The 144,179-nt window shown below is 41.0% G+C and overlaps 1 protein-coding gene across 1 annotated transcript; it reads left to right on the top strand.

Moving 5' to 3' along the window:
• Positions 1 to 25,836: 25,836 nt before the first annotated feature.
• ARNT2 (aryl hydrocarbon receptor nuclear translocator 2) lies at positions 25,837 to 128,606 on the top strand. The gene is made up of 19 exons (XM_068410184.1): positions 25,837 to 25,907; positions 51,737 to 51,848; positions 58,474 to 58,521; positions 64,243 to 64,456; positions 66,636 to 66,849; positions 86,254 to 86,356; positions 88,366 to 88,431; positions 88,889 to 88,974; positions 97,500 to 97,576; positions 99,705 to 99,839; positions 100,711 to 100,785; positions 105,708 to 105,859; positions 113,423 to 113,495; positions 113,653 to 113,776; positions 118,220 to 118,319; positions 120,956 to 121,094; positions 123,245 to 123,410; positions 126,012 to 126,148; positions 128,508 to 128,606. The coding sequence occupies exons 1-19, from the start codon at positions 25,877 to 25,879 to the stop codon at positions 128,604 to 128,606; spliced, it is 2,151 nt and encodes a 716-aa protein (XP_068266285.1). The 5' UTR covers positions 25,837 to 25,876.
• Positions 128,607 to 144,179: the final 15,573 nt, after the last annotated feature.

Raw genomic sequence — 144,179 nt, 5'->3', positions numbered from 1 at the left:
TGTCTGCACAAGATCACCTTGTTGCTCCTCTTTCAGGTGGGGAATAGAAAAATGGGGGGGAAGAGACTGAGCAAAGCCTGCTCACGTCACTTTGAGCCTTCAGAGAATTCAGAGAGCACAACTCCAGGTTACAAAAAGGCAATGAAGAAATTCTGTGCCTTCTTCCAAAGAGTGAGGCAAAAGATCGTCCTTTTTCCTTAGACATTTAAATAAATTATGTAATTCAGATTTTAAATATTCTCTTGCTTCATCATCTTTCAGCTGGCTTTGTGGTCAGCTGCTCACTGTGACCCATTGAAATCAAGCACTGGAATAAAAGACTTCCTTACTACACATCATCTTATGATAATAAATAGTGGAAACTCTGCCTGATGTTGTGTCCTAGAAGAAAAGTGATTATTAAAATTAGATATTTGCACATTAAGAGTTAGGACACTAATACTTTGTTTGATGTGTGAGATCAGATTTATGTACACACTGAATAAAACAGTTAAACTGTGTTTGATGTGTGGCATGGGCATCTATTCACAACTATAATGCTGATAATCCGGATGCTGTTATTCCAGAATAATTTAACCCGAGTTGAATGACAAACACCTTAATTTTCAACATAAGCATATATCTACAAACTAAACAGGAATGCAGCTTTTAGGAATCTGCTTTAAATACCCATCTTTACTTATTTCAGGTGAATTTTCCTGAATGTGCCTGCACAGGCAGACCCTGTAAAAGGGAATGCACAGGAGCCGTGCCAGTCCCCTCTAGGAAGACATTCCCAAGTCTCTTAAACTGATTTCATCCTATTCCATTTGAGATACTACAGCTTGTGGAGATGAGGAGCAAAAGGAACTGAGTATTTAGTCAGCAAAGCATCTCATTTGAATTAGACATACGCTTTCTAATTTCATGGGGCAATTAACTGTGGGGATCAATATCTTAATTAGCTTATATTTTTGTCTTCAGTTAGCAGATTGCATGCTCTTCTAGACTCTGCTTCAGCTTTTCTTCTTTTGTTACTCTCAGTGCTGTTACTCTTACTGACTTGCTAGAAATAAAACGTGTTATTTAATCCACAACTTTTCATCCATAATGTTTTCCATGCAAAGCCATGAATTCAACTTCAATTTTCTTACCCTTCCTATATGATTGTTCTCTCTCAGGTCAAGAATGAGGAGAAATGCTTCTGTCACATGGGAAAATCCAGGTATGTCCCCAGTAAAACTGAAAGTGCTATCATGGAACTTGAACTTGGTCTAACAGAATATTCAAGATAATTTTAAAAAAACTGTAGTCCCTGTGCCCAAAATGCATTCAGCCCTTCACAGGTGATGAAAAGGCAGGCTCAGCCCTAAAAATCCTTCAGTTTGGCAAAGATGTGTGATCTGAGAGGATGTACTATGGAGCCGTGGGGAGCTCCATATAAGTTTTATATTTCAGCATGAGGGAAAGAAGAGCAGAATGTCACTGAGGCAAGCAGATGATGTGAACTGAAAGGTATGCAAACAGCCCTGATTGTCCATGAGGCCACAGAATGTTTTTTCTCCAAACACATTTTGCATTTAGATCTTGCCGCCGGATTTTTGGGGGGAACTGATTGATATTAAAATCTGAAGGCTTATGTGTTCATTTCGGAGGTTTGTTTTACTCGACCAGAGATAATCATAGCCTGAAGGATAGTTTAAGTGGTGCAGTTTTGATTTTGCCAACATGGGGATTAGAACTTGAGGTGGTTGTGGCAAGAGCCAGGAGTTACTGAGAGCCCTGAACAGTGACTGAGGAGAGCGCTGTGACATTTCAGAAGAGAGTGTTTTAGCTGCCCCTTGGATATGCTGAAGAAAAAAGGAAAGTGAGGCCTGGAGGCTGTGAACCAACCACAGCCCCAGCTACCACAGATTGTGCCAGGACAGGGGCTGGACATTCACAGCTCTGATACAGGTCATGGGATGAAGCTAGGATAAGCGGCCAGTCTCTTACTGCTCTTCTGTGACAGTTATTTATTGCACAGCAGTGAGAGATAATGAAGTTCCTCTCCCATTTGAACAGAGTTAATTCTACCTATCAAACTTGCTTTGGTATTGAAAATTCAGAGGTATAAAACAAATTATTTTTACATAGTCAGTTCCCAAAAGCCTCCGAGAACAAAAATTGAATGAGCTCATCTGAGAAATATTTTCTCCTCTTTCTCCTGTGTCTTTGGGAAAAATGTATGATCTGATGATCTCCTTATCTGTGCATCTTTGTTCTTATTCTCTCCAGAGTGAAGTCAAACACTCAAAAGGCTGGGTCAAAGGAAGTACAATAGCAGAGATAACAATCCAGCTGCAAATTAAGGATTTAGTAACATGGGTCTTTTATACAGCCAGCTTCTACAAAGAGAAAGGCAAGTGCAGTGCCCATGCTGTTCCATTAATGTTCTCCTGACTTAATCTAGAGGAGCTGGGATGAGAGAGGAATTCGGGTCCGAGGGCCCATAACTCTCTCCGAGGCTGTCTCACATGGGTAATGGTGGCCTTGTGCAAGCAATGCTTTAAAGAATCTACTACCAAATGTTAAAAACTCTTGTGAGTTATCTTTGTAGCCCAGTGTTTCTCCAGGAGAGAACTGGGTTGCTCCCTGTCTTTACAGATTTTGTACAACAGGGCAGAGAGCTAATGAGCCCTCATGAAAGCAGATAGATCTTGTTGCTCTGTAGAAACCGATGTGCTCAGTCTCTTAGTGGAACTGAGTCAAAATGACTGGTTCCTACTCTGGGAGGTTGGTGACCAGGGACTTACTTGAATTAACAGTGATGGGAAAGACTCTTCTGCTCATTTCAGATGGCCTCTGAGGGCAGACCCAGACTATTAGAATTCATTTCAACACATGAATTTTAGCTTATTACCTAATGTCTGGATACATCAGATGGTTAATAGTTGGGTGTGAATCTGCTTTTAATGCTTTGTATTAAGCAACAACTGCAAACTTGTGAATTAAGATGTCTAGGAAACAAAACTAAATCAAGAAATAATTATCGTAAGTTAGACCTTCTTAAGAGATGGAAACAGTTTCAAACCAAAAATAGGTTATTACAGGATGGATCATAAGACCTGTGGGTAATAGAGTCATATGTTAACGACAGCCTCCCTTCAAATGTTTACCACTGTGCGTGGTGTGTATTCCTTGGAACAGTATGCAGGTAAAAAATGCATCATATGTGGAATGTGTAAGTCATAGATGAGGAATAACAGCTATGAACAATCTTATTAATCTGTGCATAATTTTCAGATTATGTTGTTGTTACTCAGTATCACAAGACATTTATGACTGTGAGAACCAAAATGAAAATATGGGCTTGGAACAAAAAGTGGTTCATCATGCCAAATGGAAGTTGTTTTTTTTTTTTTTCTAGAGAGCAGATCATGCCTTCCTGCCATGGATGCTTTGGGGCTTCTGTGCAAGAAGCAGGCATCTTGCTGTAGTTCAGAGAACTACAGGAAAAATATCTTACATGAACATAAACCTTCTAGTATGTCTCATTGCCAAAGGGAATATATATAGGCATGTTGGGTTGAAAAATGGTCTGAAGGTATTCCCAAAACAATCCTAAAAGTCAGACTGTTGTTCTCTTTAGCTTAGCACGAAGCAAGGAAGAAAAAATTATTTGCTAGGATGTGGGTTAAAAGGTTGGAAATGTCTGAGAGAAGTTATGATTCTCTTTTGTACAAAGACAACCTCATATTGCTTAAGCAATGGTGAAAATATGAAATTAGTCATATAAATTGATGTCTGCTGGAAAATGTTCTTTTTCTGTCTCCCCGCATACTTACCTTCAAAAAAGAATTGTGTTCGGTGGGAAAATGTCATGGCTTTTACACACCTGGTCTTTAGCACAAGGGAGAAGAAAGTCCCACCTGCACTCAGTTCCCTCCTGAGGTTTTGATTTGTGCTTAGCAGCAAACCGCTGTATAAATGATAACTAGCTCTCAAGTCCCCAGATTTCCTTTGATGATGTAAAAAGCACACCTAGGATTCAAACAGAGAAATCATAACCCCCAAACTCACTGGTTGTTTTGCAGTATGTTTCAGCGGAGCTGATGCTCTTCTGGAAGTGCAAGTAAGCTAGGACCTGGCCTTTAGTTAGTGAGCTGATAAGTGATGGATGGGCTTTGGGTGCGACATGTCTCCATTTTGCTGTCACAGTCCTTTTCTTACTGTAGAGCATTTTTTGGCCATAAGAAAGGTAGTATTTATATGCTCCAAATTTTTTTTCATTAGACAAAATAATTTTCCAGGCTTATCCTCTGTGATTTCCAAGGGGGGTTGTAAAACAGGATGCCAAGCCCAATTTAGAGAAGAACTATTATCTCTGAGGTTGTCTATCTGATGTGCTTGGTAAGACTGTATTTGAATTGCACCTGTGGGCTTATTATCTAGCCACACCACAAACCTCACTATGGTCCTGAGATATATATATTAGTCTCTTCTATAGGTCGGTGCTTGATTTGGCATGAATGATTAGCTCTGATCAGAGCTGCAGATGAAGAGAGAAGGGCAGAGATACTCCTATATTTTGATTTACCTACTACGTGTAGCTCCTTATAAAACACTATAGCCTTAAAAAATAAGAGGCAATGGAGGGAAAGCCTTCATTCAGATAATTAGGAGTTTTCTGAGAGACACAGCTGGTGCATTAGGATTTCATTCATTGCACTGTCATAGCAAAAGATGCAAGAAAAGTTTCAGTTACTAGTTCAAATAAAATCAGCTCAACTTAGTGACAAAATAAATCAATCTCAGGCATATGATGAACAACAATTCCAGTTGAGACCTCCATTTCTTTATGATGAAACTGTCAAGCATTATTAAAAAATCATGAACACAATTTTTTCTGTAAACAAAGAACACTTCATTATAATATTTGCCATCTGATCTTCTATGCCCAGTGTATATTACCAATGAAAACTAAATGCCTTTCCTTGAAAAAGAAAATATAAAAGTAACAGAATGTAATTTTTTTTACATACATAGAAGGACCTGTTTATACCACATGCACATTTATCCTGCTGCAAGCATGTTTTTTAATCAGAATAAATCTCAATTTCTCAGCTGTTTAAGAAAAAAACCTCTACTCCAGTAAAGTTGAGCTCAGTTATAATAGTTCATTACAGCAAACAAAAAGCTCAGTTCCCTAGAGAAGAATAACATTAAGAATGATGAGTTGTTTGTTGTTTTATGACCAAGTGTCTGTGAATGGTCAATTGCTGGACTCATTTCTTTTAATTTTTGCTCATATTAGGATTATCTGTCCTTTACTAAAATAGTTTTTAAATCTCTGCCACAAATTGAAAGACCAGGAAAAAAAATCCCTCTAGACCTCAGCCTTGTTATTGTAATAGAGTGGTTTTTAGGGTTTTGAGCATTTATTTTTTTAGTGACCTGCAACTTTTCACATTTGAAAAAATAAGCACAGTTTGCTACTTATTTAGTGCTGCTAGATACTTTAGTATAACGAAAATGTAGGAAAAAATCTGAGTCCTATCTCAGTTGAGTGTGAGCCTGCTTGCACCAGAGAAACCATCCCAGTGTGACTGATGGAAATCTTCATGGAAATCCCTTTGCAGACTTTCTCACTCACTATTCAGCTAAGAAGGGAATAAAAGCTTGTTCTGTCCTTGTCTGAGAAGCCTTACACATCAATAATAACAACTTTTACTTCTTTCTGTTACTCAGACCACACTGATGGATTTTTTTCATCATGTGCCAGGGAAAAGAGAGTGAATTCCTCTCAATGAGTGCCATTGTCTAGGAGAATCTGAAGACATAGGACAGAGTTTTCTTCTTCAAGGGCATCCCAAAATCTGTTTCAACATCCTACCCCAAAAGTGGCTCAATTGAAAGTTTTCACAGGCTGGAAAAGGACTTTCCTTGCCATAGCATCAGTGCACAAATATGGTCCTGAAGCTGTTCCTTATGTGCTACGGTTCTCATTTATCTATTTCGTATCAAGACAGTGCAGTTCATCAAACACCCAGGGCCCTCAACTGTACCAGTGCCAGGTGTTCGAGGATCCAGCTGCTGGACTTCCCAGGCGGCAGGAGGTGAGCAAGCCCTGGCAGCTGCCTGGCTGGAGAGCCATGCTTTGTTCCTTCCGCCGCAGCTCCTGCCAGCCACACCGCACCACTGCGCTCACACGTTCACACCGTCTCTTGCGCTCACCCACTCGCTCTTCAGTGGATTAACGTTGACATTCTTCTTGGAAAGAATGTGTTCTTCAGCAGCTCATGACTGCGATGTGTGGCTATTTATGAATACCAGCACGGTGAATAGTTTTCCTGCATTGCAAAGGATAATTTCCTAATTCTGCAATGAGATACTACATTTTATAGAACAGTTGGATGTTTTGTCTGAGTGGATTCTGCAGTGGCTCCAGCAGATTCTTACAAAGTACCACAAAACTCCTGCATTTGCAATTCCATCTCGATGCTGAATTAGGAGAAAACTGTTCAGCCTTGCACTAAATGTGAAGAGAGCATTCGGTTGTTGATATGAGAAGTTAACTCCAGATGGATCTAGGCTACTTTAGGAATTGCTTTCTCTCACTGCTTCTCTTGTAGCGTGTCATCTTGTTAGCAGTGACTGGGGACATAGGCATGTTCAAGGTATCAAAAGATACAAAAGATCATAATATAGTGTTATGTGGACCTGAACAGGATAGAGTTAGTGACAGCAGTTGTTGCAGCTCTGTCTCCTCTTTTGTTCCCACTGCACCTTTTTGTAGCACCATGTCAGAGGTGTCCACTGGAGGTGAACACCAGAGGTGTTGACTGGAGCATCTCTCCTATGAGGAGAGGCTGAGGGAGCTGGGTCTCTTTAGCCTGGAGAAGAGAAGACTGAGGGGGGGATCTTATCAATACTTACAAGTACCTTAGGGGCAGGTGTCAAGAGGATGGGGCCAGACTCTTCTCAGTGGTGCCCAGTGACAGGACAAGGGGCAACGGCACAAACTGAAACATGGGAAGTTCCATCTCAATGTGAGGAAAAACTACTTTACTTTGAGGGTGCCAGAGCACTGGAACAGGCTGCCCAGGGAGGTTGTGGAGTCTCCTTCTCTGGAGATATTCAAAACCCACCTGGACACAACCCTGTGCAACCTGCTCTAGGGGAACCTGCTTTGGCAGGGAGTTGGACTAGATGAGCTCCAGAGGTCCCTTCCAACCCCAACCATTCTGTGATTCACCATGTAACTTAGCTGTTCGTCCACGTCAGCTGCTAAATCTGACATACATGCTGATTTAAGCTACATTTTTCCAGAAAACTGGAAATGGATTTGTAATTTTTTTCCACTTCCAGGTATTTATGCTTGTCTCCTTAGGTTTTAAGTGTATCTCATTTTAATTGTAAGTAGCAGAAGCGGGGAATTAGGCAAAGAAGTAGGATGCAGTGTTTTCTGTTTTCAGTGCATTGCCCTTCCCACAAATAAGTGTCTTCTAAGAAGCCTTGAAAAATATTTTCCATTTTATGCTGGAAGTGTTCACTTCTCCCCACTTCTAAAAAGAAATCCAAAAAAGTAAGAAACCCCAGGCTATATTGGAAAAATATTCTTGGTATAAAATGGTTTATAAAAAGAAGTGGTATGAAAATATTACAAGTTTGAGGGGGGGGGGGTGGAGAAAAGAAAGGTAAGGAAACAGAAGTGCTGGAAAATAGAAAATGTTAAACAAAGGGAAAATTTTAGCAAGTGATTTTACAAAGTGTGAAAGCTCTGGTTGCTAGGACTTTTTTTGAAAGAAGATACCTACTTATACGATACCTCAGGTGATGACTCGCCTACCCACACACTCCTCTACTCATAGGAACAGCAGAGAGCTGAGAAGAACTACAAAGGAAAACAAATTCAAGAGTCAGAGACCCTGCGGCACAGAAGTCTTTTCCACCAATGATCTAACCTATAAATCTGGGTATTGTTAGTATAACGTTCCAGATAGCTGATCTTAACTACTGTGGTTTGGAGAACCAGGGGAATTAAGTATACTGCTTTCCTGAAGAGTTTATATGCTTCAGCCTGTGCATGTGAAGATTATTTATACAGTTAAGTCCAAGAAAGCTGTTTAGTCTAGGAGAAGATGGAAACCGATGGGCAACAAAACAGTGATTGAGACATGATACCTGGGGTAAACAACTTCAAGGGAGTTAAAATAACAATAACTCAATAATCAGCTGGGAAAATGCTATTTTCCAAGCCTTGGGCAGTTACCCAGCTGGCTTGCCAAGTCTTAGAGCCCAGAGATCAAAAAGAATATGACTCTTAAAAGGGCTTCGTTGGAACAAGAAAAGGAGTGGGTTGTGAGCAGCTGCCTGGGGATGAGAGGAAGAGTCTGAAAAAGGAAGGGAATGCTGACGAGCCCAAAGATGGAGATAACAGAACTGACTGAGAAAACGTGGGCTGAAACTCACTGCTGCACAGTGCCTGTTTCAGCAGCAGGTGGAAGTAAATCCTAGTGCACCTGGGCATACGGCAACTAGAAATATCTGATTACCATAAGGATTTCCACTGATCCCCAAGCTTTTGATGGGGTTTGATTTTCAGTGGACAAGTAAGAGGGCAAACTCTAAAACTGGATTTTTGGAGGTGAAATTCCCTCGTAGTTTGGAATTCAGCTTTTTTTTTTTTTTGTGCTAATATTTTGCAGAATTAGACAGACTACTCTTTCTATGCAGTGGAGAAATTTCTTGTAGCTTTATTTGTAAGGATCTGTAAAGTGCTAATACCTTTGTTCATCCAGTAATGTTCATCCAGCTACTGCATGTCAGCTGAGCCTGCAGTAATTACTGGTGTTTCTGTCCATTACTGGCTGGTGGAAAGTCTTCAAGGTTTGCTTAAACTCTAAGTAAAAGAATATACTGCATTGAAATTGTCTGGAAAGTAAGTGCCTATAGATTGAACTCCTTTGGAACACACATTGTGTTTGAACATGATTGTGACATATTTCCTTTTCCCTTCCCTTTTTCCCCTTTTCTTTCCTTTAATGCTGATCCTAAGCCATACAGGCTAAGACAAGCCATACTCAGCCCTTTGGTAAATTAATTGTGATCTTCCACGTGCAGCACTTCTCTGCAGTCGACATCACATCTGCTAACTCAACTCCCGGCAATCATATTCAAATGCAATAAGGTTTTCTACTGAAAACAAAAGCTCGCTGAGACAACAGCGTGTAAGTACAAGCATTGTCTGTGTGGGATGAGAGTTTATGTTTGGAATGACTCTTTTATCTTTGAAGCCTTGAAAACCTTAATAAATATTTTGGAAGCCGATTCCCTGACTGGGGTTTGTTTGGGATTTTTTGGAATCCCATCGTGCCTGCCTCCCACTTCATCCCACAGATTTGTCTTGTCTATCTGCTATGGCTCATCAGATGAGCTGCAGGCTCCATGGGGCCAGGATTGTCACTATCCTCGTGTCTCAATGAGTTGGCCACTACATGCTACACACATATTAGCTACAAAATAATAATAAGAGCCCATCCAAGTGGGATTCACTTAAGCATTGAATTATTGCTTTTGAATTTGGAATTTCTTGTTCAAATCTTCAGGAAAATACTAAATTTTCTGAGAGGAAATCCCTCTGCAGCATAAAAGCCATAGCCCACAGCAGAAAAGAAATGATTCAACACTGACTTCCATGTTGGAGTCTGTGCAGTTGGAACACAAAGCCCTAAATATGCTTCTAAGCTGTGGCAAATGATCACCATTTTGGATTGAAGCTTTGGCAATAAATATTGCATTTTTATGGGTGCTTAAAATTCTCCCAGTGGACCTTAACTATAATTTGGTTTGCTGAGCAGTTGCTAACAGACCCTTATGGTCTAGCCGAGTCTCTCCTCAATAAAGTAAACGTGTGCCAGTTGCGCAGGCACACGTCTGGCCCAGTTTGTGTCAACGTGGGCTCAGATGTCCAGGTCCACCCACAGATTAATGTTAGCACGGAGTATTGAGCAATGCAACAGCTCACTTTTTTCCATCTCTATAGAGAACTAGCTTAATGCTTCCACTGAAGATAAAGCTATGCTAGCTCATACAGCAGAGGATTAGAAAGTCTATCAGAAATACCTTGCCACAGAGTTTTCAGAGTGACGTATTATCCTTGTTCATCTGCCTCTTCAAAATGAACATCCATTTAAGCATCTCTCTGTATCTTGGCTGAGGGCCAACCACGTTCTCAGCCCAAGGCAGGGAAAAGGAAGGCTCATGACTGCTCCCAAGAAACTGCCATCACAAAGGCAGCATTGACAGCCTTGAGAAACCCATGGGAAGGCCAGGTCTTAAATTGTCACAGATTTACAGTTCCGATTCATTACTCAATGGCATCCTCACTGAAAGAAACGTGGACTGGGAAAAAGTGAGCCTTGAAGGGTGATTGAAAAAAAAGATGACATTTATGGTTCTGTCTCTGTGCAATACTCAGAGAGAGCCTACTCTGACACCCTGCCAGGTATGTTCGGTGAGTGGGTAGGACTGGAGAGTCAGTTGTGAGCATGGTATTTTAATACTCAAATGCCCTGAACCAGCCATAACCCTCAGCGACCTTTCCCCATGAAAACTTCTGGGCCTGGCAAGAAAAAAAAAATGTACTGCATTCAGAGATATTTGTGTAGGGGCTACAAACATGGGAACAATGTCTTCTGCAGCACCAGCGGAGTCAGTTCAGGGGTGTGAGAACTGGGAGCAGCACGTCTGGTTTCAGGGAAGTTCATTGTGTTGCATCAATAGTGATTTTCAGGATTTCTGATGCATTTTGCTTTGGCTCCATCTACAGATCTTGACCCTTTCCCATGAATTCTCTCGCTTTTTTCCTACTTTTATTCAGCGTAACAGGACCAAGCATTGCGTTTGGTTTTCAAACGTAATGAATTGTTTGAACTCACCACCAACAAAACCTTTTTCTTTGGGGAAAAAAAATATTACAAATAAATAATTAAACATTTTTAATGATCAAAAGCACTCAGCATCTCTGATGTCATTTGGAGTCTTCCCATTGACACTGATGTCATTTATAGATGGATAAAGGACAGAAGGATATGCCTAGGGGTTAAATATACATTTTGAAAAATCTGTGCCTTGTTGAAAAGTGACATAGAAAAAGGAAGACAGAAATAAGGGCTAAATAAGTATCTGAATAGATAAATTAATGGTGATATGCTTAAATAGGTAAAATGGGTTATCAAGAACTTTATAACAGCTTGCTGGAGGTATTGAAGACTCTTAATCCACTTATAAATTTCATTTTCTATTTGACAACAGGAACAATATATTATCTATTACCAGGAGACTATACGTGAGTAGGATGGGGAGGGTCTACTTTTATGTTTCTTTCACAGTAACTCACTGAACGTAGCACTTTGATATGTATGAAAAAAAATTCTTAATTTTGATCTATAATTTTTACTGCTAGATAGAGAGAAGGCTGTCCCAGTTCCAATAAAATAGCAAAATATCTTTTTATAAAGCTATCTAATACTACTAACACTCACTGAATATCAAGGTAAAAATGTATTTGCTCTGTCTTCTGACACCCATTCTCAAAAAAGGTACTCCACAGAAAGAAATTTCTTTCATCTGCTAACACATTTTGATAATCTGGCTCCCTGTTTTTTTCCCAAATTGTTCTAATGTGATCCATAGGATAGAAACGCAGTGTCTCTGTATCTGTCCGTGCCTTTTCTTCTTCCAGCATGTATTCCAACAGTAATCTTGTGTCATAAGTAAGTAAATAAAACCAACAACATATTATTACCTCTTGCTGTTCTGTGTTTGCTATCCAACATTACTTCATAACCTGCTGAGTTTATTAGGGGATTTTTAAAAGACGTTTCTGGAAATGCTGGTCAGACATAATTCCACTGGGCTGAATTAAATATTTTTTGACTTTGTGCTGTTCTGTGTCAAAGCCAAATTCATTTCTGGGTAGATATTATTTCTTATTTTTGCCAGATAAGACAGTAATGCAACAATACCACTGTCTCTGCATTCCTCATATTTAAGGATCATTGGTTTAGCAAGCTCTTACTAACAAGCTGTTATTTGTCTCTCAGAAGTATGCCAGAGATGACATAACCAATGCCAGAATTTAGTTTTGTGGATCCTAAGCTCTTTTTCATTACAAATATGAATTAGTGATTAGTTAGGAATCTTTGTACTGGGACTGTATTTACCTTTGCATCTCAGATTTTTTATTTACCTTGTATTCATCCTTTGCACCGTGGTTGTATTTGCCTCAACATCTCAGTTTTTTTATTTCCATCCAAATGATGGTTTCCCTTGTATGAATTGGTTTTGAGCTCTTCTGTAGATCCGAAGATAAACTTCTTATTTATCTAGATGGTAGTAAATAATGCCTTCTCAGGGAAACTGGATTCATTGACTGAATCTATTGAAAAATTATTATTGTTAATAAACTAATCTATGTCTTATTTCTGACCTTATATCAATCTTTTACTCATCAATGGAGCAGACTGAGGAAAAAAAAAATTAATTACATTGTCCTAAGCCCTGCACGTATGTTAACAGACATGCTATTCCTTCATTAACTTACAGGTAAGATGGGCAACTCACTCCATCCCTCTCTGCTCCTTCTGCCTCTGTGATCTGGACTCTTTGTGAAACTAAGGGTGACCGGTATGGGTCAGACTTTCAAGCCCAACTGTCTTCCTAGCTACAAGTAATGTCCTTGATGGAAATGAAGAATGCAAGATGTAAGTCTTGATAGCTAGAATACCTCAATGGTGCGCAGTCACCAGCCAAATATACTGTCTCTGTTAACGGTGTGGGAACAGCAAAGCAAATAAGCAAGAGATCTTAACAGTTAAGTAACATTATGCTTTTTTAAATGTTTTGTTCAGTTTTGGTGCTTTTTTCTGTGGCTCATACAGCACAAGTCTTGTACACTATTTAGATTTGCTCTCCTGGTGATTTAAATTATTTTCCGTACCTCAGTCTCATTTTACTGTTCATTAATACTCATTCCTTACTAGGAGAAGGTCTTGCATTTGCATACTTCTTTAAACCACTCATGCTAATGAGCCCTTGCTCATTAGGCAAGAACTGCAGAATTTCATTTAATTAAGAAGAGAAGATACTTTAAGAAATTAAATTCTCATCATTGTAAACCTATTTTTTTAATAAAAGCAAGCTTCAATGGCAGGGTTTTTTACAAGGTGTGTTGGTCCCATACCTTGCCTGTTCATTGCTTTCTCTTTTGATTTAAAGCTTTGCAAGTAATCGAGCACTGTGTTGAAAAGAAGAAAATGATGCCATATTATTTGTGGGACAATTTGATTTCCTCAGAACTCCTGGAGGTCCAAAGGAATGGATCCTGCAGACCTACTTGTTCATATGAGTGAGGGACCTGGAGTCTAGCACTTCTGGCTATTATCTCTGTTTCCATCCTGCTGCTGTCCATAGGTGAGTGTGAACTTTGAGAGAGACATACTCCAACCTGTAACACTACAACTTGGCATTTCATCCTTACATTTTATTTTTAATGAAAATGTTTCATGGCTTGTGATCCCACAAGCCCTTGTGTTAACCTGCCATAAAACTGCTCTATGAAACTCCTTAGTTAGCCCCTTAAAATGACAAACCCAAGAAATTTTCTAGGACCTGATTCTTCTACTTATGCAGTTAAACCTTGCGCTCAGAGTAACGTCCTTGATTCCAATGGCTCAGCTGACAGATTAATACACAGTCCAACCTGCGCAATGAAAGCAGAATCTGTATGATATTTGTATAATTTAAATAACCTCCCATGACCCCTGTGTGGATGTTATTGTTCATGTAATTACAGACAAAAATGATCTTGCCCATAAACCAGGTAAACTCTCTATAAATCCTTGATGTTAGGGAGTAGGATTTTGAAATGTAAGTTACATAGAGAAGGAACATAACATGCAGAAGAAATTACTCTTCCCAGAAAAAAAGTTGATTCATTGAGCTCTGTTTGGTTTTTAATTTATAACAAACTTGCCCTATCTCAGTTTCTGTAGCTTCTGTTAAAATATTAAATAACATTATATCAAATACATCCCCTGTGACATTAGAGGAAATAGGAAGCTTAGCTACACATTAACTGCATTCCAAAATGTGGCATATAGCTTAATAAACTTAATTTAAAGAATCTTAGAACAATGACATTTATTCTTTAATTAGAGTAAATGAAAGCTATGCTGCACACTTTTAGACAGTTTTCCTTGTGGGACTAGGCCTTTCTGGCAAGGTGAGTATTTCCCTCCAGTATGCCACGTGTCAGTCTTGTTACACGGGCAAAATTGGCTTCCTGGAGATGGACACCGGCAAAATAAAATACCAGAATAAAAAGCATTATGAAAACCAAGTAGACAGTATAGGCAGCTTTAAAGCAAGGCCAACAGATTGGACTTTCCCAGGAAAATGAAGTCATTTATTTCTCTTTAAGGAGAACACATTATAAGGACCAGACATGTTCCAAAACCAACAATAACAGTTTAAGATGATAAATGTTATTTTAACGATCCCTATCTACTTTGGTATTCTAATCACAGCACATATGTTTAAAACAGAAAACATAAAAATCTGCAAAGAAACAATTGACATGAGATAAAAACCCCATCCACAGTCAGAGATAGATTAATAGAGCTAATTTACTTTAAAGGTATTCACAAACTGTTATAAAAAACAGATTGGTCATAAGACTTAAAGTTGTTACCATATGCATCTCACAGATTCTGTGTTATGTTCCTTATGCTGGCAAACTGACTAACGATTTCAAGACTGTTCCCCAGACAAGAACATGACAATTTGTGTGTTGTGCATTAAAGCTCTTTGTGCTCTGGAGCAGAATGAAACATAAATTTTGCAGAAGAATTTAGATGTTCTTTCACAATCTGGTCTGGTAAAAAGGAAATCGTGTAGCAGCTTAATATATATTTAAAACTGAGACTCTTACTGAACGCAGGTGAATGACGTAGCATGTATACTGCACTTGCATTTACTTTAGTTTTGCTTTTTTTTTTTTAATGCTATAGCCAGAATCTCAGTATTTTTATTATCTTGCAGGTTTTTATATTGAGAACTTCTGCAGACCATTTGACTGCTGTCTTACGTATGCCTGTTTTTTTTTGTAATTAGAGTTTGGAGCCACTTGGGCCATAGGATAAGCAGAGCAGCCAGCAGACTTGTTGAAAATAACAGGAATTTAATTGTTTACTCTGAAACCTAATGGCACTAATTAAAAATGTCAGTATTGTCAACAATCCAATAACATTATCAGTGCTAAGCACAGGTATTTGGAAATATAGCCAAAAGATTTTTTTTAAAAAAGCTGATCATAAAATAAAATTGCAATTTTGTAGGGAATTCTAGCGTCTCAAGGGCTTTCTTCATATCAATTTTAAAAACCTAACTTTTAGCGGGTGCTGATGTGGCAAAAGTGCATTCAAATCCAGAAAGCTGTGACGATTTGCTTCATTTGATAGGACAGAAGTATTTCATGCTGACTTTTGCAATTTATCCTAATTTGACTTTTATACTAAAGTGTTATTAAAATATTTTATAAAAGTCTAAGCCAGACACATAAGGATGGTAGATAAAACTCAATGTTTTTCTCTGGTTTAACTTAATGATTTTGACATGACTGAATAAAATTAGTATGTAAATAATGCTTCCAGTTTTTTCCAAAATCTTTTTTGGCAAAAAAAAAAGCATGTTCCAAATGAACACTTTGATGAAATTACAGATTCTGGAAAAAACTGTTCCATTCAAGAAATGTCAGTGACCTCCATCTTGGGGCTCATTCAGGCAATTTAATGAATACAAAAGCCAACATTTCCCCCTCGCCCTCATAATCCAGAAGGACTAGAGATACATTTTTTTTAAAGGGAAATTAATTTTGGAAAACATTAGAACTGTAGAACTGTAGGATGTGTGTGGCATCAGGCCAAGTACTTGGTATTAGCTGTTAATTGGAACTCAAATTCTTACTCCCTTTTGCGGACATGTATGCCTGAAAAGTGATGAAACCAGGGCAGTTCTGCACAGGACTGTATGCTACAGAAGTCCCTTAAAAGCCTTCCTATAAATGGTCACACCTTGCTAGCAAGAGGTGCATGTCTAACTTCCAAATCCTGGTAGAATAGAAACCTAGAGTTCATTTATCTTAGACTGTAACAGCCCCAAGCTGGCTAGAGAACACGTTCCCATGCTCCTCTGCACATAATGAGGATGCTGATGAACTATGCAATGGATGTCAGACGATCTGGGAGTGAAGCTCCAACCCCATGTGATCCAGTGGTGAGGAAAAGCCACGAATTCACTGAATATGATTTCTTCTGCCTGGCAGTGAAGACAGGAATAAATGAGTAGTTACCGCTGAGTTCTTCTCTATTTTAATCCTGAGACATGTCCCACAGCATCACACTTAAGAATTTGAAAACATTGAATCACACCATTTAATTGTGGGTACTTAAACCTTCGTTTGACTGTGGCAGTTTCCAAAGACATATATGGAAAACCAGAAAATTTAGACTTAACCTGTACTTACAATTACAGGGTAAACATAGCGTGAACTCCAGAAAAGTCATTGGTATTTTAAGGAATTACTTTTCTTCCCCTTTACCACTATTCTGTTGTAACACAACCCAGTGGAGTGGGCTTTGCATGTGTGGCTGTGTGTTGCCAAGTGATGGTTAGATGATTGGTAATTCAACATGACCTGGAATTCTGTCACCCGCAAACTGGTAATCACAGGGCTTATGTCTATTTTGCTATTGCTTTGAGCAGGAGAAGATGGAAGGATTTACCATCTTCGTGAATATTTTAGCAGCAGGGCTAATCTGATTCCATATGGTATTAATAGAAGTTCACTTTTTTTTTTTAAAACAAGTCGAAGAATGTCTGAGAACAGCATTTGATATTAGTCATGACAGTATGAAAATATTGTGTCAATATTTTTTCCATGAAAAATATTGCAAGAAAAGATGATTTTTGCAGATGCTAGTCTTCAGGACACATTCCTATTTGGTCACCTGTGCTCCTGGGGTAAGGCAGTGAGAGGTACAAGAAATACCCCAAACACATAGAGAAGAATGTGTTCATTGGGAAAATGCAGGGTACGCAATCCTATTTTTAATGTCCACCTTTCATTTCAGGATGAGATTCCCAAAGGCCTGGTTTCCTCAGGCCTTTTGAAGATCCTAAATTCAGTGAGGTAGCTGAGGGTAAATAGGGGGATGCAAAATTTATCCAGTCCTCACTTTGGCATTGGACAACGTCACAACTGTGTACACATTTCTCATTACCAGGCCTTGACTGTTTAAGAGGTGAATCTACCTACGTGCCTCTGTAACATTCAGCAGCTTTCGGGCAGCCTGATCACGATTAGGAAGTCTTACTGTTCTCTACAGAAATCATCTGTTTAGGCAACAGGAGCAGCAGAGGAAACACTAGACTGATGCTGAGTATGATTAAAGGCAAATTTAGACAAGGATGTGCTGTGTCCAGCACCATTCCAGGAAGCGCTGGGGGCATTACTTCCCTGTGATCCCACACTATTGCGTAGGCTCTGGCTAACCACATTTCACACAGCTCACTCCTGCACTTGCTCAGTGCTCTGGTCTGTCTCAGTCGTGCACAGTCACTGCCGCAGATGCTGGCAATGTAATTGTAGCATGAAGGAAAACCTGTAGCCCTGTGCAGCCAGGTACAGCTGCATGGCCTTAATATCCTCCCTACTGGGGTTTGGAGATTAGCATAATCTTTGTGATCCTCTGTAGCTCCAATGCACCAAGGGCATTTCTCGAAGATCCTGTTCTCTGATTTTGCCTTCCACCACCGTTCAATACTCTAATTGATAGATCGTAACTTTGAGGTGAAGCACAATGTGCTTAGAGTGGGAAATCCCTGACAAAACCTGTAAACATCACATTGCAAACTGATAGCTCGGGCTCTAAAGAATCAGTCACCAATCCACCGTTCTTCTTCTGGTCTCTCTGTCTTTATTTGTCCTTCTGCCTCACACCAATGAACAGGCTAAAATACATCATGAAAGATGGAGTATAAAAAAACAGTGTCCTGCTTACATCCCACCGACAAAGCTGTAAAGGTATTTCCTTTCCCAGTTTGTTGTGAGTGTGCTGCCCTGGAGTGAATTTCATGCACACTCGGGGGAAAACTTTGTTCTGGAGTGGTAGTAAGTGGCTCTTCCAGTAGCATGAATTGGTCTGATTGCCAAGCAGTAAAAGCCCAAAGTATCACCCTAGCCCTCATCACATTGTGTTTTGCAATATAGCGATTGAATTGTGAAACAGCTAACTACTTTTTCTTCTTTTTTTCTTAAACAAAGATAAGTGGGGAAAGGAAGATGCTTATTTTCCTGCTTCCAAACACCCAAAATGCATTTGCCTAGTATTGTCCAGGAGCCTTACCTTCAGCAAAACTTTGTGGATGTGAAACACTCGGGCATAGTGAATACAGATGAGATGAACACAGTAAAATGCATTTCAGTCTCCGGATACCCAGGATATTGGATATTTTGTGATAGATTTCCCTACTGTTTTGTCCAGTTCAAAGCACACACCTTACACATTGCTATTCTAGAGTCTATTTCTTTTAAGCATTCATCCCACTGTGCCTTTCAGTGCTATTTGCACTGTATCGTTATCTCTTGCCCCAAAAGATGCAGCTACAAAACAGGAATCTGTGTGCCAACTCTATCACTCCACTGTTTAAAATCCTGACAATAAGCCTCCTATTTGAGGGGATCAATACATGATCCAGCCCAGCTGGATAGAAATTAATTGATGTGACATTTTACAAGTAATTCAGAACACTGGGCTAATGCTAAGAGGGGTTTCAATTATGCAGATGAAACCTCCTACTTCATGAATTCCCTTAGTCGCAGTTTGCTGGAAACTGCAAGAGTACAGCAGAGGGAAGTATAACTCAGTGTTTGCCTTGTCTTTACCCTCTTTTCTCAAGCATTGCAGAGTTAGTGGACATGGTCAGAAACAAAATGCTTGGCCAAGTGGATATCTTCTGATTAGTTCTTGTATATTGGCAACTCGTTTAACATAAGTATACTAATACACTTTTTTTTTTTATATGTTAGCAGATACGGTAAAAGAATCAGATTATATTTGAGGTGATCTGATAGGATGGATAAGAAAGAAAAACTATCTGTGGCTATATATCCAGCTATTAAAATATTCAAGATGGTTGTTCCTTCTTTGTAAATGCAAATGCAAGAACCATAAAGCATATGGTAAGGGATGCTCCGTCACTTTTAAAGCACACTTTTGCTAATGTAGAAATGAATTATGCTGCATTCATTCAGGGATTAGATTTTTGAACATAATTAAGGATGTACTGTCTGGTCTTTGAGACACAGGTACACATGTTCAGTTTGTCTATTTCAGAAATAAAATCAAGTGGGAAGCTACGAAAAACATTTCATGCAAGCTTTTAAATGAAAGGGTCTGCTGAAAATTTGCATAATATTTTACTTGCAAAATGTAAAACCTGTCATAAATCATAATTCAATTTATAAGACAATTAAATGCACGTGTTTCTGTTCTCTTTTATGGTTCTTGGAAATTGTTATCTTGCATAGCTGGAGGAAGAGGGGCTAAAGAAAGCAGAGAAGGAGCACATTAGCATAGAGGGCAAATATCAGACAGCCATTTCCTTCACATATTTGTTTTCTCCAGCTGTCCTGTACTCAGCTGAAATAGCACAGCATGCTTCAGATTCCTTGTAATTTCTTATTTTCCTTAGGATACAGATTGCCTGCTCAGTCTCATGGGACTCAGACATTTTGTTGCAATTAACTGTGAGAGATTTTCTACCATTTTAGTCTTTTTGCTGCTTATGATCCTTAGTAAATCTCTCTGATGAGATAAAGAAAATTCTGTAAAGAGAACAAAATGTTGTTCATAAAACTTACCAAAATGCTCCTCATAAATTCTCATTTCAAACAAGGCAAAGGCCTCCACCAAGTTGGCAGGAGTCTTTTTCTAATATACAATGTTCTTGAAGTATACTTTTCAAACTGCACTGCCATAAACGTAAATGTGCGCTAGGCCTACTGTTTATTGTATGTCAGAACATATCAATCTTTTGTGGATTACAGACAGATCAATTCTAGAAATATTGTTGTAAACCTAGAAATCATGAACCAAGAAATTAAATGCTTTTGTTCAAGATGTGCAGATGTTGCGTTACTTGAATCTTTAAATTTTATTGCATTCATAGACTTTGTAATAGAGCAGGTGGGACAGCGGGAATCTGGGATACTGGCAGTTTGGTCCCACCCTGAGCAGTGAGTGAAAAAAGGCCCTTTTTCCATGCAAAAGACCAGCTCTGGTTTTACTGTTCATTTTTATTAAACTGACTAATATTTACTCCAGCTAGATTTATAGGACTAGTGAGTTGGGGGAATGTCACACACTGGCAGAATTGTTAAAGAAAGCCTTCACCTTGCTGGAGCTAATAGTAATGTGCATGTTGGTTGCTGCAGAATTTAGCTCTGGCCCTTATTCCTGAAGGTGGAAAGGGATAAAGATGTTCAGGACTATTTAGTGACTTGGAACTCCATTTCTATGTCTCCAACTCAACAGGTCTCACTCACCTCATGACTCAAATTATGATATCCTGACTATAATATACGAGAAACACATCCCTTCAAATGAATAAGATTTTATTTTATTTCAAAGTGAGAAACATGGGACTTAGGGGGAAAAAAGCTTTACTCATGTAGTTCTGATCAACGTGTCGGTTTGCAGATTCAGGTCCCAGTGCTGTTTCTGAGATCTAACTTTTTGTTCATGCCTTGGGGTTTTGGTAAGTAGACCAGTATTGTTTATACCTTTTTGACTTTTACCCAGTTGCTTCACTTCCAGGGATACAGTTAGGTATGCACTGTGAAAACTATTTTCCCATATGCTATGTGGTCAGTTCTGCCTGAGGTAACCACCAACTGCCTCTATCAGCTTATGGAAGTCATTTGCTGGCACTGCCTCTTCCAGTGAGTGATGTTAATATCAGGAAATAAAATAAAATCTGCTTAGTAAACACCATAGAGAAAACAAGTTATTTGTTAATGTGTTTGCACCACCTATTACCTTCTTAGGCTTGATAATCGAGTTTAATTGTTTAAATTTCGGTTGTTACAATGTGGTTAAGTTTATACAAACTTAGAAGAAGATTGAAATGTTAAGAGCTGAAGTTAAGAGAAAAAAGATGGCAATGTGTTTGGTTCCTAGTCCATACTTCTACTAGCCTGGGAATATTTGTCTGATCTCAGTTATGTTTCTTAGTGAGAGGACTTCTGCTACAGACATTTCACCTTTAGGAGGGTTTCTCTAATACTCAATGTCATTTTCCCTGAAGGAGAAGCACTGAGGAATTTAAGAGCAATAACTGTAGAGAATATCATGGAAATTACATTTCTATACCTCCAGGACTGAATGGAGATTAGTATAACTTCCACATTCTTATCAAGATATTTTATTGCATTTTATTGGAAGAATACAATTTTCTCTTAAATTATATGGGACAGTTTAAAGAACAAGGTTGTAATTTTCTTAACAAATGATTTTAAGACCTTCCTGTGATAGTTCATGTTTTAAATTTCATCATTTTCTCTATAGCTTATTTAGGCAAGTGTGGTCACCCATACGTGACGAAACAAATTTAAAAAGAGCATGTAATGTTCCAGTGCCGAGTACTTGGGTGGATTGGGTTGCTTAATATACATATATCATACTCGTTCCAAACTATCCAAGACTTTTGGATGAATTGAGTGCAATACATTAACTCAGTTACAATGGAAACACAGATGAATGCAGCTGGGAGGTCTTATTAAAGTAGGAGACTTTATAAAATGTCCCTGGTTCTGATTATACTGGATTAAAATGTCTGAAACTTCACTTAGCTTCTTCATGTCCCCAAAAAATAAAATTCTACTGGGGAACTGCAGGTTCAAGGTTTCAGACCTTGATTTTCAATTCTGTTGAAGTGGAATTGTTATAAATTGGTAAGAAAAGCCAAAGACCTTTTTTATCCACTTTTGACACTGAACACATATTCTCATTCACTTCAATTTATTACCTTTTTCTTTTGTGATTTTTGTTTCTGGACTTCACTCATTCCCATGGAGTTAAACCATCTTGGAAAGCCTTCAGTTTTTCAAATGAAATAATAAAAAAAACCCCAACTTTTCCTCATTTAAAAGAAATAAAAATCTTTTTGAAATTATTAGTTCATGGCATGGGATGAAAACACACAGAAAGGTACACGTCCAGGTTTTCCAATTTACAGGCCAGTGCTGCATTTCCACAGGAAAGGCTTTAATGAAAAGAAGTTGCAGTACACTGGAGTGCTCAACTGATCTATTTCTACTTCTAGTGCCAAGATGCAGAACACACGTGTGTGCTGAGCACCGGTATCAGTGCTAATAGCCCTCTAAATTGGAAACAATCATTGTAAAGATGCATAACAGACATTCTCTGGTACATAATAACAAGACTGAGATAAAAATCACTTAATTTGTTTACTTTCCTGTTGCTACACATCATGTTAACACTTGTTTGTAATTATATTAATGTGGTAAGTGAAGCACCTCCTGTTGTGCCACATGAAGAGTAAAAATTTTGCATATTGCTATCTTGCATGCACATTATATTTTGCACTTGGTATTGATATAGAGCTGTTTAATGTCTCAGCAAGTGCGAGGGCAGAGTCCAGTGCTGTCCCTGCTTCTGTTGTGAGGAACCCCATTCCATAGGAATTACGCTTTCAAGGAACACAGCTTGGCAAGAACTTGGCTAAGCATTAATTCAGTGACTAGATTGATTTCATGCTTTACAGTATATGTGTTCTTTGTATTACAGCAAAAGTAAAACACAGAGTATGCATTTCCACCATTACTAGAACATAATTTTAAGAGCGGTGATGGTTTCCCTCTTCAGCTACCAGTGTTACAGATCTCACCACAGATATGGAAAGGCTCAGAATGAGTTAGCAAGAAATTAGTTTATTACAGATAAACAGAGAATAGTTCCATTCATTTATGGATTGTTTCAAGGATTCTTGAAGACCCTGCTATAATACTGCCTATGAAGATAGAGAAGATGGGGAGGAGAGAAAATCAATCTAATTTCTCAATCTATTTAAGTGAACAAAGAATTGCGTGTGGAACTGAACAGGGCGAGTCAACAAAGCTCACACCCAACAAAAAAGAAAAGCAGCTTTATTTGCATAATTATGTCTGAATCACAGCAGATTTGACAGAACATGTTCCATTCTAAGCCCTAAGGTCTTATTTAGGTGGAGCACAATGTCAAATATACTGGCTGTAATGTGCTCTTTCTGAGCTAATCGAATGTCTCATGGGATATTACGCAAGGGGACAGCACACACAGTTGAATGGTTTCACCGGTTTAATATATTCAGTTGTTGTTTGGCTTATTCCATACGTCTATCAACAGCTATGGCAGCGCGATGTCAGATCTCTCTGGGTTTGTTTCTTCTGGGGTGGCTTCCTTATCGCTAAAATAGCCATGAAATAAGAAATCTTAATGCTTTTCTGGTAAGAGAGAGATAAGGTTTAACCCATGAATACTTGTAAATGCCTTCAGAGGACACTTCAGAAGTGCCTAATGCTATACATCATGTTTTTATAAGGTATTTTACTAATAACATAGTATTAGGGAGTTGGCCCTTTAACCTTTATGCATGTATGTAATGACACAACGGAGGCTCATGGAAAAGCTTTCATGAGCAGTATCACCTGTGCAACTTGAACATGAGCCTTTATAGAACTTAAAGAAACTGAGCTAAGCCGTTTCCTGCAGCAGGGTAAGCTACTCTGAATGTTGCTTTCCTTATTAAAGGCAGGAATCTAGAAATACTGTGACCAAGGTTCTCTAAAATCACAACAACATTTTATCTGAATGGAAATAAGCTGTATTTACAAAATTGCTGACATTAACAGAGTCTTCTAGTATTAGCAGGGTAAATGCCTTAAGATAAGAATTAAAATTGCGTGCTGAGCATCCAAAACTCCACAGCATTGGGGAGCACTAAAGCAGTAAGATGCTTAGAAAAACAGCTCAACATCTGATAGGCAAAAGCACAACAAATCAAAGATAAAATAAACTTTCTAGATAAGCAGGAGCATTTTAAGGCTACTCAGATTAAACTCATCTACAGGAAACAAGTAAACATGGCCTCCACGCTTTTTTCCATCTTTCTGCCAATTTACATCTTAATGGCTAAACTGTTTCAGGTTACTTATTCAGCAATGCAAGGGACTGATTTGCAACTTTTGATTTTGAGTGCTTCCATTAACTTCTGCAGGGCAGTTCAGGGCAACTGAGCACAGCCATGGGGAGGTGTCTAAAGATTAACCGGCCTTCACAGCATTCCAGAGGTGTGAAAAAGCCACCAAAATATATATTTTTTTTTAGTATTACATACGTACAACACGTGACTGCTGCAGCTATTACCCTGGTGGCTTTTCACAAGTCTTGCAGTTTGTTAAGTCTGTAACACTGGGTTTTTTTCCCTTAAAGACCTGAGTGTTGAGATTATGAGAAAAATCTCAGATTTCATTAAAAGTCTATTTTTAGTCATTCTGCTTGTAATGGAAAGCCTTAAAATGTGAACTGAGCGAGTTACAAAGGATCAGTTGTTGAGTTCCACTACTTAGCTTGAAGGTGAGGTAAACTACTGTTTTTAGAGGGATATGATACAATTCTTATACTCCACCCAGAGGAGTGCAGAATGACCTATCTCTGAATTCTTGGATATTTTTTAAAAGAAATCCAAGAGGTTACTGCATTTTCCTTTGTAATTCCAGGAAATTAGTATTATTAACAAAGGACTAAGATGTTTCCGTATAGCACTATCCACCTGAAGCATCAAGTCCTCCATCTTACAGTCAGACATAAGCTTAGTGTATTTGTAACGTGAAGATGACACCATAGCTCCTCTTTGCTCCCCCAACAGCTCTAGGGCTCACTTCACGCTTGACCGAGCTGAATGCCAGCCCCACGTCAGCGTACGTGTTGATCCCTGGGACCCACGGAAATGGCACTCCAGAACCCTGAGCGGAGGAATCGTGGAGGTGTACGGACTCATGGGGCTCCATCCCACATCCACCTCCCAGAGGACATCCCCGCCTCAGGGGAGATGGGATGTCACCGCCTGAGGATGACAGGGATGGCAGTAACATTGTCTAATGGTTCCCCTCCTGCACCCTCTCAGTGGGGCCTTCAGTTTTGGGTGGCGGTAAGCAGCACCCCAACCTCCCCCTCTCAGTTTTGGGGGCAGTGGGCAGCACCCCAACCACCACCCCTCAGTGTTGGGGGCGGTGGGCAGCACCCCAATCGCCACTCTGCTCCCCTCTCGCCCGCACTCCGGCCTCCACCAGAGCTCTCTCCCTCTGGGGAGTTCGCGCCCTGTGAGGAGCCGCGCGCACTGGGGCCGCCGGTTCGAGCCCCGAGGGGGGGCGGATGGTTTGGGACCGGGGCGAAGGGCACGTTCACCCCCGCACTTGACGGGCGAGACGCGGGGGCTCCCGCCCGGGCGCCGGCGGACGCGGGCCCAGCGCACATGTGCGGCCGCCCGGCACATGCTCACTGCGCGCAGCGCATGAGCAGACGCGGCGCGGGGGCCATCGGACATCTTGGGCCGCCCCGCACAGAGCGGGGAGCGCCGCCGCCGGGCCTCGGGGCGGGAGCCGCCCGCCGCCCCCGCGCCTCCCGGCCCGCCCTGGCGCCGGCTGCCTTCCCCTCCCCCGCCTCCCCCGGGCTGCTCAGAGCATCCCTCCTCCCCTCTTGCATTTGTCTTAATTCTTCTCAGAGACAAGATGGCAACGCCGGCGGCGGTAAACCCTCCCGGTGAGTAGCTGCTGCTGCCGTCGCCCCCTGCGCTGCAGGGAGTCCGTCTCTCCCCATGTGGCCCCGCCGCACAACACGTGTCCCCCCCCCGCCATAGGCACACACCCGCCCCTGGGGACGGCGCGGTCTCCGCAACCATGAGGGCGGGCAGCCCCCGCCGCTCGCCCCCGCGCCCCCGGGCTCGTCCCGCGGGTCGGCGGGGGCCGCTGGCTGCGGGCCGGAGGGGGCGCAACGCCGGCGGCGGGGAGAGCCGGGCCGGCCCGGGCCAGGAGCCGCGCTGGGACCGCGTCGAGGCAGAGAACCGGGAGCCCTTGGCGGATTTCTCCGGCTGCAGGAGCCCGGCCGCCTCCCGCACTCCGGGCTGCTGCCGTTGGCTGTAGGCGCTGCAGAAATGAACAGTTTTGCATAAGCATACGCGGTCATACCGGGGAGAGGGGGGAGGACGTGTGCCCCGCCGGAGCCGGGCGGGAAGGGCGGCAGTGGGGCAGCGGGTTTCACCGCACCGTGCGGACCTGGGTCTGCCCTGGGAATTGGTAGCAATATTTGCTTTTCCTGGGTCTGCCCTGGGAATGGGTAGGAATATTTGCTTTTCCAGCCTGTAAATTGACCAGGTTTATTGTCGGGAAGCAAAACTGGCTTGCAAAGCGTTGCTTGGAACCAAAACAGGGTGTTGAAACTGACCGAGGGCACCTCAGTGCGTGCAGGGTCTTTGCCATGTGTTTGTTTTCTTGCCAAAAGATGCAATAAATATTTTCTGTTAATAATACATTTGTTAAGAGAAGAAACTTACTAAAATTTTCTGTTTGAATTTTTCACGAGGGAAGACGTTCCCTGATGTGTTGCGCGTCTGTGAGATGCGACATCTATTTTGTTGAGTGCGTGATGAAGTAAAATGGGTTTGGATGGAATGCCATAGTACGTATTTTGGAGATGTACTTGGATCAACTTCGTGTTGGATCAACAAGTATCTGACACTAAAGATAAATGGGACAATGGATCTTGCACTGGGCTCAATGCTAACAAAGAATATTTTTATCAAAGGTGAATTCCAGCCTTACTTGTTTTAATATGTGATCACATTTTGTCATTTTTCTGTAGAGTTCGGTTCAGTTCTGACTATTAAGGGCTTGCTTGAGTAAATGCCAGCTAATATTTAAAGATTGTTCTTTAGATTAAATCCTGCTGTAGTTGGTCATGTAGTTGTCATACTGAAAGTAAATATTATGATATAAACAATTAGTTTGGTTCAGTAAGTGTCAATAAAGTAAGCAGGAACAGATCGTTGCCAATCAGATTAAGTTTTAATATCAGATTTCTACACATTAAATGGAAATCAATGTTTAATGGAAGGTTATTAAATGAATATTATTTAGCTTCCAGGATACTGTGTTGTGCATGATAATGGAGAGTTTCGTTATGTGCACGCATGGCTGCAATCGGTGAGCTGTTTCATGGACAATGTAAGGTATAAACAGCCTGTTTTGACTTAGGTTTGATTTGCCGTTCTTCTGTCTGCTCCTCCAAGCTATGCACTGAAGGACCAGCCCTGACCACTGAGAAGTCTATGCTGAAACCGCTGAATTATAGTAGAACCTGGTGGCCCTTTTGTACCAACCATTTCCACTTTCTGTTTTCACCTGCCTGCAGCTGAAGCCACAAAAAGGTGTGGCCGCAGGAGGTATGGTATGTGCGCACCACAGAGCAGCCTCAGAGCAGGGCTACCCGTGATCCAGGGAATACTCACTTTGTGAATTTAGAGAGTGTTGTGGGATTATTAAAGAAAGATAAAAAAGTATGAGGGAAATGAGAGCCTAGTGTGTTGGCTGTATGCATATCTGTGCAGCGATCGGACACAGCTGAAGTTGACTTGCAGCGTGGTCCTCAAACTCTCTTAAGCACAGATTGCTGGTCTGCCGGGAGGATGAGGAAATGTGTTGGTTTCCTGAAGTGAACTGATACTTCTGCAAGGCTGAGGTTACAGAGCATCGTTTCAATCCTTGTCTAGGCAGTTGGAACAGATCTGAGCTGAAAGACAAATCCACTGACTGTTGATGATCCTCCCACGTTTTCTGTGCATGAGTGTTGCTGTCAGACAAATGTAGCTATGCGTGGACGAAGTCAAAATGAGGAGTTTTTGAGCTGTGAAGAGGTGAGGAGAGGAGACCTTCCATCTGTAGTGCAGTGCTCTGTTTGCTCTACCACGGACAGCAGAAGATAGAGCTGCATGAAATACCTTGATTTATGCTGTACTTTTTTAAAGTCATAATCTATTGCTTTTCTTATTTTTTTTTGGATTAACTGCAAAGCAGTGCAGAGAAACAATCGAAAGCTGTAGCGAGAGGATTTTAATACTGCTGTTTTCTCTTGGGGCCAGATCCTCAGCTGGAGTAACGTGAAAGTAGCCCTGTTAGTATTGGTGAAGCTGTGCCGCCTTACGCCGGTTGACTTTCTGACCCATGATGTTAGAGGAGCACAATAGAGAGATTAACTTGTTAAGCATCTTTGATGATGATTAGAAATTACAACATGATTAAATTTTTATTAAGCAATTGTCTGGGGTTCTAATAACAGTTGATAATTTAGGCAGGACATTAGCTTGTAGCTACCACAATACAAATACATGTGATCTTAGTCATATTCTAGATAGTGGAATGGGGATTAGTGGAGACAAAAGCTGGGTGTTCTGTAATTCTGGATGTGAAAGTCTTTCAGTGTGGGATCTCCTCGTACAGAACTATGCACTGCTCTGCAGTGTCATCTTCTCTCTCATGTTTTATGTGGATTTATCCATTTTCCCACTGGTCTTTTTTGAATGGAGAGTTTGCGTTATGAAAGTTCGTGGCAGTGGGAGCAGTTTGCAGCCTGTCCTGGCTAGGGCTCACGGGAATTGCAGTATCTGGGACCAGATCATGGTGGGGGTAGGCCACCTCTGTGGGATTCCTGGGCTATGTTAGATCTAAAACGATAGTTCTTTTTGGTGAAGGTGTTTGTCCATAGCTGCAACTAGACATCGCACTGACAAAACTGTGGGGCTCTGTGAGGTAGTCTTCTTTCTTTCTCTTCCCGCATGCTTAACCTTGGGAATGGAATCTGGTTAGAAGTACTTTGTTCATTTGTTGTACTCTGGATGACTAACCAAAGTGTGAAACACAATACAGGTGTGTGGGAAGCTCATCTGCATTGGCACAAAGCATCACAGTTAATTTATTTCCTCCTGAAATAAGATTGGCATATTAAATGGGATTTAAGAACAAAAAAACTGTGGAGGTGTAACAAGCATTTCATAAATTACTGCTTGCAGCAAATTAACTTAGTGCCATGTCTGTTTTAAATGTATATATTTTTGGAAGGCAAACTTGCCCATAACTGTTGCTACTTCAGGGTCAAATTTTGCTTAACTTGTGGTGCAGTACATGATGTGGTGATTCTTGTATTAGCCAAGTTGGGATGAAAACCCAACCCGAAAGGGTTGTCAAGCACTGGAACAGGCTGCCCAGGGAAGTGGTTGAGTCACCATCCCTGGAGGTGTTTATAAAACGTATATATGCGGTCCTTAGGGACATGGTTTAGTGGTGGACATGGGTTAACGGTTGGACTTGATGATCTTAAAGGTCTTTTCCAGCCAAACTGATCCTATGAAAACATAAAGTTTTAGTGAATTCAGCATTTTCTTTTCCTGAGACATTACTTGGTCTTGGGTGATGAGTTCCAATCTGGCTCGGTCTGATAGATGGTTCCAGAGTGGCAACTTTCTGCCGTGATGAGGTGATGTGAAGTGAGCTGGTTGTATCCTTTCAGTTCTTTCTCGTGAGGTATCCCTAGAGGGAAGAGCCACCCTGGGTAGTACCCATGGATGTATTGCCAAATGCCACAAACTCGTGAGTCAAGTCAGAAGAAATCATGAGATTTCAGAGTTTATCTAGAGTTACACTAGAGGGTGGATCCTTAGGAAGCATTTTTGGCTACTTTTTAGGAGTTTGTGAATCCTTAGGATTGTATTCTTATATTTAATTGAAAAAAAATAGTAACGGGGTTGTTCAAGTGATCACTAAAGCTCCTTTAATGATTTCTTTTTAAGCAGAGAGCACGAAGTCTAAGGTATGGAGAACAACATGTCCCCAGAAAGGCATCTACTAGAGATGTGTTGAGACAGAAGGAAGTGGTGGGCCATGAGAGGAAGGAGTTGCTGTGGCTTAAGACATTACTGTTACAACCAGAGTAGCTGACAGGGGGTCAGTGCATTGGATTCTGGGAGCTGGTTTTGTTTGTATGTGTTTGCTTGACTTGGGAGTTAAGTGGAGATAAATCATTCTCCCCTTTCAGCTGGATATTCTGAGAACTAAATCATCTGCTAGCCAGTCTTATGTTTGCACTCAAGTTAGTAAGATATTAAGTGCTGTGGACAAATTTTCTTGATGCTGCCTGTTCCATATTCCCCAAAGGAACTGGCTTTCTGAACTTGACAATCTGGCCATTCTTTTCTTTGGCTTTCATACGACTTTGAAATTTATGATTAAAAAAAAAAGTCTGCTTCAGTGTTTTAGATTTCAAAATTGTCTATTCAACTTGGAGCCCAAAAGTTGTGTTTTATTGCTACTGTAGTACCAGCTTTGCCCTTCATTACAATATAGGCTATCCAGTAAACTCCAAAATCAATTTAACAGCATCCGGGGGAGTAAATTGAGTGTTCTGGTGATGGAGGTTATGATGGGCTCTGATGTTTCTGGCATGCAAAAAAGTAGTTTTCTTTCTAAGATAATGTTAAAACAGAGGTCTCAAAAATGGAACACTCATTAGCTAATGGGAGGTTTAAATGACAGATCATTTTGTTATCATATTTTCATGTCTTTCATACTGCAGAATTGGTCCTTATTTCAGTCAGACTGTGGTATGGGATGGTAGTGCCTCTTGAGTTGTTCTCTGATAATATTTTGTCTTTCAGAACTGTGTACTGAACAGTAACTTGCGTTGAAGAAATGTCATTTTTTGATATTTCTAATATGTAGGGCACACAAAAGATTTCATTTCAGGATATCTCTTCTATCACAGAATATTTATTTAAAATTTGCATATGTAGCTTGTGGTTAGTTCCAAATATTTTTTCAAATAGAATAATGTTTCCCTGTGCCTCTTAATAAAAATGCAAAACAAAACAGATATTGCTGATTTCTGTAATACTAGATGGTATTGCTGATTTTTCTTTCCAGTAGGAAAAATTGCTATAGAGATTAGGTAGCAAAGGAAAAAAAAATAGCCTTTTCTAAACAGTCAAGGCAAAATAATGCTGTTGATGTAGTGATTATTGTTATTAAGAGGACAAAAATGACGCTGTCATTATGAAGATGTATTCAGAGATTATGCTTAAATGGCTTGTGAAGATCAGATGTGTGTCGTTTAGGATAATTTTGGGGGGCTTACTGCTTCATAACTGACAAGTAAGAATGGAAAATATCTTAATTTAGTGCTACCTGCGGAAGGTACGGTGTTATTAAAATTTGTGATAGAAAAGGGAAAGAGACATCTTGAGTTTAAGACATGGAATTTACATCTCAGGTCTCGTTGCAGATCTCTGGCAGATTTTCCAGTCTATCTATAGCAAAGTGTCTTTGGGTGGCCAGCAGGATTTAGAGGTAGATGATTCAGCTCAGGATGAGCTGTTCTGTCTAGCCAGCGCTGGGGAGTGCAGAGATGCTGCCTTGGGTGTAGGAGTGTGCGGACACACCAACCCAAGCTACGGTCTTTTCTTGGCCTTGCTCAATAAAGGTTATGCAGGAAAGAAATCTGCAAACATGGAGGTGCCCCTTCACCCACTCTGTAAGATAAGTTGTGGGCAAAAAATTACATCTGCTGGACGATACAGGCAAAAAATGTGACATTTTAGAAATGTTGAGTGGGCGCTTGCTGTATAAACAATTGGTACAGTTTACTTCTTGCTAACGGTGTTTCCTTTGTTTGGAGGTAAAGCGTTTCCTGTCCTCGCAGCTGTATCAATCATTCTGTCAAATGAGGAAAGGAAAAATTTTATAAGACTGCATTTGTACATTTTAGTTAGCTTCTGATTATAATCCAAACAAGATAGATGCGCATTGTTAGCAATGTTAGAAATGTTAGTTAGAAAAAACTTCCAAAAATTAATCATTCATCACCTTCCACTGTTTAAAATAAAAATCCAAATGAAAATTAATTAATTGAATAAACCCACATGGACCAAATACACGCTTTTTGGCTATTCCAGAAGGAACTACTTTGTCACAAAATGTTACAGGATTTCAGCAAAAACTGGCCTTTGAAGTGCATTACTTACGTGGTTTGAAACTTCAGTACCAAACATAGAATGCCAATTTTTTAACGAGAGCTGATTCAAACTTTGATTTGGATAGTCAAAATTTCAAATGGATCTTTGTTTTATTGTTTACATGGATTAATGGCCATAGTCATGCAATGAGTAATGAATTAGAAGCTGTTTTCAAGATAGACATAATTTCTTTTTTTGTACCCGAAGCACACTGGTGTTCCTTGGGCAAAACCGTCTGCACACAGAGAAGGAGGAATCCTTTGTTTTGGATACTCTACATTTTGACAAATGGTTCTAAACTTTCTGCTTCATGTCTTTTTTGTCAGCTTTTGTTTCCATTTTGCCTATCTTTAGCATTTCTGTCCTATGGTTTCAATCCTGCTTTCCCCTTACGTGTCTCTACCTTTCTTACAGCTCCTGTAACTACCCCATGTTACCCGTGGTGCCATGCTGAGCTGTGTACTGACTTCTCAGTTACTGTCGTTTAAATGTAAATGGAATCCTGGCATTGTACTGGTGCTACTCCCAAGTCTTTCAACAGCTTATAAATTCAGACTCCGTTCTATAGGTAGCATCTGAAGTCCTCCTTAAAGAAAAGTGGTACTTTTTCTGTTGTAAGTAGCAACTGTGCTGCACTCCATGTAACCCAGCGGGTACTGTAAGGTGTAATCAGTTGGCTCCAATTAGGAGCCTCTATTAGCTTACATCTGCCCTAGATGTATGCATGTTGCTGTTTTGTTCAAGGACAGCTCATAACATTCATTTCAAATGTTTAGATTTGGGCTGCTGCTGTTTTTCTCATCTAAATGTCAACTGCATGTGACAAATAGAATAATATAAAATAATTAGAATTTTTTCTCTAATCAAGCAAAAGGGGTATTGAATTGTTTAATTACTGGCTTTGCCCGTGTGCAGATAGGAAGGCTTTTCAGGTAAGTTGCTCATACAAAATGCCTGAAATGGATAGTAATTAACAACTCGCTCTTCATTGGTATGTTAATTACACTGCCATTTGTCCTGGTGCCTGTCCTTGTTCCAATGTTCAGTTACACTGAACTGAAGCATTCACTTCCTGGCAAACACAGAATGTATCAGAACAGTTTGACTCTCAGATATATGCAAATATTTTATGGGAAGAGGCATGCCAGTAAATCACTGAGCTGCAAAGAACAAAAACACTGCATATTTGTATTCCTCAGAGGTAAAAGCAAAACCTGTTTCTATGGAATATACAGGCCTGATTTTGAAAAATGGTCTCCAGTACTTTCCCAGTAATAATCACGAACACAGTTTCATGCAAGTAGATAATTTTAGGAATTCGTTACTGCTGACTCTTTCTGTTAGTAAAGGTGGGTGGACATCTGGGTGCTGTTAAATGCCCTGGCAATGCATGTATTTTTAAAACTGTATTGCCTGTAATATCTGGATGGAAAATCAAACTGAACTGGAAATGCTTTTACAACTCAGGATAAAACTAATTATTTTGAATGCAAGGAGAGTTAAAGTAACTTCTTATGAATAGGTCACGTTAGTAGTCTCAGATATTGTTTAACTTACAGTTTAATTCTTTTGAGAATGCAGATTGTGTTCTGTTATTTGGATGGTGCTTTGCAGAGTGCATCCCCAGTCTCCAGGTACTACTGCAGTAAATAAAAGCGGACTGCATCTGGCATGACTCTCTAAGTTATTCAGTAATGTCCTGAACGGGGGCAGGCTGGTAAAGTTATGTGGCTGACCAGCATGGCAGTATGAGGCTAGTATTTTAATTTGCTAAGCTTCTGTCACACAGAAAGCCATTAATCTGGCCAAGGCGCAGTGACCCTCAACACGTGACAGAAGCCAACCGCTGAAATGAGGTGCTCTTTGTAACAGTAGCTGTGGGAAGTGGTTTATAGTCATAAAATTAGCTGTAAAATAGCACTAGCCACTGTGTGTCACTGCCCTCTGAGTCATGTTTGATCTGTTTATTGATGAAAAATTTTATTGCTGTTGGTACCACAGAGCCAATACAGCCATGGACGAGCTGGATTTCCTGTTTCGTGTCTAACAGGCAAAGCTGCTAGCTCATTTTTGAGTCCAGCTTCAAAGACTTAAAGTACTGTTAGCTAGAAAAGCTTGGTTTTGAAATGCTAAATTCTTATGTTGCCAACCACTGAGAGGCACCTCATTTGACAGCGGCCCTGTGAGAAAGTTTGGGAGAAGAGAGGTCAGTCTGATGACTAGTCCTGTGAGTCATGTTCATGTCACAGTGTATGGGGACACCAATGGTTTCCTCAGACTTCATTTTTTTTTAAAGCGTCCTTAAGAGGTCACCTGGCCTTTTGTGTATAGCTCTGTTACCCTGAAAATGCTCTGCACTTTCTGTAATGAGTAGTGGTTTGACCAGTAGAAGACAAGGCTGTACAATGAAAACTTTTCTTTATTTTTATGACATTTTCAGCGGCCTTAGGAATACAATGGCAATTAATTGGAGCTATGTAAAGGTTTCATTGTTTCTGAGATAAATATTTCTCTGCTGATTTGTGGGGTTTTTTTTGTGTTTTCATGTAAAACATGAAATTTTTCTGGTTTATGTAAAAAAAAAAAAAGTTTAATTTGCTGTGGAGTCGGGTTTGTGGGAACAGCAATTGCATCTCAGCTGCGTTGTATTTTTGCTTACCAGCGAAGATTGAAGTATGCATTTTCATTGTTGAAATTAAAGTACATGAACCATCACTAAGAAAAACACAGGAACATTTTCAATCTCTCATATGAAGACTGGAAAATGAGAATACTTTCTGAATACGTGGACACGTTTAAAAGGTGGACTAAAGTCTTAATTACATCACCTCCTTTCATGTAGGCATCTTATCAGGCCAAAGTTTCTGTGAAAGTAACTTTGGGGATATTCGGACCTTCATTGACTATGAAACATAGACACCTCTCCCATCTCAACTATCTCCACTGCAGGAGGACCGATGCCTCCTGTGGTGGCCAGGTCCTCCTGCGGTGACAAGGACCTCCTGCCTGCCGGGTTCGGGAGGTTACCATCCATGGTGCTGAAAGGGCACCAGAGTCTGTGCTCCACCTCAGCTGCACCCCAGCTCTGGTGTAGATTAAAGGCTAATGGAGTGGGTTTGAGCTACATCTCTGAGTCGTGACCATTAGCAGTTGAGGTGTTTAGGACTTCTGTTCTCCTGGCTCTCTCATCATCTTGGTGATCTCCAGCAAAAAGGACAGTGGACTGCTGGAGCTAAGAATGTCTTAAATGAATATAACAGTCTTCCCCAAATGCCATGTGTTAAGGCCTGCAGAATCCAAATTTTGCAGTTCCTACACAAGTCCTTAAAAAATGTGTAATGTCTCTGTAGATTCTCTGCCAGAAGCTCTCTGCATCTATGAGTTAAGGTTGTTCCAAGTGAAACTGTTTCTCTTGCTAGGTAGGTGAGGCTGAACTGGATTCTCACTAAGAACAAAACATGCTAGATCATACTTGTGCTACATGGAACCCCTATCCAAAAATAGCCCGTCACAGACATTTTAGAGTAAAGTATAAAATTTCCATTATGGATACTTACACAATAAGACAGCAATAGAGAATTTTCTTCCTTCTTTGTTGTTTACAGGCATTGTGAAGTACTTATGTGTATACGAGTATTTGGGGCTTCTTGTAGTTTATTCAAGCTTGAGACGTGGTTCTTGAATGATCACAGCTATTGGTTTATTTCTTCTAAATTAAACCGAGTGTTCTGTACTTGCTGTACTCTGTGATGTCTTCCTGATACAACAAATGAACCTCTGTCTTTCTGAGATGTAGTAGTCTTCTGGTTAAATATATCTTGGTACTCTTTCACTCTTGAAACAAGCTAACATCATATGTTTCCAAACTGTTTCCTGACTCAAGACTTAATCTTTTTTTTTTTTTTTTAAAATGGTGTCCTCCTCCTGCTTCTTAAGCCCCTTGGTTCTGAACTGTAAATGGGACTGAGGCTTGTGATGGTTTTTAACATTTTAGTGAAAGACACCAGTCTGAATATCTTTTACTCTCCAAAGTTTTCCCTTTTGTTACTTGTGTTTCTCCCTCCAGGTGCCATGCATGCTTTAAAAAAGGAGGCTGTGTAAATATGTAAGTAATGTTTGAGGTTAGGCAGCTGTAGGATGGCACTGTAAAACAAAATCGTAATGCTGCGGTACAATAGCTGAATTAAAAGATGGGTAGTTTTACTTGTTGGCATTTTGGTTAAGTAGAATCAGTTGGAGATGTGTGAGTGGGTGGAAGGAACATTAACATGAAGTTCATACTGAATTATGTTTTGCTTGAGGAAAACTATTCATTAGTCTCATAGCTGGCACATGCCTTTTTATTCCTTCTCTAAAGTAGTATCTGACTACTTTGATGAAAAGGTTGATATGACATTAAGGAATTGCTTCTGCCTCATCTACTGATGATGTGCAAAAGCCTTTCTGCCCTTGGCAGAACTGAATAAGACATAGGCAGCATGCCAGTCCTCACTTTGCTCTAGGAAGGGCATACATGTGGTAAACGTTTCAGGGTACACAGGGTCATGGCTCCATCTCTTAGTGTGTTATGTGTGGAGGTTAATAATGTCGTCTCTGAGTTCAGCTCCAGAGCTCATTGTGTCTCCACCTAAATCCCTTTGTTGGTATTGGTTTTTCAAGATGATCTTAAGGACAAAATGTTCTTTCATCATTGCTAAATTTAAAATGACTGTGGTAATTATGAGTAAGAATTTCAGAGACCAATAAATTCTCACTGCGCAGGAAAATTCTTGGCTGTTACAAGCTGCCTGCATTTTTCACTTTTATTGCTGGCTGGCTACCTCATGTCTGAGAACTGACCAGGGAAAGAAGACAGTCTTGTGGTACAGGCACTGGACAGGGTTCAAATTTACTACAGACTTCCTACTTAAGCTCTGACAAGTAATATCCCCATGGCACAGTTAAGTCATCTGATTTTTGTTTCCATTTCTCTTGCCTCCAGTTTGCATGCCCTGTTTATAAGACTGTGTATTCTGGGATGCTTTTTTCATATGCGTTTGTGAAATTAGTTCAATTATAAGGGGGGTTATAAAATGACATATTTGTAGGAGGGTGTGGAGTGCCTGTCCTAGAGCAAGCAGAGAATATTTTTTTTTCATTGCGATGTACTAATTGATAATGTTTAAATAACAGACTTTTATTGCAACCACATTTATGTTGGATGAGCAAAGATTTTTTTCCTCGCTTTGGGAAGAAGGGGAGATAAAAAAAGCAGAATATGCAGCATCTTTCTCCTTGGAAACAGAAGATATTATTTATTCCAGGCACATGAATAACCATTAATTTGTATTTTCTTTACACAGTAGGTATGATGTGCTTTTTAAGTGTCTTGGGAAAATATACACATGAGCATAGATGAATAGCTATTTCAGTGCTGAACTACCAGTGATCCACCTAGCTTTAAAGTCTTAATATAGGCTTTACAACTTATTTCTTGCTATCTTGACTTATGGTTGCTTTTGTCACTTTATTTGCCTTTGAAAACACATTAGTTTGTTCTCAGCGAGTTACAGTTTGAATTAAGATTGAGAGCAAAGTATTCATTGCTTCATACACAAGAGAAATGATCAAACTATGTGAAAAATGCAGTTACACAGAGTGAAAATGATGAGATAGTTTTCAAGCGTTTGTTGTGCATTTGAGAGTTGAATTTAAAAAGTAGGAAAATGCATTATACAGGGATATTTGGTTAGTATGTTAACTCAAACTGCTCTTTAAATCAAGTCAATGAGCTGTCACTGGAAGTAAATACATTTTCAGAAATCAAATCATGATTCTTTCTAGTGTTGAAATGCAATGATAAAGTATGTGCAGTGATTTCTTGGTAAGTTCATTTGGCTGCCACCAGTTGTTTACTTTGTTGAGTAGAGTCCCGGTAGTAGCTGGAACCTGATCGGCAAGTTTGGCGTTCAGAGTAATTTCATACGTCCTTTGTACTTGTCTGTGCTGCTCTTCAGTCAGCAAATATGAAAGCAAAAAAACTTAGTTTGGTCAATATTTACTGATAAATACTTGGCTTGTTTTTTGACAAACATCCAGTTTGTTTATAGTGAGGTTTTTTTCAGTATTGTTCTTCACTTCTGTATTTGATGTATCCACAGAACTGTCTGTATACTTTTGGGAACAAGTGGCTTGTAATGGATGTCGAGTCATGTTTAATGTGAATATGGGGACATGGAAAAATAATGTTTTGTTGTTACATGTTTCCTTTGTTTGGTAGTTCACTAATAAAACATCCAGTGAATTCTTGTATTTTATAATTCTGAAGAAGCAGTAGGAGCATGGCCATGACAGGTGATCACTTCTTGAAAGGCTAGCAGAGCTTACCTGGAAACATCCGTTTCTCTCTTACTTTAAAATTGGTAATTTTAAAAAGCAAAGTATGAGATTCAGTATTATAAAAGCTGTTCAGGAAATAGCTCTGTGAAGAAGTTAAGCAGAAAAAAGTGTTCCAAAATTCATGACAAATTTTTGGGTGGGTAGTAAATCTAAAGTAACAGTAAGGAGTCTTCTGCAACAGAGCATAGCGGTATTTTGTATTTACTATACGCCTGTGAAGGTTTCCCTTATGCCATAATGTTGGGGTGTTCTATTTGGAGCATTTGTGGGAATGGAAAATTTTAGAAAGTAATGCAAAAAATGTAAATGCAGCTACCTTTGAACTTCCAAAAGCCTGTGGGCTTTTATTATTTTTTTTTTATTAGCAGACATGAAAGATATAATATGTGAAATTACCTAAAAGGCAGAATGTTCTAAACAGCTTAATTAATCATCCTGGGGCAGTAAAAGGTAGAAAAATCACTAAGACTTTTATTTATAACTTTCTTTTGCTTGCAGAAAAATTCAGGTTTTGGGAAACTCATCCTCAAAGATGAGGACAGCTGCTAATATGGGTTGGTATGTCAGAGCAGTTAAGACTTCAGAAGGTGTTCTGAAGGTTGTCCTCTGCCAGAGGTTAAACTGAACACATCCAGATCTCTGATAGGTGCCAGTTGAATGTTGTGGGAAGACTGGTGTACTCTTTGCAGGTGACTTTTCAAGGTCCAGTTTGATTTAAATCTGGAATTTTCTTACCCGCAACTCTTTTCCATGGTCTGAAGCCTGGACTGTAGTGCTTTATAAACTGGGTCTGGAGTTTGGAAACATAATGGTTTGGTGTAATAGGTTACACAAGCAGTCAATTCACTTGTACATCTCGTTTGAGTCACATGAAGTTTTTGGTCCTTGTCGCTGCTATGGGAAAATGAGGTTAGCTGTTTTCTGCCATCTCTAGAGAAAAAAAAAAAGAGAGGTGTTAATCAGAAAATCTCCTTTGACTTACTGGAAGTTCAGTAAGGGATAAAATGAACTGAATATTTAATATGCGAGACTCAGGCTGGGTTTTCAAAATGGAGTTAAATGTGGGTTTTTTCCCCCTCAATTCTTAGAGAACGTTGTATTAGAAATTGTGAGGAAAGGGAGAAGTACTGAACCACATCCTATTTTTAGAACATGTTTTATGATGCATAGTGATATTCTTTTTAGGGTGTTTCACATAAATATTCTTATTCTTGGTATAAATTGGGATGTGGAAACACCTGAAAGGCCAATTAATTATCGTAACATCAAATAAGCATCATTTGCTTGTTGATCAAGCAGAACTGAAGTCGTTAGTGCTATCAATAAAATACTGTTTAATGAAAACAATAGCATTCTGATTACTCAACAGTGCCCTAGGACACTGTAAATATACTGATAATTAAGTATTTGGTAATGCAAGTGGCTGTTCTGAATGAAATTTAGAATTAACATACCATTCTGAGGCATGCTTAAAAAAAGTCTTTGTAATTAATAATAAAGGCATTTGAAGGACATGAGGAAGTAATTTTCAATGAATAACTTAAATCAGAGTGGTCTAAATTTTACGTCTTTGCAGTTGGACTGTGTTGTTCCTGAGCTTTCCCTAGCTGGTGGGGAGTGGATGTCTCCATATGTGTGGGTGTGTGACAAAGGCCTCAGGTCTTTGACCCCAGCTTGGTCAGTGGCTTGCAGGGCAGCTTGTGGGCCACCACCACATCAGTAGTGGTTCATTTAGTCTGATGTAGTTTGACAGTCACCACTTCCTCAGAAATACTTTGTGCAGATCTTTCATGGTCTTCCTTATCCGCCCCTCAAGTTTGGCTTGGCTCAATAAGATGACTACCAGAGATGATTTCACCCAGTGATTGACCCATGCTCTGTTACAGTAGGCAGGTCACGTGCAAGATACCGCTTGTGTCTCAGTCTGGCTCCTTGGATTTTCAAATTTTTAAATTTAGGATCAATTCCATAAATACTTGCACCTGTGAACTTAGACAATGCTTACTGTGCTTGTCCACCTCAATGAAAATGGATTATAACGACACTTAATGTGAAACAATTATGAGAGGGGACCAGGGATGAATTCATTCACAAAAACATCTCTGCTCATTATTTAAGAAATATCTTGTCAAAATTCTTCCAACTTGAACCAAAAGTTATAGTCATAAATACTGCCTTGCACACTCATGAAATCTGATGGCTGACTTCTATTGTAGCTAACAGAAAATATGGACAAGAATCAAGAGATGTTGGCTCTCAAGTCACATAAAATGACTTTCATGTGAATTCTGTGCATTTCTGCGTAGAGAGGAAAAGTAAAATGGTCGTGAGAAGGCTTTGGATTCCTAGGAAAGCTAGGCTACCCCTGATCTGCATTTGGTTAATATAAATTTTGGTCAATGTTGTAGACAGATTTATTACCCATTACCTTTATTTCATTTCATATTTACAGCTACTCGGTGCGTTTTATGTAGTTGATAGGAGTTTAGAGCACTGTCATCTTTACGATATAAACAATAATATGGTATTGTAAGTATTTTAATAGGAGTTTCAAAACGATTTCTGCAAATTAACAGTTGAACTTGTAAATGAACAAATTAGATTTGCGATCAAGCGCTGATATTTGGTCGAAATCTAAACCAGTTTCTGTTGCTGGAAAAAAATTGCTAGATAGGTAGTAAAAAGCCAGACTCTTTGATAGAAGATAATATAAGTATTATTTTTAAAGAAATAATTTGAAGATGAGTGAATAAAAATGAAGTCTCAAATGATGACACAGTAACTGCTCAGTAGTTTATCTGCACTCGTTATTTATTTATCATAAAACAAGTGCATAGGAATTTATAAAAGGACATTAGCTTGTAGATGTATTTGGACAATTATCTTGTAGAACAGGGAAACAAGATGAGGAGTTTGGGGAAGGACAAATAGCAATGATGGTATAAAACTAGTAATAGGTGATCTAGAGGAAGGGCATGCTATGGAAGATGCTTGATTTGATAATGAAATAAATTAATAATTGTAGTTGGCTAATTTCTTACCTTTATATAAGAAGCACACTTGAGAAATGTTGTGTCCTCTATTCTTGATGTAAAAACTGGCTGGCTGTCCCAAAAGAAAGATCTTTCAAGCCCATCATGCCTTTTCCAGCACTGGCCAAAAGCAGGTGCTTGCAGGATTATAAAATCAGAGCAAGCATGTATGGTGTTTCCCCTGGGTACCTTCCCACCCTCCAGCCATGTGCGACTCAGAGGCTTCTTGAGCCAGGTATGACATTTTGTGTTTGTAGCACTCAGTGGATTTCTTTTCCACAATTTTGGACAGGCTCTACTAAAACCTGTATCAACTTTTAGCGTCCACAGCTTCCCATTGCAGGGAGTTTGGGGCATCCAGAGATAGTTGTGACTGGTCAGGAAGGCTTGGCAAAAGTAGTAAGGGTGCAAGAAGATAAAGAAGGTGAAAAGGGGCAAGTTGTGGGACAGCTTGATGGTAGCTGAAACAGTTTCACATTGCCTTTGAGGTGTCGACAGGCTTGGAGTGGCTCCCAAGAGAGGACAAGCAACCCAATGGGAGAAGGAATCTAGGTTTAGCTGTTCTGTTTTATACATGTAGTCATGAGGATGGCCAGCAAGGGACATGACGTTGAGCAAGGCAGGAAATGAGGGATGGTTAGATGAGAGGGTTTTTCTTTCTGTGTAGACAGAAGTCCAACCTCAGCAAGTCTTAGCAATGCGGAGGCAGATGCGACAGAACTTGGACATAACTGGAATCACAGTAAAGCTGATGGTGCGGTGTTGGGGGTTGTTTTTTTAACTTGCACTGAAACAAATCGAGAGTTACCCAGTTGGCTCTTTGCTTTCTATGGAGCAACAAATCTTACCAAGCCCTTTTGACAAACAATTAGTGATAATCTAGTGGGGCAGGGTCATGTGCAGGTGTTTTGCCTAATTCAGTATTATAGTGCAGGGCTTAAAGTTTTAGCTTGTCTTGCAGCTTCCACTTTACCTCCTGGTGTTTTACTGGATGAAATACAGCAAATGTTCTGTTTTTAAAAGGGGAAAAAATGTCCTGTACATGAATTTCTAACTGAATGCCAACCAAAACAAGCTAAATGAAACAAACTTGTTAAATGAAGAGTTAATGGACTGAGCGTGATCTGTCTCTGAGAAACTTGAAGGAAAGTCATTACACTTTATTATTTTTTCATCGTGTTTGTTTGCCCAGGCTGGGCGTGTGCTTCTTCAGTTTTTATGAGTTCATTAATGGGTTACCTTTGGCCATTTCTGCATAACAGAAGAGCCATATACGGTATTTGCTAGTTCTGACACTAAGTAAAAATTATGGAAAATAACTTTGAATGTTACCTTCTGTTTCTTGCGCACAACTTATAATTATGCAGTTATTTTTGGCAAATACAAAATGTCAGAGGAGGGAGGATCACCATTCATTTCAAATGGAAATGATGCATAGTTTGGGGAGCCTAATTTTTTTTGTAATTTATTTAGTACTTTTGCCACGTGTCAATAATATCAACCGAAATAATATCAATTAAACCAGGGCAAATTAAGGCAGAAAACAGTTAAGTGGAGAATTATGTTGTATCAGTGCATGGTCATGTATATAGTGGCCTAAGACCAGGTAGGGTCACATTCAGACAGCATAAATGATCCTGCTGCTGTTTACTGCAGTTTCACTGTGACCCTTCATGCAAGCTAAGGACTTGCTTCTCTTCTTTTAATAAAGGTTCCATCAATCTTGAAACAGCCTTTCAAAGCCAGATTTTCATACTCTCTGCAAACTGGCCTTTTACAGTGGCTGCCCTACTTCCTTGCCCGATTTGCATGTGCACTTTCCCACTTATGACTATTTATACCTGAAAGACTTGCCACGTGTTGGAGGCTCAGGTTGTGTTTTCAACACAAGGCTAGTCCAGGTCCTTGGATTTGCTTCTAGTCCACTTTTTGGTGCACTTCCAGACCTTGGATGGGAGAAGTGCTTTTCTTCTAACGCGTCTGTCCATTGTAATCGTGGTGGAGACTTAGGCGCTGTTCTGCATGAGTTAAAGCCCCCACTTCTGTAGTGAGAAAGATTTATCAAATTTTAGAGGCAGGCCAGATGCTTAGGTTCAGGTAACACTCTTCAAGTTCGTTCTGCAGTGCAGGTACAAGCCTGATTATAATTCTGAGGGGGTTTATTATTTTCCAAGACTAGAGACATGCTCAGAACAAGAGCCATTAAGGCCTCTTTTTTTAAATCTTTCCTCCTTGTTTTGAATTCCAGCAACTTCTTTTTCTTCAGGGTAATGGGCATGGTTTGGCAGGATTTGTGAGCAGTTGGATGTATTGGCTTACTAGAGGGAGTACAAGAAACAGTTCATCTAAGCCAGAGGCTGAATAGGTCATGAAGAGGTAACAGGAATTGTGAATGAGAAGTGGAAAAATAGCCAGGGAAAAATGCATGGGCATATGTGAGAAGGTGAATTGGTGCCATGCTGTTTGTCAGGATGATAGGAGGAATGACGAGGCAGCTACCCTTTCCCTTCTTCCCAACCTAACCTTAGGTAGTAATGTGCATCTTCCGTCTGTGCTTCAAGTTGAATTTTTAGTCTATAACAGTCTCTAAAGTAGGTGCAGAGGTGTGATTCCAGGTCTTCTTCTGGCTCATGCTAAAGGTCATTCTGAGTTTATTTAGTTGTGTATGGGTTGTTGGTCATTCAGGCAGAGAAGGCATAGGCAGTGAGCATAAATGCAGTCCGCATCCTTTTCTTATGCCCTGATGTCTGTCGAAGTTGTTGTGCCTTGACCATGGGGTAGATCTGGATAAATGAAATTACCAGACATGGTTCAAATGAACAAGGTGATTAGCATGAAAATTGGAATTAGAAATAAGAAGTATAGTCAAAGTAGCATTCAAAATCACTTAGGAGTTGTTATGAATGGTGTTACAAATAATAAGATTGATGTTTCCACAACAAGGTCTTTGGGTGCCATGCTCTCTGGATGCCTGGTTTTGGATGCTTCAGAGGATCCTGATTTTCAGTGTTGGCTGCTCGTCCTGCAGGGATCTGTCTCGCATTGTCCCTCAAGCAGAGCACTAAAAGCAAGAATTCCTCTAAAGTAGACCAAAACTCTTTGTCAAGATCTACTTCTAATTCTGTGTCTGCATCCCACCTTGTTCATCACATCCCCGTGGTGTTGTTGAACTACAAGGCACACAAAAAAGTATGGTTTGTACTGAGATTCCAGGACTTCACAAATGGGTTGTGTGGACACAACAGTGAAGTGTGGAGGCACCGTAAGAGGATTTCACCTCTTTGGCTTCAAACCTGGTCTACTGATGGGATATATGGTAGATATCTCTTAGATTTGTTGCATTGTACTAACTTTGATGTCTCCTCCAGAGTGACAGCAGAAAAGGCAGTGGGCAAGATAACTGGATTTGGCCTCTAGACCCACCAGTTAGGTGGCTCTCTTAAATGGTTTGTCACTGACTCTGCTGAACAGTCAGTCCCCCCGAAATGATCAGCTTAATCGCATCATCTCCCCCGCATTCATGTATACTTAACGTTCACCTGTGATGCAGATGGATGATAAAGATCTGATTTTAATTTTGAAAAGGGAGCGTTTCTCTGGTAACTAGTCACAGTATGTCCTAATTTTTCTTCAAGATTATGAGGGGACACCCCCCCACCCCAAAGTACAGGGCGTGGTGGTAGAGGGGGAATTTTCTAATTAGGTAGGATTTATATATTATTCATAAAAGCCTTCCCTATCTTAGTAGCTGTTTCCAGAACCTAAACGGTTAAAGTAGAGAATGTTAGTAATTTTGCTGCAAATAAATTGATCAGTATGCAAGACGGTTGTCACCGGCTGAATCATGGTCCACAGTTAAGGTAAACAGATCTGTGATGACATTTTCTGAGCAGAATACCAATGCTGCTACATTTCTTCCCAGAGGTTTCTGACACTTCTTACATGCGGATAAAATTTCTCTTCAAGAAGGTTTTGTTCACAGGAAAGAAACAGCATCTTTATAAGAGTCTTCCTTAAAGGTGGGATTTGTTATATTTCCTGATTTGTTATTGTAATTGTGTTAAGAGCACGGAAGGGAATGTTTTTGCTTTTCTGCATATCTTCTCTGTACAGTAGATCTTTCTGATGCGGAGTCTATTTAAAGTATATGGCAAAAGAATGTAAGTAAAACAGTATTAACAGTTATCAGGAACAATGCAAATGTTTTATTTTTGATATTCTCTGAGAGTGAGCTCTGTTTTATAATCTCTGTAGTTCACATGTAAAAGCAATGACTGAATATACAGCTAGGTTTTAGCATAGGTGTTTCTGTGAAATATTTTTGGCTACATGATGGCTTCATATTTTCACTGACGTATTCTAAAGAGATACAATTTAGTTTATTCTTAAATGTCTCTGTGCTAGGCAGAAAATCCCTGCTGCAACTGACTGCAATCAAAACCTTTTTGCTGAGATACATCTAACTCCTGTATGACATCAGGGTATGGAAAAATACAGTTTCCAAAGAAGTTTTTGAAATCTGCTTTCTTAGAACATTTAAAATCTCTGTGTACAATGCTGTTCACAGGAGAGGGACACATTTGTAATTCTCTATTTAGCCTTAGATCCACATTTAGTTGGAGGTGATTGATGTCTCAGTCGTTCCATGGATTAGCGGCTGGAAATCTGTCACGTTTGTATTGATAAAAGTAGAATCTTGTTTGTTTAATCAGATGCTGGTATCTGACTTTAATCCTGTTTATTACAGTAGATACTGAAGGATAAAAGAGCCCTGTGTAGAGCGTGCTTGGTGGTACCTGACATGTAATAGCAAACCTGGAACTGGTCATTAAAGTTAATGTTGGGGATTCAAAGTGCATTGAAGTCGGTGAAAGCATTTCTCTAGTAGGCTTTAGGTTTAAACCTGGCCCCGTCCGTGTCTGGCATGTGTGGGTGAGAGAAGCATAGCCTGGGATGCCCGAGTCGCTGGAAGTAATGTGGTTAATAAGACCTTTTGTAAGATGGACTTAAAAAGTCTTGTCATGCACAGTGTCTGGTTGTATTTCAAAGCTTCACAGCAAGATGCACAGCTGTGGTTTCTGGAGAGGAGCGGAGCAGGAAGCACTGTCTCCGGCGCTGTGTGATGCAGGCTGTGAAGATACCTGGCCAAAGAGCTGCGCTTCTCTGGGGGTGGCTCAGCAAGTCACAAATCCGTGTCAGAGATGAGTTAGAGCTGCATTTCAGGCAGTGGATCCGAGGTGGGGCTCAGGATTTGAAAGTTTGGGCTTAAGAGCCGTGGTTTAATAATTCTCTGACTAAAAAGAGAAGTCCAGGTTCATCCTGGCGTCTTGCACCGTCCAGTAATTCTTACTGCAATTATGGTTCATGTGCACTTTCAAGGTATCCTCGTGCAGCGTGTAGCGTGCTTTTTGTGATTTGCTTTGTGAAGTGCTCAGTAGCTGGTTTTTGTACAAATCTCTGTAACAAAGTTTGAGATGGACATGGAATTTATTGGGAATAAATCCCTGTATTTTATCCCTATATTTTTAATGTACATTTGCAGATTGTCTTTTATTTCAAAAAGATCCCTCAGTATTTTGGGGATGACCCACATGCGGTGCTGGAGGAAAGTGTAATATCCAAGCTTGGAGTGTTCAGCAGTGAAATTAATTCTGGACAGAAATGGAGGGACTAATTCTGCCTCTTTTACATCGAGCACTGACATTGTCCCTGGATTAGTGTGGCTCCTCGGGGATCCCCAAGATGAACATGAGTATTAGTGGCAGGGCCAGGCCTGCGCCCAGGCATGACAGCGATAAGGCAAGAGCTGTTAGGTGTGACCTAACTGGAAGAATATCCTCTAAACGCTGTGAGTGTTGTGCTGGGTTTTATTTTATTTTAACAGGATTTCTGTGTTCTTTGGCAGATCTCTAGGTAACTTTCTAACTGGAAGTAAATACTGTGTGTATTTTGCAGCAGACAAGTGATTTCTATTTGACACTAAGAAACTTCTTTTAAATAATATTTTTTCGGAACACTGCCTCGATGGTTATAGATGATTTCCATGAACATTCAGCCTGACCTTGTTTTACTTTCTGAACATTATACCCTTATGCTCATGTTTTAATTTCAGGTAAAGTAAGCAACACTTGTTTTATTTCTGTTGGCAGAAGGAAAGTCCACTCTCAGAAGGTCCAATCTTAGAACAGCTTGTTTCCTAACGTTCATTGCTGCTGAAACACTTCTGTGAACATCGGTATTAACATCTGTCTGGATGTGGGTGTAGACGAGCCTGGAAACGTGATCTTTATGATTGTTGACCCAGCATGTCTTGTCTTTTTTTTTATTTTATTTTTTTTTAAATACTTATAACCAGCTTGACACCTGCTTCTGCAGTGCTGAGCTGTCATACTAGTTTATGCTACAACAGAATAGCTTCATTTACTTTCAAGGGGCTGCCCTAAATTTATATTGATGTAGCTTCACACAATTGCAGATTACCCTTTGGATTTTTTATATTTTTTTTTCTTTCTGTCTGTGTCCAATACACACTTTTTCTTTTTTTTTTTTAATGGTAATAGACTCCCTGGAGTACCTCTTTACCACAATATTTCTATCTGAGATTCCAGTCTATGGGTATCTTTTTTCCTCTGTCTCTCGTTTTCTTCCCGGAGCATGCACAGACAGGTAACTTCCCAGGTGCTTAGTCAGAGAAGCAGCTGACTGTTCCATCCGATTTTTCTTCTGGCTCTGCCTTCCCAGATTGACCCTCATTTTTTGAGATAACGTTTACTCTTCTGACCAGTCCTTTTTTATAAATGTAACAATATCATCAAAGATCTGGTCCTTGTAGGTGCTTGCAGATGAGTAGAGGTGGAAGTAATTTGGGAAGCAGCTCAGGTCCATTCCGTCATCCCCCCAGAAGTTCTTGCAGCCTGCAGCAGGGAGCTGCTCCGTTTGTGAGTAGAGTTTGTACAGCCACAATCTAGTGCTTATATTTCTGTGTGACCATCCAACTTTGTTACGGCTTCCAACACCTAGCTGGTTGCAGCTGAGCAATGGGGTCACTTTGTCAGCTCTGTCCTCACAGTCCTCCTGTAGTGCTCTGGTGTCACTGTTTGTACACCGAGAATGTGTGAGGTGCTTCACTGCTTCTCTGGCTGCTCTTGCTGAGGCAGGTTGGGTTCTGGGTGCTCCATGCTCCATGGTGTTGTTGCCCTTGGAGTTGCTTGCTTTGCTGTATTTGCTATGTGGCTTGAAAGAGACCCAACCCTCTTGGTTTCTCCATCTATAGAACTCTAATTCTGTTGTGTCAGGAAAGAAATCTTGGAAAGCTGACTGCTGTTGTTAGCAGTGTGTGTCCACCCTCGAGGGTCTTACAAAAGCTGCAATAGGTCACACGATGGCTGGTGTCTCTCTGACGTGGGGAACTCTGAACTGGAAAGGTAAATAGGGTGTCTTACACACTGGTGTATGTGCAGGTCTGTCACAACTTTGAACGGCTGCATAATGAAAGTCTTCTGATTTGAAGGACCTGAAGCTTTCCTCCCTCTTAGCTGAGCTGTCATGTGAATTAATGTGTGTGGATCCCCTGATTTTTTTTTCTTCTTGTGCTTATATCTTGGAAACGGAAATTTTTGAAGACATCCTTTTAGAGTGGTCAGCTCAATGAGCCTGATTTCGTTCTCCCAGGACTGTGAAGACATATTTGAGGCTATTTTGTGTAAGAAGTTACTTTCTTCATTGCTGGTTTTGATGTGCCATTCTAGAGATTCAAGATACCTACACAGAACAGCTTAGAACCTGATAGGCAGATGATCTCTTTGTTGCAGAATGTTTTCTTTCAGGTGTTTTTGGACACTGATATAACTGAGCCTGTGGTTTGGCCATTCCTCTAGCCTTTGTTTTTTTTTGTTTTTTTTCTTGCAAAAAATACACAGTTTCTGTTTTTCCTTACTACTTTAAACTCACTAACTACCCTTGCCTCTCATGTCTTCGTACATTAAAGACTGAACATAAGAGCAAAAAAACAAATCATTCTGCCTAGCCACAACTGCCTAAATTGGATGTCTGATCAAAACTATCTGTCTAGGTCTCCCTGAATTGTCAGTGTCACGAGCGAGGGACCTATAGAAAGAGATTTAGTCAACCTATTTTGGATGCATCTCTAAGCATGGGATGCATAGTAGTGCAAGGATGGTGCTTTGTTTCCCTTTTAATGATCTATAAAGTTACCTTAAATAATTAGCTTTGGCTTTTAGGCTTTTGAGAATAGGTGAATCTAACCCTTGGCCTGTCTTTTCATCATCTTTGTTTTAGATAGAGGAAAATGAGGTTAAAAGAATTTCTCATCACACTTGCAAATACAGTATTGTTTCTACTCTCTTAACATGCTGCTCAGAGTTGATCTGAAATTGTTTTACAATTGCTACTTTAAAAAAAATCTGATCTCCTTGATGATCTATACTGAAATGTGTTTCTGAGTTACAGGGACACTTTGCAGGTAGGTTTATTATGGTTTTTACCATCTGCTTTAATAAATGAACGAGCAGAGCATTTCGAAATGACCTTCGGTTGTATCCATGAAATGTGAGTTTGAATATTCCAAGTGAATTATTGGCATTAGACTGCTAAGGGTACTTAATCTGGAAATAGTGATTTACCAGTTGTTTGGATGCCTATGCTTTTATTTGTGTGGAAATATGCTAACATACATTAACGTGGTGTTTCCACATAGCAGCAGCTTTAGACACAGCAGGACTTTCCGTGGTATGGTTTTGTAGGTAGAGGTCTCATTGTTTGTCCTTGTATACTTTGTTGAAAAATATTGGATGGGTGTTTTGCTCTGTTGCTTTTTAGTTGAAAAGGAGTTAGTAAAAGTAAATGCAGTAGAAGAAATTCATGAAATCAGTGAACAGATAAGATGTTATTATTTGGAATGCATAATGTTGCATAATGGATTTATATAAAATGTGGCAGAGATTAAGTGCTCTCCAGACATAATGAAAGAACATGGATTTCTGTTTCCATAATTGAAGTTCTTTTGTACTTATCTGTTGGGAAAAAAATAGCAGGATTTTTTAACAGATTTGCTTTTCATGAGTAAATGTATTTATCTGTAGCTCCAGATACTCCTCCAAGTTTTTAAAAAAAAAAGAAAAATTGGAAGGAGGATGCATTTCTCTTTCAAGATAATTAAATGGTGTTATTGTAGATTTTACCTCTACAGTGATTAAAGTATATCTGCATTAAATAAGTTTTAATTGCTTACATAATTTACAAGAGTTGCACAGAGGCAAAACATGCTTAATCCATGGGATAGGAGGAAAGAGTATAAATATATTGCACTTTTCTTTTTTGAAGTGTAATGAACCGTTATTAATAGGTTGTAAAAGTACGTGCCATTAGTGGTCTGAAAAGTGTTGTGTAAGATGTGCTCTTGCTGTTCCTCAGATCAAAGTTTTGAAGTTTGAAGATCTCATTAACCTGTGGCTGTACCCAGAGCACTGGCAGAGGGATGAGTATCAGCCTGGATTTTGGGCTTGGTTCTGCTCTGCAAGGCACCACACAGAAATACAGGAAGCCTTGGAGCTCTGCTAAGTTCAGTCTGGTCCTCTGAATGCCACCAGAATATAAATAATAAAAAATATTTTCACCTGATAATTCATTCCTGTTCTAAACTCTTGACCTCACTGGCAAACTGAGAAGTTTTTGAAGTTTTATTTTTCTTCGTATCCAGGTGCCGTGATCCACAGCTTCATTTGTCTTGGGAATTCAGCTCTGCATTTCTCTACAGGGCAGTTTAACTATTGTAAAAGGTTGTTGGCCTTCATCTGACAGCCCCTCTGAGAAGTAAAATTAGAACCAATAGGTAAATTGAAATACAGAGGTACCTACCTGCGATTCTCTGTCTCCTGAGGCACTCGTAATGGCTATTGACAGAACTGGGCTTCTTTTGAGGGAGCTGTGAATCTGCTGGTCTTTGATAGGAGAGCTTTACTTTTCCTTAGAAGTAAAAAGGAAAGCTTTCGCTGCTTATTTTTGAAAGGGCCTTTCTCTAATGTTGTCATCACAGGTTTCTCCTTGAAGATAATGGATTAAAGGAATTTTTTTTCTCCTCCTCTTTCCCTACCTCTGTATTACAGAAATGGCATCAGATATCCCTGGCTCGGTGGCCTTGCCAGTGGCACCGATGGCAAGTGGACAAGTGAGAATGGCAGGATCCATGCCTTCCAGAGGAGGAAAGCGCCGCTCTGGGTAAGCCATTTCTGGTTTTGAAAACTGAAAATGTACCTATATGTGTATGTTTATTATGTAATGTTTATGTATGTAAGCTACATTATGGCATTAGTCACTGATGTTTTGTTTTTCTCTTCAATGTATCTGCTCTTCCTGCAAGATCAAACTTGCTGATAAGTGTATTGTTTATTTTGCATGCTTCAAAAGACTTTCAGGTTTGGCAAAGCATCCAGAAACAAGAGTTTGGATCCCATGGCTGTTGCACGTATAATGAATGCGTGTTGCCTATATCTGTTTAATCTCAAAAGAATTTATCATGTGAATAAAGGTAGCAAGATTTGTTTTTACTTGCACAAGCAGTCTTATCCAACTTCATCTGACGTTTGGACTTGGAATCTCTCAAATAGAGGCCTTCTGTTAAAGATGTTTTCTTTATAGTCCCAGGTACAGAAATAGCACAAGCAGTCACTCTTCAGAGATTGTGGTCTACAATATTCTAGGTCTTGCTGTAAATGCAGCGTAGTTTCTCTGATTCTGGGAGAAAAGGCCTGAATCAAGTTCAGCCCTTGCACGAGCTGAGGTCTCTGCTAAAGAAGAAAATTTGTTTTATCCAATTGTAGATGTTGGTGTAGTGTAGGAATAGTTTCTCCACATCGGATTATTCTGTGCAACTCATAATAATCCTCTGTGTTAGTTAGAAAAGTGTAGCAAGAGCTGCAGAAAGGCAGAAAGCTGCTCTCTAGTATTAACAAGAAGTACCTGTTTTTGTCAAAGGTTGATCACAAACAATGGTCTTTAGATGATCCTTTCTCAGAGATATCTCTGATCTGAGAGTGCCTGCAGAAGAGTTTGATTAGTCTTATATTTAGCCCTAGATGTGAGAGCAGTAGGGCCTAACAGGAGCTATAGTGTGAGTAAAATCTTTACTGATGGACACCTAAGGAGAAGACATTCTTGTGAGAGCTACTCTAGGGACTGTTCGCCAAGGTATGTTGCCCCTTTTGGGTGTCTGTTCAAGTAACAGTGCTGGAGTCTCAATCCTTGAAGGAATTAAGAAGGGAGAAGGTGGATCTTGCCTTGGACATGGAGTTAAGTTGGTGTGATGTGAACACTCAGACTGGTTGTTCTGAGGGGGTTCCTTCAGACAGGACAATTTGGAGATTTCTCCTCATTGGGTGTGCTTCCATATGCTGAGCTAAGAGTATAAAACTGGTCTGAGGACCAGCCTTTCAAACTTGCCCTCAAAAGAGAAAACAAAGCATTAACATCTTTTCATTGTTACATAACGTACATAACCTTTTGTACTTTTGAGTTGCGGGATAATGGATCTTAAACCACATCAACAGTGAATACCAGTTTGCAAATGACTGTTACCAAGGCTTGATGCTGCTGACTGTGAAATCTTTTGATTATATTAAATACTGACTTGATATTAATTGAAAGCTATGCTTTGACCATTGCATCATCATCTATTTGCAAGAAAGTGGAGTGGGGAGAGGGTGGGAGGAACATAAATTAGAATTATTTGAAATGTATTTAGTATGCAGATTCAGCGAGTAAGATAGTATAGATTTGCTGTTATACCCAGATGGTGGTATTATATCTGTGCACCGTAGCTCTAAACTAGTAGCCCTTCTCCAAGCCTGAGCTGAGGGTGCTTTTGTTGTTGTTGTTGTTCAGTGTGTATGTATTCAGACCCTGAGGGAAAGAATGCCTGCTGTGTCTAATTCCTCCTAGCTTCTCTTTGAACAAAGTTGCAACTAACACTTGGTCCTTTCATTACTGTCCTGGTCATGCATCTTTGTACACCTAAATCCTTGGGCATTTTAGAAATGACTGCTTTGTGTCAAACATAAAGGAATGTAGCTAGTGAACACAGTCATCTTTTCCAGCTTTGGTTATCTCTGAAAATTGTTTCTTTTCTCATAATTGCTGAGGCAAGCTGGCAGAATAATTGCTGTATGGACTTGAATGTAGATCAGTTTAAACTCATTGGGTATCCAGAAGGCGTTTCTGCAGTGTAGGCATTCAGCTTCATTGACAGCTCAGAAAAATATTTTTCCTTTCTGTAAATTATACCAAGTACTTCATAGAAAAAAGTGACAGCCTAGTAATGCATAAGAGAACACACCGCAGTGGTCAGTGACCGCCTCAGATTAATGTAATGTCAATTCTTTATTTAATGTGTGTTTTCTTTAGGCTTTGCTGTATTAGAGGATATGGGGCTCTTTCACCTTCCTAGGTTATCTGTACTTGGGGAGGGAGGGTTGTGGGATTTTTTTAGTTTGTTGGTTTACAGTTGCATTGGTTTTGTTTCAGTTCAGCATATAGTGTTGTCTTTTCTCTGACCCAGAACTGTAAGATATGGGGAGGAAGAGACCTCAGCCCCCCAGCCTCCCTCCCTGGGTGTACCCCCATATATTGTACTGAACAAAAGGCTGTGGTACAGATCCCCATTGGCCTCTCAGCTGCATTTGCTCCTGATCATTCCTGCCTGCCGCCTTCCTACGCTGTATATTCATGGCAAGCCATCTTTTGACATTTGTTGTGAATTTAACATAATGATTTTGTTGCAGTGTTCAAATCCTCTCCCATCTCAATTTTTTATCCTGTGCAGGACCACCTTGTTGGAGGGTTTTTTTGGTATGAAAATGTTTCTAATTAAAAATAAAGAATTTTAAAAAAATATTTTTGTCGTGGTATTTATGGTACCCACGCTTTTGAGGAAAATATATTTTAATAAGCACCTCATACATCAGGCCTTTTCATGATTGACATGAACAGTATGAAAGAGGACAACAACATTTATGCTGTTTCTTCAAAACAAAAGGGCATAGTGCAGCTCTTTTTCAAAGTCTCTTTTTAATGGGAATTTTAAATGAAGATAAAAGATACTCTTTCAAAACTTCTGAAGTGATGTCATTTGTCTTCGTGGAGGCTGCTTCTACTGTTTTGCTAATGTGCAATGTATTCTATCTGAACAGGTCTTACCTGTCAGGGTATGAGGAGTTTGTCTGAATAATATTTTTATCTGTTCTGCTGTGTTCTGCTAAAGGTTACAACTGATTCCCTATCTTTCACTCTGCCTTGCTGTAAAGCAGACGCGGTGGTTCAGGCAGGAAATTGGAATCAATGACTTTATACCTGAGATTTTTTTTCAGGTTTTGAAAGGGCTTTTTCATTTTGCACAGTGAAATGTGAAATTAGGAAACGTGTTCATTGACAAAGATGGGACAGAGATACATTTGCTGTTGCATTTTTACAAATATTGACATTTTTAATGAACTTTATGTTCAATTTCTTTTTTTTTAACAATCTTGCATTTGGAATAAAGTCAAACTACCTAAAAATCTTAACAAAGGAAAGGCGTTATTTAAAGATTTAGTCTGCTACAGGCTGGTACTGCACCCTAGGCACTCAGATTCTGCCGTGATGAGCCCACTATGAATGTGGTAGGTATTACCTATGGATATTAACCCATCAAGATCTTCTAACACAAGAGGCTGATATCCAGCCACTTAGATAAATAGTTGTGTTAGTCCCATTTATTCCTTTGGAAGCAGGCACACAGCGTGGGCAGCAGGATCGAGCCTTAAACTGTCATCAGTGTCTCTGTGGTTCTTTGTATTATATTGCAGTAATAATAAACTTGACTAAATGCAGTAGAGGTAATATTTGATTTGGAGGGGGAATCCATCTCTTAGCACTCAGCTGGAGTGTTTGACTGGAAGCTAAGAAAATCTTCCAAGGCACGGGATCTTAGTGTATCAGAGAAGAAGGAAAGGAATTACTAAATTAATCCATCCCAAATCAAAACAATGTCTTATTAAATCCTTGAAGAAGAGGTTTTCCCCACCGTAGGCTATGTATTTTCTGCTGCCCTTATCCACCAACTTTGAAACCGGAGGTTTTTCTCAGTTATGTTTCAGCTGCCAGTGAAACCAGTGAAGGATATGCCTGATGTGATGCTTTTTTGAGTGGTTTCAGGTGGAGCCAGCCCAGTGCTGGCTGGAGTGTGCCCTCCGCTTGTAAACAAACTGCTCTTGTGTGACGTTCACTTTTGCATTTTTGGTGTAGGTAGAAACATTGCGATTGAAATAACTCGGAAGTTTGTTCTGGGATGTCACCTGGAGGCACATTGTTCTATGTGGGGAAGAAGTGGGTGGGTAAGAGGAGACTTTTGGCTGGATGATAATGCGTAAATTGCTGAGAGTATTGTATATGCAACAGATCTGGGGAAATACGGGCTGCTGGTGCCAGCGCTGAAGGGCACATTTGGGGTGACAGGTAGCAGCGGGTAGGCTGGGTCCCGGCCCCACGGCAGGAGCAGGGACGCTGGCTGCTGGAGGTCGGTGGTGTCCTGCACCGAGAGCTGCTGGCTGGGAAACTGCGTTTGGGGATCGTTAGGTGAGCAAAAATGTAATTTATCATCATGAAATGATGATTGCATCAAACTTCACCAAATTAAATGCACATCTTTTCTTAAGACTCTTTGGGGGAAATGGTTTTCTCTTTGCTTCCTCCAGAAATGAATAGTCACTGTTACCATCTGGAAGATACTATTGTGACTTTTCTAATACCGTTTCCAATTCCTGTGCTTGTTTGCTGCCCTTGTCCTGGTTGTATATAGATTGCTGTGACTCAGACACATCTTTTATAGACCAGTTTGTCTTGGTTATCAGAGTTAGGGAGCAAGGTGGTATTGCCTGACTGGCACTCTATGCTGACTGGCATGCTCCTCTATGCTGATGTAGTTTTAGAGAGCATTTTTACATCATTGTTCCCACACTCTGAACGTACAAATCTTAATTTGTAATTGGTGGAGGTTTCTTTTAATACTGAGTATCCTGGTTTCATGGGGATAAAATTTATAGTATCACTTTTCGGTTACGTTTTGTTTTAGTTTGTGGCCAGCCATGGTGATCAGGGCCATGAGCAGTGAAAGCCAGGGCAGCTGCCCCAGGCTGGCCCACAGGTGTGTTCTGTAACATTAACGTCAGGTCACTATAAATGGGAAAGCTGCTGGGGATGGGGGCTCTTTGCTCTGCTTTCCTCTCCATCTTTCTCCTCCTTCTCAACGATTGCTATCCCTGAAGTGACTTGCCACAACTCTGTGGGATAAGTATAATTTTGTGTATTTTTGTATTAGCGTTGATATTGGTTTCTTTATTTTATTAAATCTATTTAAATTTCAGCCCATGAGTCTCCCTCCTTTTCCCAATTCCCTTTCTCGGTTGGGGAAGGGACGTTGGATGATAGAACAACTGCTTATTGTTTAGCCCTGGGTGTGGGCTAAACGAAGACACTGAGATAAATATTATTGTCACTTTGTAGGGTTTTTGCCTTTAATATGACTTGTATCTGTTGTTAATATGAAGAGTGGTAGAGACATGGAATCTGTAATTGTATGAAGTTTTATTACACTGAAATGTTAGAAAGCTTAGAGTGTTAAAGAAACCTGCCAAAATTGTTTGTAAAACAAAACTGTGATTTCCTGTCTACACAAATTACATTTAAGTGACTGATCAAGGTCTCTATATTATACTAATGTATTTTCTTATTAAAATAAACACACTAATACAATAATTGTATATGATAATTTTATATCAGCTTGGTTCTTAGTCTGCCTTAATGGCAGAGTCACTCCCTTATAATTGGGATATGTATTTGTCCACCTCTTTTTAAAGGTATAAAAATGTATAAAATGCTTTGGAAATTATACTATTGCATAACTTTGTAGTGACTTAATATCAATGGGAAGGAGACAATCACACTGCCTAACATAGGAAACTAATTTAGGTGGCTAATCTAGGAAGTTAATCCTTCTAGTCTCTCTGTGTAAGAAGTGAAGAAAGAGGTTTCTGCTTTTTGTGGCTTCCTGGAGGAGCCTAACTGGAGGGCTGAGGTTTGGCCCAAGGAAGAGCTCGTCTCTTCTGCTAGCTTAAGAAGGTGGTCTGGGAAGTAAATCAGGTAAGTTAGGTGCATGGTAGACCTATAGGTCATTTAAGGAATGACCACAGGAATACCGCAGAGTAGTTGCCACCTGCAGACTGGCTGGTAATTTGTGTGAAATGGTTGGTAACAAAGGGCAAGTTTGAAGAACGCACCACAGTTACAGTCAATAGTGGTGATGTAGATAATCTTCTTAGCAGGGGGGGTGGGAGTTTATTCTGCTCTACCTCTAACGTGTTTTCTTTAGACTGGGGCAAAAGTAGTGGCCTCGTGTTTATTATGTGTACAGCTTTAGAACTTTATTTTCTTTAGCCTTAATTTCAGTCCTCTAGCATAGAGTCCCCACTGATTTCTGTAAACGTCTGTCAGGCCTAAGAGATATTACTTCTGACCATCTCACAGGAACTGCATTTGTTTAATATTTCCTTTTATTTGTTAATTTTAACAGTGGAGATTTCTGTGGAGAGGAACAGTGATTCATTATTTTTTTTAAAACTTGTATTCTTTGTATTCGTGGCATCTGGTGAGCTACTTCTAGGGGGTCTGGAGAATATGAGCAAGAGTGGAGTCTGCAGTCGTTAACACCTCTAGTCAAAATATAAATCAAACAATGTTGAGAACTGCTGGCTTCAATGTTCATGTCACCATTGCCAACGTCATGATTACTGATTTGGAAATCTTGCTTTTACAGAATGGACTTCGATGATGAAGATGGGGAGGGGCCCAGCAAATTTTCAAGGTGAGCGTTTACGAAGAGTTGGCCAAATCACTGACTTCTTTCAGTGGAGAAAGAGAGCTGTCTCACTACTGATGTTTTAAAGTCAATATGAATATGGCTGAAGAACTTGCCAACAACTTGACCTAAATTCTAGTTACTGTTTTTATCAGCTTCCTCTGCAAATTAGGCATCCTGGCAGAAATCTGCCTAATGTAGTTATTGGCTCACAAAGCTGACTGTGTGTCGTCATTTCACTCTGCAACTATGTCAAATGGGAAAATTGTGATTTTAGCTTATTATTTCAACTGCTGTAGATGAACTTTGGTTATTTGACATTGCTGAAGTTGTCTTTCTGCCACTGAAAATGAATTTTATTTTTAATTTATTTCAGACATTAACTACTTGTTAAGACAATATGACAGATCCTAGAGGTGTGGATTGTTTTTTTAAGATTAAAGCTCATTATGTACCATTAGGTGTAACTGAATAGTAAAAATTGCCAAAGTAAATGTTATTTAACGTGGAATATTCTAGGCTAGGAAAAAAAACCCAAACATTAGAACATCATTGGCATTTTTTCACTTTTCCTTTTTTTTTTTCTGGTCACACTGTTTGCATTTTTTCATTAGAAACCAAGCAGCTGCAGTGAGGGGTAGATACTTTGAGGCCCACTGATAACTGCTGATTATCCAAATTGTAACTGTAGCTATATAGCAGCAGCCATGTTCCAACACAGCTGTCACGGTAGGGTTTTAACAACATCTTCCTAGTCAGTCTGAAAGATAAGTATTCTGAAGATGTGTTGTAACACCATATCAACCTACTGGACAAGACCAGCAGCACACCTGTTTAGCTGGTGTCATTTACAGAAAGGATACGCCAGTCTCTGGTGATCTGAGGGCTAGTCTTAATGTTTGCTAGAAAATACATGTTAAGGGAACAGGATTTGTGATGAATGTGACCTGATTTGTGCCTGCATAAGCATCAGGGTTTCTAGGCACAGTGGTGTACGTGCATTGGTCTGTCTCCAGCCTGGCTTCAGCCTTTCAAAGTTTGATGGTGGGGAGAGCCAATAGTTCTGTTGTTTTTATTGGAGAAATATGCTGTGCTGTGCTTAGACTCAGTTACTTTTAGATGTCAGATCAAAATCTGATATTTAAATCTTAAATGCTGTAAAAACCCCAGATCGTTCTGCTTTTAGAGAGTACAGAAAAACAGCGCAGAGGTGCCCAGGGCCATGTTCAGACATCCTCCTCTAGTTGTGCCCTCCTTTTAGGACTTTTCCCTTCTCCAAATTGCTCACGTGACTGATTCCTAACTTGTCTTGGTCAAATTTTTTTCGGTTAATAAAGAACTGCTGTTGAAATATTTAAGCTAACCCAGCTGGCTTTGACTGAATAGCCTGAAGAAGCATGCACGCAGAGAGGTCAGCTGGGGGACTGGAAGGGAGAAAAGAATAGCTGAAGGCAATAACATCTTCAGCCCAGCCAACCAGCCAAGGATGAGTAGATGAGTCCCAAGGTAGCGGGAGCACAGGAGATAGATAGTGGCATTAGTACGGTACTCCACGTGAGTTAACACACCTTGCTTCTAAGGGACTTCCAAGCCAGCTCAGGTACCTCTGCATGGCATCTCATCGTCCCATGGAGGCATATGCATGTACTTCTCCCATAACGGCATGTTGCCATTCCTCACTGAATCTGTCTTTTTGTTTACAATTTTTGGGGCTCAGTCTGTTCTCTGGGCAGAGTCAAGTAGAAGAAAGTGGCATTTTCACTAGAATGTTTTGAGGGTGCTGGTGTTAAACACAACGTAGAAAGAAATACAGCTCAAGTCTCAGTTAAGCTTTTTCTTCAGAGTTTGAATGAGTCTTACTGGGGAAGGAAAATATGAAGCCTCATAGAGAAACTTGCATGATTGGGGTACTTAAAATGAGTTTTAAAAAGGAAAAAAGTTAATTATTAGCTTTTTAGAAGAAAAAAGATGCTTAATTGTGCTGTATTACCTTGTAAGCTAATACATGGAAGCGTCACAGGCTCTGTTGTAAAAAATGACATCATTTGGAAAAGCTAACTAATACAAAATATCACTTGACTATTCTTGAGCAGTAATGATCTTCAGTTCTAGAAAAGCCAATAGCCTTATTTTTGTATTTTTGAAAACCTACATTTTCTGTTTTGGAACAAGCATTTTGGTTTCTACAAAAGTACAATATTTTTCAAAAAATGTGCCTTTTTGTAGCTCTTCTAGCAAAATCTAATTTCAAAAGATTAGTACGTTTTTAGGAAAGGGAAAGGAGGAGCAGCATGTAATTTTTTAGTAAAATGTCACGTTGCTGCCTGTCTCTGGGACAATGCTTCAGGAACAGTGAAGCTTTAATCCCATGGGGCAAAAGTCCCATTGATCAGGATTTCCTCCATAAAGCTGCTGCCAATGCACTGCACGAACCTGTTTGGGCATCGAACTTCTGTTGATTTGAGTAGGAATGAGGTGCCTGTTCACTTCTAGGGCTTTAAGCCAGTTTGAATTTCACTTCTATTTACCCAGCAGTGTTATCTGCCTGACTGACTTTTTCCAGTCTTCCCAACAGACAGCACAGTGTCTGTACCTACTAGAGCATTTTTTTGAAGGCATCCTTATATAAATTAAGCGTGTGTCTCTGCCCTCCCATGTTATGTGTAGACCATCAGTGCCCTCTGCTGAATGGAGTGAGTTGTGGTTGCAATCTGGAAAAGAGACAGCTCTTTCCCTTCCACCACAGCAATGAATATTTCATGGGCTGCTGTGGATAAAAAGCTCCATGGTGTTTTCTGTAACAGTGCTGGTTGTTAAGTTTCCCAAGCAATCAGTGTATGTCAAAGTGTTTTCATAAATCCACTGGAATATGTCTCCAGCTTTTTAAAATATACAAATGAAGCTTTTGAATCGGCATGGCTTGGAAGTTTCGTCAGACTATGTTTGCTTTATCGTTCTCATGCCCTCATTTTTCTTGCTGTTGTTTGTAATAGTTTGCAGTTGTGAACCTCTTTGCTTTCTGCTGTGTGTTGACTGTCACGCAGTGCATAACCCTTGTGAATTTACTTGCTGTCTTTTGTTTCTAGGTATGATGGTGATCAAATTTCTGGTGATAAGGAAAAGTTTGCAAGGTAGGCGTGTTCTGTAGAGCTCTTCTACAGAGAGAAAAGAGAGGGATGGTCGCGTCCAAAAAATCTCAGTAGGTGTGCCTGAGCCTGGAGAGCTGGTTATTTTGTTTCTAGGTGGGGTGATGATCAAAGTACTTCTGACACAGAAAGGATGGCCAGGTAGAAAAAGGGAAAATCAAATATGGTTTGCCCCCATTTTTATTTTATATGATTCAATTTTGACTTATCAAAAGTCAGGAGGGTTGGCTGATCCAAAAATACTTGAAATCAGAAATACTAACCCTGGACCTAAGTGGGTTTGGATCAGCTCCCGCAGCCTCCTAAAATTTAACATCCCTCCAAAGTTTCCATATAAAAACAAAGTTAGAAATGACAGAATTAGGACATCGTTCTGTATACATGTTTATGAATGCCAGGGTTCCTAGGGCAGACACTTTTGGAAGAGGAGCACGGCCCCTCTTTTTCTTTTAAGGGTTTAAATTTGAACTAGTTTCAGGAAAATTTCAGGGTTTTGTTTGCCTGAACGTTTTCATGGCCAGTTGATTAACATACTATTACTTTTGAGCTTCTATGATCATAAATGAAATGGACTGTTGGGTATTCTTCTCTTTCTTCTCAGAAAGTTTTGCAATCTCTTTGTTTACTCTTTATAATGGTTGTTTTTAATGTTCAGGAGTATTAAAATACTTTAGTGGGAGACAATGGAATATGTATTTATAAATGTAAACTATGTGTTGGATACGTGTGTTCTTTGTCTCTCTCTTCTTGATCACCATTTCTGTGGAAATGCTGAACTTAGAGCAACTTTTCCTCATGTAAAAATGCATTTTTCTTCCCTCTGTCCATATTTATCTGCATGTATATGCTGACATGTACACACGTGTGCTCTTATGTACATGTGCACTGTCACACAAGCAACAGCGTACACGCTCGTGTACGTGTATGCGATCCAACTCCCACAGGCATTGTTCTCTCCTACACCTCTGCAGACCCACACAAAGGCTGTTTATCAGCCATTTGAAATGGAAAGAATCACTATTATGGTGTAATAGATAGTAACCTTAACCAAGGGACTGGCTGTAACTTACTGAATGACCCTGAGCTATCATTGCAGGGACCCATAGCTGGATTTTCTGACTATCAGGTAGTGAGCGTAAGCATCAGTAGGAATAATACCTCTGCATGTAGCCCTAACAAGTGGTATTTCTGGATACAATGCCTCATGCATATAAGCGTGCAGGGGCAGGATGCACATTGTAATACGACTCATATTCTTTCCTGCTTTTTAAGAAAAGGCTCCATTATTAAAAGTAGCCAGAAAGCTTGCCAAGCCTAGCTTCTGCTTTCACGATCACTCTTTGTAACAGTCAGTCCCAAAGAATGCTGCAGTTTCTTTTAATGTTGTGTTATCGTACCGGTCAATGCTGATGGACTCTCCAAGTGATCACCTTTCGTGTCTTGTTGGATCAGCCATCGATCCCACAAGAAAATGCCCTGCGCAGCTCATTGAAATCAGTGGAAGATGCTGCTTTGACATCTGAAGCATCATGTACCTGTTGTGTGCTTGTATTTAGCTGCCACCTGACAGGTACAGTATGGGAAAAATAAGTACTAGGCACTGAAGTATTGTAGGTCCATTTGGACCATCTCAGCTGTATATATTGGTGTAATTCCTTAATAGCGATCAAGCAATGGTGATTTACAGTATGGGAAAACTGAACTCCCAGATCTTCAGTTCTGAAAGATTTTGGTGACTGTCCATTTTGGGAATTCTGAAATTTGACTCACCACTTCAGTCATATGTTTGCTATAAAGGATGAGAACATTGGAGCTCAGCCCAAAGTGAGGCAGCATCAAGTACTGTCATTGTTATTTCCCCACTGTGCTGGATTGTTCTTGAACATAAATTCTGATCTATGTCTGACAAGTCAGATGTTTACTTGCTGTCTTTCATACTCATTTTATTTATTTAGTGGGGTTTTTTTTGTATGTGCTGTTATACCATATATGGTCCCAGTCCTGCAGTCTGATCCTGTAGGCATGTAGTGTCTCCCGATGGGAATGTGGGACGTTCCCCACAGCATTACAGGACTGGAGAGCTGTGTTGTCATCGAGTGGGGTTTTTTTGTAAGGTAGCACTGACACTTAGCGCTGACCTGATCCAGCTGTTAGAGGTTTCCTCTAAAAGAGACCTTTTATAAGCAGATCCAACAGCTTGAGCAAGGACTGGAAGCTGTGAGATGCATCACAGCTCTTGCAAATTTGGGAGTTTGGCTGGAGTTGACAGTTGTCAGTTCCTCACATCTTTCTGCTTTGTTTTTAACCAAAGGAGATTAAACTGGTTAAGAGATTAATGCCAGAAGCCAATAGCTAGAAATATGGGTTCTCTTCACAGCTATGGGCGAATCGTGTTTATCCTTCTGTGGCCCGGAGTTATAAACTGAGGGATAATAGTAGTTACCTTTGTAAAGCACTTTGCTCTCCTGGGGTGAAACCAGCAAAACAAGTGCGAAGTATTATGATTCGTTACCTCCAATTGAAATACTTACACTGATCATGTCTGCTTTTCTGTTGGTTTGGTGTTTCTTTAAATGTTCAGGGAGAATCATAGTGAAATTGAGAGACGCAGGAGAAATAAGATGACGCAGTACATCACCGAACTATCTGATATGGTACCCACTTGTAGTGCGTTGGCTCGTAAGCCTGATAAGCTGACAATTCTTCGGATGGCTGTTTCACACATGAAATCAATGAGGGGCACTGGAAACAAATCTACTGATGGAGCTTACAAGCCTTCGTTTCTTACAGAACAGGTAAATTTTTTGCAAATGTCTGTTTTCTCTGGTTTGTGGTCTTAAATGATGTGAGGAAATGCTAAGAGGAGTAGAGTCTCAGCTTGATCCTTCGCTGTTGTGTAGTAACTGGTACAAACTACATATCCAAGGGGTGAATACAGACAATTTTTTGTGACTGGACTTGATCTTAACTGTATGACAGATCCCTCTCTCTGAAGCAGCAAAATGGACGTTCTTATCATTGAGGTCTGTCCATCTGAAAAGCAAGTCTCTTGCTGTCTCTCATCATCGGAAAAGAATTTTCACCTCTAGAACTGGGTTATTCCCATCCTAACAAAGATTCTCTAAATAGGTAGAAATGAATCTGGAAAGACCTGCCTCTCCCTCCTGGGTTTAGAGGAAGGTTAAAAACATTGTTTAGTTTCAATGCCTAAGTTCCCAGCAGTTGAACTGGGCAGAGATGAATCCCATCTGTACCGGCTGAGGTACGTCTTTGGTTATATTTTTGATGGAAGAAGGAAGATGCACCCAGTGCTGGAAGGAAAACTGTGTTTAACTGAGCGCACTGGAAATTCCTACCACCTTCATTGTTTTTGAAGTCCTATGGGTGTAATGAGCATTTTTGTGGTCCGAACAATTTAAGCACTTACACATGTAAGTTATGGCTAGAGGCAATACTTATTTCTATTAGAGAAACAGCAGCTGCTGCCGACCTCTCAGTGTTCACATCTCTACTTATTCTGGCTTTCCTGAAGTGTGTCTCTGGAGGGACTGTGCCATTCAGCTGGTTGTTAGTAGGGCACCCTAGTCGCTTTTCATTGCAACTTTTTGGGTTTTTTGAACCTTGCAGAAGGACAGAGTTTAACTTCATCTTTGTTAATAATGTATGCAGAACAGGTCTCATTATCCTCTGTATAGTGCAGCTAGCTATGCAATGAGGTTTTTTATTTAGTAAGTGGTTCAGAATTTATGTGCGTTGTTTTCAATAAGGCAGCAGAAGTTTTCGGTCTGTTAAGTGCTTTTTGAGATAAGTTATCCATTTCTTTAGTAGAACTTACCACATTGTGATCCTCACCTTATCAGCTAATATCTGCCACTTGCACACTGGCTGTGCTGAGCTGTCTAACCTGGAATGCGACTCGAATTGTCCAAAGCTCTCTGAGTTCCAGATGCAGTATCTTAACAAGCTCTGGTGGTCACTGAAGCCACCAAGCAAAGGCTGTTCGAGCTTGTTTCCCAGGAGTTGGAGTGGTAGTTGTCATCCTTTCCCCTGAGAGGTTTTCAAGCTCTGTTAAGCAAAGGTAGCGTTTCTGTGTGATGCATGCAAACTGTTGTTTGCATGTGCAATTCAAGGTATTGGGTGTCTAGATCCAGTGTCTGAAAATGAGGGACAGAAATACCTTACCTTCAAGGCCAGTGGTCCCCTTCCAGTCCCAGATGGGGTCAGGGCTGTGGGTACTGCATCTCAGGTGGATGTGTGGGTGCCTTGGGACAGAAGTACCCAGGATGATGAGCAGGGGGCCATGTAAAGAAAAGGCCAAAGATGGAGGTGTTCCAGACGCTTTGAATCTCTGAGGCTTCGTATTCACAGGCTGGAAAAGGAAAGCAAGTGATACAACCTTCTTGTGTAGTGGCTTGGGCCCCCTGATGGGAGGGGAGGCTGGGGATTCCTGTCCCTGTTCCCATTACACTTTCTGCCTTTCATCCAGTGACTGTTTAATTTACAAACAGAGCTCATCTGAGGGGGAGAAAGAAAAAAGCCAAACCAGAAAGAATTGTTGGTTTCTTTCCAATTAAATTATCCAGGATGTTTAATTAAGGGATGAGTTTGCCATGAGTTATAGCTATTCATTTCCTCTGTTTGTACTCTTAAATAACTTCTTATTTTTTTAATGTTAGATGCCTATCACACAATATGCAGTGAGTTTTAGTTACTTAATTTTCCTAAAGTGTATTGAGGTCACCAGATGAGAGGCAATAAAGGAAAACAAAGTGTTATTTGTTATTAAGATCAGCGATTTATGGCCTGCTGCAAGTTTGGTTGTGTTGTTATATCAGTACTACAGTGAAAATTTCTGCCTAGGTTGTGAGCAGCTACTGAGATTGCAAGAAAACAGTATTCTTTGGCAGTGACAGATGTGTTATTTAATTCCCTTTTCTTGCTGGCATTCTAATCAAATCCTTTTTTTTTTGGAAGGAACTGAAACATCTCATCCTGGAGGCTGCAGATGGGTTCCTGTTTGTAGTTGCAGCTGAGACGGGGAGAGTGATCTATGTATCAGATTCTGTGACTCCTGTGCTGAACCAGCCGCAGTCTGAATGGTTTGGCAGCACTTTGTACGAACAGGTTCATCCAGACGACGTGGAAAAGCTGCGAGAGCAACTATGTACATCTGAAAACTCTATGACAGGTCAGATATGTCTGATGTATGGTTCTGCGTGTTATGGATCCCTGCAGAGTTTTTCTGGCATTCAAAATGCCTGGTTTAAAAATCTGGTAAAAAAGAAATTCAGCAGGATCAAACTGCCTTTTTCTTGCAGGCAGCGCAGTAATGTAAATCTTGTTTTGCGTGACTACGTTTTGCTTCCTATTTGTTTGACTTCAGTCAAACCACCTTCATGTAGCTCTGCATTCAAACTTCTGGCTTGGGTGGGTTTGGAATCTGGATTGTTTTCAGGCTTGGTCTGGAAATCTAGATTGTTTTCCTTTCATCCTCAATGAACTTGTGACTTCTTTACAAATATGTGTTTCTTTAGGGCAGTGTTTATTTTGAAGGCAAAAATCATACTTCAGACTTTTCCATTTTCATAAAAGTTCCTTGTGCTTCACTAACGGGAATCCTGGGGAAAATATCCAGTGTTTGGCAGCTGAAAATCTAGTGGATTTTAAACAGGAGGCTTGCTCCTGTAGCAATGGTGTAAGTTAGCTCTAAGTTGACTACCTATCATTTTGCACTTAGAACTAAACCATATTCATATCTTCTGGCTTTTACAGTTTTTCATGCTCAAGACTGCCACCAGGAAACTACCCTTGTCTTTAATAAGATACATGTATGTTAGAGCTATGAGAATTGCTAAATCCTGTTTTAACTCAAACTTGGAAAGGAGGAAACCCAGCTTCTCTTTTTATTCTTCCAAATAGTATGTTTCTAGCTAAAGGAAAAAAGCTAGAGGAAAATATTTATAACAAAATCCTGATCCACGCAGAAATCACATAATTTCTTCTTGCTTTAGTAATTCAGAATTTTGACCTGGTTTGCTCGAAGTTTTGTTGTGTTTCATAACTCAAAAGGATAGTGATCCAGTTTTCAGTGAACCTGCGCACTGTTTACAGCTTCCATGTCAAAGCAGTGCCAAATTCATGATTTCCTGTGGTTTGAATGTGATGTGGTTTTGGCAGAGCTTTCCTGTATTCAAATTAGAAACTCAAAGCAAGATTCTGTGGTGAAAATCCAGATGGATCGAAACCAAGTGAACAGTTAGGGGAACCTGTGCAGAAGAAAACAGCTGAGTATCATGCCACAAGACTTGCAAAAGAGCACAACCTCTGGTTTTACTATGTAGCATGTAATACGTTTTAACGTATGTACCATCTTCCTCCAAGAAGCGATTCGTCCAGAGCCTCAATGAGCAGTCGTGTTCGACTTCCAAAAGTGCTCAGTTATGGGGCTTAACCTGCTCAAACTAGAGCAGGACTAGACAAACACAGTACACTTCTGAAAACCCAACTCTGTATTGTTTCCAGTTTTAACCATGTGCTTTTCTTTTACACTGAATTCATCTGTAGCCAGTGGAAAGAGAAGTTAAAATAATAGTATTTATAGGGCTAAATCTTTTCCCTGCCTGAGTCTTTTGGAGTTGTCAGACTGACACGGAAGGCTTGTAAATCTGCTGTACATGGGCAGCTGAACATTTTCCCAGTGTGAGGAAAGCATCAGCCTGTTTTGAGCCAGGGCAGCGTGCTTAGCTACGTTCCTTAAGGTGGAGAGGCAGGCTGGGTGTAGGAAGGTGCTTTTTAGGGACTGGAAAGTGTGTGTAGTTACAACTGTTCCAAGCAAGTGCAAGTAAGAACGGTGCATAATTGGTCTTAACTATATGGGGCCCTTTGTGCAAGTTTTCCTTTACAAAGTTATTGTGGTTACATGTACAGTGCATTTTTTTGGCCAGCTGAACACCCCACAAGCCGTAAACACAATCATCAGTCTGCTTCTGAATCAAGGATAGACATATAGTTGTATGTATATTATCTCTCATAAGATCATCATAGAACAAATTTTTTTGTCTGCTGCATTTTTCTATCTTTTTAATAAAATTAGTGTAAAGCAGGTGACATCATAATGTAGTCCTGCTTTTTGAGTAGTGTTGTTTTAAAGATGTGACTGCTGAAGTACATATTATAGTAGTAGTTTTGTCAGTCTGGAGCATATAGATAAACAGAAAGCTCTAGATTTGTTATATTAAATCTGCGTTTCCTTGACCCTGTAAGGTATTGTAAAATAAGAGAAGCCGTCTTCTATAAGGACTGTCAGTCCAGCATCGATTTGCTTATAAATAGCATGCAGCAGGACTTCAGGAGCATCACTCTTGCTCCTTTGAGATACCTTTCTGGGAGCAAGGTGATTCTAGAGTCCGTTCAACAAATTACGCTTTCCTTCCTGTAACACAAGCCACATTGAGAGGAGTAGCTTTGCTACAGGTAGGGATAAAATGAAATTTTGCACTGAACAGACATAATGGGTGTCTTAGTGACGTTTGAAAAGAAGTCAAGTAGGTAAATGCACTTCCTTTAAGTCAGTGTTTATCAAACCATTTGGGCTCTCTTGGCTTTCCAAAGTTATGTTTCATGCAGAACAAAGGACAATGCAGAACTTGAGAGAGATGCAAACTGCAAGCCAGCCAGCTGCGTTTGATGTTTTTCCTGTTCAAAGTGAAGTTCACCGCAGGCAGCAGGAAAATCCTCATCTTCTAGTGATCTCTGGCTGTTGAGCACAGGATCTGCTTAGGGAAAAGAAGAGATTTGCAGGTGAAAGTGTAATGAAATGTTATGGTTTTTAATTTTGCTTTCTTCCTCATCTTCTCAGGGTCCATTTTCTTAACCCTATAACCTCCTCCTTCAGCCCTTGAACTGGGGAAGCAATGACAACATCTTGACAAAGGAGAAACTTCACTTGCCTTGCATCAGATCAGAGCAATGTCCTTTGGTTGTATTTTTTCATCCTGTTACAAGCGCTGATCATTAGTGTTGCATTGCTGGGGTTTTCCCAGCACCTCTCAGCAATCCTGCTACCCAGAGAAGCTGGTCCAGACCCGGAGGACTTGGGAGGCTGCCACTGCTAAAGGGGAGCGACAGAGAACAAGTCAGTGGAGAAAGCAGGCTCCCTCTCACATTTCTGCCCCCAGGAATAAAACTGGGACTGGGACTGGGACTGTGGTTGCGTGAGCGTTTCTTTGGCAGTCGCACCAGCTTATGCAATCCTCACCTCATCTCACCCTCTCTTCCTTTGGCATTTATGTGGTACTAAATGAGTCACATCAAGGGGGCTGACCCAGCCAAAAGCTAAGCTAAGCAAAAAAACCCTTGTTTTTTGGTAGAAACAGCTCTTTGGCCCACCTTATCATAGGTTGCTTGAACTCTTGTGCTAACACCAAGGGGAAACGGGCAGTGAACAGTTAAGGGTAAAGAGAGGACAGGACTTCAGGAGCAGTAAAAGCATATGCCAGATTGAAGTGGCTGTTTAACTATGGCCTAAACCACGTAGTGTGTTTGGGGAGTTAGTTGCTTGCTGTATTTTTAACTCTCGGGATATGGGGAAGGATGGATAGTTTCTCTTCCATTTTATATCCTTGGAGATTTTATTCCCTGGAAATGGAACAATTGTCTGCTTGTTTATTGTACATTAATTGCTAACACATTGTAGCAACAGGAAAGCTGAACTGTGAAGTATATGTATGGTTTGAAATGCTCTAGAAAAGAGAGCAGCTGAGACTTGATGATAGCAACAAATAGTGCTCCCAAGAAGTCTGTACATGTGTCATGGGCATGATTAATCAGAATGGGGCAGATAGTCAGAGTAATAATTTATTTTCCCTCTTTCTTTTTGGCAGTCTGCAGATGGGAAAACAAATCACTTCAAATATGGATGAAGATCAGATCCCACAGTAGGATCCATTAGCAAAGACCTCTTTACCCTTAGGGATGCGCTGATGAAACTTGATGGATGTTGGGTTCAGATGCAGGTTCAGGGTTGGAAGTTGTGAATGGCTGAATAACACACAGCATGGTGGAATCCTAATGCCAGCAAGAGCCTCTAAACAGCTGCAGACAACAAATCTCTGGTGGCGCAGAGAACAGACAGAACTTAGATTTAAGTGCAAAGAAAAACAACTTTTGAAGAATACCTCTGCTACATTTACTCTCCAAAAAATGACTGAGCGAGTACTGTAGTAGACGGTCCTTCTGTTAAAATATAGTGTTCCAGAACACTTTGCCAGACTGATTTCTACCAATCTAATTCTCCATAGGCAGCTCATGGAAGAGCAGAGTGAGGAATATAGGTACCTCTGTGTGGTTGCCTGGAAATAACTCCCAAGTGATTCCATGATATGTCTGAGATATGCGTGTCAAGGCTGCGAGGTCCCTGTTCCTGCAGCCAGCATCTTGAGTGGTGCAAATGGGAAACACACAAGTTTATGATATTCAATTCTGAGCTCCAAGCAGCACAGCGCATAGTAATCCAGCTATAACATCTTCCTTCAGCCTCACTCTCTGTAGCTAAGGTGAGGCAGGGAGCAGCATATGTAATCCCATCTGTGGCACAAAGCATCCTCAGGACATTCAGGATCAGAAGGAGTCCTTGCAACCTGTTATCTGAGTAGCTAAGGGGTGCTGAAACTGTGGACCTGTGACTGCAAGAAAATGATGAGAACCAGAACCTCTACAGCTTTCATTTTCAAGTGATTTAAAAATGACTGAGTCAATTTACTTGCTAGCTGGAAAAGATTAATTGAGGTTACTTCTGGACAGAACTTGTATGCCAAGTTTCATCTTGGCATGCTATTTTATTGCCGTATTTTATAAGTACAAAAAAGTTGAACTTTTTGATGGAAATGGTGACTGACCACAGCAAAAGTTGAGCTGATAGGTACCTTCTTAGAAGAAAAGACCACTGTGTGATAATTCACCGTGGTTTGTGAATATTATGGAAACATCACTCCACGTTATACAAGCAGAGCTTTGGGTTGGGGAACCTATCTCACAGAACCTTCAAATAATATGTTGTCTTTCAATGATGGTTTCAGCATATGCAGTTTGCTGCCCAACTGCAAAGCTTTCTGTTACCAAGCACAGTTTGTAGACACAGCCACAAAATCCAGATGCTGTGGATAGAGTCAAATTGTCCGTAAAAATGAGAAAAATAGTCTTAAACTTGAAAGAGGGCAGTGCCAGAGACCAGTGGAGAAGCAAAGTAAAGCTTTCCACAGCAATGAACAGATGGGAAGTGCTCAACAAACAGTAAATAACCATGTGGAAGAGAAGATTGGGACTAACTTCTCTATACAACAGATACTCTTCCTAAAAATCAGTGCAGGATTTTTTGTGCTGTGAGCTGTCTTATACTCCCATGTCAATTTTCCAACTCTGATTTCTGCATGATCTTTCTTAGAAGAAAGGAAATTCTTCTCGTACACACTGCCAGCCAGTGAATGCAAATGTGGCTTTTATTCATGATCACTGTTTTGAACTCTGACTTCAGTGAATGATTTAGGACAGACTCCAACTGATACAGAGAAGAGCTGGATGAGACTCCTATTTGGCTTCATGTGCAAAATTCTCCAAAGAAATTCTAACAGTAACTTGAGGCATGACCAGAAACTCAGCCCTGGCAAAATACAATTCTGTTATGCCCTTAATGTTGTCATCAGTACCAGTAAACACTCATGCCTAGTGAAAAACTAATATATTATCAAAACATTCATTTAATGGGCTGACTTCTGCACTATATTAGCAAACCAGGGAGCTTCTCCTCATGCAGTTGAAAATTGGATCAGCCTATTTATTAAAAAAAAAAAAAGGGTAAAAAAGCCTATTTTAGGTATTGGTGCCAAAAATTTTATACCAAAAATATGTTGTCAGATGCTCTGTTTTCCCTGTGTCTTTTGTAGAAATGAAGATACCTGCCAAAGATGGATGCTTTTCTGCCCAGAGCTTTTAACGCTCCTTGGAAAAAAAAAAATTTAAAAAAAATCCCTTTTGTTCAGAGAAGTGTGTCCTTGCTGAGACAGTCGACAAAACGAGGAGCTGTAGTAAAGCTCCTTTGGGACTTTGTTCTCTAGCCTTTGGTTCTGAAGAGCACATTTATCAGAGGTCTGTGCGTTGGAAAGGTACTCTGCTTGTGAAGGGCTGTTTCAACTGACAGCACTTGATTTCTTTATTTTTTTTACTTCTGTTTGTGAACTCTTTTAAGTACATGAACCCTAAAGAACCATCTGTCTCTGAAACGTGCCCAGCCCAGCAGCTTAGGAAGTCAGAGTACAGAGAATTAAAACCAGATCTCAGTATTTTAGATTTTAACATCTTAGCACAGGATGACTGACCTAGTAAGACCGTTAGTCTCTGGGCAGGTAGGGAATGAGTTGTATTTTTTTGTTTATAGAGTTAATAGCGACTTGTGCCTTTTATCCCAGCATAAATCAGTGGTTCGTCATCAACTGTTTTCATTGAATGTCCATGAAACATAACAACCTGTAGGGTGAAGTCAAGCAGGCATCCAGTAAACACAGACAACAAAGCAGGAAGGATGGGGAGGAAAGTTTCCATATACATGGTATGAGATGTCCTGAAATATTTTATGTTTCTGCAGGACTGTCTGAAACTTGACTCGTAATATTTTATGGGATTTTCCACCCACCCACCCACACATACCCACACACCCCCCCACTTTATTCCTTAGAAGGGTGGAGGCTGGAGAAAGCTGTGCCAGGATTATTGCACCTGCAATGGAAGAGAGAGATTTGAAAATAGAAGCTTCAACACTGAGGTTGTCCACTCTTTTTCACGACGTAAATTCTTGAAACATACTGCATGTATAGAATATATATGAGTGATTCATGTGAACAGAGTGTTTTAGGTTTCAGTCTGGTTTTACTGTAGAAAAAGCCAATTTTAGCAAGGCATCTTTTCCTATTTTAAGTGTGAAATCTTGGAAGAGATTTGGCTCGTTGCTGACGAAAGACCAAATCACCATGTGATACCTGTTTTTCAGCAGAGTTATGTGGTCCCACCGGCATTGCGGTGAGTGAAGAGAATGTTTCAGATGTAAGACTTTCCATACACACCAGCCCGTTGCCGTGCCATTATTCCAAAGAAAAAATCTGCCCACATTTTTGTGGACTGTTTGTTCTTGTAGCAGGAAGGTCGTGGTGCCAGCCAGGGATGGCTTGTGAACTTGGGCAGTGCCAAGCATAGGATTTTGTGGGCTTTCAGCTTTAGTCTCTTCAGCTGGTGGGGTTTTTACATGTAGGATGGAGGAAATTAATGTTCTGCTTCCCCTATCCCTGTTCTGTTTGCAAGCAAATGAGTTAGTGCAGTAGATGCTTAGGAGCAGGAAACAAGGAAGCTGTGCCTGCATGGCATCTACGTCTTGGCTAGAGTGTGCTTAGAAGTGATGCCCAAAGCCTCCGTGACTTCAGCTCCTCTTCTGTCATCATTTGGTTTGATCAAACACAGTTTGCCAACTCTGTGTGTCAAAATATAAAAGCTTAGTGGGTGAGTAAGGGCCAGCCAAGTCTGTGAACGTGCTGGGGTCCAGAAGGCAGACAAGGAAAGTTTTAAATATTCTGTGCATTAAATTACACACGTGGGACTTAATGTTTCCTTTGCAAGTGGGTTGCCCTGTTTTTCGGTTGAAGTGAATGGAAGAAATCCTTCATTCAGTTGTGGCTATGTGACCAGTGACTGTGGTCCCATGATATTACAAGGGTAATGTGGAGGGTGGAATTTGGCTTTTTGTCTTGTTTATGTGAGAAAGAGGACTTTAAGGCCTTAGAGGGCTATTCTTGCCCCTTGACACACTAGACAATACCACAGAAATAAGAAAAACCCCGTCTGCTCTCAAAAAATAGGTACTTTCAAATGATAATATTTTAAACGTATGGTACATTTAATATCTCTAACTTATTCCAAAAGAATTTTGTTTTGCTTTGGTCTCTAGGACTGTTTCTGGGGGGAAAAAAATCCCAAATACTGGAAGAAGCCAGCTATGTATAAAACAGTTCATAAAGCAACTCCTACACAAACACAGTGACCCAGTGCTCTCCCTGCTGCTGAGACACTGCGTTTGGGTGGATAGTGCTGGAAGGAAAACTAGTGATAATGAGTTGCTTTTTTTTAAATTACTTTGGTAATTATAATGGTGGTTTAAAGAGATCAGTATATGTTTTTACCAAAATAAGGAAGCAGCTTTGGCCTAGTACTCTGAGACAGACTTATTACACCTGATTAGCGTTAGGGAATGCTTTTAGGGTGGATTTTCAGGTGTTTGGGCATGCACGTGCCAGTGGGTATTGCGGTTGTTATTTCCATTCAGTCTTCACCGCGAGTTTCTCACTTGGAAACCGCTGCATACTTAGATCTGTTATCACAGATGTATGACTGGATCATTTTCAGTTGCTGGGTTTCAAGGGTGGTGGGTTTTTTTAATGTTCAATATTTATTCAACCTGCTCTGTTTTGTTAACCGTGATGAAATATATGGAGCTGGTGATTCCCCTCCACACTTTTAAAAACTACTAGTGCTTCACAAATACCTAACCAACTTCTTTGGTTAACACATTGCCACTAAAGCAGTCCAAGTGTGCCTCTTGGAATCTTTTGGCACTGGCCCTGCTTGCAGCCCCCTGTAAATCTCAGATGCTTCACTGCTTCGATGGGAACTCCACAGAGGCTGGGAGGATGCAGTAATAGCCTTAACATCTGCCCTGTGGAGAGCTAGCTTTTCCTTTAGCCTAATTTGAATGTTGTGTTGTCTCAATTAAGTTAATACAATGCACTAAAATATTTTGTTATTACGTGAGGAGTTGTAACAACAGACTAGGGAGGCAGAGGGAAGAGTGGTGCCTTGGAGTGGCAGTAGTCCACCCCGAGTGTCCGCTTGCTTCGAAAGGGGAATAGCTGACTTGTCCCATGCTGCTGTCATCTCTCTCTCCTTAGCAGAAACTCTCCTATTTCATAACGCTGGGACAGCAGAGGCAGGACTTCCACAGTCTTTGTCCCTTCCCTGACCTCCCACCAGCTTGCTGGGACCTTGGTACCCTCTTGCTCCTCAGTGGTATCCTGCACAGAGCTGCGTGGAGGGAAACGCCTCCCATAGAGCGGCAGCACATAACCAGGGTGGTAAACGTGGCCCGCTGGCGGTTTTCGGTGGTTTCATCTGTTTTATTGCAGTGCCTTAGATCTGAACTTATGTCATCACTTCTTTCTATTTTCCTAGTATGGAAGCTTTTGCATATAATTCATAAGTGTCTTGAGTCTTCAAAAAGAGAATTAAAACCGATAATGATGTTTTGCCCGACACCTGACTTTAATTGAACTGAAGGAGCAGCCTATAAAAACAACCAGACAGCGTCCTTGGGCCTTTTGTTCTCCTCCCTCTCTCCCTCCTTGTGTGTTTAAATTTAATTCTGTCTCCTGCAAAATATCTCACAAAATCATCTTGCAGTCATTACTTATTTCCTCTAATGAACTATCCCATGGTGTGTCACTGGCTCGTGTGGAACAGCACGCAGCCAAATCTCAGAGGCAGATGATACTACTATTTAGTAATAACGCATATATCCCAGTTATTTGAGTTTGATAATGAAGTACAAGTAATACAGAATGCCAGGAGATGAAGCTTTTTTGGCAGGAGTGTTTTTTAGTAAAGCTTCCTGCTGAGCATTCAAGTGAAACAAATAGGTTAATTTAAAAGCTATTTGCAACCTTTATGTATTGATTTATTATGCAGATGTGCATGGTAAAAGAAGAAATGACATTTTATAGGGTTATTTTGGATAGCTGTCTGGTCATGGGAGTCTCTGCTGATGGTGCTTTGGAGTAACTGTTTCTGAGGTTTTCCATCCTTTTTGTAGTTGTAGAAAGTCTGCTCTGTCTTTTGAGGAGCTCTTTGTATCTTGGATCACCGTCAGGCCTTAGTATGATAATTTTCTCCAGCTCAGACTTTCCTTCAAATACATCTGATAATTCCAACAGAAGTGCTGCCCCAACTGCCCAGCTCATGGAACCATGAACTTGGTGATATTTATTTGTTTAGTGACTGAGCCTGAAAGTACCTGCAGAGATCAGAACGCGGCTATGTCAGAACTTACACAAATCTGTAGCAAGGTAAAGCATCTGCTGTTAAAGTTTAAATGGACAATGCAAGGATGAAAAAAGAGGATCATCATCCCAGATAGGGGATGGAAATGGAGAAAGATGCTATTGTATTTATGCCTAGGGAGAGCTTACACATCTGTATGGCCTTTCTACAGCTGTTTTATTTAGCATGCTGAATATTTCCCATACATAAGATAACCATCGCTAATAGTTTCAAAACACATTTAGTCCTTAAAATGTTTTAGGGTTTTTTTATGTTATAACTTAACTTTCAACATGTGCTTTGAATTATTTGCTTGGAGGTTTTTTTGTGCGTTTTTTCCAGGTCCATCAGTGGAGAAACTCGCATGTGATCTGTAACACTATCCCTTCAGATAGTCCCTTAAAATTAACTCAATAGCAAGGCTCAAAAGCCCACATAGTTTCCTTTTTAATTTAATTAAAACGATGCATATTTGCCCAACACTGTGGAGAATTATGTGATGCAGACTGGTTAGTCAAACGTGAAGGCAGGCACAGTGGAGACCTTTTGGCCTCATGAGCTTTTATAAGAACAAGTTGTATTAAGCAAACAGCTGTGTAACATGAGGGGTTTCTTATTGAAAAACAAGAGGGGGTGAGAAAGCTTTTCAATTGCCCCTTTGTGGGTCAGTGTCTCCAGTTGGTATGTAGGGGACAGACAGATATTTAAAAATAGCTACATTTCAATTGCATTACTACATTTTTTATTTATTTAACTTTGCTTTTGATTGGATCAACTCTTCATTTTATTGTAAGAATGTCATAACTTGACTCTAATGCTTATACAACGCCTTTTGCAATTAGATGATGTAAACCTTAACATATTTAGAGTGTTTCAAATAGTCCCCCTGAGAAGCTAGATGAGTGAGGAGAATGAGCTTTGATGGTTTGTATTTATAAGCCCAATATTATCCATCGTTATGGGATAGGTAGTTCAGGAATTTTTTCTTGAGTGCAGAGGGAAAAATGAGCAATAGAGAGCATGTCCTGGTTCTAAGTAGCATTGTGAAAGCGGTGTATTCAATTCAAGTGAAATTTCTTTTCTTTATTCAGGCTAATTCATTTCAGGTTCTACATTTATATATCAAGAGGTTATCACAGGATATAAAGAAAGACAAAATCAGCCACCCAGCCTATAGTCTTCTTTTCGAAGCATAATCATGTTTATTTATCATTTAAGCTGATTATGCCATGATAAGCATATAGTCATCATGAGATTTTTATGGACTTTCTGAGAATCACTGTGGATCACTGGGGATTATATTATTGAGAATTTTCATCTACAGCTACAGTGTCTTGAGAACTCATTGCTTAGATGAGCTCAGACCCTGTTCCTAGCTGCACCTACGCTGCTGGCTGACCACAGGCAAGAGAAATCGTTCCTTTGGGCTTCAGTGTCCTCATCTTTAAAATAGGAGTAAAGTTGTGGGTCTTCTCTGAAAGTTGCTTTAATGTCTGCCAACAACAAGTACATGCTTGGAGCCAGTTATTTATTTTGTATACTGATATATTTGTTTACCAGTGTATTAGTGATGCTTTGTAATGTAGTGGTACGTGCAGTGGGGTAGGGATGCGGTGCTGCTTCTGCTGCACGATAAAACAAGTATGTGAGAGCAGTGAAGCCCCAGCCTGTGAGAGCTGAAGCAGTCTCATAGCTTTTGGGTGGAAGTCACTGCCAGCTTTGGAGCAAGAGCGACTGCATTTTACCCCTGCCATCCTGCAAGCTCCTTGGTTGATACGTGTGGAGTCTAATGACAGCTGGGAAGTCCTGTGTGGTCGCTGATTTTGTTCCAGGCTGTGTAAGGCTGACTGATTTTACAGTTGTACTGTGTTCTCAGGTGATATTGGTATATCACCATCCCCGTGGCTTTGTTCTTCTGGAAACGTTGGGCCAGGGCACAAGATCCTGTACAGCAGAGGAGAGAGGTATAAATGTTGGCTTGCTGTACAGCCTTGCAGTCTCCTGTGGGGAGGTCCCATCCTCTGTGTATGGTCAGAGCAGCTGGGAAGCAAGGGTGGGAAGTGTGCATGGGGAGACCTTGTTCCCACCCACAGTGCCACCTCCATCAAAGTCCTACTGACCCGCTCCTTGAAAGATTTGATAGGATCATGATTTTAATATCAGGAAAGATTTAGATCTCCACAACCATCTCCACATGATCAGGAACATGTTCTCCCCCAGCATGTCCTGAGCTTCCTGTAAGCAGGGGGTTGAAGTTGTGATTATGGACCATAAAGGCCATGACACCAGTAAGGGATGACCTGTGCTACCAGATGCCTTCCAGGCAGAACACAGGGGCTCCCAGACCCGCAGAGCAGACAGTCTGGGGAACAGACCCTTTCCACAAGTGAATTAAAAATGTATGTGCACTAACAGTGCAATTGTGATACTTATTTTGCATGAATCTGAAGTATGAAAGAGAAAAGCCTGCTGCGGGTTACGAGCCCATCTGCTCTGGGTCACTGCGAGCCCTGGCACCCGTCCCACGTCGCGGTGCTGCGTCTGGTGCAGGGGAAGGCAAGCGTGTCAGGAGTGCCGGTGCCTGTGTGCTGAGGTGTTTGTGAATGAGCAGGGGGTTTTGGTGAGTGTGTTAAGCATCACAAGTTAGCAAATTTGTTTTGTAAAAACCACCTCATCAGGCTCTTACTTTCTAGAACTATGCGTTCTTTGTGGCCTCTCGATGTGTTTTAAATGCTATCAAGAAGTGGTGTCTTTTTGTTGTAGATTTAAGATAGTAGATACCATGTCATTTACAGAGCGGGGACTTGGGCTTTCAGGACAGGACTGTGTACTCTAATATGTGTATGTACGTGATAGATACGTCTGTGCTTTTATGAACATTTCTTTTATGTAAATAATAAACCCCAGAATGCTGAGAGAAGAGCTATGTGATATGATTTTTTTTCCCCAATGTATATATTGTTTTATTTGTATATTGTGAGCTCCTTCTGGTTTATGTAAATGTGAGTTCCTGGAAGGAGAGCCTTCAAATACTGTGTTTGCATTTCAGTTTTGATTCTTAATGTGTTCTTAGATCATCTGTAAACTTTTTTTATATTGGGATCCGGAGGGTGGATGTATGTTTTCTAAACTTAATAGAGCTTAAAGCACTTGCTGAGCAGCATTGAACATGAGATACAATTGTATCCCTTACAATTGTAAGGGTATCAATTTTTAAAGGTTTTTATTTTCTTTTAATTGTTGAATTAATGCGATTAATTGTTGAAATAATTGCTTTGCTCTGGCATGAGCTTATCAAGAGTAATTTAATATAAATTGATCAAATTTAGGTTATTTAATCTTCTTATTGAAGACATTTTGCTTATGTATTCATAATGCATCCATTGTTTTCACGAGGAGCTCTGCCAGCTGAATACTTCAGTTGGTGCAAAGCTGAAGGTTCAGCTGTGGTCGGTGCATATGTGTAAACTGATAAATGAAAAATTTGAAAAAAGAAGAGTTTCACTTTGTTTTCTGGAGCTTTATCATTTATCCCAAGCAGTGACCTGTATCTTATATCTGTACAAACTGTTGTGGCGTCAGTGTCCAACCACCATTGCTGTCTTCGTGCACATCTTTCATATCCCGAGGTACAGTAACAGAGGTGGCTTTTGCTGCTACGCTCATGAGTGATAAAGACTTTTCTGTGCTGCCTCTCTACAAATGATAAATAGTTTATTGGCAGTGTTGCACTTCTGCATGGTGGGCTGGCAGTTAGTTTTAGTTGAGAACACACATCTTTAAGCTGATCTCTGCTGCTACTTTCTAAAGACTTAATGTACTACTAGAGAGCGTCACCGTAAAAGGAGTCCTTTGTTCTCTGACCCTTCAGTCTGGGGGTCAGCTTACATTTGGAGCTGTGTCCAGAAGCATCAGTACCTTGACCATCACTTTGCTTTTATTTTTAATTATTTCCTCTTGTTTTCCTGCATCCCTGTCTTGCTTTTTCTGTTTTTATAGTAAGACAAAGATGGTTTTAGTTTTCATAAGGATTTTTGGGTGCAGTATTCCTGTGTCCTGTTTGTCTTCCCTGAGTAGCCTGTGGAGTATTTTTGATGAGCACAAAGTCATCTTTTGTTATCTTGTCCAAACCAAACTTAGTTTATCGTTTATTTTATTTTGCCTGGAAAGAAATATGTAGACAGTCCAGTGGCTGAGAATAACTATGAAATATCTAACTTGTTCTTTGTAAGGCAAGATACTGTCAACTACAGCACAAAGCTTGCTGGGTTGCTGAAGGTATTGAGGGTAAGGTGAGACTCCATGTATTAATTCAGGCTGTTTCCTTATAAGGTCCGAGCTTCTACACAAGACAGCAGTCCATCTACTGATGAGTTAGAGGGAAATGGAAAATTGTCTCATGTACTTTGCCAACAGTATTTTTGTGTGCACAAGGCCAAAACAAATTTCTTCTGATCTTTGTAAACAGGTAGTAGTCTTTTGTTGCAAAAGACAGGTATTTCCATGCTGCAAACTGGATGTGAATACCGTATGATTGTTTTTAGAGACAGCCAATTCAGCTTGCACTGAAATTTTTGCAGAAGAATGCCCTCATGTAACAACCTTTCTTTCTAATTACAGACTTTCTAATTACAGACTGTAGGATTCTTAGGAACTGGAAATCCAGCAGAGAAAGCATTTGTGGTGGAATTAGGTATTGAAGTTTATGGAGTTTTGAATCTACCAAAAAAAAAAAAAAAAGAAAAGAGAAAAATAACAAAGAACAGACTGTGTTTGATTACCAGGCTATAAACCTTAGCATGCAGTGCTTAAACATGGAGGAACAAATTTTCTAACAGGCTGGTGCTATTGTGTAAAGATGGATTTGAGCCAAACTCCCAGATTTGAAACCCCATGAACTTCAGTAGGCCCAGGGCAATCCTTGGCTTAGGTTCATCCCAAACATTGCAAGCACAGAAAAGGTATTTGAACATTCACAGTAGCAACTGGAGATCCAAAAAGGGGAAGGTTCATGCATATTCTGTTCACTATTTGCACACACAAGGGGCATATCAGTGCCAATGTGAACATTTGTCCCCTTGATCATTATGAGGGCATTTTTAGAGCATCTTTGAAAACACGCTGCAGCAGAACACAAAGGGAATGTTTCTGGCATGTATCCACAGTACTTGAACTGGTTACCAACTAAAATCTCTTTAGTGGGAAAAGCTTTATATGGTTTCTCTAATTTAACCCAAATAATTCATCTCATGCACATTGTCCTCACCTCTCTGGTCCCCTTGACAACCCTTTCCTGTAATGACAGCTGACATCAGGTTCCTGGGTCGCATGGTGGATTCCTGCTCAGAGGACACCTGGTTTATTGCAGGTTTAAGCAATACTGCCTCCTGAATGGGGACTGTAGCGGGTAGATTTCAACAGATTATCAATTATACCCAGACCAACCAGAGAGATTTATGTGCTGGTTTTAATAAGCATTGTGCTCATTTATTTGCTTTCTCTTTTGCAGCAGAGTAAACTCTGTTTTTCTCTGAGTTGTTGCAGCTGCTGGAAATGGTAATAAGACAGCAGCGTCAGTCCGGTAGTGCTGTGATGGAGACACGCGTCCTGTGCTTGCTGTATCTGAGGGTTGTGTCTGGAGCTGGAGAGGGAAAAGGTTTAACATGAAAATGAATTACATGCAATTACCAGTTTATGGGGAAGCTCATAAGGGATCCAGCTGGTGGTGGCACTGGGTTGTTAAAACTGTTCTGCTGAAGAAACTAGAAGAAATTAAAACAATGCACATGTACACTGTTCAGTTAGCAGAAGTTGTCAGAGCATCCTAGAATATTTCTTATTAATAAGAATATAATGACCAACTTTTACACCAAATGTATTTTGTGTGTGTTTCCTGTGGAGAAACTTAAATGAGCAGTTATCACCAAGGTAGCATCACCAGTGTAAAAGATGCAGAAACACACAGAGATATGAATATTTTGTGGTTCAGTGACAGAGCTATCATCAGAGCATGCCACCTCCTTGAACTGAGCTGTCTGTATGACACTGAGTTGCGATTATGCCAGTTTGCTTGACTGCAGTGTGAGACCTGCCAAGGTCCATCACTTGAGCAGCTGTAGCGAACTGTAGATGATATTAAAGCAGGTAGAAGATGATTTTTCAATTCCGTGCTGGCAGAAGCGGAGCAGTGTGGGTCCATCCCCTTCTCAGAGTCAGGTGTGGAGTGGCAGGGAGCCTGGGGAGAAACGGCTGTGAGTAGTGTCTTGAGACGAGGTGATGTTGTATTGTTACAGTTGCAGATTGTCATAGCAATAAATCACGACAAATACTGTGGTACAACTGCAGCTTGTCCTGACTTCACCATTTTTCATTTCTCTGCACTTCTTTAGAATTATCTAGTGAAAGCTAAATGCTGTAAGTCTATGTGCAGAAATTAAGGGTTTGGTTTTTTTTTTTTTTGAGCAGTTAGCACAAAAATAAAAAGGGTTAACACTGTATCCAGATTGCCATCATTACACAGGAGAGCTCTCCACCCAGAGAAAGCTCTCACTGGTGTGTATGCAGTACTGCGGGCAGACACAGGGTGCAAGCACTTGGGATTACCACACCATTGCTTTTTCCAAAGCTATCATTTACGTGTGCTGCATGGCCCCGTTGGTTGCATACAGGTCTCACAGCGGGTTGTTTCCCAGTTTACTCTCCCAGATGTGCCATACACACCCGGCGACATCAATGTTATTAACTTAAAAGCTCCAACAGAGATATGAGCCCTGGTATGCCGTGTCTTAGGAGATCCCTCTTATCCCAGGGAGCGCACTGGCAGGCTTGTTTGTCCTTAGTCTATTCAACTATAATTCTTCCTCTTTTGATATAATTTGATCATAAGTGTCTAAAAATAATATATGAGACACAAACTGCTTGTCCTCTATCAAAATCTGTACTGTATTGTTAGAGCTCTGCAAGGTTAACAGACGCACGACGGACTATGGAAACAAGCTGCTGAGAGAGCTTTGTCGTAATATCTGTGTATCAAGGATTTCTCTGACTCATACTCCCACATGCCCCCTGCAGTGGTTTTGTAAGTCAGGGCAAGATTTAGACTGCTATTTGTTATCTGGTACATACTTCTAAGACATTGCCAAACAAAAAGCTAAATTTAAAAACTATGACTTTTGTTGTCAGGGGTTCCAGACATGCCAAAGGAACATGTGTCAGCAATTTTAGGCTTAACAGCCACGTAATTGTGAAGCATACTTATTTTTGTAGATGCTCTTGGATGATAAAAACTGCGATGTTTCTATTAGCTGTTTGAGTTATGTTTACTGTCACTGCTTTTTGATTATTAGTGTCACTTCAAGAATTGTTATGAAAAAAAAGTGTGCAGAAACTCTTCTTTTGTTTATGTGTATGAGAAGGTTTTTGTGTCCAAAGAGAAAAATGCTGTTAATGGTTTTATTTGGCTTGTATGCTCATATGGACAGCCACTGGGTCCTGCACATATGTTCTGTCTTTACTTGCTTCGTCATGTATTGCCTTCATTTGTGAGTCAGTTTGCCTCCTGCCTAATGATATTTTATTTCTCCAAATTGTGTGATTAGTTGAAGGGATGGGGAAATAGACTGTGGCTTTGGATGTAGAAAATGAGACAGACATGAAGAGAAGGGAAGTGTGTTTGGACCTCAGATCCGTCTTACATCATAGGGTCAGCGTAACTGAGCTGGGAAATATGGTGGTATTTCCCAGCTCACACCTGAATCATATGTCTGTATTGATATATAGCCTAGTGGTCTGAATTGAAGCATCTTTAGGAATTGCTCTTCTTAACCATCTGAGATATACCGTGGAGATACACCAAATGACACAGTCTGACCTTCTGTCAACAAGGATGGCTTTCCTCCAGAAGTAGTTATCTTTAGTATACCTTAAGACTAAAATGATACTGCCTAGTTCCTTATCTAAAACACTGATCTTTAAACTCTTCTGTAGTGATTTTATTCCCACTCATAGATAGAGGTAAGTATTTTTCAGTTAAAATAATTTTGAAATTAGTGTTTGGCAGTAGGATTATTTCAGAACTTAATTTTTGGGCAGAGACTTTTGAGGAAGTCTGTTGAGGGAGACTTTGAATGTATTCTGCATTATTTCTTCAGTTTAGCACAATCAGAGTACAGTATCTTACACTGCTGTAAACTTGGCGAGTTCTGTCATGGTAAAGGCTTGGGCTTTTACGGTTTCAGTTCTTGCAAGATACTGTACCTACCGTAACCATGTAGGTTTGCTCATGGCCATGTGTCATCAGCGCTGGTGGCTGGCATTTAATTGTCTGGCAGCTGTTCCACTGCGTTTCTCTTGCCCACTGTCACTTTTGCGGCTGTATCCAGCCTGAAGCATTGTGGATCTGGGCCAGTGATTCATTTCTAGTCTGTGTTACTAATGTTGTAAGATTTTGTAGTCGTCTGTTAGCAATTGATCTGTAGATGTAAAAGTCCATTCTGTTAGTTCTTTGGTGATAAACAATAGGATTCTAGCTGATACCCTGTACCCTGCCATCACTGATCTGAACCTATCTGTAATAATCACTGCCTTCTGTTTTGTCTCAGGAGAATGGAAAAATTAATCTGTTACCACATTGCTACCTTTGTTTTTTAATAAAGGCCTCCCCCAATTTACTGTAGGAGCATCAGCTCAGCGCTCCCTCCGTCCTGTCCTCTGTTGAGGTGACTTGGTTGCTGTCATCCCTTTTCAATGTTGTGTCTCTGGGGTGAGGTTCTGAGGTTTGTAATCATCTTAGGCTGATCAGCAGGGTCCAGCCATGGACCTTGCATAGACTAATGTTGCTGTGTGGTGAGTCAGATCATCTCACTGATCCGGCTGAAAATTAACTTTAAAAATACGCTGACATGTCAGGTTTTGATCAACTCTGAAAGGGCCCCACCACAAGTGCTGCTGTGACACATCCTGTATCTCATCATCAAGGAGAAAAGCTTCATCTTATGTATTCATCACTGTCAGTGCAGCCCTGAATATGTGTGGTGGTGTTATGGTGAGGGCGTTCTGGATAGACACGAGAGGACAGGGAAAGAGGAGCAGCTGGCAGGGAAATGATGCATGTTGCTTTATCTGCAGTTCTGGTAAAGAGTGGAGGGAGCAGATCAAGTCAAAAAGTTATGCTTGCTGTTGTTGTCTTCTCTGCCTCCAGACATTTGACCCTGCCTTGGAAGTTGGTCTTGGACCAGCCAAGAAAAGAGCCATTACTGTTGTGACTCAGAGTCCGCTTCGCTGAAATCGTTAGTTAAGCCAGAACATAACCCATGTGAGACCAGGATCAAGATTTTTTTGTTGGTATTTTTTCCCCTAACTGGGCTAATGGCATTTAGCTTGTGAACCTACTGTTGTCTTAGTTTGTAGTAAATGGAATTGAATTTATGTACTGAACATCAGTTGCTCTCCCTGGCTTTTCTAGGACGAATCCTCGACTTGAAGACTGGAACAGTAAAGAAGGAGGGTCAGCAGTCCTCAATGAGAATGTGCATGGGATCAAGGCGCTCTTTCATTTGCAGGATGAGGTACGCATTTGCCTTGTATTCCTGTGGTGGTTCCAGTCCTGCCTCAGATTAGACTTCAGACATTTTGTTGCACTAATTTGACCTTGCTTAAAAAACAGATCTGTAATGAGACGCTCCCATTAAGCATTTCCAGAATGCTTGCTTTTGGAACTGGAGTAAAACTGAAACCTGTCTTCCTTTATGATCAATAACAAAGCAGCACCTCATTTGTGTGTTGCAGTTATTTTTATCATTGTGGGGTGTAGGATGCTTTCCCCAGAGAACTTCATGACAACTTCACCCCTGGAATGTAAGCCATTGTCTCCTGTAGTCAAATTATTTGAATCAATACTTTGGGAACAAAGCTTTCACAAGAGTAATGAAAGCCCAACTCTGTGTATTTTTTCAGCAAACCAATAATATGAAAAGAATCTTGAAGACAAACAGGAATTCAGTTGCAAACTTGCCAGCTATGTAGGAATTAACCTAAGCCTGGTATGAATTAACCAAATGTCAGCTGGTTGATGCTAGATAAATGAGTAATTGTTAGAGGGTTTTTATTTTGCAATTTTCCAACTTCTCCTGCATTGCTTGGGCTTCTTTAAAGAGATCTGCCTGCCCAGTGCTTCTGGCTGGGACTTGTGGGCATTTCTGTTGTTGTAGTGCTAATGGGATAAAATGCCCATTTATTGCTATTGCAATAAATTTCTCTCTGTGTGGTTAGGACGGGGAAGTACATAATTGCATCTGCAGCCTGTATCCAATATATGTGTTGAAAACATGATGCAAAATTTGTTATGGAATCAAACACGCAAAGCAAAATATTGATACATTAAAACAGATCCCTGTATGTCGGTTATGGGGTGGGATTTTTCCAGTCATGTGAGGAAGCTGAATGTATGGCTCTTGGGGCACCTTTGTGAGGGGTTTATATACTTCATACCTGCAAGATTAGACTTAAAGCTGTAGCTCCTTTCCCCCCCCTTAACTGGGGGGAAAGAAATACAGCCTGGCAGAGAGACACTTGGAACATTGCTTTCTCTTCCTCCAAGCTGCACATAGTGGTCATGTGAGGAAGACTTTGTTGTGCAAAGAAAACCAGGCCTAATGTCCTGTTTACAGTTGTTCCCCAGCTTTTAAAACAACATTTCAGATTGCAGTTATTTCCTAGCACCCTGATTCTGTAGACTCCAGTGCATGAAAGTAATTTTATACATGCCAGTAGCCCCATTGTTTTTGTAATTCTAAATCTCATTTAATTGTTCATTACTTCTCTTTGGCAGTAACTGGTATAAAAAAAAAGACAAAAAAATAATAATAATAATTAAAAAAAAACCTCGTGGGAAGAATGAGCCTCAAATAATGTGAACTTTCCTTGTGATTACTTCTTTCTTTGTTATTGTTCTTTTTTCCATTGAAAATGAACTGGTTTTACCCTTCAAACTATTTACTTAGCTTCAGATGGTTTGTTAAAATTATACAGTTAGGCACAGTTAGCAATATCACAAAATATACATGAACAAGTGTTAAGCAAAGTTACTTGACAGTGTAAATAGTCTGTTCTTGCAAACAGTAGATTAATATCTACTAACATTGTAGCTGGTGTATGGCAGTCAAAATGCTCTGTCCAGGGAAGCTACTGGAACACTGAGATTGTTTTGTGTGGATATTGGGGGGCCTGACTTACATTCTTCTCTAGTTTTCACCCTTGTTTTATAGTGTTTTGAAGTGTATCTATTCTTTAGTCACTCTTGGAATATCTATTTCAAAAAGTCTTTAGGATTGGGGGGCAGGAGGGAATCTTTTTGTAGTCTCTTCTGTTTTTCTCTATAAAAGAAAATATTTGTAGCACACTCAAAACACTCAGCCTGTGTAAGCAGAAAGTTCTAAGAAAACATGAATCTGCGACTTTCTGTCAGAAATATCCATTATTGTCTACTTGTATATACTAATAAAGATCTTAAAATGCATTTTCATCTGAAGTATTTATATTCATTTTTGAGCTCTTTCAAATATTAATTTACTTTTAGGTGTGGAAATGCTCCTCTGGATCATTTACCTCTGAACAGAATAACCACCATGAGAAAAAGATACAGGTACTATTACTTAATTTACCGCAACAGTTAGTTGCCATAAGCACTCTCATTTTCCACTGGGCTAATGCTCCATCAAGGAGTACTACCTGGACAAACATCTACATTAGCGCACAGCACAAAATAGCAGTGAGTCTCAGGAGAGGAGAACTCTCCACTAAATTCAACTGTGGCAGAGTCACTGGATCTTTTTGCAAGCCGTGCGCAAGTCACTCAACTTCTTTGTCTTATCCAGCTCCATCTCTGAAATAAGCTTCAGTATCTTTCTCCAAGAAGCATTATGGAAAACAAGTAAGGCTTGGATAGCTTTGCAATGGAGCTGACACTGTACAGAACTCTAGGTTGACAGTTGGTTGTTTCTAATTTACAAATATCAGTAAATCACTATTAGGAGTTTAAAAATATAAAGCTATTCTGCGTGTCAGTCAACATGATATTTTTGTGTTTCCTTCTCCTTTAGGAATGGCCTCGGCCCAGTAAAAGAAGGTGAAGCACAGTATGCTGTTGTCCATTGCACTGGCTATATCAAGGCTTGGCCACCAGCAGGTGTGTATCTGCCCCATTGAACAGTCCTCAAGACTGTTGAAACCTGGCTTGGGATCCCTTTGCTGGTACAAAACCAGGCTGAATTTCAGTGGGGTAACCCATTCAGTCTCATCTTGAGAAGCTTTTGATATCAAGAAATCAGCTGCTGTTACTCACTCAGGGACTCCCTGTTTTTCCGTGTGAAACCTTTCTCAATTTCATTGGCACAGAGAGCTGTAGAAGCTGTCAGTAATGTGGGATTACAGCAGCCGGGGCCAAAAGTTTTCTGTCTGATAAACCGACGTAAAAATGGCCTGATTTTAAGAAGGTAAACACAAAGCATTTGTACCTCTAGAAAACACCAACGAGTGCTTTTATATTTAAGTACTGGGTTGCAAGCACCTACATATGAAAATGTGTAATTTCAATTCAGATGTGTGGGTCTTCACAGTGGTGGTGTTAGCAGAGAACATTCAGTGTTTGTGGTAAGTTCTGTTTTGAGGCTGTTTTTCTGGGAAACAAGTCTTGGTGTATTGCTTTGAACTACAGAGAAAAACATTTACCTACTGTAACTCAGTATTACATATGGGAATATTTACCTTTGAAAAATTCAAAGAGGAGACAGTGGAGCTCATCCAGACATCATCATGAACTGGGTTAGCTGACCTTGGCGTTTGCAGTAGTTGAAGAGGCTGTTTGCAATATGACAGCGCCTGCTGGCATGAATCAAACCATGTTGTCCTGCCCTTTTGTGGTCGTATACCACAAGCATAAATCACATTCATCCAGGGATTATGAATGCTAAGAGGTGGTTTGCATCAAGTCTGTGCAGTGGTGTGCAGGCACCAGCATGCGGATGTGAACTTCTTGTTGATTTCCTGCTAAATTGCAGCTCTGAAAGAAGAAGGAAAACCTCCCATCTTGTTGCTAATAGGATTTAATATACTTTAGTGTGCTGTGGGAGTCAAAATGTTTCAATTTCATTTCTGTCTTGGAAGAGTGAGAGCTCAGTGTGTGTAAATTGCACTATGAAAATGAAAGGTGGTGGGTTTTTTTGTTTTCTTCCACAAAGAGATTAACTTTTCTATCGGTAATTCCAAACATAATTGAATTCAGCCTTGATATACGGGATGTCTCTTCAGGAAGGTGCAGGTCAAATGAGACTTCTTTCAGCTCCTTGCTTAACTTGAAGGAAAAGCTTGCTGCATGTTATGGGATGTTTAAAGCGATCTAACCCTTCGGGGGTGTGTATCGCTAATGCAGAGCTGCAAACGCACAAACTCATGTTAGCGTTAGGTTAGGACATCAGCAGTATATGACTGCCAGCCACCATTTCTGCAGGGGAGCAGAGACTGCGATGCAGGAGCATGGGATGAGAAGGATTTGGATCTTTGAGTGCCCAGTTGCCAAGTATCACTTTGTAAATTCCAGTTTACATTAGCGAGGCTTTTTCCCCGTCTCCAGCTCTTCCAAAACCCCACTGCTCTCCCATGCTTAGCAACCTCTCTAATTTCCAGTCCTCATTAGTTTATGGGAAGTTTATGCCAGTGCATTCTTGGACTATATTTCACTGAAGATCAAGTGGGAGTTTTCCTGCCTTGTGTCTCTGTCTCCGGTGTTCTGGTGCGTTTCTAGAAGGAGGTCGTAGCCTGTCAGCCTTGACTTTGCGCAGTTAAACCAGCCCACTTCTGATCTCCATTCTCACAATGCATTCTCTTCTTTATCCTGGTGTCTTTTCGCTGCACTTGTTCATGTTTTCACTTAACTTTTCAAAATGTGGGTCACTGTCACTATACAGTCTTGTTCCAGATGAGATTGTAGTGATGTATAATGAAAATGATATTTCCTATCTTGACTGGTGGTATACAATATAGCATGCTTCTCTTCTGTATAGTACATCCTGCTGGCATCCTAAATCACCAGATATATATATACCAGGCTGCCTTTTTTTCAGTTGTCAGCTCAAGATCTTCCAGTTCATAGCAAATATCGCTTTGAATTGTGTGATCTTTCAAGTAGTAGTATAAAGTTTCATCCCATTTCTGTTCCTGTAGTTTATGACTGTTATTAGTCCCCAAGTGCATGCTTATGCATTTAGTAATGTTGAGTTTCATCCCATTTCTATTACTCCACTCCTCAAAATCACATGGTGCTCCCTTATGATATCCCAGTACTCCTCCACAATGTTGATGCCTCCAAACTATAGCACAATCCTAAGGGATGTTTTCGATTTTGACAGCCTTATGTGGAATTTCAGTGGTCTTTTATGCTACCATCCAAATTATTACTCATAACAGTCATGCCTGAGTGCCTTTTTCAAGGCATATAGTACTGAATCGGGGCCTCTTTCAGGAGAGTTTATTTGCACTCCCAGTCTTCCCCACTTTGTGTTGGTGATTGTCATGTATCCATTGACTGGCAGAGTTGAATGGGAATATCCATGGGCAGAATTGGTCACCAATACATTCGAGTAAATAAGTGGCAACATCACTGCATTTGTTCTGATTGCCAATGGTAATTCAACCATAATCTGCAAAGCAAATGAAATAACTGCAGCAGTAATCGAATTTGCTAAGGCTTTTCTACCTTGTAATAAAATTACTTTTGTTTGAATCAGAGAGCTATGGAAAGGCTCATTTTCATTTATTTTTCAAGTTGCCAGGGTGTACACTCTAATACATTTTCTTTCAGAGCATGCAGTGTGGAACGTGCATTATACAGCCAATATACAACACATAAACATACTTTCATAAATGAAATAACAAATATTTAGCAAATGCACTTAATCTGTACTTAATCTAATTTGTTTAGCACCTGGTATTTTCTCTTTCAGGGTTGTATTGCATTGTCTGTGGCCGATGTGTTAATTTTTTTTTAGTCTCACACTGGGCATAGCACAATCAGTATTGATGCAGAAATACCAAGAGAAGAACTGCTCTGTGATCATTATTAGTGTGACAGACTATCAGGTTTGACAATGCTGCTGCTGTAAGCAGTCTATGCTAAATCTGTTAAGTAATGCAAATACTTTAAACAGGTGAAAACAAATGACAGCTGGCATCAGTATGGTGGCATATTTTAAGGACTGGATGTTTTTTTTCAGAAATCTAAAGTAGAAATCTAATTCTGTTGCGGCTCAGGTCCGTGGTCAGCATGAAAACACTTTTAGCTACATCTAACCTGACGTTTTTTTTTCATTATCCCTTATGGAGCAGCATTTGGCAGACTGCCTTTATCCCATTTTTCACTGAGAAACTGGAGAGCAAACACAGGAAGCATTGTGCCTTGTCCTCTGCACAGAACTGAGCTCGGGGCATGCAGGACCTGTGGGCAGCACCTGCCTCTCCCGTGTTTCCTAACAAAGCAGACCCGGGAGTGCTGCAGCCTGTGCTCTCTCTGTGTTCCCCTGGAAAAGGAGCTATTTGGCTGTTCCCTTAATACAGTGTGTTTGCCTCTGGGTGAGCGAGCCACGGGGAAAGGACAGAGCTGCTTTGAGGAGCAGGTCCATTCAGGCTGGGTTTGTTAATGGTCCGTTCATTTTCCTCCATTGTGCCTGCAAGAGAGAGGTAAAACTAAGCTCAAGTACAAAACCCACCGTATGATACCTGCATGCTTATCCCCATAAATTACACATTGGACTCAATTGACTCTGCATCAGGGTAAATTGTGTGTGAAGTCAAGAAACAAGGAGGTTACATATTCCAGATCAACATTCCAGCCAGTTACGTTGTTCATTTCTTATGTGGAGTGTATGTTAGATTAAATAATGACAGTGCAGCGTTGGATTCTTTTGAATGAAGTAAAAAGACCCTTGTTTGAAACTGGCTGAGCACCAGTTCCAGCCTTTATCCCTCTGTCCCTGGTGAAGCAGCTTGTGATCCTTAGCATAAACACTGCTTCAAGTGCATAACCACTCACAAAACTGAGAAATCCTGACCTTCTCCTGATCATTGTTTTCAACTTAGGCAAGCATTTGCTTTTCTTCTATTTTTTTTTCCCCACTGAACATCTCATTCCTGGAAGGAAATGAATCTTATGTGGTCCATATGATCTTTTCCTAATAGTTTTTTTTCATGCCATAACAATTGATGGAAAATATTTGGTGGAGAGAAAAGATCCAGTCTGTCAGGATGTTGCTAGTTTTCTGTAAATCAAAGCCAGAACCTGAAGAAAAACATAGTGAGGAAAAGGCTTAGATAGATACTTATTTCGAAAACTTCAAATGAAGAGTCCCAGAATAATGTTAAATTCAAATAATGTTGAAATATTTTTTTTTTCTCCTTAGTTTTTAATCTTAAAAAAGAAACATTTTAGTCTTCCAAGTCAGACTTACGGTAACGTCTTAACCACAGCATGCCAAAGCTGTTAGGTTATTTTAAAGTTTTGGCCAGGATCTGGACGTTTGTGCAAAGTACTCCCTCTTCCAATACAAAACAAAACAGTTGCTTGAATATTCTTTGCAGTGCTGTCATTTCTAAGGTTTGGTGGGGCTTTTTTTGAGAAGAATTTAGTTTTTATTGGGATTTTTCATGAGATTTTTCATTGATATTCTGTAAACATCCACAGCCTTTTTTTTGTTGTTACAAAGCCTTTTTCCGTTGTTGTGTGTGGGAGATAAAGTCACACAGTGCAGTTTCATGCACAGGTGTGTAACTATCAGTAATGGTCCTGATGGAGATAGGCATTAACAGGGGATTGCTAGTGACCACTGCACACTTAAATTACGTCCTTCTAAAGACTCGTAAATAATTTACTTTTGAGTGTAGTGAAGTAAAACCACAAATCCACTAACACAGTTCTGTGTCCTGCAGAAAATATAAGGCAGAAGGATAGAGAAAGAAGGCAGAAAATGAAGCTGTTCTGTTGTTAGAGCCAACTGGAAGTTCATTGGGAAAACTAAACAGTTCCTTATGTCTGCACAAACACATGCCATTACCCTGTGGGAAACTGTTTGCTGGCATAAAGGACACTTGGAAATTACATATAACCTCTAACGGCACAGCATTCTATTTGTGATGCTCAGTTGCAGGCTTAGCTTTGCAAATTGTTGATCTTAACTTGAACAAGCATAGCGCTATATTTATTATTCAAGAGGAGCATGTATTTGGTGTTGAGAAATAAAGCTTTTCACAGGGTTGCACATAAAGAATGTGAATAACTAATGTATGTTTATTTTGTTGATGCCGCCTAATGATCAGTTTCGTGGCTGCTTTCCTGGAGGCTTTTGCAACTTTTTTTGGAGATACTGATGGTACTTGGTGATGTTAAGGAGCAATATTACATAATGTTAAGAGCTGGACAAACCAGTATTAAGTGCAATGCACGTATCTTTACCTGTCCGTATTGTAGTATGTTCAATAGGAATGCTAAAGCAAGAGTAAATCTCTCCTACAAATGCATCCTCATATAAGCACACACCCATAGTTGAATCTTTGTAACTATCAGCAAAAGAATAAAGAAAATAATTTCCCTCTGTGGATGCTGTCAGTAATAGCACCTACACTGCAAACAAGCAGACAGTCATTTTGGCATATTTTTACTCTAGGCACTTTTGGGGAAGGGTTAGCAATTCACTGGGTCATGTATTGATTAATTCCAGGCAGATTGTTTTTTATTCATAGGGTGTCTTGTGGGATAACCCAACTAATATATTTTCCAGTGTGTCACACAGTCCAAATGTAATCCATCTTGCGGGGAAAAAAAAAAAAGTGAAAATTAGAACAACAGCCTCCCTTGCCAACAGAGTGACATCAGAAATGGTGTTTCTTAGCTAGGTTTAATTTTGGAGATTATTTATGTTGCTTTTAGTTTATTTGGGCAGTAGCAAGCATGGACCAAGCTCCTAAAAAGGAAAGTGTTGTTGAAAGCTGCAGAAAAAAAGATTATGCGAAGTGGAAGCCATCCAGCTGAGTATCTTTGCTGTCCTTTGCAATACACTGTGCTGCTAAGGAAACGATTGAAAAAGCTTTTGAAGTCAAAGGAAAATACTTTAAATTTGTCCTGCTCAAATGGAAAACTCCATTTTAAAGGGACCTTTTGGTTAAGGTTATCCAACTAGAATGCCTAGAATTATTTCCTTAAAACAGCACTTAGGCCTCTGTGTTTAAGTGGCCTAGTTCTCAGGAGTGTCAGGCATCCACCAAGAAAATCCTCTGAAGGTGGTAGGACCTAGAATCACTCATCATCTTTGAAATCAGACCACCTGTACCAAGCTGTGTGAATGTAACCGTAATTGCTTCAGGCACCAGCTTTTAAAATGTTTGTTCTTTCAGCTGACAGTTGAACTTTTGGGAGCTTGACCTTCCCTGCACCCCACATACATGTGAGCAGATAGCAGCCACGTGCCTGCCAAAATTTTTTCTGACATGGACACAATAAGTTTGCTGCTGCTTTTTTAGGGTAATTTTCTCTCTCTTCTCAAGAGGCAGCCAAATTCAGTTCCCTTGCCTATTGGAGCTGTCAATAGCTAATTACTAAGTCTTATACTGAAGAAATAACTGTGTGTAAACACAGCAAGGAAGGAAAACAAAATAGTTCTGTAATATGAATCTCTTAACTGTAGTTTCATGTCAGTGGTTTATACTCTCCATGGTATGCTGATGTCTCAGATCATGGGACTTATTTGTGTTTGGGATCTTGTTTGTGGTTTGCATAGTGTGTAGCAGAAAGAGACTGGTATAGCGGTGTGTGCCATATCAAAACAGTGCTTTGTAATTTAACTGCTTTAGGGGATAAAATGATGAACTGCAGGCAGCGCAGAACAGTCCCATAGGGAGGATAAATGCAGGTTGTCTTCATTTCAAGGATGTTCTAAATCGGGTGAAGTATCTTGAGTGAAAGCTTGGGTCCGTAGTAACCCACAAAGGGACCTTTATCGGAAGCACAAAATAATGTTTAATTGCAAAATAACATGTGTTGATTCCACCCAATGTTATTTTTAATGTTTGTGTTTAGTGACTGATTTCTTAAAAAGTGCTCCTAAGGTCACGTACTGCCACCTTGATCTTCTCATACAGCTTCTAAGAAAACATTTCAGAGGAGTATCCTGGTGTTTGGTGAGGGATATCACATAGGTTTAGAAGCTAAGGAGTTATTTAGGGCCAAACTTGTATCTCTGGATAGCAAGATCATTGTGTAGAAGACAAGGGGCTTTTGCCCAGCTCTTGTAGTGTGTGACATTGAAATTCGTACTGCACCTCAATTTCCCACTTGTTAGAAGGGACAGTAATGCTTCTCCTTTGTAAAGCTCTTGAGATCCCCTGATAAAATCAGAGTTATCTGTCGAGGGCTGCAAGTGAAGTTATGCCCCCCAAAATTGTGAATTCCATTGCAAATAAAGTTGGAATGTATTATACAAAAATATACATTTTTGTCTTTCATACTTTGTATATTTTATTTTATTATATAGCTCAATGGGAACTGAAAAATACCTGTAGAGTGCTATTTAGAAACTGATTGTCAAAGAAGATTCAATTATTTTGATACAAAATAACTTCCTTGAGAGACTACTTCAGTTCATTCAGGAGCATTTATAGTAATTTTTCAGAGGCATCATGTAGGAAAGTTGTATGCTGTCATCCTCTGCACGGCCCAGAGACTGACTTACATTGGGAATTATAGATTTTGAGAATAAAGTGGCTGTTGTTTCATAATTGGTAGCTGCTTTGCAATTAATTTCATTAACGCGTTAAAGTGCCTCTTAAATGATGCACTGCCTGTTGTGACTGAATTCCTTGAAAAGCCTCATGAAAGAGTTTACAAATCATTTAAAGTAAGTCAGCAGTGTCACTCTTGGAAGATGCTTTTTCAAGTGCTTCATAGGAAATTGGTATCTCGAAACCGGAGTTGGGAAATAGCCTTAACTAAAGGCTGAGCCAACTCACAAGTCAACAGAGCTAATCTGAGTGTTCCTATTTGTGAAACACTGAGATGGAAAACAGTACACGTGTATGTTTTGAAATTATTCCTGTGTTTGTAATAGTTACTCCTGTTACACAACCGAAACAAGCACTGTTAGCAAAGCATCCGCATTTTTTCATTCTTTCAACGTAACGACCCAGATTTAGTGCATTATAGAAAAAAGTAAAACCAGCTGTGAAATATGAGCATGAAGTTAATGAATAATCTAGGCTGTGCCTTGTTTTTAAGGCTCATTATGATATGTTATTCACAAAGAAAACTAAACATAGTGCACATTCACTGACCACATTAACTGACCACATGGTTCCAGTAAGATGCTGTGGAGCAGTACTCATGGAAATGTTACTGTCCGTCTCGGTGTATAATGGAATTTTTGTATCTGCTTTGTCTTTGGTAGCCAAAATTGCTGCCGTGGGTACTGTATCTGCATGTGAGGTATGTAGGATCAAGCACAACTGAGGAAGATCATCTGATCTGACTCCAGAGATAATGCCTGAATCCTACAGAAGACAGTAACATTATCTTGTGTGATTTAGAGCATCTAGAATAGTATAGAACCAGACCAGCAGCGTCTCTGCTCATCCAAATTTCCTAATTATAACAGTATTTGTTATCTTTTACTGTAGGAATGACTATACCAGAAGAAGATGCTGATGTGGGACAAGGTAGTAAATATTGCCTTGTGGCAATAGGAAGGCTTCAGGTAATGCCAGTCTTTCCTTATAATAAACTACTTTGGAAAGCATAATCAGTCTTCTGCTTTAGTTGTAAAGGATTTGTACAAAGTTCTCGTACTAGACTGTAACTTTTAACATGCCTCCAAAATACGAAGCGACTTGATGTCTGTGTGCAGCCAGTGATTTATAGAATCATAGAACGGTTTGGGTTGGAAGGGACCTTAAAGGTCATCTAGTTCCAACCACCCTGCCATAGGCAGGACTTGTTTAGAACATGTCAACAGAGCAAAATGAAAAAAATGATTTTGGGTGCATATGTGTATTTAACCCAACAACAGCGGCAAAGATGCTTCTGGAGCATTAGCATGTACAGACCTGCTATTCTCTAGGGTGTATAGGGCTGGGATATTCTCGCTTGTGAGAAACGTGGGAGTACAGGTGCTGCAGATGGTAGGTTACAGTGGCTCCCAAAGCCAGTGACATGCTCCCTGCTATTCTTTCATTCGTTCTCTCTCTCTGGCTAATCAACTACTTGAAAAACTGTGATTGCAGGAGTCATTCTGAAAATGGTAAAGATAAGGCAGTTAAGAGGCACTTCACAAATAATAGCTTTATTCTCAGTGTGTATTGTAGCGTACATTCCCATGTGATGTCGGCCAAGGGAACTGTGAGAATGAAATTTTACTTCCTTTTTGTCCAGACAGTTGCAATTGATGTATTACATTTTCTTCCTTTGTCCATTGCTGACGAGAGTTCTGAGAAGGAGCTAGACCAGTCGCGGTGAATCTCCTTCACTGCAGCAGGGTGGCTAAGTTTTATCTTTCTGATCTGGGAATTCTGCCATGGGTGAACGTGTTTGAGCCTCCTGCATGATCTCCTGTTGGCCTGCACTCATTGCCATCTGCTAGGATGGCATTGCTCCTTCTTACGAGGCAGAATGACCCTTTCGTTGGAGCACAGGTGCCAAACCCATCTTATTTGAGGTGAACAGCCTGCCTGTTACTGCGTTAGCACTTCGGTAGAGCGTGTCTCTGTTGTGATGGCAGAGCTACAGAAGTATTGCATGATGTTTTTTGGGTTAATCATGCTTTTATAATCAAGGGTAACATATTCCCCTGATGGAGAAAAGGAAGTTATGGGGATTCATGTGTTACAGCTGCCAAGATTTCCAAGAAAATCACATTAGTAACATGTGGAGTGACAAACACCCCTTATGTTAGAAGAGCCAGCAGGGTACTTGAGGGAGGGCAAGAGGAGGCTCTGGGGATGGGTTTAATCACAAAGGACTCAAGGTGCACAAATTATAAACTCTGCTCTGTAACAGCAAATTGAAATCTTGCATACAGTTAACTGGCTAATCTGCTTCAAGACAGCAACAAATGAGATTTTGCTTCTTTTGCATTGGGACCTTGTTAACAGAGGTGGTTCTGAAAGTTGTAAGTAAAACAATGGTCTCATTTGTAGCCCCAGTAGGAATGAATGGATGCGAAGTGGCCTGATTGCACAGGTTTCAGGCAGAGAGCTGGAAGTGCATCATTCTCTCTGACGAACTCTGAGGAGCGTTTACAGAACTGTGTTTTTTCATTGTGAGCAGCCACTTGCTGGTCCGATATCATCACCTACCTCAATCTATGGAGAACTTTGTTCAGGTTCTCTGGGTATTCTCAGATAATCCTCACCTGAAACCTGAGTGTTAGTCTGAGCTAGTCCTGTTGGATATGTTTACAGGTAATGAGTTGTCCTCTTACAGGGATTGACCTTCCCATCCTAAAATGGGTGGGTTGAATTGTCCTCTGGAAGTCTGTCATTCTTGGTTGACAAGGGAAGGAGCCAAGATGCCAAACTTTAATGTGGTCCCACAGAGTAAGATGAATCCAGCCATACTTATATCCTTACTATATCCCTCCTTGTTGGGAACTTCAGGTGTATTTGTTTTCCTGCTGTGCTATTAAGCCTAGATACGTGCCATAGGGTGAGATATTTGCACTGCAAAGTAGACTAAAAGCTGTTCTGTGTCATTTATTCATGCTGTTGCTTTATTTATGACTAGTAGTTAGCAGTCTGCCAACAGATTTTGTTCTTTAGCTATGTAATCAACTTTGACTTAAGTTGACTGTTCTGTGGACTAAATGCTGTGGACTTCATTGGTCCTAGGTAACTAGCTCTCCAGTGTGCATGGACATGAATGGCATGTCAGTCCCAACTGAGTTCTTGTCTAGGCACAATTCTGATGGAGTCATCACCTTTGTCGACCCAAGGTGCATCAGTGTCATTGGCTACCAGCCCCAGGTCAGTGAGTTGCTGTAAATGCAGAGACTGATTAGAGCTAATGAAGAAAATTCTGTTTCCACGTTAAAAACAAAAGCAGCAAAACATGAAATATTTGTAGCTGATAATTCATATGTTGTGCACTAAATGCTGTTAATTTTTCTTTACTGTCCTTGCCTCTGTAAAATTTATAGTTTTCCCCTTTGTTATATGGGATATCTTTTTATACCTTTTAGATCCTATTAGAATTCTAACAGCAAGATGCTTTAAACCTTGCACAGCTTTCCAGTGAAGACATTTCTATGATAGAAAGTTAACAGTGCTTGGAGAGAGTTTTTGTCCTGTAGATCTTTACTTCTGCCAAACTATTGAACAGTAAGCAAACATCATTTATGGCATCATCTGCTCCTCAGAATAGGCTAGTCACAGAACTGAGTAGAATAGTAAATGAACTCCTGACTACCACAACTCTCCCTCAGATGACCCTCAACCGTTGCAATTTACAGACAAAAATAGTTTCTTGCTCATTAGATTGTCCCATTTATTTTGATTTTAGGTAACTTTGTAGTAACTGTTTTTACAAAAATCAGTGCCATAAAATGAGCTGTAGTAGAGGATGTCAGGCTCTTCAAGACACCATTTCACAGGTATTAAAAAAAATAATTTAAAATTTGTTTGTAAGTACATATATCTGATACATGTATCTGTGCAACGGTACAAATATAATGTGGGACATGATGCCTACGAACCTTGTTTGTATGATTCATCCCCAATTGACTGAGTAGTCCCATTAAGGGTGGTAGATCTTGTATCTGCAAGGATTACTTGCAGATCTGCATGTGGATTTGTGTTGTGGTCTGGATTTTTTACACAGCTTTATGTTTTATTCTAGGATCTTCTGGGGAAAGATATTTTAGAATTCTGCCATCCTGAAGATCAAAGCCATTTGAGGGAGAGTTTCCAACAGGTGCTGCATCCTGCTCCTTTTCTTCTGCCGTTTATTATTTTTGTTATTATTTTGTTCAGAGAAGTAGCTTTTATTTTTCATTTCAAGGTATTTTTTCTGTTATGCAGGAGAAGGAGTGGCAAGATAGGAAACAATTTGTTGGTCGGTTACTAATCAGTTAAGCTGCATAAATGGTAGTTTAGACTGCAGCATCTGTTGTCTGTGTTTTCAGAAATAAGTCGCCTTATACATTTTACACATTTTTACATTTTTATACATTATAGTTACATGTTTTGTTTTCTTTTTACAAAACATGAAATGAGTGTTCAGTGCACAGTTAGAGGTGTTTTGGAGATACCTGTATAGATCCCACTATGTTAAGTGGTAACCAAAAGTATTTACCTTCCAAGATGGGCTGTTGATTTGAAAGTAGTTGCACCCCACTGTAATGCTGAATTGTTTATGACTTAAATTCTCTGCTAGCATAGATGACGTGCTTCATACTTCAATGGAGTTATAGCACTTTACATTAATAGAGCATTTGGCCCTTCTCCCTATTAGGAATGGAAATGCAGACAGAAGTAACAAAAGAAATACAACATATGGAAAGAGTTACTGATCTGGATTCGTTTTTACAGTGGGCCACATTTACATCAGCTATACCAAAGGCATTTATTCCATTGTAGAGCTTATTGTTTCAAATTGATTTGGGACATACAGTAGGAGTGCTTTCCCCAAGCCTTATGCTTGTTACTGGTCTTTTCAGTGTAGGATGTTTAACCGATTACTGAGGTTCAGGTGATCTAAGTGGTTCCAGATTTTCTGACAACACCATATAGCTCAACCAAGTTTTGTTGATCCATCTTGCGTTGGATGCTGAGATGTATTTTCAGCTGTGAAACATGGATATGAAGGGACTTCTAAAATAACTTGTATAGCCAACTATTTATTAAGGCATGGCATGCAAAAAAGGAGCTTGAAAAGAATCTCTTGGGAAGACAACTAAATGCTGTTCTGTGTCCATAGAATAGATCGTGAAACTGAGATTATGGTTTCTACAGAAGTGTTTGACGTAGTGTAAGATATCAGTACTCTTCACAGAATCAACCAGGTTGGAAGAGACCTCAGGGATCATCGAGTCCAACCGTTGCCCTTGCACCACCCTGTCAACTAGACCATGGCACTAAGTGCCATGTCCAGTCTTTTCTTAAACACATCCAGAGATGGTGACTCCACCACCTCCCTGGGCAGCCCATTCCAATGTCTAATAACCCTTTCTGAAAAGAAATTCTTCCTAATGTCCAACCTGAACCTCCCCTGGCGAAGCTTGAGGCTGTGCCCTCTTGTCCTAGCGCTAGTTGCCCGGGAGAAGAGGCCAACTCCCACTTCACTACAACCTCCCTTCAGGTAGTTGTAGACTGCAATAAGGTCACCTCGGAGCCTCCTCTTCTCCAGGCTAAACAACCCCAGCTCCCTCAGCCGTTCCTCATAGGTCAGACCCTCCAGACCCTTCACCAGCTTGGTCGCCCTCCTCTGGACTCGCTCCAACACCTCAACATCTTTCTTGAAGTGTGGGGCCCAGAACTGAACACAATACTCAAGATGCGGCCTCACCAGTGCCGAGTACAGAGGGACGATCACTTCCCTAGACCGGCTGGCTACACTATTCCTAATAGAGGCCAGGATGCCGTTGGCCTTCTTGGCCACCTGGGCACACTGCTGGCCCATGTTTAGCTGGCTGTCGATCAGCACCCCCAGGTCTCTTTCCACCGGGCCGCTCGCTAGCTACTCTTCCCCCAACCTGTAGCGCTGCATGGGGTTGTTGTGGCTGAAGTGTAAGACCCGGCACTTGTTCTTGTTGAACCTCATGCTGTTGGTCTCGGCCCATCTATCTAACCTTGAACTGTTGAGCTGTTTCTCACCACCCCCTCCTTCAAGGGGAGACTACCAGGCCCACTGCTGAGCTAGCAGAAAAGTCTGTTTGAACACTCTGCATCCACTTCATGTCCCTTGAATGGACTGAGTTTAAACAGCAGCTAAAGACCTTGTAAATTCAAGATGTTAATTCACAGGCAGGAGCCTGGGAGAGTTAGATGCTTAAAACAGGTCACCACACCCAGTCATCTTCTCTGCCCCACCTTGGCTGGGGATGTGATACTGCAGTTGAACCTACCTGATGGGTAGTTGTCACCAGAAGTCCTACTGCCCCTCTTCTCTCCTCCCTGACCTTCTCCCCACCCTTCCTACTGTCTTAGCACAGAGGGACTTGCTGGGTAGGCTAGCTAAGGGACTAACTGCTTTTGCATGGGGCTAGCTTTCTGCTGGTTCAGCTCCCTAAACTTGTGCCCAGTTGCATCAGTGGCACAAGAGGAGCAGTGAGAACGCATATGCTGTTTTTCACTAGTGCCCAAATGATTGATTCCACTAATTTATCCAAGAGACAGTGACAGATAGCTGCTGGATAATAACACGTCAAACATCCCTGAAGTGATTGCCTGGGGCTCAGAAGGGCTGGCTAACATTCAGGTTAATGACTTGGTCCTCACTGTGTTCACTGAGATGAGGTGGTGGGAGGCTGCTGGTGTATCCCTGAACTCAGTTGCTGGGGACTTCACTGTCACTACTCACTATTAGGCATGTGCATAAACAATTTGCTGGATCAGGGACCTACATGGTTTGGTTAAGGTCATACAAAAAGACAGCAGGAAAAAATGCAGATTAGAAGTGAAAGTTCCTGTTTACTCGACCTGTGTCCAATCTATGAAAATATTGTGTTGTTTCTTTAGTAGGCAATTCCTTTTTTTGGTATATTTTTGTTCAGTACAGTAGCAGTGTTATTTGGGCTGTTCTTTCAATCATGCAATAAAAGACTGAAGTAAACAGTTAAGCTATGCACCAGGTGGTTTTTATTTCCAAAGAATGTAAGAAAGTAAAGGTTAAACATTAGCTTTGAAATTTTTTGTGCTATCTTGTTTGTGTGCACTGTTTTAAGACAGTTCAGGATTTTCCCACCAGCGATCTCTATGCTTTATATATTATTACAGAATTAATGTTTGCTTAATTCAGACTTCAGAACGATAGATCACTGCAGTTTGTTTTATTATTGTTAGTTTGGCCTTAGAAATCTTTTCATTAAAAAGGTAATTGTGATTTCCAATAAACTCTTTTTTTCTAAAACCCTCTGAAAACTTGACATTTCTAATTTGCTGACAGTATCAGAACCAGGTTGGTGCATAACAGAGGAGGGAGGGAGGGTTTTGCAGTTTTTGGTGAATTGCCAGTATCCATCTCAAAGCTTTCACTTCCTTGGAAAGATAAATTCATTCATCAGGGTGGGAAAATCAGGCCAGAATAAGATAGTCTCAAGGCCAAGATCAACAAGTAAGAGTTGAGTATCAAAGGATCCAGAATACAGCTATTTGATATCCAGTTGGTTGCTATTCAGATTGGACACTTTTACGCAAGCTCTGTGGTTTTTACCCTGGGTGTGGTAGTAGAAAAGCGCTGATAAAAGAATGTCACTCACCGAACTCAAACTACAAAAGCATTTTTAAAAAAACCCAAAAGGCATTTATCTCAGTATTATTTTGAACTTTCCTGGGCATTGCTGAAGCTTTTTGTGACTTCTATTTGCATTCTTTCCATTTAATCCTGTATCCAATTGATCAATTTGAAATGCAGACCTTTGGAAAAAAACAGGATTGGAGCATTTTTCCTAATCCAATTGCTTGTCGATAAAGACAGAGGGTAAATACTGGGTTTTCTACTTTTAGAGAATACAGGCTGCAGATAGCTAATAAAAATCAAATTCCAGTGGATAAGGATTAAGAATCCACAACAAGACATGGCATTTATTTGCAGTAGACTTTCCCTTTCCTTCCCTGAGGCACCCCTGAGACAGCTTGGTGGAAAAGCAATAAAAAATAAACACAGACAGCCCAGGTAAGTGCCAGCTGAATGACTTGAAACCATGTAAATTTTCTTCTGACTTAAACCAAGATTGTTAGATAACACATAAAATGCAGCTGGAGTGCCAGTGTGCAAGTATTGTTTTGAGCATACTTCTTTAGCTGTCTGCTTCTTACTTCTCACTTGGAGCCCAGCTATAGCTTCAACAAAACTTCAGCTACCAAAGACAGAATTTGAACTGAGTATTGCCAGACATCTGAATTCTTCATCATAAACAAGCAGGCTGTTCAAGCAAAGAATTTGCTCTTCATTTTCATTAATACTGTTAAAATGGACAGTGGCTTATTGGTGTTCTCTCCATTCAAAGGCTGGCTCACTCTTTATTGTTTTGAAAGCCAGAAGCAAGTGTTTCTTGTTAGCACTTTGCCATTGTAGATGGTCTTATAATGTGTTTGGGGAAAAAAAACAAAACAACCATGTATGGTTTCTAAAAAAAGCCATCTTTCTTAAGTATTATCCTAAATTTTGATGCTGATGTGTGATTTGGTATAACACATATATGAATTGTATAGCTAGGTATCCAAGCAGAAAAGCAGATAGTCAACCTCAATGTTTTTTTCTTGTGGGCTTTTGTTTCAGCTGCAATGTTTGGTTTATGGTTTATGTATAAACATTTAAAAGATCCTCAGTTTGGTTTCTGTCAATCTCCCGATAAGCGTTCCACATTAAAACCTTCTTAAAGCTTCTCTGTTGGGATAACAGCACAGTGTGTTTGTTGTCCTGAATCTGTATTCTGCTTATATGCAGACTGGAAAATGGCATTTTATACAACAAAGCATGAGGGTTTCATTCTGAAGGAAATAGCTGCGAACATGAATCAGATTTTGCTTATTCACTTCAAATTAAGAATCTTCCTGCTGTGTCCATAGCTTTCTGTAATTCAAGTTTAAAACACACCAGTTACTGCTGTTTACTATTCATTTGCACAGCAGGTAGCAATCTCCTTTTATTAACCTTTCCAAATGATTTTGCAGGTTGTGAAACTGAAAGGGCAAGTCCTGTCTGTGATGTATCGTTTTCGTACCAAAAACCGGGAATGGATGCTGATCAGAACGAGCAGCTTCACATTTCAGAATCCTTATTCCGATGAGATTGAATACATCATCTGCACCAACACTAATGTAAAGTATGTGCATTTCCAGATGCTCACGTATGTGGTTTTGAAAGAATTTAAGCATTGCTTTTTCCTGTAAAGCACATTCCGATTTTTTGGTAGCCTGTTTCTAGCTACGTTTGGTTCTCTATAGCAGTACAGTCTGTAACAGGGTTTTTCTGCATCATGAGATCTCACAGCGTAGCTGTTTTTATGTGTCATTATCCTGCGATGCTTCCAGGACCTGGCTGAACTGGGGGAGAAACGTCACTTATCTGTTATGTCATTAGACATAACAGCCCATTCATCTCAGTCCAGGCTGCCGTAAACTAGCACAGAGCTTCCGGCAGCAGACCAGCTGTCCTGATATTGGAGGGAGGTTAGCCTGATTCCTAAGCCAAAGAGAAAATTGCATGTCCGTGTTCATTGTGGTCATACAGTTCCGTAGTCCTGGGCATCTTCTCCTTGAGCTGTGTATACTCTTGTGGCCTATGAAAGCTGGCAAAATTATTTCCTAGTAGGCTTGATTGGGAAGGGTTCCTGATACTCAGTTAAGATCTGGTGGAATATCCCCAAGTATGGGGATAGATCCATCCCCTTATCTTAAGAGGGAAATTAAATCATCCTGTCTTTGAATTAATATTTTCAAGAATATGTCGTTGGGCCTCTTAGGGAGGTCACCCTAGGAGTATAGTGGAGGTTCGTTGCTGTGTTACTGAGCAGAGATGCTTTTGGAGCCTCCTGAGTTCTGAGCCAGTAACTGCAGAATCTAATCTGGCCTTGATAAAGCCATAGCTTTATAGTGTTGGGGGTTTTTATAAATATTTCTTCTTTCCAATATAAACTTGATCTATTTCTAAAACAAAATCTACTTCTGGTATGACCAAAGATTTTTTTGCCAAGTTTTTAGCTCAGAGGAAATTACTGGTTTTAAGATCTCAACCTGTTAGACTGTATAATGGAAACGCTGAACGAGCAGTCTACTGGTGGAGATGCATGCTGAGAGCTCCGCTGGCAAAACCAAACCCCTGGGCTTTGGCATTTGGACTTAGAAAGCTAGTAAATGTCTCTGGGTGTTCCTTGACTTGCTCTTTTGGACATGACACATACCTGGACTATAAGGGCTGTGCTTTCACTCACTTGAAACCCAGCATCACAGTCATTTTGCTCAGTTCTTTCTGTGTACACAAAAAGTTGGGCTTAAACAACTAAATAGTTAAGTTCATTGAAAACAAGCAAATGTGTCTTGAAATCAGACAGCTAAATGTCTCCCTGTCTGCACTGCGCATCAAAATAGATATTTCCACATTTCTGTTGTCCCATGTTTCTTTTCCAAATAATTTGTATATGCAAAAACAGGCCTGCAAAATAAAAAGCGACTTCTGAAATCTGTCCCAGGCTGGCTTAATTGTGCTTTGTTCCCCAGAGTTCTCAGATCAAAAAGTGGGGTTGTAGGCTTATGTTGTGTTGACTCTGGGAATGTTTTTTTCCGAGCCTCCACTATACTGTTCAGCTTGGCATCGCAGCGCTTACTGTGATGAATAGGACTGTGCCAGCTTCTGGCTCTTGTTATATCTCTCTTGGTAGGTTTGAATAACAACCCAGAAATGTTGGCCTAATATGGAAGTTGCCTGCTGCTACTTTGACAGAGGATGTTCCCTCTTTCCTGTTATGTAGAAAATGTTCTAGTCTTATGGCAAGATACAACCCATTATATGTCTGCTTTTGAATAGTAGAAAGAATGCATTATTCAAACTCTTTTCTGCTTTTCCCCCTGTTCTCTCCCACTTCTCAGACAGATTTCCAAAGAGGACTTACTGTAAAGTGCTGCTGTTCCTGCTCGTTTCTGGATTTATTTATTTTTTTTGCACATTTGGGGTCATGCTTTGACTTCTGATTTCCTAGATGCCTTGGGGAGCTGTACGTCATGGTAACTGTTGATTTCCGCCTCCTCATTCAGCTCCTGCTGGGGCTAAATGTTCGGCACTAACCCCAGTGTTTGTGGCCACCTTTTCGTGTCGGTGGCAGTATCAGATGCCGTGGGTCCAGCAAAGTGCTTCACATGGAGACCAAGCAGGGTGCCTTCCACTGCGCAGCTGTAGGCAATTCTGCACAGAGACAAATTTTGATTTGTCTGTCCCTGTGATAACCTAGCCAGCTCCATAAAATACAGATTTGAGGCAGTTAAAAATTCATCATGACATTGTAAAGACAATGTAGCCAAAAGTTGTAGGTTCAAATCAGTTTTTAACTTAGGATAGTTTAAAGCCACAGTACGTACATCTGTGTGTCTGTCTGTTAACAGAAGAGCTCTCATTTTGCGTTGGTCAGTGAACAGCGTTTTCCCAAAAGACTGTAGAGGGCAGTGATGGTTCCAGTTGTGGGGGATTAATTGATATTTTTTTTGTTGGTTTGCTTTGTTTGTTTTCTTTTTTTTTTCTGTTTTGTTGTTTTTTTGGTTTTCTTTTTTTTTTTTTTAAGATACCACTCCTTTGGAGCTTCAAACAGTCAACTTTCCAAACTTGCTTTTGCTGCGGAAGGATAACGAAACATTAAGTTCAAATGTTCACTTAGTTCTTTGGGAAAAAAAAAAAAAAAAAAAAAAAAGAACAGACTTCTCTCAGTTTTGCTTGGGTGTAGTCATCCAAGAGAAACTTCCCGGAGAAATGAAGCATTTAACGTTTAGCATTTGTGCTGGGTTTGGCTGAAAATAAGAGTTCCCCCATTTGACCACATCTTCCTGTGTAGTTGGAACTGTTTGATTTCCAAAAAGAAATAATTATCGTGATCAACGTTTATTTAACATACACATAAAGCAGCATTTGAATAAAATAATGTGTCATGGTGATAGATGGAACTATATAAAAGTCTTTGTATACACAGAAGAAAGATATTTTTCTGACCTGTATGGAAATTTAGATGTTTCATTTTTGTAAGCCTCAAAGTCCTGTGTTGCACTGTGTGCATTTATGAATCCTACAGTTGTCCTGAGTCTCAGGATTCTTGTCTCGGAGTGGGCTGGCACAGGTCACTGCTGGAGGCAGCCTGTCAGATGAATCAGCCCGCTCTAGTGGGAGAGATGCTTTCTATTTCGGATTCTCATGGGCCAAAATACTAAAAAGATCAACTATTCCGATAAAATTCCTGTCTATGGTACTGGTGCTAAAGACTGACTTTCTCATGATCCCTGTGCCATCTGTGGGCTATCTGATCCCTCAAGGCCTGTGTAAGACAGACCCTTTCACAGGGGTGACTTTGAAACTGGAGCCTAAAAGAGGGAGATTTTGAGAGTTTCTGAAAGAGGATTTTACAAGGGCAGCCCCAAGGCTTTTGTTTCTCCCTTTTTGTCCTAACCAGACCCAGGAAGCACATGTGCCTGTATTACATAAAAATAGCTTAGTAGGGATACAGTAGTATTGTTTCTCTGCCACCACAGAGACTGTTAATTTTAAAGTTCAAATCCTTTTTTGGTTACTCTGATGCCTCAAAAAGGAACAGGTGACTTCAGTGTTCTTAGAGAGAGATTAATTCGTCTGATATCATAGAATCATAGAATCTCCTGAGTTGGAAGGGACCCACAAGGATCATCGAGTCCAACTCCTGTCCCAGCATAGGACAACCCCAGAATTCACATCATATGTCTGAGGGCATTGTCCAAATGCTTCTTGAGTGCTGTCAGGCTTGGCACCATGACTGTGTCCCTGGGGAGCCTGTTCCAGTGCTCCTCTCCAATGGCAAAGGAACTTTCACAGAATCTTGCCTTTTCCTCCAAATACATTTACTGAAGTAAATTTGAAATAACTATCAAAACCTTCAGATTCGCTGGAGCATTCCTTGTTCAAGCCAACGCCTTTCCCAGTTTCATACCGAACCCGTGGGTGAGCCAGGAGTTCCTGCGCTACAGGCAGGGTCCTCTGTTGACCCAGACAATACCTTACTTGCTATGTTGGGTATCCTGTAAGAGCCAGGAAAATTTTCTTTCATTTACTCCTTGAAGCTGTGAAACTGAAATTGAAACCAAGGACAGTTTGGGGTTTGGTTTCAAAGTTAGAAGGCAGTTTAAGTTTTGTCCAAAATGGTAATAAGCTCTTGTTCTGTATTGTCTTTACAAAAACAATCTAGCAACTGGGTGACTGAAGGGACCTGCATGTGTTGACCATTCAATCAAAAAGGCTGGTTAGATGGCAAGATCTGAAGCAACCACGACAGCAGCGCTCAGCTCTCCCTGCTCGGCTGGTCCATGAATTGTTGCAGTTCCTTTCAGGGTTTCAAGCATCATTTGAACTATTTATACTGTAGCAGCAAACAACAGCACAAGATGCTAACCTAGCTTTACATTTCAATCTTAATTAAGTGCTTGCACAGAGTTCAGTGAAGATACACTGAAGTGTTTGGTTTTTGTAGGAAATGGATGTGGGAGGTTGTTCCCAAAGTTCAGTGCTGTTAACACAATGTGGTATTTATGTTGTACTGCAGCTTAACGAGTATTAGAGATGAAAGATAGAGAAAGGCAAAGGAGCACTAAGTTAGAAGTGCCTACAAAACAAATAACTAGTGAGTATGCTGTTTTGTTTGGCTCATTTGTATGTATATGGCTGAATCAAGAAAACATACTTTATACGGAACAGAAGAGACCTAATGTGCTGTTTATTGACACACGCACCAAGTCGTTGGTAATAAAAACAAATGAAACAGTGTAATTAGCTTTCACGTTAACAACAGGATTTAATGGGTGTTTATTGTCCACAGGGTGGTATTTAGAAAAACTTCCCCATAGATTTGCCGTGATTAAATTACCTTCCATAGTTCTGTTGGGAAAGTATGCATTTTATGCTTGTGAGCAAAGAATTTCTTTGCATTCCAGAGGTAATTTTTAGGAATTTTCTGTTGGCTAAAATAACATGGAAAATCCATGGCTCTCTAATGACCTGGAGGGCTAACCTTTTTTGCATGTTACTTATAGTGTGTATTATGTGTTCTTACACCATAAGGCTAGCAGAAGGCTTTTGGCCATCTACTCCGATCTTCTGTTTGTTGCAGGTCACAGATTTTTGTCCAGTTTGCCATGGAGCATAGTAACTGGTGTCTGAGCAAAGTGTCTTCTGGAAAAGCATGAAGGGATGGAAAAATCTGTTGGTTACTTCAATAGCTTGTTTGAGTGTTCCCTCACATTCCCATCAGTTTGTGCCTAATTTGACGTTTGACTTTGTAAGTTTTTCTCTCAGTCCCTTGGCATTTGAATGTATCTAGTTCAAAATTTAAAAGAATATTTGGATAAAAATCTACAATTCAAGCCTGTGGCCAAAAATGTATCCTAATTTTCCAGAGTTTGAAATCCATGATCTTGCTATTTTGCAAAATCTCATCTATTACCTCCTGTCACATTATAGTGTCCCTCTGGGGGAAACCCCACATGGTTTATAATTCCTGTCTGTTAGGTGATTTTTTTCCTTCAGAAAGAGGCCAGAAGCGTACAGAAACTGTGACCACTGTCAAGTATCATTTGCAAGTATCAAGTTTACTTTCTTGTGAGTCCACCTCCAATCTTATCCTAATCTCTTTTAGCATAATTTGTTCTATATGTTCTTTGCTAACTGAACAAAGAGCCTCACAGTATGCTACCTGCGCATCCTCAGGCCAGAAGTAATCTTGCTAATTGTGACCAAGCGACAGAAAGCAACTGTTAATGGGAGGTGCAAACATTTAGATAATTTCTCAGCTGCTCAGACTTTTTGTCATTACACAGGCAGTCTTCCTTGAGACGCTGCAGTGCCAGCCAGCTCCCAGCTTCACCCTAGATGCTGGTTCAGCGCCCTTCGTGGTGTTGGCCCATGCCAGAGTAAGGGACTTCGCTTTCTCCATGGCAATGATGCTTCTTCAGACAAAGGCCATGGCAAAGCCTTTCCTTTTTACAGGGAAATCTCAAGTTGTTGTGCCTGCCTGTCAGCTGGTCTGATGGCTGCAAGCTGCTTTCAACGTGAGTTTGTGAAGTGAAGGTGATGCTGTGGCCATGCTGTTCAGGGCTGTTGCTTGATCAGGCTGCAGCCTGGGCACAGCTCGAACCCAGCACTGTGGTGGCGAGATTTTGTGGCGCTTGTGCTCTGCCGTCCCAGCTCGGCAATGGGACAAAGCTGGGTTTGTCCGTCCTCAATCACACAAACCTATGCCCAGACAAGTGAGGTTCCTAATGACCCAACATGGGGATGGTGTAAGTCCAAATGAGAAAGCGTAAGGTCACATTTTAATGGTAGAATTCTGGTCTGAATGCATCAGTAGCACTTCTGCCTTTCACACCAGAAAGATTGGGTTTTATTTCTGATAAACTGTACTGCACAGCAGCTTTTTGTGTAGAAGTTGTTTTGTTACGGTAACTTCAAAATTTCAGATAGCAACAACTAATATAACTGTCTCTGATTTTTTTTTTAAATTAGGAGCTTTGAATTTGTGTCCTTTCAGAATTAAAAAAAGCAAGTGAAGAAATGGATTCAGCAGATCACTGTACGAGATATATTACACCTATATAAAAGATCTGTACATTTTTATAAACAGGCAGTATTTGCACATGTGGAATGTGAATATGCCTGACTTACCACCACTTGCATGCTGTCCCTACAGGTCACCTGTCAGTTAATTCTCATGACTTTCAATGATTTTGTCTGTTGATATTGGCTAATTGTCATAGTTAAGTAACAGTGCCTGACACTAAACACAACTCAAGTGCATTTCAAGGATCTGCAGAGTTTTCAGCACTGAAGTTCTTCGTTCTGGCATACAGACCCTAACGTTTATTAGCTCTGTCAGAAGTATTTTTCTATTGCTGCTGTGCATTTAATTTCCCTAAATTCATATAATGGGATTAAGGCTATTACTTCCAGTGATTTTTATCTCATTTAAACAACGGATGTTTTTTGTTCAGTTCTGATTAGCATGAAAAGGAGACTTCTGTTTTCTGTAGCATTTGTCAACACAAATTGATTTTATGTAATGTCTTGATTTTATACAGTAGCACAAGCAATTTATTTCTGGACATTCGCTGCGTTAAAAGCTTTCAAAAATTGAATAGAATCTGGACTTAGATCCTGAGGAGAGTAGAACCAAAGCACGTTAAATAGGTTTTATTACAAAGAAGGATTTCTATGCAGTTCTTTCCAGCTCAACAGGTTGTTCCATTTGGACTGACATGCTTCCAACAGAGCTTTGATCGCTTTTTCTTATTGACTGGCATAATTCTGTGTTAATGTTACTGGAGGTTTCCTGTTTACTTCAGTAGGATTCATTGTTAACATGAGGAAGACAGGCTTGGTTTCTTAATAGTGAATTCTTAAATCCTTTATAAGGAAGTTGTATTCCATCCTCCATTACTTACCCACCTACATTTCTGTGCTATTACAGCAAAACTCCTCATGTGCCCTGTTACATTCCTGTGGTGCAAGCTTTCCCAATGAGAAAGCTTTAAAAACAGATGAATCTCACAGGAAAGGATTTACTAAATCATCTGAGAGACATTTCACTTGGAGTGTAAAATAGGAGGTTGTGGCTGTTCCTTTTTGTATCTTAATTGGTTTTTGTTACAAAGTCATTTTGTCTCCTTTGCAGACAACTTCAGCAGCAGCAAGCAGAACTTGAAGTACATCAAAGAGACGGGCTGTCATCCTATGACTTATCTCAGGTGAAATTTCTCAAGTTTTTATTTTTGTGCCTCTGATCTTTTAAAACATAAAGCAATGGCAGATTTCTGCAAAATTAAAAGTACATCGTGACTGTCCCTGAACTCCTTTTTGTCAAATATGGTGGAGGGAATTACCTTCCTCTATGTGTCTCTACAGGTGCCTGTTCCAAGTATACCAGCTAACGTTCATGAAGGTGGAAAGTCTGTGGAAAAGCCTGATGCTATCTTCTCCCAAGAGAGAGATCCTAGATTTGCTGAGATGTTTGCTGGAATAACTGCTTGTAAGTGGATGTCTCTGATGTTTAATTTTTAACACTATGTTAAGCTTGGTTAGGTGATGTGGAGCACAGCTTTGAGAGAATGAAGAGAAACCACAGTGTGGCAGAGAAATTTCCAAGCAACGTCAGTCTTCAGTACATTTCCTAGAATTTGCCTTTAATTGATATTTCCCCTAAAGATGATGAGGAGTAAATGCAAGGAGGGAAGGACAGTTTTCATGGCACGAGAGCTACCTATTTCTGATTCTCTCTTCATTTCACAGGGTCACCTTAAGCAGTGTTCATAGATACTGAACAAACTGAGCAGAACTTGCTGTTTCTAAGTATACATTTTCTTTCTTAAATAGCAGATATGAGTTCATCTCTCTAAATACACATGGATTAAGAAAGTTACCATGTAATCTTAAATTAGGCCTGCAGTTTTTATCAAATCACCAGCTTTTGTACTGATGCTTTCAGAGGCGTATGCTGCCTTGAAGTGTAATAATATTTTTGTGGACGGCTGAGGCATCTCCAGGCATGGTACCTGTTGGTGCGTCTTTCCTATTTTTCCCACAACTTTTGAACTTGTTGTCAAGTTCTTATAAGAGTGATAGGAGTCTCAGAAATAGTACATTCTTTTATATTTTGTGAAAATTACTGTGAGGACAGAATCCTTACTGAGTGCCCTCACTGAAGGATTTCCCAGCCCTGTTCCAAGAGGTCGCGGCCACCTTGTGAATCAGACAGATGTAGCTGACTCAAACTAGCCCCAACGTGTCCTGCCTGTTGCCCTAACGGGCAGAAGTCCTTGGGAAGACTGGCATCTGAAGGGATCATCCAAAATATGTCTGTAGGAAACCAGGCTCATTAATTCCACTGCTCGTGGAAGAACTCGTTAATTGTTTATTGTTCTTAACTGTCCTTACTGAAAAAGAGACGTTTTTACATTTGTTTTAAATAAATCAACGTGCAAGTGTCATGCAGTGCATGAAGGAAACGACCCGCAGGGTTTGACTCCAGGGGTGTTGGGAGATGACCTCACTGCATTGGTTTCTTATGTCTGGCTTGGCCTTTTCAGATGGAGAAGGCATTCTAACTGCAGGATAGACTTGGTATTCTGTCCTCCTGTTCCTGGGACTTCTCTGTTATTCCTGTTCGTCTTTGTCTGTCTACTCTAACAGTGAAGTCAACAGCTGAGGCCATAAAAGGGGTCCATTAGAAGGTAGCAAGACTCCAACCCTAAACACCAGAATATGTTTTTCCAAGCAAGAACATCTTGCTTTTTGGCTGCCTTATTGGCTTTTTTTCAGGCAGCTCTCATCTGTTTGTGGGGAGGGGTTAGAGTTAAGGGTCTAGCAAGCTGTGAGGTAGCTGGGAGGTTATGTTCTTGGAAATGCCATTTCTCTTTTCATTCTTATCAATTTACAGGCTATGCTTTTTTTGGGACGCTAACCCTGTCTGAATTTCTCATGGGAGCTGTGATCAAGGTCTTCTCTGAATGATAAAAAGAGATGGTTCACAGTTAGAGATGAGATACACTGTCCAAAACCAATATTGACAAACCTGCATGCTGCCTGCAAGACATTTGCATTATGTTGATACCTGATCTCATTCTCTGCTACGTTCAGTAAAAATAGAGGTTTGACACAGGGAGATTGTTGCCATAATCGCATGCAATGGCCACACAATTAAAAAACAAAAGTGAGGAGAGGAAGCCTGGCTTCACCCGTTCATGGAAGTGCCTTGAAGCACGGGATGATGCGGTTATTACAGAGATCTTGGTTCTACAGGCAGAAACACTGGTCCTGCTGGGAGAAGGGCATATCATTGACCAGTATAGTGATGGAGTTCAGAGAGAAACAGGTCTAAGGATGCAGGTAAAACACCAAAACAGAATAGATTTTCAGTGCTGTACCAAAGGTGAGAGCAGAGAAGTAGTACGTAAAGTCCTGAGTGGGAACACAGCTGGGAGAGATATGGACCAGATTCAGAGGCTAAAGAGCATTCGATATAACTCAGGAAAGAGATCTTAAAGCTGATTTAGCTGCTTGCGATTAGTTTAGCCGTTCCTTTTGTCTTGGCCTCATCCTGCGGCACAGACCCCAGTAGCTGCCATGGCAACTCTGCTCCACTTGAGGAATTCCAGTTCATTTAGGGCATTCCCAGTTTTATTGGTGAGTTGTTCTCAAATATCTAAAGTACCCGCAGGATTTTGGCTCCATCTCTTCCAACCCCAAAAGCTTTGTATCCCTGTAAAGGGTGGCCTTAGAAAATGGGAGATCTCATGCAAGAATGACATTACAGCAAAAAAAGGCAAAGTCATTTGTCCTTCTTCTCACAGATATCTCAACCCATTCTCAGTTCTTCCTACAACATACACAGCCTTCTCTAGACCTTGTCCCTGTTTCTCCTTGGGTTTTTTTTAATATAAGAGCGTAGCTTTGCAACCCAGATTTGGTGTCTGTGCTGGGCAAGTGAAGAATGTCTACAAATTTCTACATTACAGAGGAAAAGCAGTGACAGGTTGCATCAGTGGCATATGTGCTCCCTCTCTGAGGCTCCTGTGAGGTAATTTGAGATGACTTTTTTCTTACGGGAAGGCATGCTTAGATTCTCGTTAGGAACATAGCATAATAAGAACTTAGGTAACGGAAGAGCTGGTGTGTGTTGGAGGCCTCTGGTGAGCCACGCTCACAAGGTCTCTAAAAGCTAGGAAAAACTAAAAAATACTTGTATTACCTGTGAGTTGAGTGGGCTTTCTGTCCAGGAGAGCGTCTCGTGAAATGAGTGGGAATCTGAAAAGAGCAGAGGGGAAAATGAGGAGGCAGACTTGATTTCTAGGCCTCTCAGAGGTGCATAGCAACAGATGGTTGCAAAGCCATCAGCGAGTTGTGGGGTGTTTTGCATTTGGAGGTAGTAAGGGAAGATGGGGAAAGTGAATAATGGGTGGTGGAGCAGACCTTTAAATTATTTTAAGAAAAGTAGTAGTAGTAGTAGTAGTGAGGTTTCCCTGGGCTTTAGAATAATCCAGTGCCAGAAAATTAAGGGACCAAATGGCTTTGTTCACCCAATCTCATTTCATTCAATTAGAGATTGTTCTCTAGTTGCTACATTAAGAGTAGACTATAAAAGTTAATGGCATCTCCATGTGCATGTTATTCACTACAGTAGTCTGTCTTGCACCCCACTGGGATGCTTGCATCCTATTTCATGGCTCCCTCAAGCCACATATAGGACAGCAAAATCCACAAGAGACCAGTGTTTTGCCTTGCCGCAGCTCAGGTGTGTAAATCTTGTAGACACTCGGAAGCAAAGTGCCTCCAGCCACCTGTGAGATTGAAATCATAAAATCATAGAACGGTTTGGGTTGGAAGGGACCTTAAAGATCATCTAGTTCCAACCCCCTGCCACAGGCAGGGACACCTTTCCACTAGACCAGGTTGCTCAAAGCCCCATCCAGCCTGGCCTTGAACACTGCCAGGGAGGGGGCAGCCACAGCTTCTCTGGGCAACCTGTTCCAGTGTCTCACCACCCTCACAGTAAAGAATTTCTTCCTAATATCTAACCTAAATCTACCCTCTTACAGTTTAAAACCATTACCCCTTGTCCTGTCACTACATGAAATGCAGCTAAGGGCTGCAGGTTCAGCCAGGTTTGCAGGTGGTCACCCTGAGATCTGCAGGTGTGCCACCAAACTGCTTGGGAGAGTCGGGTACTCCTCCCCTGCTGTCCCAGAGGGAAGCAGGCTGTCAGCTGGTTAGGACAGGGGCTCTTTGACCCCATTCCTTGGGATGTTTAACCCAGTTGGGTGTGGGCTGCTACCTCAGTGCAAAGAGGCTGCAATAACAGCAGCAGCCCTGGAGGGCTTCTTCTGGAGCCAGAAACGTACCCTCACCCAAGGCCATCCCTGGATGGGCCACAGAGGTGCACGTGCATCAGACCTTCTTCAGACCAGGCTTGTTTCATGTGTCATTCCTGCATTCCCCTGGGCAGACTCTCCCATCTTTCTTCCAGAAAACCTTTCTTTCCCTGTCCAGTCTGTAGCTGGGACCCATGCACCCATCACTCCCCACCTCGGCCAGAGCCGCTCTCTGTCTCCCGTTCCCCCTCCTGCCTGCGTGGTTGGAAGCAGCTTCCAGCGGGCACAGAGAAGGTCTGGGCTGCGTGGCCAGAGGGCACATAGCAGTGTTGTGTTCCATGCAAACAATAGCATTAATGAGGTACGTCCTGGGAAGAGGGTATGAAGTAGACACAAACCAGCTGTGCCTCTAGTTTCATGCTGAATTGTCATATAGCCCTTTTGTGCCATTCTTAATGTGTTCCACAATGCTGCTTCATAAAGCTTTAAGAAGGGAAGAACAGTCCCTGCTGCATACATACGTTGTGATTTTCATTAAATAATCTTCCCTTCCTTTTCTCATCCCCTAAACTTTTCTCTTTCTGTGATTTGTTTTTCTTTTGTAGCAGATAAAAAAATGATGGCCTCAACATCCACAGCAGGGAACCAGCAGCTTTACTCACAGGGAAGCCCATTTCAGCCAGGACATTCGGGAAAGACCTTCAGGTACTGTAGTCCAGATCCTGAATGTATCAGCTTGTGTCTGATAGTGGCGGACTGTTCATCTTCGATCTAGTGGAAACAAAACTGACCTAAGGTGCAAGGGCTTTTTTTACATGAATGAACTTTGCTTTGTGTACACTTCACTCCTATGTGATGTCTCAGCCCTTAGGCTAGGCTTACAAGCTGAGATGATTTGGATATCTCTACTAAAAGTAGGGGCTGGTAAGTAGACGCTTGTTGCTATGAAGATGTAATTGGAAAAAAGCTAAGCAGCAGCAACAAATCATGAAGGGAAGTAAATCTGAGAGGTGATGGGGGAGGCTCGGAGATCTGAGGAACATTCAACAAGCTAGGAAGGTGCAAAGATTTGTTTTGCGCTTCCAGCTGTCAGTACTTCTGCAGGCTGCTTTGAAGGGCATCAGTGTGGACACCTTATATTAAAGGGAACAGAGGGATGCTTCATCCATAGTCCCTGGTGAGGGCTAGGACACAGGCATGAGTAGTTTTCTAAGGCAGCTTCTACATACACAAAAGGTGGTGGTCTGGCGTTTTCTGAGGTATTTCTGAGTTATTCAAAGTGCATGTCGTTGCCTACCCGCTGGCAATACAGATTTGACTAATCTGAAGTTTAAGAGTGTGCCTGCATTTCCAGTCACTTTTTGAGAGTGTGGTAACAGTGATTGTATTTACCTTAACGCCTTTCGTATCACTGTTCTCAGACTGTGATACTGAAGTTTCATTCTCCTGTTTTAGACCAACCAAGGTTGTGAAAGTGAAGGAGCAACCATTCAGAGGCTGTCAGTTCCAGGAAATAGAAGACATCTGCAAATGATAATTTTGTTTAAACCAATGTGTTCTTAAAGTTATAATTGTTAATAATCTCAGTGGGGAGAAATAAAATTCCCATGCATGTGTTTTGTCAAATTAAAACCAAGAATAACTTGGGGGGGATATGACAGTAAATTAAAATGTCTTTTAATTGGATATTGTATATTACTGGATAGCTGACTTGCCATCTTGGAGTTTGGCGTGTGTTTTGTTCGTTTCCTTTGTTAATTCCTGATGTTTAACTATAGCTTTTTTCCTACTTCTCTTCTGTTGCATCAGGTAATGACACATCTGCCAGCATTTCCACCCTTGATGAACTGTCCTCCCTGAATGCTCTCCAGGCTGGTCCATTCAGTCACTGAGCCTGGGCAGCCTTTAGGCACTATTTTGCAGACTCCTGGTTTCAAAGTATTTTTCCAGATGCAGTCCAAGCCCGCAGATGATGGGACTTGCCAGTCCAGCTGGGAAGGTGTTGGCAGTAGGGCCAGCCCTCCCCAGCAGCTGTTGCGTGCTTCCGAGTTCAGCCAGATTTAGATGGACTTTCTGGTCCACATTTTGCTCTTTGGAGATTCTGTGGTAGTAAAAATTAAAAATAAAATTAAAAAAAAATAGAAAACAAACTCTACAAAGAATTTCTAAACACATACTTTGCTTTTAGGCAGCTTAAGAAAGACAGAATAACAACTCCCATATTCAAATGCCTGCCACGTTTTGGTTTCCACTCTGGGAGGGATTTTGTCAGCCTTCTCAGAGGATTCAGACTCCTGCTTCCTCTCTGCTCGGCCTTGTTTACTTCTTTTCCCAATCTGCTCTCTTCTTTCTCTGTAAAATGATTATGAAAATAGACAATAGGGAAGGGACTGGAGAAGAGAGCAAGCTGTTTCAGTTGATGCACAAAAGCATTTTTATATGTTGTGTCTTCATTTATATTCATTTATGTATTTATAAATGACATGTAAAATAATAAATGTATATTTTTATATATAAAAAATTTATAAAAGCACATTCACAATGTGTGATTATATAGATTCAGATGTTCAAGAATTCCATGAGAATAAAATCGTAAAGTAGAACAGTCCTTCACAAAATTTTCCTTCTAATTAGGAATTTCTGGGAAATTTCTCTGTAGTGAAATTCAGTAATTAGGAAACAGCTAACACAAACAAGTTCCTTTGGAAATACTTTTTTTTTTTAATTCCAAAGCTACTGTATTAGTTTAAGTTTTTGTCTTGATTATTTTTTTGCCTGGTTATATAACTGCATGCTCTTTTTTAGCATCAGTTGGTGAAAATTGGAATTAAAAGCTCAAATTTTTAATAGGTAACACACACTTCTCCATTTCCCAGGCAGGAAGCAAATAAAGAAGTACTTATAGTATCATCTCTCTGTGCACGTTCATTTAGGATGGCATTTAAGCAAATGCTTAAATACTGTTGACCTTCAGTACAAATTTAAAATCAAGTACCTGCTTGAGTACTCTCTGCAAGCAGGTTTTTTTTAATGCATTAAATACTAAACTAGTATGGAGCTAAGTGTTTATGCTTCACGTGTTAGACTGATCTTATTCTTGCAAGCCCTTTCAAAGAGATCATAGAAGTCTAATTCAAAATAATTTTGCCCTCTGTGTCTGTTTGAGCTGACGTTTTAGAATGACAATATGTTTCATAGTTTTGTGATGGTTTTAAGTAATTTTTTATTAAGACATATTGAACAATTAGTTTTCATGTGATTATCAAAATGTCCATGTCTGGAATACTATTTGTGCATCGAGAATATATCCTACAAATGAGGCACTGTTTCTGTTCCTTTAGTTCATCAGTGGTGCATGTGCCTGGTGTGAACGACATCCAGTCATCTTCATCAACAGGCCAGAATCTGACCCAGATATCTCGCCAGCTAAATCAGAGCCAGGTTGCCTGGACAGGAAATCGCCCACCATTTCCAGGACAGGTACTGATTAAAGGTGTTTTATTTCCATGGTCATTAAAGATTTGCAATCTCTGTGCTTTTTACTAAAGAATTAGTAAACCCCATTTATAACATGATTAGATGTACTTTGTCATTATCATTTGTGATTGGAGCAACATTGGTTCCTCCACTTCTGTTCCTTGGCAAGTTACAATAATTTGAGACAGCTGCCCTGTACATAACTGCATTTAGTTTGTAAAGGTGTTCATAACAGTGGCAGTCGCTACGCTGACATAAATCCCAGTGGAAGGTCTCGGCCCTGCACTTATTTTTACATGTGCACTGAATGAAATAAAAGAGGACAGCTGTTATGCTTTAATATTAAGCCTGTGCATTAAATCTTTCTTGGACCAAGACCTTGCACCCAGCAATGTTACCCACAGTTAGCAGTGTTATCAGAAAAGGGCACATACAAATCCAGGCATTAATTCAGAGCAGAGACTACTTAGCCCATTGCCCTCCGTTAGCGCTGACCAGTGTAGCTCATGCTGTGTTGTGGGCTGGAGGAACCAGCACATCCCTCCATCAGATGCCCTGCGCCTGACCATGTTAGCCCAGAAATCACCTCTTGTTCTGTGTAACAATAAAAAAAACTGTTTGAAAACTCTCTTAAAGACAAATAATATGAAATAATCATGTTTGATCTGTCATTAATGCTGCTCTTAATCACTCTTGACTTTCCATTGGTCGGTAGGCCAGAGTGGCATGTTGGAGCAGGCATTAAATAATTTTTCAGTAACTGAATTGTTGCCACATTAATCACTGATGCTTGCCAGCCCTCAGTGTGCCACGGTTATTCTGTCCCACCTGTTTAATGAAATCCAGTTGTAACATTCACTTTTTAAAAAAAATTATACGGAGGATGCTAAAAATGGCTAAAAAAAAAAATTACTCATCCCTCTTACTGTCCATATTCTGCCGAAGTCAACAGAGTTTGTATGTGAGTGTAGGGAATTGGAATTCATTCATCCATCGTAAATAAAGTAAAATAAAGTTAAGCCTTGCAGAACTGACACATCATGCTCTCACTGTCATTGTGGAAGCCTTTAGAAATGTAAGATTTCTTAGCTTGGAACTGAGCTGAAGACTTAATAGCATCTTCATGGTGTTATATGCCTGTTGGGATCTGTTTGCCTCCCCCAGTTCTCCTGCATTTGTCCAAGAGAATAGCTTCACTTGAGTGCATTGATTGCCAATAACAGTGCACATCGTTAGAAGTATCCAGAGATGTAATCACCTTTAATTTCTATTTGTGGAATTGGTTAGGCAGTGAGTTTTTCTTGGAACTGATGGATTTGTTCATAATGCGGGAAATGGTTTATAAGCGGATTCCATCCGTAGCATTATACGTTGCTGTAGCACATGACTTTGGATGAGACTCTTCGCCTCCCTTAGTCTCAGTGTAGATGTTGTACATGTCTCAAAGCAGTCTTGCAGTGTTTAATCATTTGTGTAACATTCTTGGAGATCCTGTGAGGACGCCATCATGTACATGAAAATGACAACAAGGTGGTTTTTAACACCCTTGAATTAACTCAGCTGCCCAGTTAAAGCAAAGTTAGACTGTTTCTTCCCTCCTCCCAGGACTGGTGATTCACAATCCCTCCCAAGCCTTTCACAAGGCAAAATAACTGCTGCCTGTACTTCTTAGGCAGGAAGAGAAAGCAGCTCATTAGCTTTGAAATTTCTTTGACCATTTACCCCCAAGCACTGGAGACTCTGGTCATGTGAGAACTGCATGTATTCTACCAGACATTCAGATAACCATGATTTTACTGTGGCACTGCAAAATCAAAACACCTGGCAAATAAAGGTGAATTCTTTGTACCTGTTCAGTTTGAGATTAATCTTTGTGATAGAAGTGAAGGAAATAATGTTTTTCCAAATAGCTCTGATACTGAGTACATGTGAGTTAATCAACAGGAGCGCTGTAAGTGTTGGTTTATAGACTGTTGTGTTCCTTATGCAGCCATAAGTTGGCTTTGACAGAAATGAAATGTGGCTGAGACAGGAATAACGTGCCTGTTCGCATCTGCAGAGTTTATTTGGTCTTTGCATTGTTAAAAAGTGAGTCTGCTGTGCTGTTCCTCAACGATAAAACTCATTCCTTTCTTTTACCCCTTATTCCTCAGCAAATTCCATCTCAGTCTGGCAAGGCTCAGTCATCTCCCTTTGGGATTGGAACAAGTCACACCTACCCAGCCGATCCGTCGTCATACAGCCCCCTTTCCAGCCCAGCCACCTCTTCTCCAAGTGGGAATGCCTACTCTAGCTTAGCAAACCGAAGTGCAGGGTTTGGTAAGTTTTAAATCATGTAACGTCAGAAATGCACATAAAAATGAGACTCCCCAGCATTAACTTCATTAAAAATCCTCTAACGTGTTTTTTTTGATGGGTCATTTGGGAAGATAAGGTGATGAAAGGGTTTTGCTTTCTCCTGTTGAGCACAGTGGACAGAGATGACCTGTTCCCTCTGTGCTGCATCTCCCCATCCAACACACTTCAGAATATTGTGGCATTTTACGGTGTGAGGGAACTTTTTTCTTTTTGGTAAATGGTGTCATGAAAGATTCAAAAGTTGCTTACATCACTAGTACTCATCCTCCTAAATTGTGGTCATCAGCTTCAATTTCTTTTTACTTCTCAGGAGAATGCTTAAATGGCACAAATTCACATTCTTTTCATTTTTCAACCTCCCTGACTGTATGGCAGTGTTCTCTTTCCTGGAGATGGCTTGTTGGAGTTTGGCTGGAGACAGGATTTTTTTGTACCCACACTGCTACTAACCCAATCAGAGTATGTGCCATGTTTTGAAACGGTTTTCTTTTCCTATTACATGCTAATTTAGTGGCTTTCAGACCGTGACCCAGTGGGTGACCCCTTGGTAAGTTTTCTGCACTTCACCAGCAGAACAATATTCAAGAATAAAAAAATTATGAATCCATCAGCGGTAAACACACGTGGAGTCCATGAAAAATGTTGCTGGCTGATAACAATGTGCAATTCCAAAAAGCATAGGTAGCAGTGTGCTAATGTGTGTTGTTTTTCTCTTAGCCCTTGAGAATAAAATTGGCGCAGATCTGTTGCAGATTAGCCTCACAGAGGATAAACCTGTGCGAGAAAAACTGCATTGAAACAGAGCTCTTCCCACAGAGCTTATTCATGCCTCTATTTCCACCAGGCTTTGTACATTTGTTTATGAGACAGCCTTGCATTTCAGGCCGAAGCTACTTGGCAAGAACCCTTTCACCTAATGAGAAACACTTCCTGACCTACATCAGTTTGGATGCTATTAATAACACAGCCTTCACAGGGACGAAGGTCTTGAACCTCCGGCTGGCAGTAACCATTTTGCTGAAAAGAAGCGTCATTTACCTCACTGAGTTAATTTCAACTTATTGTTCTGAGGAAAAAAAAAAAACAAAACAAAACAAAGCAACTTGCAGCTTTCTTTTAGAGGGTAACTTAGGTGAATTTTGTTTTGGCCCATAAAATGGCTGCAGGGTTTCTGAGTCAGCTGAATTATTGGTTGTGGTAATGTCAGTAGGGAAGAGCTGTAATTATCTGCTTCAGACGTGATAGAAATACGTCATTACAGCCTGTTTACTTTCCTCTAAAACGTTCCCTTTATCTGTTTTGCGTGGTTCAGCTGGTAGCCAAAAGGATCGGATTAAGCACGTGTTTCTGTATTTTCTGAAGCCGTGACTATGAGTAGTGACTGATTTGATGTGATCAAGTCTGGTTATCGGAGACCTGACATAGCACGCGTGCGGAAGTTTGGCACAGGAAATTTGGCACCCTTGGCAGGGGATGCTGATAATCAGGGAGAACCAGGTCTACCCAGCTTGGTTGTCTGCAGCGAGGGGAAAATAGGCAAAAATAGGAGGAGTAGTTATATAGAAATAAAAGGGAAAAAAAAAAAAAAAGAAAAAATGTTTGGAGGAAAAGCATAAGCCTGGTGGCAAGCTTTCTAAAATGCTAATTCTTAGAAGGAGACATTTTGGATAATTTTCTTTCAATTATTTACAGATTTTATACATTTGGGGCCAGTCTGTAGAAACACAGGGTAAAATGAGTCCAGCTTAAGTGTGACCTGTGACTGTACTCATGAAAACTGTATGTGTAATAGGTGACCAAATTAATGTGTGTGGCATCATGTTTTATTCTGGTAGACTATTTAGAAGAAATCCATCTCTCTGAAATTACCATTTTAAGTGTATTTACCGTAAAACCTTGCTGTTCACATTACTCTGTGAAATTTAAATGGCCTCAGACATTTAAGAAACCATCACCATACAAACAGGATAATAATTTGCTTATAAGCTGCATGTTAAATAAATCATTTTGCGGCTGTAATATTAGAGGACAAGATAGTCCAGCAAAACCAACACTCTGCATTTAATACAGCAATGCTGTTGATCATACTGTTTTGCCATCTGCTTACAAAACCTGAAAGCGTGCTGCTTCGATGAGTAGGTAACTGCACCCATTGCTCTGCAAGAATTAGTCTTTTAAAGAGAAAGAGCATCCAGATGGTGCAGTTTGGTTTTTAAGTGAAACGGCAAATAAGTGAAACTAGTGATTAAAAAGTGGTGGGTAGGTGCTTGAAAATTGTCTTCCAGTGCCTGGCTTGTGGTGTCACCGTGCATTTTGCTATGGGCAATTCACCTGCCACGTCTGTGCAGCCGTGGCAATGAGCTTTGCTCTTGGGTTGGCCCCAATCCTGCAGTCAGGGCTGAAACTCTCTTTGGCTTCCACTCTGCAGGGGCTGGGTGTCACTCAGGGTCTTTTTTCTAAGACACGTTTGCAAACACAGACATTGATGGATGAGGCCTCAAAAGCAGACGGGTGTTTTGAAGGAGCTGCTCTCTGACTTCTGCCCTTTCTCCCCCCATCCAGCTGAAGGTGGCCAGAGCAGCAGCCAGTTCCAGGGGAGACCTTCTGAAGTCTGGTCCCAGTGGCAGAGCCAACATCATAACCAGCAAAGCGGCGACCAGCATTCACACCCGCAGCCCAGTCAGACCGAGGTGTTCCAGGTGAGTAGTGTTCAGTGAGCCCAACATCGTTTGCACTGCCATTAGCTGGCATTAGCTACAGCTGAGATGGTTTTGTTTTCTGCAAAAGAACAGCGTCTTTGCTGATTTAAAATGCTGGTTTCCCTTCTCTTTACACCCTATACTTAGGACTTAAATGTTTTGCAGGGAAGCCATGAAATAGTCCCAAATAGAGTGTCTTTCTTATCCTGGTGCTGGCCTCTAAAATCCCAGTCAAGTCCAATTAGACATCAATGGAATTCTCTTTGATAGTTCAGGCAGGAAAGGAGTCTGATACTGCATAGAGGATAGAGGCCAATAATTTTTTAAGGTTAAACCCAGTCAGATATCAGGTAGCTGGTAAACAATCCTCTTCAACTGCCTAATTTTGTGATATTAAGTATAATTTTGGGCCTTCACTACCGATAAGAGTGGGACTTTTTAAGTTAACTAATAAGGTCTCTGTCCTTGTACAAATTAGATCAAGAAGACAGTTTGCAACAAAACAACGCAGATAAATGCAGAAAAGACAGTTCAAGCCCCAAGCAAGGTTTAGAAGTGGGGCACCTCATTATCTTTTAGAAAGTAAATTCACCTGCAAGACCGGGCTCGTACTCAGTTGCTCACAGGAACGCTGCAGAAGAGACATTAGTCTGAAAATACTCCTGTGTGAACGAACCATTCCTTCACACAGGAACAAATAACATTACTACATCTGCAATAACTACCTGTCTGCATGCTCTTACCCCATGTCCCAGGCAAGATTAATCTGTTGCATCTCTCTCTGTTAGCAAAGTTTAATCACTTTGCACATACTTTTAATGCAAAAGCATATTCAGCGTAATTCTGGTGGAGCCGATGGCAGTGTGGTTCGATGGCCCACAGAGACAAGGGGCTCCAAGCAGCATCTTGCCTGTGTCTCAGGCAAGTGCTGCGTCCCAGCAAACATCTTATGAAATTAGTGGGAAGGAGAGCCAAGGGAGAAAGGGAAAACTGGGCTCACCTGCAGAGCTCTTGGAGGGGACTGTGCATTTGGAGTGAATTAGCATCATAGCTGGATGTGATAAGAAACTTGGATGAGCTCAGTTCAAAGGCCTCCGAGACGTTGCTTGGGCTGTTTGTGCCTGAAGCCAGCCCTGGGTTAGCTGGATATACAGAGAGAGGCAGACCTGAGAGGGGAGCTACCCTGCCGTGTCTGTACCTGAGGAGACCTTGCCTCAGAGGCCCCAGCAGCAGAAATGCCTTCAGAGAAGGAAATTTAAAGAGATGGGGGTAGCTACAGCTTGGCTTCCCTTGGCTGGGGAAGAATGTGGGAAAACATAAAATAAGTGCAAGTATTGGTCAGAAAATGAAGGCTGACCCTGGCAGCTGAGCAACTGCCACTTGTGTTCACAGCCTCTTTCACCAGTATTGACAGGGATGCTACAGAGACCTCAGATGGGATTTAATCTGTCTTTGTTTTGAGGTCACTTCTCAGTACACAGCAGCTCTCAGTAGTTATTCCTTCACAGGGCAGATCCTGTGAGCTTTCTTATTTGCTCTTTAGGTTTTGTTTTATTGTAAGGATAATGAGCCATTCCTGGCAAAACTTGGCTTTGCAGTAAGAGCTTATTATTGCAAGGACTGACAGGAAAAGCAAGCGTAAACTCTGGTTTTCTCAGCAAGGGATATCTTTTCCCTGTGGCTTCAGTCTCCAGCTGAGAGGAAAGGTTGAGTGTTTTCTGAAGCCTCCTGCAGGGACCTCACTTGGCTCAAGACACGTGGGAGCAATTACCATGAAATCCCATTTCTCCTGAGAAGTTCCTGGTATTTCCTCTGCCTTTGTACATGCATGAAGACTGCTTGGGCATCTTGTTAGCTGGGGTGGATGTCTAGTCTTCAGTGTTCCTCAGAGGTGAAAGAGCAGTAATACGTTCACTTACAGAGTGCTGGTGAGGAGGTGAGACCCTCCCCAAACCCATGCTTGTACAGCAGGGGCTCCTTTCTGTAGGGTGCAGGAGCGTGTGGGATGTTGCATACTTCCCATATAGTGAAACCAGAGAGTCATATGTAGCTGCTTTTTCCAAGGGGAGCTGTCTCAGCCCGGGAGGAGTATGGAGCAGCTCAGATATGCCTTATTCAGAGGAGCAATCTAAAACTTACGCCCTGCTCAAGTCCCACCTCCCATTCAGAAACGCTCCAACAAAACATAAGCAGCACATAAACCTTAGCCCAGCCCCCTGCACAGGTCTGGTTTTCACCTTATTTATCTAACCTTTGGCCTTTTCTGGTTTTACACTGGAAAGATTAACAGGAAACAGGTTGTGTCTGGATAACGTGTTAGCAAGTGACACCTCACTTTGATTTTTTTTTAATCGTGCAGGACATGCTGCCAATGCCAGGGGATCCGACGCAGGGTACTGGCAATTACAACATTGAAGATTTTGCTGACCTGGGCATGTTTCCACCGTTTTCTGAGTAGCTTGCGAAGCAGAAATGGAAGTTCTTCTCCAAGGCCATTCCAGTGTAATTTTGGCTCTGCTTTTTCTGTGTTGCTTTTCTGTAGAAGCTACTAAACCAGAAGACACATTTCTCATGTTTCAGATAGTGGTGTAGGGCTTGTTCTCTCCTCCTTGGGGTGCATCGGTGCCGACAGAGGAGCTCCAGCACTTGTTAGTGTTCATTGACAGCTCCATTTTTTTTTTCATTTTATTGTCATCTACCTCAGAGATGAAAAACTTTGCTTGATTTAAAAAAAAAAAATCTCTGAGTCTTAAATATTTGAATGTGAATGATACCTAATATTTCCTTTGAATGGTAATTTTTAAATAGATAACGAAGTAACAAAGACTAACAGAGAAAAGGTAAGGTAATGTCTTGTTACAGTGCCTACTGCTCAATGTCGATGCCTTGCTTTAAGCTTAATTTTCTGGAAGCAGACACAATATTCTGTTTTCTTTGATTCTTGTAGTTTTTAGGTCACTTTAAATGTGAGATTAAGCAACATAATGTAGGCCTCTCTCACCAGAAGATGCAGCTCCGCCTTTTCTAACTTAAATTTGAATGTGTGTACATTTTGGTACTTTATGTATATCTTGTGCTGTATGAAGTGATTTCCTGTACTGGTTTCTTTTGCCTTTACGAAGGGTCCATTCTGGAGTGTAATGAAAAGGTTGATGATATACGTGGAGGATTTAGATATCGTGGGAGTCTCCATCACTTCACATAGGTTTTCTTACTTTTAATTCAGGTGGTTCTCTATTCAGAACAAACATTTACTTACATAAGCTATTAGTCTGGTTTTGCACTGAATTGAGGCCTATAACTCTATACATTTCTCACTGGCTGCTTTAATTTCTATTGTTCTTGCTTTCCCAAAATTATTGCCTCATAAAAAATGACTGTAAACACACCAAGATTGCATTTTCTATATTAGCTGCATTTCCTTTCTGTGAAGTACTTTTTTATACTGTGAAACCTCACATTTTAACAGTGCAAGGTGGTGGCCTATTACTAGGAAATCATTCAAGCTCATTTGCTGCAAGCAGTGAGATGGTTTTGTAGTGTATAATTTTTTTAGAGTGAGTTGGTAATAGATATCAATTGGGCTATTGTCCACTGCGCACACAGTGATAACTTGAATTTTTGCTTGGATTCCCAAGCAATCGCTTCTGTTAAACCCTGTTAACCCTATTCTGTTAAATATGGGATTTTCAGCTTACCAAGTACGTTGAGGACTCTTGACTATTCTGAATGCTATATGCTTTTCCGCAGAAGTAAGTTAATCACCTTCCTCTTGGGCGAGTCACCAACCATATGTCTTCATCAGAAATGAGGTAGAAAGCTTTTTATTCAGTATTTCATATGCGTGACGAGTTACAGAGGTTGGGTTGTAAGGTCAGCATTTTTATCCAGATCATTTCTTCTGGGATGGGAGGAGAAGGAAAGGATGAGGAGCCCAGAGTTCCTGCGTGCAGGTTGCTCATAACCTTTGAAGTTGGACGGTGGTAGCCAGCCTTTGCAGAGGAGGAAGGGGGCAGCTTCCCTCAGCCTTTGCATATTCAGGGGCCATCATGGACCTTGAAACAGCAACCCCAGGGCAATGCCCCCATCTAGAAGATCTCAATGTCCACAGCAATTCTTAGACCTCACAGCACTAAGGTCTGCCTTCTCATAGCTCCTCTTGAATTCTGGGGTGCCTCTGATGGGAGGCACCTGCACATTGCTGCAGTCCATCTTGTCTGGGTAGTATCTTGACAAGCAGGCAGGCCCCTGTCCTGCAGCCTGCTCTGGTCACACAAGTTTCATGCTGACACGCAGTGCAGGCGGCTGGGCTGCAGTGAACACGACCCAGGCACGCACTCTCACAGTTAACCCTATGGTGGTGTTCCCATCTGACTTTGCTTTCCCAGCCTTCTCCAAGAACAGCATGTAGCTTTCAATATCCAGGAAGAGTCCTTCCTACTGTTTCTCTCGCTAAATCTGGGACCAATCTCTTAGCCTACGTGCAAGTGGGGCTAGGGACTCTTTTTATTAGGAAATATTTTTATATCTCTAGATGCAGTACTGGAGAGGTCTCAGATCTCCTGGTCTGTACTTGCCTCACCAAAATCATGCTGAGAACAAAGAAAAAAACCTCATATCTCTTCTCTCCCAGAGATCAGGGAAATACCTTCTTAGGTGAGCAAGCCATGCGCTTACGCACTATTCTTTGTACTACGTGGATGTTTATTCTCTTGGGGCCTTCTCCCTGGCCGCTCACGCTGCTTGGACGAATGACTGCTCATTGAATTAGATAAGCAAAGCTCTGCTGTCCCAGAATGAAATTCACTGATGTCTGTAAAAGGTGCCTGACTGCTGTGCTGGCTGGAGCAAGACAGTCAGCATCTGTACAGCGGAGCGTGCTTTTAAAAGGGGCTACTCACAAGGGAGAAAGCAGTAGGGGAGCAGTTTATATCTCTGCACAGCAAGACGCTTGACATGATGAATGTCAGTTCTAAAATTTTTAAAATACATTTCTCCGTAAAGTGGAAAATGAAAAATGAATTGAAAAAATGCTGTTCCTTTGTTTTATTTTACCCAACAAACTGCTCAAAATATATTTATAATTTACTTTTGTTCCCGAATTCAATCTAAAAATAAGTTTTTTAAAGTAATGTTCTTTCTCCTAACATCAGCGATGATAACTTCCTCAGTGTGTCATGGTTTTTATACTACTGTAGAAGGCTTCTCGTGTGCAGAATTTGGTTGTGCAGTTAGAAGTGCACTGTTAGCAGGATTTCAAGCAAATCTCTTTGTTGTTGTTGTTTTTCAAATACAGTATTTTTTTTTTTAAGCCAATATGCCTGAGGCACCAGAGCATGGACTGCTTCTCACCTTGTAGACCCTTTCTGGTTGGGAAAGGGGGTGGCCACTCTGTTAAGGGGCAGTCCGGGTAGTGCCAGGTTTGGGTTTTCCCTGTGAGCCATTATCATCCCCTGTTTCTGTTCTGCCATCCCGAGCCAGTGCTTTCTTCTGGGCGCTTCCACCCTTCCTCACCTCCCCTCCCTGCCCATCTCTGCAGCCCTTTCCCACGCCCAAGCGGGAGGCATTGGGCTGCCGTTCCCGAGCCAGCGAGGAGGGAGCGCTTAATGAGCTTAAAGACTTCGGCAACTTTGTGCTTCTGACCAAGCAAACGAGCAAAGCTCAGCATTTGCTGCCGCCGCTGGGCATCCTGCGCTGCCCTCGCCGTGTGCTGCCGTCGTGCCAGTGGCTTCTCCTCCGAAACAGCCTCGTCCCAGCTCTTGTGGCCAAAAAATCTGCGTAGCGTTGGCTGTGCTGTATCTTTTTGTCACGTGTTTGGTTACTAAAGCAGCTTATTTATCCTATAGCTGAAGTTATAAAGTGCATTTGGAATGGTAACGTTTTTATTCCGTGCCGTTGGTGTAGCTTTGCTGGCACTTTGGCTGCCGGTTTCCAGAATTTCCCAGGTGGTGAATTTCTCGTTTCTTTTGTGTTTTTTAAGCTGGAAATAAAGCTGTGATTTCTGATCAAACTGTGTTGCAGACACAGTGTTTGTTGAAACTGAATCTTTTGGGTTTTAAACTGATGGAGCAAGAAACTGCAAATAGTAATGGTCTGGGTGAGTTATTTCAGTGAGCGGGCATGTAGACTGAGAAGATTTTTAGATACTAAAATATTTGCATTCATTTCTTCAGACAAGCAATCCTGTCTACCAAAAGGGTCTCCATCACATTACTTGTTACAAGTGCTACTGGCAGTACCGACGGTGATGCTTTAACCAGATAGTTCCAGTTGTAGCTTTGTCGCCTTTTTTTTTCCTTTGAAGTACAGTGTGAAACTGTAAATACTTCTTGCAGTACTGCCTTTTTAACTCTTAATTACTTTTGGCACAGTGTTAAATAGTGTTGGATTTACCAATTGCTATGACGTATATTTTTATACATAGGTGTACTCTTTTTTCGAGAATAATACAGCCATTTTGTCATTAATGCCTTGTCGGTGTCATCCTGCTGTTGCTCTTGGTTTGCAAGGTATCGAGTGGACTAATTTCTAGTTCAGATATTTTCACTTTTCCTGGCAGTGCTCAAGTTTGGCTTCAGGTGATTTTTGCCAGAGTCCCATTTTTCACAGTTGTTGGCTGTGAGAGGAGGAGAATGTGGGCTTTGGTTTGTTTCTATTAATGGAGCAAAGAAAAGGTGATGGCATCTAATTGTCTTTAAAAGGTCAGTCTTTTCCTACTCTAAACCAGAGGGCATTTCATGGAACTGGACTGTGGGCACTGATTACTTTGTGTAGATTAATGGTCTTTAAAAAAAAAAAAAAAAAAGAAATGGGCTTCTGTCATTGTTAGGCACTTGGTTACTTATCTGTTTAAACTCTTCATATCGATGTGAAATTGTGCTGTGGATAAAAGTGTATTTTGTACTTCTGAATGTTCTATATTTATGACTAACAAGTACAGAATCAGTTGTGTGTATGTATAACTAATAACTGCCTTTTTAAATTTCATTAAAATAAAAATGTCATGCGCTGTTGTTAATTTCTGTCTTTCTGTAAATTCGTAAGACAGGCTGTTGGGAGTTGTCAAGTAGGAAATAACCCTGAATTATAAGATTTGTGCCAAAAATCAGGAGATTGGGCATTGATCTTTGTCTTTGAAATCTCCTCCTGTGCTGTGCGGTCGTGGAGGGGAAGTTCCCTGTTTATCTGTCTTGTATAAAGGCTGTCCAGAGGGAGCGGGAGAGGAGTGATGGTGTGAGATCTCAACTTTTAAAACAAGTTCCAGAAAAACATTCATCAACAGCCCTGTTCTGCTGGTGACGCTGAGGTGTGTGAATCGGTGTCTGTATTGTAGAGGGTTTCATTAGAGCACAATTGATTTAGAATTAATTCATAGTCTGTGGCAATTTTTATTCACTCCGTGGGGTGGTAACACAGTGGTTTCTTTGTCCACCTTTTTGGTCTCATTGTTCAAAGTTTAAAAATACTTGTATCCTTCCCACAAACATTCTGGTGACCTTTTCGGACTTTCTTATGTAAAGTGCATTTGCCTTTCACTGCGGATATTCATTGTATTTATACTGTATTTCTTTGTTGACTTGATAGTTTGTGAGCGGGATTTACCTTGCTAATAAATCCAAAAAGCTGATGACTGGACCACAGCAGGAGCTGAAGGCACCATGCTGTAGGGCATGCATTCCTGGTGCAGGGTAGGTGGTGTTTTCACAGCTCCTACTCCATTTTCAGGTCTCTGCTTGTGGAGAACAGACATGGGCTCTGCTGGGGACCTGACAGGAAACCCACGGTCAAAGCAGAGCGCTGGGATGTGCTTTATCAGACTGAACCGCCAGACCCATCTGCTCAGGCTCTGCTCGCTAAGTGCTCATCCCAAAGAGAGAGGTTGGTCGGTGAAAATGTTCCGTTCGCGCTGTTTTGGTGTGAAAACTGGGTTTTCAACAAAGAGATGTTCTTCTGGCATTTCCCCAGGCACCTGTGAAGATCTTTGATGAATGGATATGCCCCAGAGCATAAACCCCAGTTAGAACTGCACTGTACCTTCATCATGGCAGCTGGTCAGTGTTTTTTTGGTGCATTTTAATAGGCTCTTAGTTGCTTTTGAAGAACATTATCCAAACAGAACAGGTGTTGCACCTATGCTAAGCAGCGTATGGTGTGGTTGGGCTGTTTAGGGTCCCTCCTAGCACTTCTTTTAGATTGATAGTCATTAACCTGTGCTCTTGCATGCTGGATCAAGTGTACTTCTGGGCACCAGCATGACAGCTGGGTGTGAAAATGCTGGGAGCTATTAATTGTGGTGTGGAATCCAGATTTAATGATACTGGTTGTGAAATGGAGCCAAATGTTTGGTGAGAAATAGTCGCTACAGCTTGGCATGGCAGGACACCACGGTAGAAATCCACACACAAAGGCTGGTGTGCAGGAAAGAAATGCAGTTGAGGCTCACTGTATCCCTCCATTTATCATCTTTGGCTCTATAAACTGGCACTAATGACTAATAGCAACAGCTTAAGTCTTCATTACAGTGATAGAAATATATTTTTCTTAATTTTTCCATGGGAGCTAATTCTTGGCCACATTTCCATCAATATACCATCATAGTTCAGGAAGTATTACTCATTTAATTTTCCCAGTTTCTATCCAAGTTGGATGTAACAGGGACAGATACAGGATGAATTCTTCCATCCTTTTTCACCAAGTTTCATCATATTCCTGATTGGAAATACTGGGCAGCATCTTTCTTCAAACTTCTTGATCTGGCCCACATAGAATAGAATGGAATCACTTGAACTGTATTAATGGATTTGGGATCAGATCCAGAGGTTGCTAGGGCATCTTTTCATTAGCTCTGGAAAAAATTATCTTCTAATTATAGACTGGCACTAAATACTAATATACAAAATGTGCCATTTGGGACCCAGTTGAAAAAAATGTCAACCTAAGGCTCACACATGGAAGATGCAGCAGTGCTTAAGTGCAATTACCGTGGCTCTTGCAGGCAAAAAATGTAACAGCTGTACGCACATTGCTGTAATTACAAATACGCAGGCACAACTCTGAGGGACAGCAGAAAGCCCTAACCGCAGCTTGGAAACCTGCCCTGATGCACGCACCCTGTTAGAGGAGACTAAATCACCCAACGCTTCAATGTGCTGCTGCCTCTTATACATGGCAGGTTCCTCCTCTTAGCTAAGAAGGTGAGGTTTTAAATACTTGAAATGCTTTTAAAAACAGGACTTGAAGCATGGAAGCACCGTAATGTTGAACTACTGTGGTGCACCCTGTCATCCTGAACACGTTTTGGGTGGCTCACAGAGCCTCCCCCCAGACGCTGCCCATCCCTGGTTGCTGTGGCTAATGACCCTTCCCGTGGAGCCCAGAGCAGTTCTGTGTGTGGCCCTGACAGGAGGCAGCTTTGGTCTGCAAAGTAAAATCACAGTATAGTTGTTTTCCACTTAATGCTGGAATTACTGGCCAGATAGACCCATTGTCACTGCGGAGGAAAGATTGTGAAGGCCTAAGTTGCTGCTTGCTTTGTAGTGTTGAGACCTCCACTTTGCTAAATAAACGCACAAGAGAAAATGCTGCCCTGGCACATGTACACACAACCCACGCTGTCTTCATTGCGTGTAGCGGGAGGTGAAGACTGGACCGTCATACTTTCCACTTAACAAATGAATTTGTACTGTGGGATTTATCCCAAAAGCAGCCCTCCTCTCCGTCGATTCCCTTCGTTGCATGCAATTTCAACACGTCCAGGGCCAAATGTGTGTGAAGGCTCAGGACGAGGGATACCAAAACATGACTCACAGAGGAGACGTAAATGCTGTGGGATTCCTTCCTTCGTGTAAGTCACACTCTTTCAAACAAAGGTCACGGCTTTGTTTCTTGTTCATGCAATTCTGAGCAAAAGACATCCAGAGGCAACACTGTACAGTTCCAGTGACTGAAAAATTAAATTAATTGGTTTTTTTAAAAGGGACTTTTGATAGATATTTCACATCCACTCTCCATTATCTCCATTCTCCAGCCACCAAGAGAGCGCAGAGTACTCTGTGTGAAAATTTAGGGTTGCCTGAGGTAATCTGGGCTGGTCTCTAGACACGAAGGAAAGATGCGAGCAGTCTGCTTGCCCTGGCATGGTCTGCTGTGGGAAGCATGAGTGCGCATGGAGCATCCTTTCTTCATAAGAGAGGTAGCCAGAAAAAACAGCTCCTGACCCCCCTTGCAGTGTCCCCTTGGCACCAGCTGACAGGGGTGGCCTCACGGTCCTCCCTGCACCTCCCTGTCCCCCCCCAGTGCTCTCCAGTATGTGACTGCTCAGAGCTCCTGCAGGCTCTTCAAAACAGAAGAAATTATGCTATAGTAAAAGAAAATCTGGGTTTGGACATTGATTTTACACAGCATTGAGTAATCACAGCCTCTTCCTTTAATACCAAGCACATGTGTCATTGTGGTTGTCTTGGGTAGTCAGGAAAAGTTCTTGTCTGATGATTTATTCAGTGACATAGGAAGGGGCCTGTGTCATTGTACCTGTGGAGCTCAAACACTGAATGCTTGCATCTATCCTGATATGGCGTGGAAAAAGTGTCCTAGAATCATAGAATGGTTTGGGTTGGAAGGAACCTTAAAGACCATCTAGTTCCAACCCCCCTGCCATGGGCAGGGTCACATTCCACTAGATCAGGTTGCTCAAAGCCTCATCCAACCTGGCCTTGAACACTGCCAGGGAGGGGGCATCCACAGCTTCTCTGGGCAACCTGGGCCAGTGTCTCACCACCCTCACAGTAAAGAATTTCTTCTTCATATCTAATCTAAATCTCCCCTCTCTCAGTTTAAAACCATTCCCCCTTGTCCTGTCACTACTTGCCCTTGTAAAAAGCCCCTCTCCCGCTTTCCTGTAGCCCCTTCAGGTTGAAAAATATCTTGATTTTATTCTGTAGACGGTTACAGCTTTGTGAAGAATTTGCAGAACTGATACTTCGTTAGCTTGAAGTGCTTATCTTTGCCATTGTCTTTTAAAAAACAGGCATTTGGTGGGGTTAAGATAAAAAGTACCCACTGAAATTTGTGAAATTCCTATGAAATGTTTTAAGTATTGAGAAACTATAAAGTGTGCACTTCCTTTAAATCATATTGATGTCCCTGCTGCACAGAGATGCTTCATCTAAAGGAGTTCTGAACTGGAGTTTATTTAGATTCTTAACATATTTTTTGTGACCTCCATGATTTAAGGTCAGAGACCTCAGTGGGGAGTCAATGGAAGTTGTCACTTTAATCATTTTAGTTCTAAAGATTCATCAAAGTTATGCGAATTGACCTAAATTTTCAGATCCTGCTGAGGGAGGGGGGTTCTGCACTAACCTACCAAGGTTGACCTGGATAGATCATCTGGTAATGAAATACTGGAGCAAACCCACTGAAGCAAGTGTCAATTATATAAATAAGGCTACTAAAAGACAGAAGCCCTAATTCAGTAAATGGTAATATTTGATATTTATAGATCACTATAGATATCCGTGACACTTCATCGCAGACCGTACATCCACTCCGAGCTCAGGCAACAGATTTCCTTTGACAGGTTTGTAAAATCCCCGTTCTATCCCTTGCACCGCTGTGTCGGTAAAGGGTGGGTGAGTGGTTTTTTGTACCAATGTTAATAAGGTGTCAAGGCAATTTTACAGGACTGTTTTAAAACCAACCAAGACTTCAGCATTGAAAAGACAACTTTATTAGCAGAGGTGGGAATATCAGATAAGAGATTCCTGTTTTTCTCTTGGTTTTGTGCTCGTTCTCCCATCAGGAGGATGTTTCACAGCCATTTAAAACCCTGGAGCTGAGCTTCCAGCAACAAGTCCATTAATAACTCCTACTTCCAGGAGCTTCTAAAATTGGGTTAAATATACCCTGAAGGCTCAAATTTCTTTGCTGTTAACGTCTGCTATCCAGAAGAGTACAGTATCTCTCTTTAAAAAGAAAAAAAAAAAGGCTTTCTGTTTCTTTCAGTTGTTTCTCATGAAGAGAACATGCACTAAATGCTGTGTTACCTCAGCAGTAATGGAGGAGAAGGTCTGATTCCTGAACCACAGGTCACAGTGGGGCTTTGCAGCCACAGCCTGAGGCTCGGGAGGTTCAGTTTGGACATTGGGAAAAACTTCTTCACTCAGAGAGCTTGTGCAGCGTGGGAACAGGCTGCCGAGGGGTCCTGCTGTCTCCATCCTTGGCTGGACAGAGCCTTGGTTGATGAGGTATCGAGCTGGAGAGAGCCCTGCTTCCCCAGGAGGTGGAAGAGCTGGGTCTGTGGGTCCTGTACCTCCAGCATCTCTGGGATTCGGCGGGGTGAGCTCCATCCCTCAGCACAACCGTGGAGTGAGAGAAGGCACCAAGACTCTTATGTGGTGACTGACCCTGAGTCAGTTAAAAAGTCCAGCTGGCATCCTCAGCAAGTTACAGCAGCTGCAGGACTGAAGGTAACACAGCCGCAAGACTTTCAGGCTGCGGCCACCTCCAGTTCTGTCTCCTTCACGGCTTGACACATCCTTTCCCCATAGCCAGAAGCCCTGAGAAAGCACTTTGTACCACGCTGCCTGTTCAGACGTTATGCCGCCTAGCTGTTCCCCCACCCATCCTCCTTTGCAGAAATGTGCTTTACAAAGAGCAGACCAGTTCTCTAAAATGAGTCAAGTTGTTGACAAAAATCCCCTCAAGCTGCTGACAAAACCCCAGAGATACAGTCTATCAGCAAGGCCAGTCCCTGAGTTTTGCAAGCAACTTTTCCTTTTTATTACAGGCCCTGAGAAACTGAGAGAGGGAAGAAAGGAACCAGAGTGAAGCAACAAAATAGCTGTTGCCTGATTTGGAACGGTTTATGCTGGATGATCTCCAGTATTCCATCAAATAAAACCCTTATTAACTGCAGAGTGAAACACAAACACAGCAGTTACCAGACTTAACAACAGTGGGAGAAGTAAACAATGAGGATATTTAACGGGTAAGATCACAATTTAGCTACCAGCTAAAATATCTTCTTGTAGGATTATTTCCATCATCCTCACCCAGAAGCGATACAGATTGGTGTGCATGCAGTTTTGAGGTCAAATGTGAAGTCTACTCAGTAATCTCAATGCTATGACAAAAGTATCCTGAATTGAAGGAATCTAAGAAGGAAGGCTGTAATTTCAAGTGGTGTCACAGTATAGGCCCTAGTTCAATATCAGTTTAGGTTTTATTTGATTTTTAACTGACTGAGCTCAAACTAGAGCCAGTCCTTTCATGGTACTTACAGTCCCATCGCTATGCAAGCTGTAATACTTGGTATGTTCCTCAGCTTTTTGGAAATTGATGCTTTTTGATCATTAACGTTCCTGGACTGAAAGTTAGCACTGCGTCTTGTTCCCTTTATCATTTCACTAAGGATTTGCAAAGCTGTGTTGGTCTTACCAAGAAGGCTTGTGTTTCTTTCCTGCTAGGAAAAGTGACAAAGTGTTGCAGCGTGCTTGTGGATGATCTCAATTTGGAGCAGAAAGACTTGCACAAGACCATGTCAGATGCGTCATTTCTGATTCAGAGACTGGCTAACCCGAACCCACGAGAGGTGAAGACGAGAAGAAAGTTAGAGCTTTAAACCGTGACACCAGCACACCCCTCCGCAGTCTTTATTTGGGTGTTTTCGACCCTGGGCACCACATGAGGACCTAGTCCTCTCCCACCCCAGGATTAACGCACTGATGCTCATCATCAAGCTGTGACAAGGAGGTGTCTTTTTGGGACACTGACATACACAGGGGTTAAATGACTCTGTGCACCAAAGCAAATCACTGGTGACCGAAAATTACAACGTGGGAGTTCCTGACTCCTAGGCCCGTGCTCATTCCACTAGACCACACTGCTTCCTGAGAAAATATGTTTTAATGGTATCTGACCAGCTGTGTAAACATGTCAAGAGACAACCATGTAAAACTGAACTGCTCCCATTATGCAAGTTTTACTCTACTTTATTTGTAAGCACAAATCCTAAATCCCTCCTCCAAAATGATATTTTCGCAAGCAAAAAGTAGGGAAATGAGGAAAAAAAATAATTTCAGATAATTTTGATGTTTGGGGCTATGGGTGACATGCTCAAGTTCGTTTCCCCTTGAACAGTGAGCCTCTTCCCCTCTACCAGGCTCTACTTTCCAACCTGGCTTCTTGTTTGAGAGCCAGTTTTGGGGACAGGTGGGCTGATGCCGATATGGCGGATGGGGAAGGCACCTCTCTTTTCACCGTACGAGGTTCCCTCAGCCATCAACTAACCACCTCTCCCCTGCTGGAAAATACATGGCTGTAAGTATCAAAGCTATCAGTTGATGAGACGTGAAACTCCTGAATAATCATGAGGTCTGAGCACCCTCAGTGTTCAGCATTATGTTTTCTCATTTCGCCTGTATTATGGGAAGACAAAACTTTGCCCAGAATAGGACACATTCAACAACCCAACAAGAGATCTTTATTTTTTTTTTAAATCACCCTTTTCTGCTTGAGCATTGCAGGGTACAGAAGAACAAGTGATGTATTTAACACCACTGCGACCCATCCTCCCAAACGCAGTTGTAGCAGCATCTGATACAATGAATTTTTGCTGGTTTTTGTTATAGGATGGGTCGCTGTTTATTACCACACCAAGAGGATCAAAAGCGGCGGTTTTGGGTAAGTAAAGTGCCCCAGCACTTGCTTGAGCTGAATCCTGTCTGACAAAGTGTTTCAGGGACTCATGTATGTCTTAAAAGAAACATCACTGTTGTACTTGCTTCCTAGTTCACTGTCAAGGCGCTTTTACTTGTCTGTGTAGGTGGCACAGGCACTTCAGGGCTCAAATCCCTTCCCTTTGCTCCAGCGTGTGGGCACAGCTGCATCAAAAAACAGTGAAATGTCTCCATTCCGAACAGTTTGGTTCAGGTTCTGGTGTTAATGCAGTTGCTAAGTGACAGCATTTCCCTGATCCCACCGCTCCGTACTGTGCTCTAAAGCAGCAGAAAGCTTTATCCACAGGAGCAGACTGTGACAGCGTGTTTCAGCTCTCAGCTTTGCTCTTAGGCATGTAGCACATTGTGTCTGCAGCGTTTGTCAGCTGTCTTCTCTCTGTTCCTCTCCAGCAGTTACATGCAGAGCCAGGTTCCCCGGGGAGCTCCACCCGTGCAGGGCTGGAGATCCATCGCCCCGTTCCTGTGCTGCTGACTGCACGGGTGACAACATGAAAGGGAAACGTTCACCTTCTGTGTCGCTTGCAGCCAGCTTATCCCACAGGGTCTTCACGGTCCACAGAGGTCTTCTTGGGCTGGAGTCTGAAGGACAGCAGTAAGTAATGAGCCGAGCACTGCAAAAAGGCACAGCGGGCCGGCTCAGCTCAGGTGATAGCTCTGATTGTTGATAATGTATTATTTTATTCTTTGTTCGGTGGGATTGTGTTGGAGCCTGCGAGCTCCGTTCATGCTGTCATGTTTGGCAGTGGATAATGAAAATAACAAGACAGTCTCTGTCCCAGTGAAGTAAATGAAAGATAGTTCAGAAATTCCAGGTGTGTTAATTAAACAGCAATGCCTAGTACAGCAGGAAGGAAGGTTGAGTGTTGGATGCTAAAGAAAATGTCCACGTTGGCAAGGCTGAGCAGATAGTTCTCACAGAGCAAATCATGGGTAGGGAGATTTTGTGGCTTATTTCTTATCTGGTTTCCTGCTGGAACCATCATGTCTATGATTTTCCTTGCCCTCCCCTTTCCCATCCCAGCCCCAGCCCCCAGATTTGTCTCCGGGGGTAACCCCACCCGATGGGTAAGAACGTGCCTCTCTGGATGCGTTGAGTGTGATACATGCCCTGTGTACAGTGATTTGGAGCTGACTGGGGCTGTGCTTGGCCCCAGTGTGAGCGATGTACTGGATGTAACCTCTTCTCTGGCCTTGGTAGGGTGGTAGAGTTGTTCAGCTCATGCAGGTGGGCAGGTCTGGGTCTCTCCTGTATGTTACACGAGGAACAAAGCTGAGCTTTACTCTGGCGTGAAGCCTTGCGTGGTGCGGCCGTGCAGCGGGTGGGCTGGGGAAGCTCTGCCAGGTTCTCGAGGAGATGCCATTTGCTTCACCAGCCCCATCCCAACTGGGCACCTGTTGGCAGCTGCGTGACGTTGCTGGTGGGTCTGTCAGACCTGGCTTTCTCACAGGAGGCTCCTCTGCTCTCTGTTACACTGAGGCTGGAGGAAGAGCACCCAACTGCCTTGTAACCTGTCCGAGGCAATGGACTGGCTCTGAATTTTGCTGACGGGGACTGTGGTGGAGGGTTTTTGTTGAGGCCCCGGCTCAGGGCAGGATTTTCGCAGGTGTTGAGGTCTCCCTGAGGCCAGTTTCCGGCAGGCTGAAAGCAGCCTTTCAGCATTACCAGTGATGACATTGGATGAGAAAACATTTTTTTTTAAACAGTAGTTTCTTCAAAGCAAGATGTGAAAAGCAAAAAGTCCTTCTCAAACTAGAATTTGCTTCCTCGAGTAGAGCACCAAAAACTAATGAAAGCCAGATGCCTTGGCCTGTCCCAGGAACAGGAAAGGGAAGAAAAGCCGACCTCAGCAGCCTGAAAATCTACAGTTACAGGAACCTGCTGCTGGACCCAGGGTCTCCCAAGCAATAGAGAAGTCCGGGAAGGGCATGTGTTTGTAACACTGAAACATGGCGCGTGCAGGCAGCAGAGGGGACTGGTACTGCTGACACAAAATGAAGCAACTTCCAGGGGCTGGACTGCTTCCAGGGTTTGCCTGGAGGGGAGGGAGGATGTTGAAAGCTGCTTCAGGGCGCCCAGGGCTCTGGTGCACTAAACAAAGCCGTGACGGGCTGAGAGCCTGGCCTGAAGGCCCACTGTTGCAAAAGCTGCGTAGGTGTTTAGGGTCCTTCCTGGATGGAGACAGCAATTAGAAGCTGAGCTGTGATGAGCTGTGTTACACATCCATCAAAGACAAGCCCAGTTTGGCCACCTGTTGCCCCCCACTTTGGTGTTGTGGTGCCAGTGTGTAACACAGCACCAGGCTGCACTCCCATGGCGTGTTCATCCTACCCTTCCGCATCCTTATTTTGCAGGAAAGGAGGTGGGAGCTGCACATTTGTTGATGGAAATACATGAGCGTGGCAGAAGTGAGTCTGACGTACTTTCTGAGGGTCACGGTCACCATACAAGTGTGTGTATATGCAGGAATATATGTCTAAAGTAGGTGTGCGTGCACATATAAATGTATGCATGTGTGTATATAGACACTCGAGCAAAACATATATGGGCTGGAAAATACCTGAAAGGGCTACGAATAATAGGTATGGTGGGCAAGAGAAGAAAGTGCCCCCCTTTCCCTGGGTTCCCGCAGCTGCCCCACCTCTGCCAAAGACAATGGCAGGAAGCCAAGGTGAAAGAAAGGAACTGGGGGGAGCTGAACCAGGCTGGGCTTCCTCTGTTTCACACTGAAAGTACGGAAATTCGGAGGCTTAAGTCTATTTTCATGAATGTTTCATTTGGACTGAAAGGGCTTGTGCAAGCCATGCTCACTAGCCATGCCCCTGGGCTCACATACAGACCTCGGACTGCGGATTTCATCCAGTCCTGCTGATTTTTCTGGGTGGGGATGAAACACTGATTTCCTGTCAGGAAAGCTCATCTCTTCCTGGGAACGGTTAAATAGTGCTGACTGCACGTATACCTTCGGGGAGGAACACGGGAGGAACAAACCCAGCCAGTTCCAGGTTTTGCAAGTGGTGCAGACATCGGAGAATAATCTTTAGTAACGGGAGACTGATAAACACTTTGTAACAGCCACTTAAGGCATGTGCTTGACTGATCCCAATGTCAGATATTTCTGCCCTGGTGTCTTGGTTCAGACCAGAGAAGGATGCCAGATCCAGCAGCCCCAAGTCTCCACATGCTCTGGAGCTGGCTTATCCCATGCTGCCCGCAGGGGTGGATGAGCACAGACAGTGCTTGGCACGGGGAGAGCCCCTGCATATTCCTCTGCCTGTCCTCGCCACCTCTCCTC

This window comes from Nyctibius grandis, chromosome 11 (genome assembly GCF_013368605.1).
Source record: "Nyctibius grandis isolate bNycGra1 chromosome 11, bNycGra1.pri, whole genome shotgun sequence".
Classification (NCBI taxonomy): domain Eukaryota; kingdom Metazoa; phylum Chordata; class Aves; order Nyctibiiformes; family Nyctibiidae; genus Nyctibius; species Nyctibius grandis.
The sequence above is the reverse complement of the archived record's forward strand: the minus strand, read 5'-3'. Positions and strand labels throughout refer to the sequence as shown.

Excerpts from the sequence above, each read along its gene's own strand:
- ARNT2 (XM_068410184.1), top strand. The coding sequence starts at position 25,877 with ATGGCAACGCCGGCGGCGGTAAACCCTCCCG. Across the intron at positions 58,522-64,242 it reads GGGCCCAGCAAATTTTCAAG|GGAGAATCATAGTGAAATTG; the intron begins GTGAGCGTTTAC and ends TTAAATGTTCAG. Across the intron at positions 100,786-105,707 it reads TGAGGGAGAGTTTCCAACAG|GTTGTGAAACTGAAAGGGCA; the intron begins GTGCTGCATCCT and ends ATGATTTTGCAG.